The sequence below is a fragment of the Acomys russatus genome, chromosome 4 (assembly GCF_903995435.1).
Source record: "Acomys russatus chromosome 4, mAcoRus1.1, whole genome shotgun sequence".
NCBI classification, from domain to species: Eukaryota; Metazoa; Chordata; class Mammalia; order Rodentia; family Muridae; genus Acomys; species Acomys russatus.
Genome location: NC_067140.1, coordinates 6,065,504 through 6,207,433, shown reverse-complemented (window position 1 = coordinate 6,207,433; position 141,930 = coordinate 6,065,504). Strand labels below are relative to the sequence as shown.

The 141,930-nt window shown below is 51.7% G+C and overlaps 2 protein-coding genes across 5 annotated transcripts; both read right to left on the bottom strand.

Annotated features, from left to right (window-relative positions):
• Positions 1-7,541: 7,541 nt before the first annotated feature.
• On the bottom strand, positions 7,542-13,621 carry Myl9 (myosin light chain 9). Its single transcript, XM_051143653.1, has 4 exons — positions 13,454-13,621; positions 10,980-11,188; positions 8,231-8,392; positions 7,542-7,714 (listed from the first exon to the last, which is right to left on the bottom strand). The coding sequence occupies exons 2-4, from the start codon at positions 11,161-11,163 to the stop codon at positions 7,542-7,544; spliced, it is 519 nt and encodes a 172-aa protein (XP_050999610.1). The 5' UTR covers positions 11,164-11,188; positions 13,454-13,621.
• Positions 13,622-27,077: 13,456 nt separating this feature from the next.
• On the bottom strand, positions 27,078-131,042 carry Dlgap4 (DLG associated protein 4). Of its 4 annotated transcripts, none has more exons than XM_051143649.1 (12): positions 130,861-131,042; positions 89,588-90,658; positions 86,167-86,411; positions 84,697-84,811; positions 83,617-83,667; positions 79,477-79,717; positions 43,923-44,284; positions 41,941-42,020; positions 40,682-41,094; positions 30,520-30,611; positions 29,570-29,725; positions 27,078-28,770 (listed from the first exon to the last, which is right to left on the bottom strand). In XM_051143649.1, the coding sequence occupies exons 2-12, from the start codon at positions 90,581-90,583 to the stop codon at positions 28,552-28,554; spliced, it is 2,970 nt and encodes a 989-aa protein (XP_050999606.1). In that variant the 5' UTR covers positions 90,584-90,658; positions 130,861-131,042; the 3' UTR covers positions 27,078-28,551. The 4 variants fall into 4 exon arrangements, with proteins under 4 accessions (XP_050999606.1, XP_050999605.1, XP_050999608.1 ...); XM_051143648.1 differs by lacking the exon at positions 41,941-42,020 and adding an exon at positions 41,623-41,711; XM_051143650.1 differs by lacking the exon at positions 41,941-42,020 and adding an exon at positions 41,623-41,711 and having other exon boundaries at positions 28,632-28,770; positions 29,499-29,725.
• Positions 131,043-141,930: the final 10,888 nt, after the last annotated feature.

The following is a 141,930-nucleotide window of genomic DNA, read 5'->3' as shown; positions in this document are numbered from 1 at the left end:
CCTCGGGCCATGTTGGTTTCATGTTCTCTTTCTTCTTCAAGTTCTGGTCATTTATTTATTCATGTTAAACTCTTATTTTTGACTGGACTCAGGCAGAGAAGTAGAAACTCTCAGCAAGGACAACCTATATCTCTTGGTAATCTGTGCCTGATATATTTTTCCTTAATTTTATTAAGGCCTGGTATGGTGGAGCACACTTCTTTAATCCTAGCACTTGGGAGGCAGAGGCAGGTGGAACTCTATGAGTTCAAGGCTAGCCTGGTCTACAGAGTGAGCCCAGGACAGCCAGGGCTTGTTACACAGAGAAACCCTGTCTCGAAAAACCAAAACAAACCAAAATTGTTAGATTTATTTACTTTATTTTTATGTGTAAATGTTTTGACTGTACATATGTACGGGTACCAAGTGTGTGCTTGGGGCCTGTGGAGGTCCAAAGAAGGTACCGGGTCCTCCTGAACTAGAATTACAGATGGATGGCCACGAACCACTGTGTAAGTGCTGGGAATCGAACCTGGGTCCTCTGCAAGAGCAGCTGGTGGTCTTCACTGCTGAGCGTGTCTGCAGTGCCCTGGCAGTTTTCTTTGGCTTCATTAATTTTCCTGGCCAAAAGTTTAGCATTTTCAACAGAGCAGTATGTCCACCACATTTGTGTCTCAGGACACATGGAGCGGCAAGATGCTGAGCCTTCTGTGCTTTGGTCCTGGGCTTCTGATTCTTCCTTAAGGCTTTCTGACAGCCTCGGCAGACACATCCCCAGCCTTGGAGGCCCCGCAGTGTCTGACAGTCTAGAAACTTCCCTCTCTCCTTCTTCGCAGCAACCAAGTTGAGAGCGCTCTGATTGGGGTGCACAGTGCATCCGCGAACAGACGCGCTCTTTCTCTCTCCCGTTCCCTTGGTCTATAACAACAACGCCCCTTACCCAAGAGCAGCATGTTCTACCGTGGGCAAAGACACCCTGCTTGGGGCAAAGCCTTGTTTGCTGCTCCCATCACTTTATCACTTTATTTAGTTGAGGCCTGCTCCTTTTGGGTAGCATAATTATAGATATTTTTATTTCGGGCCCACAGCCCCATCATCTCAGCTCATTGCGGATGTAAAAGAATTGCTGGGCTGGAGCGATGGCTCAGAGGTTGAGAGCACTGACTTGCTCTTCCAGAGGTCCTGAGTTCAATTCCCAGCTACCACATGGTGGCTCACAACCATCTATAATGTGGTCTGATGCCCCCTTCTGGACTGCAGTTGTACATGCAGGCAGAGCACTGTATACATAATAATAAATAAACAAATATTTAAAAAAAAAAAGAATTGCTATACAAGGTCAGGCTCGCCATAAACTATGTTTATGATCAACATAGACTATGGCTTCATTTTTTTGTTGTTGTTTATTTTTTCTTTTTTTTTTCTTGGTTTTTCAGATTGGGTTTCTCTGTTACACACAGCCCTGGCTGTCCTGGACTCTCTTTGTAGACCAGGATGGCCTCCGACTCACAGAAATCCGTCTGCTTCTACTTCCCAAGTGCTGGGACTAAAGGCGTGCGAGAACACGCCCAGCTAGGTTCTCTTCTTTTAGAGTATCTCATGTGTTCCAGGCTAGTTTTGTTTTTGGTTTTGTTGAGACAGGGTCTCTCTGTGTAGCCTTGGCTGTCCTAGACGCACTTTGTAGACCAGGCTGGCCTCGAACTCACAGCAATCCACTTGCCTCTGCCTCCCAGGTGCTGGGATTAAAGACGTCCATCTCTTCATCAGTATTGTCAGGAGCAGGAGATTCAGTTGCCTGTTTCAGCCTGAGGAGTCCAGGTAGGTAAGCCCCAGATGATGATGATGATGATGATTTTGGAAAAGGTCTCATGTAGCTCAGGTTGGTCTTAAATTCCTATAAAGCTGAGGAAGAGTTGACCTGTCTCTACCTCCCAAGTGCTGAGGAAGGGGGTGAGAATTAGTCAGAGAGCAAGTGTGTGTGTGTGTGTGTGTGTGTGTGTGTGTGTGTGTGTGTCTCTCAGGAGCAGGACCGCAGCCCAGGTACACGTGGGCTCGTCAGGAGTCATGCTGAAACGTCTCAGCAACAGCACATGCCTTTTCGGTGGCTTCTGAAGTTTAATTCTTGAAAAAGTTCCTAATGACCTTTTTTCTTGTGTTGAGTTATGTTCTAGGGTGGTTCCTGATGTGGTTTAGACAGGCATGTAGGGTGATGGGGTGAAAACCGTGGGTCAGAGAGGTTGAAGGCATCCTTCGACTGCAGACGGCCACGGTATCCCGTGAGAGTCTCAGAAAGTTACAGGGCTACACCTGGGGAAGCTTGGTTCTTCGCTGGTTTTAAGTTTTAACTTAATTTCATTGAGACAGGTGTTACTACGTAGCCAGCCCCTAGCTAGCCCAGAAGGTGTGAGCAATCCTCCTGCCTCTGTCTCTGTAGGCATTCCGTAGGTTCCAGCTCCCTGCTTCTGCTGTGCTTCCTCCTGCATGCGCCGGGATTGTGCTGGCACGCCCTGCATGCGCTGGGATTGTGCTGGCCCGTGCTAACTTGTGCACTCACACGCTTGGCTGCTGTCCAGCCCTTCTTCCTATCGCCCAGCGAGTGATGATTCCTTTCCTGCCCGTCTTTGCCAGAGTTTAGTATTGTCTCTTGCTTTAAGTGTTGGCTTATGTGATGGTATAAAGCAACCTGTTTCTATTTGCTTTTTCTCCCTCTGAATACCAGTCAGGTTGAACATATGTCAGCATACGGAGTTGGGGACCGTGTCACCAAAGATTTAACATAGAACTGGGTCACTTGGCCTTTCCCCCCATTGTTTTCTTCCCAGTTCAAAATGCCTGCCTTCTGCTTTTCCCTGCTTGCTTTTATTTTATTTTTTTTTAATTTATTTATTGTTATGTATACAGTGCATCAGATCACATTATGGATGGTTGTGAACCACCATGTGGTTGCTGGGAATTGAACTCACGACCTCTGGAAGAGCAGTCAGTGCTCTTAACCACTGAGCCATCTCTCCAGCCCCATGCTTGCTTTTAGTTTTGAGGGGTCTCCTGTAGTCCAGACTGGCTTCTGTGGTGTGACAGAACAGTTCCTGGGGACACACACCACACATCTACTCATCCCACATAGGGGTCCACCTTGGTGAACCAGTGAGTTTCACTGGGGCTGCTTACGTGAGGATGGGTGAGGGGTACTTACAGGAGCAGAAGTGACTCAAAGGTGACTGCATCCCCCCAGCATAGGTGACAGCTCACAGGAGCTGGGAGCCTGGAGCACGCTGCACAGCCTGCAGGCAGCTCAGAGTTGGAGAGTGTCCTTCGCAGGGGGCTCAGCTGGGCTAACCCTCTTTCTGCGGCTCAGCTGGTTTCTGTTTGTGGCAGGGAGCTGGTCTCTTTTTGCAGCTTGGTCAGTCTGAGAGCCTTCTCTGTGGCTTAGCTCCCCTTCCAAGGACTCTGAGCTGTTATTGCTGACTCCTGCATAGAGGGGCCTTAGTGAACACAGTCAGTTTCAGGGATTTCCTGAAGCTATTTTGAGTTGTTTTATCTTCCTGCTTAGGGCACTTCCTGCAGGATGTTTTACACAACTTCCAACTCTCTAGGTAGCCAGGAAGTCAATGCAGTGGGTAACTGCTAGTCTAAGGCCAAGTTTGATCCCTGGACCCCATGTTAACCCCACTGAGCAAGGGAAAGACCATTACCCAAATTATTTTTTTTGTTGTTTTTTTGTTTTGTTTTGTTTTTTGAGACAGGGTTTCTCTGTGTAACAGCTCTGGCTGTAGACCAGGCTGGCCTCGAACTCACGGAGATCCGCCTGCCTCTGCCTCTCAACTGCTGGGATTAAAGGCATGAGCCACCACTGCCCAGCTTACCCAAATTCTTTAAGTTGAATTAAGCAAGTTTTATTTTCTGTCAGACAGAAATATCTCCCAAAAGGGGTTTTGAGGAAACAGCATTGAAGATAGGAACAAGTGGGGCTTATATAGCCCAAAAAACTGCAGGCCTCGGGCAGGGGGCGGGGGTTCCAAGGTTTTTTTGGTTATGTAGGAACTTGGCAGAGCATCTCAAAATTATTTGGCAGAACATCTTATTGGGGTGGAGGGTTAGGGTAAAGAGTGTGGAACATGTCAAATTCCAGAAAATGGGTCAAGACCTGGTCAAATCCAACTTTTACGGAAAACAGGAATGAGTTTACTTTGGCCTTGTAACAAGATGGCTTTTAATCTTAAAATAGAGTCAGGCTGGTCCATCACCCATAGTAAAACAACAACAGAAATTGGGAGTGCATCTGTAATCCCTGAATTCCTGTGGCCGTGAAACCCTGGGGCCTGACTACAGAACAGACCCTGCTGCCTCAGCTAGGTGGAAGGTGAGCACCCACTCTGGAAAGTTGTCTTCTGTCTTCCACATGTGTGCCATAGTGTGTGACACATGTGCACATACATACGACGTCTTAAAAGCTGACAGGCTGAGGTTGGGCTGAGTATTGGTAGAGCTCTTGGCTGGCGTGCGTGAAACCCTGCGTTCCATCTCCAGCACTATAAGCCAGACTTTGCACTTGCCTGTTACCCCAGCACTTGGGAGACAAAGGCAGGAGGGTCAAGAGCTGAAGGTTATTCTTTTTTTTTTTTTTTTGGTTTTTCGAGACAGGGTCTCTCTGTGTAGCCTTGGCTGTCCTGGACCCGCTTTGTAGACCAGGCTGGCCTCGAACTCACAGCGATCCACCTGCCTCTGCCTCCCAAGTGCTGGGATTATAGGCATGAGCCACCACGCCCAGCTTCTGAAGGTCATTCTTAACCACACAGTGGGTTTGAGGCTAGCCTGAGCTCCATGAGACCCTATCTACCTACCACCCCCAACACACACAAAAGAAACAAACAACTGCTTGGTATATGCTTTCCTTCCTTCTTTCTTTCACACCCACTCCCCCTTTTTCTTTCTCTTTTCTTTCTTTCTTTCTTCCTTTCTTTCTTCTTTCCTGACACAAGGTTTCTCTGTGTTACCCGGGCTGTCCTAAAACTGGATTTGTAGACCAGGCTGGCCTCAAATTTACCAGAGATCTGCCTGCCTCTACCTCCAGGAGTTCTGGGATTGAAGGGGTGCACCACCATATCTGGCTAAGGTGTATGCTTTTTAATAAGATGGCAATTTGTTCTGAAGTAAGACATGATTATTCCAGATCTTAAAAGCATAGTGAAAGTTGGAAAATGTTTGTAGAAAATAGCACCCCTTCCTCTCTCTCTTTGCCTTGGTTTTAATACCTGCAAAAACTTTTGGGGTGTGGCGGGGGGAGTTAAAAAATGTGTCTAAATTTTGGCCACATTTATTTTGTGTCAGTAACCTTGTTTATTTTATTTTATTTTTTAATTTTTAAAAAAATATTTTATTTAAATTTGTGTGCGTTGGTGTGAGGATGTCAGATCTTGGGGTTACAGACAGTTGTGAGCTGCCATATGGGTGCTGGGAGTTGAACCTGGGTCCTTTGGAAGAACAGTCAGTGTTCTTAACCACCGAGCCATCTCTCTAGCCCAGTAACCTTGTTTATAAATAAGCTTGTGAATACAGCTAGCAGTCACCAGTGCAAAGCTAGACCACACTCCGCAGCCCTGTGAGAGCTGCAAACTCCTCCCCCTGTCACCTGCTTTTAACCAGCCAACTCTGCATTGAAGTCCACCCGGCTTCTCCTCCGTGCCTTCTGGGGTTTGCACAGGCCTTGGAAAGTTCTAGTTCTAAAAGGCTTCACTTCATCCCCAAGTGTTAGCTGAGATGATGAAGGCCACCGATGTGTATTTGTACACAAACAAGGTCTTCCTTTGTCGCTCAGGCTGGCCCTGAGTTTGCGGCAGTCTGCTTGTCTGTGAGCTCTTACTCCTGTCTCTCCTTAGCTGCTTGTGTCAGTTTATGGAAAGAGAGACCGCCTTCCTCCTGCTGCAGCTTGCTGCAGGCCTCGATCCTCGCCTGGGTTTCCCTGTGTTCCTTCCGCTGCGGACCACTGACTCCCCTCCCCCATTTTGGCATCCTCCCGCCCCTGTGACAGCCGGGAAACCATGAGCCTTCCTGCCTAGGGTGGACGTGGGATCCCACAGAAACGTCTTCCTGAGACAACCATGTTTCCCCACCCTCCTCCTTCCTGACAAAGGGCCTTACTTTGTAGCCCGGGCTGACTGGAACTTGTCATTTGTGGTGATCCTCTTGCCTTGGCCTGTGGCATTCAGGGACTATCGGTATGAACCTGCCTTCCTGACACTTGAAGACGCTAAAAGCAGGCCTTTGGTGCCTAGATGGTTTAGCAAGAGGGTGTGGTAGCCAGGAGCCCGGCCAAGGGCCACTCAGCGCTCTGGTTGGGGGCCCGGTTCAGACCTTACCATGCCTGGTCCCATCCAGAGTTGAGACCAAGCACTTGTGGGGTTCACTTTGGAACTAAGAGTGAGTGTATCTGGCTTCCTGCGACAGAGGATGTAGTAAGCCTCTCTGGTTGGCACCCCCTTACTGCCGTATGTACTGTGGGGTGCCGCTCAGGGATCACGCTGGATCCAGCACCTGTCCCTGACCTCTGCCAGGGTCAGGTGGGACACGTGATGCTCCCTCCTCTACCCATAGTCTACAAGGTGAGACCCCCAGTCCCCACCCTTCACACATGTGCTTGTATTGAGGTGCAGGGTGAACCAGGCTGTGGCCTACGGTCCTGTGGTTGCCTGGAACTGGCAGGATGAGGGAGGTCACTGGGCTGGTGACCAGTTACTTCCTGTGACACTGGACCTGTACTTTTTCATTGTTCTTAGAGTACTGCCTTAATTTGAAGCTTCCCCAGAACACTAAAGTGACCTTGAAATCAATTGTGTGTTAGGGCTGTGACCTTGACCTCTGACCCTGCCTAGATCAAAACCCATCTGTTGTATGGGGTTCGGTGAACCCCTGGGTCTCACCATTCTGCTCTCTCTTCCCAGAGGCCTTTTCCCTTTCTGCCCTTCTCTTGGACAGAGTGGGACGGTGCATGAGGGCAGCCACTGAGCCGGGAAGAAAGAAGGACATGATGTGTCGCTGTCGCTGGTCTCCCCCAGTCACAGACACACAGACCAGAGGCAGTGTTCAGCCTTGTATTAGAGACCGTGTCCCCCTTAGGCGGCTTCCCTCTGTGCATTCTGGGTGTGCTCTGAGACAACCAGACAGACATAAGTGTGGGTTGCCATCCACTGAAGGGACATGGTGAGTGTGTGTGTGTGTGTGTGTGTGTGCGCACACTTTTGTGGGGATGCTGGGGGTTAGTGTCCAACACCAGGATGTGGGTGCTTTCCTCCTCAGGGCAGGCAGGGCATGCCTGCGGGTTGCCATCTTCAGGGGCCTCTGCTTGGTGCCTGCTTTGTCCCACTCTCGGCTCACCTCCCCACTGAAGTCTTTCCACACAGGGCCAGAGATTTTTTTTTTAAGTGCCTGGGGCCTCACCCTGTGGGTCCTACGGCTCATGTCCTGCCCTGGGAGCTGCGACCCTGACTCCTCACAGGGAGGACACAGTGTGTGTGCTGGGAAGGTGACTGGGATGGGGTCTGGGCATCAGGACAGCAAAGAATAGCTTAGTCGTCTTTGTCCTTGGCTCCATGTTTGAGGATGCGGGTGAACTCCACATAGTTGAAGTTGCCCTTCTTATCAATGGGCGCCTCGCGGTACATCTCGTCCACCTCCTCATCCGTGAACCTGTCGCCCATGGTGGTGAGCAGCTCCCGCAGGTGGTCCTCATGGATGAACCCTGAGGCACGGCATGACGAGACCTGGTCAGTAAGAGCAGGCTCTGGCCTTGCCCACCCCTCCCTCTCCCCTCCCCTCCCCCTCCCCCTCCCTACCCCCCAGCCCTTGGAAACCTCAGCAAGCGGGAGAGAGGCTAAGACCCTACTCAGGTGTCCAGTCACTTGAGGGAAAAGGACATGGATGAGAGAGTTGCAGAGGAGTCCGGAAGGAAGAGTTTACAGAGGAATTGTCTACGGCGTCTGGGGGTGGGGAGGGGGGACTGTGGCACTGTGCGGGGGTGGGGGTGGGGGTGGGGATTGGCTGTGGCAGAAGCTGGGGGTAAAAATGATGATGCATGGTTTGATTTCTGGAAGCTTTAAAGCCGCGTGTCCTGGGCTGACGGGTGTTAGTCAGAGGTGGGAAGCCTGGGTAAACAGGTGCCACCGGGAACCCGGGGACAGTGGCCTCTAACCCCTTCCCCTGTAGCACTGAGCACCCTTGCGGCCCTGCCCAGCCCAGGCCTCCAGTGTGCACTGACCCGAGGCCTCCTCGTCAAAGCAGGCAAAGGCGTTGCGGATCACATCCTCCGGGTCCGTGCCATTCAACTTCTCCCCGAACATGGTGAGGAACATGGTGAAGTTGATGGGGCCTGGCGCCTCGCTCATCATGCCCTCCAGGTACTCATCCGTAGGGTTTTTCCCTGTGGTGAGTGGACACGTGGCTGCCACCCCCAGCTCTCTGCCCCCAGCCTGGGTGACGCATTCCCAGCAACCTCCCCTCTGTGAGCTCTGTAGACTGGGAAGTAGCAGTTGGGTGGCAGATTTGCTGCCTTCTCCTGGCGTCCACCTCCTGTCCTTTGAGGTCTGAGGGCCATGCCACAAGTCCCTGGCTCCTCCACCACTGCAGCATAAGAGCTGCTGCCCCCGGCGCACTTGCTATTCCCTTATACGCCCTACTTTCACTTCTGTGCCAGAGCATTGTCACTCTTTTTTTTTTTTTTTACAAGCCAGGAACTGAGGCACAGAGAGGTAGGGAAGCCTCTCCAAGGTCACACAGCAGCTGAGGAGCAGGGGTCAGCAACCAAACCTAGCCAGTCTGTCCCCAAATTCCCAGAAACGGTTTGGAAGCGCCCATGTCAGTGAGCTTTGGTGTCACGCAGGCTTGGCTTGAAATCCTGGCTCAGTGCCTCAGCTCCCTGCGTCTTCAGGTCTCCTGGTGGTCGTTGCCACAGTTCTGGGAAGCTGCAGTCTCTGCTGGGCTCAGAATCCAGCTGTGCACAGGGCTGCTGTGCCACTCTGGGCAGATCGCTTGTTCTTTCTGAGTCCTCGCCTGCCACCCCCAGCAGGACTGCATGGGGAATTAGGGCGACATCTGCAGAGCTCACTGTTGTCTTTGTTTGCTTGTCTTATGCCTCTCATACAACGCGTCCTGACCACAGTTACCCCTCCCCCTTCCTCCAGTTCTATCCCTCAACCTCCCCTCTCCCCCAGATTCACCTCTCCTCCATTTTCCCTTCAGGAAAACAAACAAACAAACAAACAAACAAACAGACCTTCCAGGGTAACAACTGAACACAGCTAACAAGATACAATAAGACCAGGGACAACACTCAGGAAGCAGAGGCAGGTGGATCTCTGTGAGTTTGAGGCCAGCCTGGTCTACAAAGTGAGTCCAGGACAGCCAAGACTACACAGAGAGAGCTTGTCTCGGGAAAAAAAAAGAAAGAAAGAAAGAAAGAAAGAAAGAAAGAAAGAAAGAAAGAAAGAAAGACCAGGCACAAAGCCTCACATCAAGGGCTGGAGAGAAGGCTCAGAGGTTAAGAGCACTGTCTGTTCTTTCAGAGGTCCTGAGTTCAATTCCCAACAACCACATGATGGCTCACAACCATCTATAATGTGATATGATGCCCTCCTCTGGTCTGCAGATGTACATGCAGGCAGAGCACTGTATATGTAATAAATAAATAAATCTTAAAAAAAAAAAAAAGCCTCACATCAAGGCTGGACCAGGGAACCCAGTAGGAGGAAGAAGGTCCCAAGAGCAGGCAAAAGAGTCAGAGACACCCCTACTCCCACTGTTAAGAGACCCATAAAAACACCAAGCTAACAGCTGTGACATATTTGCAGAGGACCTGCTGCAGATCCAAGCAGGTGCCAATATTTGCTGTGTCAGTCTCTTTGAGCCCCCATGAGCCTCAGTTAGTTGAGTCTGTGGGCCAGTGTGTTCTCTAACCCGAAGACCATGTCTGATCCATGGACCCACCATACACACACACACACACACACACACACACACACACACACACACACACACACACACACATGTTTTTCTGGGCTAGCTATTTAGGACCATCCAATGTCAGGAATGTGACGCCCTAAGTTCAGGGTGTGGCCTGACCAATGACCCCGTCCCTTCTGAGCCTTACATCCCTTGTCTGGTTTTTATAAGATGCCCAGAGGAGTCCGTAGCCAATATGAGCAACAGCCCTTCCTCCCCTGGATACCCCTTCTAGGATGCTGAGAAGATCCAGATTAGAGTGTGAGGCTTTCTTCCTGGGATGGGGGTGGGGGTGTGTCCCAGAAGGCCTGGCCTGTAGCTGGAAGGATGGGCACCCCTTTCTTATTCTGGACTGCTGTCTCCCACCCGACCTGTGCACTGCACATGAGGACACTATGTCTTTTACACAGGCGAGCCAGTAGGCACAGACAGTGCCAGGGACTGACTGAGAGTGTCAAACCCAATGGCATGGCGGCTGTCGCAGTCTGTCGTCTAGTCCTGACCGTCTCGCCCATTGAAGGCTGTGCCAAGACCTAGAGCAAAGAGGAGCTGGCTGTGGTGAGCACACAGGAAGAGGTACACGCTGGAGGTCTTCCCTCTGGCCCTCAGTTTCCCCATCTGAGCACTGGCAACTGGGACCTGACTCTTGAGCCCTTTTGGCCCTAAGACCCTGATCTTGGAAGCATCATTGTGGGTATAAGAGGGGTGCTCTGGCCTCCCTTCTAAGCCTCAGTTTCCCCATCGGTACAAATTTTCATGTAGCTTCTGGTGCTTTTCTTTAAGTGAGATTTACCACACAGCCCAATGCACAGCTCTGACTTTCCCCAGGGAGTCAGCCTGTCTAGGTTCAAACCCTGTGCGCATGTGTACTCCATGCCTTGGTCTCCCTCTCTGTTAAGTGCGCAGAGTCAGAGCAACGTTACCTGTAGGATAGCACTAAAGCCTCATTTTACAGAAAGTGCCCTGTAAGTGCTGTGCAGCCCCTCTCCTTGTCCACCTGTCCTACTCACCCAGAGAAGCCAACATGTCGTGTAGGTCCTCCTTGTCAATGAAGCCATCACGGTTCTGGTCAATCATGTTGAAGGCCTCCTTAAACTCCTGGATCTGGGACTGGTCAAACATGGCAAAGACATTGGACGTAGCCCTCTGGGGCCGCTTCTTGGTAGTCTTGGCCTTGGCCCGCTTGCTGGACATCTTGGCTTTGGGTGTTGGGGCTTCCCTGCGGGAAGGGGTGTGGGATGATGATGATGGTTATGAAATCTTCCTGCCTCCCCCCTGATGGCTTTTAGATCTAAGCTTGGCATTCAAGGCCTCCCACAGGCTTGGGCCTCCAGCCACCCAGTCCTTTCTGAGAGCAGCCTGTGGGCTATGATCCTGAACGTTCCCACATCTCTTCGCATCTGGGAATGGGGGCAACAGGGCATCCTGCAACAGGAATTAGCGAATCTAGTGTCTAGAGGGGCCTGGAGTGGTATGGGGTACAGAAGGAGCTGGGTAAAACACGATTGGCTTGGGGCCAGCCATTAAGGTGTTTTGTCTACTTTATCTCTTGATAGCATGTGCCCATCTCAGTGACAGGGAGGTAGTGCCCTGTTAGGAGGGGCTGACCAGGGCACCATATCCTTACATTACCATTCCCCAGTCCTCCCCATCCCTCCCCACCAGCCAGCCCTCTCCATCGTCTGTACTGTCTGTCTGTGGGACCAACTCAGCTGTTCTCCTCAGGGACCCTGATTGGTCTCTAGTGGATGGCAGTTTCATCCTGGGGTGGGGGGGCCCTCCATCACTTCCTGTACATTGAAGCTCCCTCAAGCTGAAAGTACAGGTCCGTTTAGACCTGGCCCTTTGCTTGGGCCGGTCTCTCTCATCCCGTTCAAACCCAGACCTTCGCTTGCTTCCTTAAAAACCCTTAAAGGGTCATGCTGCTCCCCTCCACACCCCAAGAGAGTAAATCTCCATCCCCCCAGCCTCTGACTGATCCTGGCCCACAACACTGTTGTTCCCAGAGGTCAGGATGATGACCTCTAGCATTCCACAGGCATTCCCAGGCCTTCTTCCCCTCAGAACCTCCTCCCATAGCCGCCCTCCAGCTGAGCTCGGAGGTCCCTGGGGTGCTGCTCTCAACCCTTATCTTGAGGACAACCAACCCTTGCAGACCCCCTCATCCTTAAGCGCTCGGGCAGCCCACAGCGGCAGGCTAGTAGATAGCTCTTTAGTGAAAGGTTATGTGAGCTCTACTGTACAGATAGGACACTGAGGCCAGGAAATGGACTCAACCTGACCCAGTCATAGCTTTTGGGGAGAATATATCTCAAGACTTAGTGTGTGCTTCCACTCAGCTAGCCAAGGCCCCAGTGTGTCTGCCCCTCTGTCCTGTGCCCAGTACCCCTCTGTCCTGTGCGCTAACTCCTCTGCCCGTACCTGCTGTACCCCCCCTAGTCAGTTCCAGCAGGTCCGATGGCTACATCTGCCTATAGTCTGGAGACCCTCACTTGTGGAAGGCCCAGAGGGCCCCACAGCATACACAAGGCGTCTGTGTTCCTTTGCGTGGTGCTGGTTGGGAGTTGGTAGGAACTGAGGGCAGGAATGTTGTCCCTGGAAGCTGTGCCCCCACCCCACCTCCTGTGGCCCAGGCTGAGATGTCACCAACATCTCAAGTCATGCCGCCTGCCGACAGGCGGGGCTCCAGGGCAGGCCCAGCCAGGCTCCTAGTTTGTGGTCACAGACACCTGAATCCCTGCTCTCTTCATCCTTAACCCTGAAGTTATTGTCCTGGACACCAAGGGTCAGACAGATGGACCTTGGCTCAGTCAAGACTAGATTATTCTTTCCTACCTTTTAACTGCTAATAACAGCTGACACGGAGGCAGAAACCAACTGGAGCCCCTTCCTCATGATTATCACTAGTCCCCCATAGCTTGGCCACGCTAAGCTCTCCCCTCAGTTCATCACTCTGTGTCCCCGGAAGCAACCAGAGCGGCTGGGGGGGGGGGGCGCTGTGATGGAGCAAGGACCATGACCGCCCCATCTCACTGTTCTCTGGTGCACACGGCAGTGGGGGTGCGGGGGGGGGGCGAGAGGGTGCTTATCACCCCTCTCTCCTGCCCAGGGTGTGCCAAATTGGGGTGGAAGGGACAGGAAACCTGTGCTTCCGTAGGGTTCAGTTTCCTCTGACACAACATGGTTTCTTGGGCAGGGACACCCGCAACCCCTTCACTGGTGTTTCTACAGTCAGGTAGCATGGAGCTCTGGCCTTGGTGTGTATGTCTCTTTAGCAAAAGGACACCCTGGACACTCTTTTCCTTGTCCAAAGATGGTTGCAAGACCATCAATTGTCCAGTCCGGGGCCAGAGTCCCCTGTAGGACCCGAGCAAGGCAGCAGCCCCAGCCCACATCACTAAGCATGCCACAGCCTTCCGATGCCCCGGGTTAAGTTTGGCCTGACCACCTACTGTAGCTGCCCAGACGCTGCGCGGGCTCCCACCTGCTGCAGAGAAGAAAAGTCCCTGGTGGTGCTGCGGTGAGGCGCTTCTTCGAGAGCTGGCTGACGGCAGTTCGGGCGGCTGTTTGCTGTTGGGAGCTCTAGGGGCTGGTGGGACTGCCAGCAGCCCGGCCATACAAGGGAGAAGAATGCGCGGGGGGTGGAGTGGGGGCGGGGCCGGGGCCGCGGCAGCCAGGCGGCCTTATTAGGTTTCGGCTTGCAGGCTGAAAGGCTGGGGTGCTCCTGGAATAGCCGCCCTCATCACTGCCTGTCCCTAGGTCGGCCCAGGCCCGACTGAAGTGTCCCGACTGGCAAGAGGGGCGGAGCCTCAGGGTTTCCCAGCTCTCTGATCCCCTCTTGTCTGGGAGGACCCTGCCAAGTATGGTCTGTTTTCAGTGTGAGCCCTCAGCAACATAGTCCTCGCATCAACAGCCTTCACAGGTTCCCTAGGGAGTTTTTCAGCATTTAGTCACTTTGTAAATAGCTGCCTGGCCTCAGCTGATGGATCTGCCCAGGGAGCCCCGGGAGGGTGGCATGAAACTGTCAAAGACCTGGGACAGTTCTGAGCAGGAAGGGTTCAGTGACCTGGGTTGAAGTAAAGTAAGGGCGCTGTCCTCAGCGAGCAACTGTTGAGAGGAGACGGGGCAATCTATAGTGGTTCACACTACTAGTGCTGGCATTTGAGAAACTGAGGCAGCAGATTGCCAACATAGGGTGTAGCAGAGGTTTCAGGTCAGTCTGAGCTATGGAGTAACAGCTTTTATCTTTCCTGGACGACAGTAGAGGTGACAGATGAAACAACCCCCAGAACCAGAAGCCACAAAGGACAGAACTGATGGGTTTCAATGCAGGAGATTTAGAGAGCATCAGCACGGGAGAGGTGACCACAACGGCTGGGCCGTGGGGCAGCAGGAAGTTAGGCGGAGTGCTGGAAACATTTCAAGGCTTCAGCCAGTAGGACTGGAACGAGGGGGGAAAGTTGGCTCCAATAATTAATTTTTTAAAAATTGTATTTATTTGTGGAGGGAGTTGGTGTGGAGGTTAGTGGGCAACTGGCTGGGGTTCTCTCCTCCCTCCATATATGATCAGGCTTGACAGCAAGCGCCTCCTCTCTCAGGGGAGCAGGCTGGAGAGAGCTGTCCTTTGTTAGATGGGCAGGGTGGGTGCAGGTGGGACAAATTAGGGAGAGACCCACTTTGCCTTGGGTGTATTAATTTTGGAAGCCTTTTCAGATCATTTCAATCATACAGTTAGTTGTAAGAGTGGTATAGAGAACGGACTTCATTGGGATTCCCCAGCTGACACCTGGCTCTTCGCTCTTCTCCTGTGGGCCCAGCACCTGACAGTGAGCTGCACATTGTACCGTACCGTGCCTTTTATTGCTACATACAGTGTTTTAGTATGTCCTAAAAGGAAGGCTCTCTCACATATTGATAGCATAATTATCAATATCATAAGATGGAACATGGATTTAGGTGTCTAATTTACAGCCTGTATTCCAGTTATGCCAGGTATCCCAGTAATATCCTGTATGGAAATTTGTTCTGGTCCAGGTGCGTGTGATGGGGTGAGGAGGTGCAGGTGCCGAGGGCATCCTGTGGAGGTTGGAAGAGGGGCATATGGAGCTGGTCCTCTTTCCATCTCTACATGAGCTTTGTCAATAGAACTCCTCACCAGGCCTTTGGTGCTGCTGACTTTCCAAGTTTTTTTAGTGTTAGTTTTATTTAGTTTTGTGTATGTGGGGGATGATGATACATATTATACACACACATATACACACGCATACATATGTTTTTTTGAGATGGTCTCATATAGCACAGGCTCGTCTCAAATTCTGAGCCTGCAAGGGTGCCCTTGAATTCCTGAGCCTCTCATTTTCCAAGTGCTAAGATGGCAGGACTGCTGTGATCTTGGGGAGTCAAACCCAAGGCCTCCTGCATGCCAGGCAATCACTCTTAGCAAGTGAGCTACACCTACCCTTAATTCTACAGACAGAAGCCAGGCGTGGTGGCGCACGCCTTTAATCTCAGCACTCTGGAGGGAGAGGCAGGTGGACCGCTGTGAGTTCAAGGCCAGCCTGGTCTACAAAAGCAAATCCAGGACAGCCAAGGCTACACAGAGAAACCCTGTCTCCAAAAACCAACCAACTAAACAAACAAAAACCAAAAAACTCTACAGACAGGTGGGCACGCACACATGCATGCTTTGAATTGGACCCAGAAACTAACAAAGGTCCATAAAACAAGCATTGAGCTGAGTGTGGTGGTGTATATTTTCTAATCCCAGCACTCAGGAGGCAGAGGGAGGAGGATCTGTGTGATTTCAAGGGCAGCCTAGTCCACAGAGTGAGTTCTAAAGTTAGCAAGGCCTACAGAATAAGATCCTGTCTGACAGAAAAGGCAAGAGCTAGCACCCATTTCCTGACCTTTTCGGGGTGAAATCTGCTCCATTGACTGAATATTGCCATATTTTGCTTGCCTACCTTTGGATTGTCTTCCTGTCTTGATGGCCATGCATCTCGCTCAGGCTAGGGCATAGTTCAGGGATAGAGCACCTGCTTAGCGTGTGTGAGGCCGTGCAAAAGAGAAGAAGGAATTAATGAAAAATGCTGCTTTAAAATGTGTTAAATTTGCCAGGTATGGTGAGACACCCCCTCCCCCCTTTTTTGTTTTTTGTTTTCTTGTTTTTCAAGACAGGGTTTCTCTTTGTATACTTGGCTGTCCTGGACTCGAATTGTTGACCAGGCTGGCCTCTGCCTCCCAAGTGCTGGGATTAAAGGCCGCCACCACCACCCAGCTGAGACACACCTTTAATCCCAGCACTCGGGAGACAGAGGCAGGCAGATTGCTGTGAGTTTGAGGCCAGCCTGGTCTACAAAGTGAGAGTCCAAGACAGCCAAGGCTACACAGAGAAACTCTGTCTCGAAACAGCAACAACAAAACCCCGCAAAAATTTTTGTTTAAATTTATTTTATGCATATGGGTATTTCATCTGCATGTGTGTCTGTGCATCACTGGAGTGCCCAGGCCAGAAGAGGCTTTCGAGTCCCCCGGGGCCGGAGTTACAGAGGACTGTGAGCTGCCATGTAAGGTCCTCTAGAAGAACAGCAAGTGCTCCTCCCTCCACTTTTTTTTGTTTGTTTGTTTTTGTTTTTTGACAAGGTCTCATGCAGGTAAAGGTGTACTTGAATGTGATGTGCAGCTGAGGATAATCTTTAATTTCTAATCGTCCTGCTTGTAGGTTTGAGTGCCATGAGGGCAGGTGTGCGCCACCAATCCTGGCTTTAGGGTGTGCTTGGGACTGAGCCCAGAGCCTCATGCGTGTGAGGCAGGCTCTGTGGCAGCGCTGCGTCTTCTCTAGTCCTGGTGCTGCTGTTTTCTGTTTCTTATTTTATTTATTCATTTGTTATATATATATATATATATATATATATATATATATATATATATATATATATATATTGTTTTTTGTTTTGTTTTGTTTTTGAGACAGGGTTTCTCTGTGTAGCCTTGGTAGACCAGGCTGGCCTTGAACTCACAGAGATCCACCTCCCTCAGCCTCCCAAGCACTGGGATTAAAGGCGTGTGCCACCACCACTGCCCGGCTTTGCTTTTTATTTATTTAATTTAATTTAATTTAGTTAATTTATTTATTTTGTTTTTTTGAGACAGGGTTTCTCTGTGTAGCCTTGGCCATCCTGGACTCACTTTGTAGACCAGGCTGGCTTTGAACTCACAGCGATCCACCTGCCTCTGCCTCCCGAGTGCTGGGATTAAAGGCGGGTGCCACCACGCCCGGCTTGCTTTTTATTTTTGAGACAGTGTTTCACTACGTAGTTCGAGGCTGATCAGGAATTCACTGTGTAGACGAGGCTGGCCCTCAAACTTAAAGAGATTTGCCAGCCTCTTCTCAAGTGCTGAGACTAGAGTTGTGCTTTGCCACTCCCAGCTGGCTGTTTTGTTTTTGAGACAGGGTCTTACTATGCCCCTAGGGCTGGCAGTGAACCCACCAGCCTTCAGAGTGCTGGGATTACAGGCGGTCTGACAACAATGCTATTTAAAATATGCCTGTGGAGACAATCTCAAGTCCTGCTTTCAGGTATTTGGAGTGCATGCCCAGATGTGGGACTGTTGGATCATCTTGTGGTTTTTTTTTTCCTCACACAATATATCCTGAGGATGGTTTCCCCTCCCTCTACCCTTCCCAAGTCCTCCTCCTCTCCTCTCCCCTCCCCTCCCATCTGGACCACTTCCTTTCTGCCTCTCTTTAGCAAACAAATAGAAGTAGTGGATCTAGGGGTGTGGGGGGGTAGGGAGGGGAAACTGTGTAACCTATGAGAGAAAAATAAATGAAACATAATTTAAAAAAAATACCAGCTAGGATTCTGAGGGATAATAATAAGATAACACAAAATAAAATATAATAAAACAAAAACCAACATATCAGAGTAGGACAAGACAAACAGAAGGAAAAGAGGCCCAAGAGGAGGCACAAGAATTAGAGACCCGGGGCTGGAGAGATGGCTCAGAGGTTAAGAGCACCGACTGCTCTTCCAAAGGCCATGAGTTTAATTCCCAGCAACCACATGGTGGCTCACAACCATCTATAATGAAATCTGGTGTACTCTTCTGTCTTGTAGGCAGGATATTGTATACATAATAAATAAAGAAATCTTTAAACAAACAAACAAAAGAATTAGAGACCCCTCATTCACACACTCAGGAATCCCAGAAACACTTCGCACTGGAAGCTACAATAGACGCGGCCCTGTGCTTGCTGTCTCAGTCGCTGTGAGCTCACACGAGCTTTGATTCTGCTGGTTTAGAGGGCTCTGTTTCCTTGGCCTCCCTCATCCCCTCTGGCCTTTGTACCCTTTCAGCCTTCTCTTCCAAGGGGTTTCCTGAGCTCCGAGGGAGGCGTTGGAGGGAGACTTCCTGTGTAGGGCTGAGTGTTGCCAGGTCTCTCGCTCCATGCTCCATACTTAAGGGTCTGCCTGTGTGCGTCTCTGTGCCTGTTCCCACCTGCGGCGGGAGGAAACCTCTCTGATGCTGGCTGAGCAAGAAATCATTCTGTTGCTCCACGCCTTTTTGTTTTTGCTATTGTTTGTTGTTCAGAGAACAATGGAGTTACTCTACTTCCCTGCCTATATCTAGTCTTGGGGTTCCTTCTCCTGGAGTGGAGTCAAATCAGATATTGTTGGTGACTCCCGTAAACTTTGCCCTAGCATATCTTGCAGGCAAGGTACCATTGTAGATCAAAGGGGTTGTGGCCGGCCTGGGGTTTATGTTTCTCGTTTGGTAGTGTGCAGGACCTTCCTGTACCTACCAAAGACTTAGAGTATAGGGCTTGAGGGCTTTATGTAGCCACCAGCTTGGCTTCTTGGTGTTCAGTGAGCTGTGTAGGCGTTGTCTCCAGCAATGGAGTTTTTTGTTGTTGTTGTTTTGCTTTTTTCCTGTCAGTTTGTGGAAAACAACCTATAGTCTTGGCGGCAGCCTGGGTGGTTTGGGGACTCCCGTGAGACTCCCTGTGGCCAACAAATCAATTATATGTACTCAATCCTGGCACTGGAAGCTTCATTTGGTAAAGGGCCAGTTGGGGCTCTGAACCCTGATTATTTGGCAGTTTTTTGTCAGGAAGCATCTACTGTTTGCATACTACCTCTCAGACAGCCCTTAATTTTAGCCGCCTCTCGCTGTATTCATGTCCTCCTCTCCCTCCTCACTTGATCCTCCCATTCCAGCCCTCCCCCTGCCCCCCCAAACCCAACCTATGCAGAACTCACTTTTCCTTTTGTAATGAGATCTCTCTGTACTCTCTAGTGCTCTACCTTATACCTAACCTCTGTGGGTCCATGGCTTGTGGCTTGGGTAGCATTGACTTAGCAGCTAATATCCACATATAAGCGAATGCGAACTTTGTCTTTCTGGGTTTGTAACTCACTCAGAGTGATGTTTTCTTTGCTCTATACATTTACCTGCAAATTTCATTGTGTCATTCTTTTTGACGGTTGACTAATAATCTACTGTATTCTGTCAAGGGACATCTAGATTGTTTCCAATTTCTGGCTGTTATGAATAGAGCAGCAGTGGACATGGTGAAGCAAGTGTCTTTGTGGTAGGATGAAGCATTTTTGGGGATATGCCCAAGAGTGGTACAGATGGATCCTAAAGCATGATTGCCATCTTCCTGAGGGGACTGTCACACTCATTCCCATGGTGGCTGTACAGGCTTGTGCACTCCCACCAGCAATGGAGGAGTGTTCCTCTCACTCCACACCCTTGCTAAGAGCATGAGCTCTCATGTGTTTTGTGGATCTTAGCCATTCCGACAGGTGTAAGATGGAATCTCAAAGTAGTTTTGATTTGCATTTCCTGATGGCTAAGGCTGTTGAATAATACCATCCTGTGCTTATTACTATGGCTTTGTAGTACAACTTGCAATTGGGGGTAGGGATAACTCCCACCGTTCTCTTATTACTCAGTATTGTTTTAGCTATCCTGGGCGTTCTGTGTTTCCATATGAAGCTGAAAGTTGTCCTTTCAAGATCTGTAAAGAATTGCATTGGAATTTTGATGAGGATTGCATTGAATTTGTAGATTGCTTTTGGCAAGATGACCATTTTTACTATGTTAATCCTATCAACCATGGACATGGGAGATCACTCCATCTTCTGATATCTTCTTCAACTTCTTCTTTCAGTGTCTGGAAAGTTTTTATCATATAGATCTTTCTTTCTTTTTTTTTTTTTTTTTTTTTTTTTTTTTTTTTGAGACAGGGTTTCTCTGTGTAGCCTTGGCCATCCTGGACTCACTTTGTAGACCAGGCTGGCCTTGAACTCACAGCGATCCGACTGCCTCTGCCTCCTGAGTGCTGGGATTAAAAGTGTGCGCCACCATGCCCGCCTCATATAGATCTTTCACTTGCTTGGTTAGAGTTACCTCAAGATATTTGATATTATTTGCGGCTGTGGTTTCCCTGATTTCTTTTTCATTCTGTTTGTCGTTTGTATATAGGAGGGCTGCTGGATTTTTGGTTTGTTTTGTTTTGCCCCCCCCCCCCCTTTTTAAAGATTTATTTATTATACATACAATGTCCTGCCTCCATGTATACCTGCATGCCAGAAGAGGGCACCAGATCTCATTATAGATGATTGTGAGCCACCATGTGGTTGCTGGGAATTGGAAGAGCAACCAGTGCTCTTAACCTCTGAGCCATCTCTCCATTCCCTTGTTTTTCTTTTTCTCTTTCTTCCTTCCTTCTTTTTTTTTTTTTTCTGTTTTGGTTTTTTGAGGCAGGGTTTCTTGGCTGTCCTGGCCTCACGTTGTCGGTCAGGCTGTCCTTGAACTCACATTGATCCATTGGCTTCTGCCTCCCAAGTGCTGGGATTAAAGGTGTGTGGTATTGTCACCACCACCTGGTAGGGCTGCTGATTCTTGTGAGTTAATTTTGTATGCAACTATTTTGCTGAATTTCCCAGTGGAATATTTATTTATTTATTTATTTATTTATTTATTTATTTATGTTTTTTGAGATAAGGTTCCTCTGTGTAGCCTTGGCTGTCTTGGACTCACTTTGTAGACCAGGCTGGCCTTGAACTCATGGTGATCCTCCCACCTCTGCCCCGCCCCTACCCCACCCCCCAGTGCTGACATTAAAGGAGTGTGACACTACGCCTAGCTTTCCCAGTGGAATTTTTATTTTTTTTCTCTCTCACATACTTTATTTGTATCATCTACAAATAATGCTACTTTGACTTGGTCTTTTCCAATTTGTATGCCTTTGATCTCCTTCAGCTGTCATATTGCTCTAGCCAAAACTTCAAGTACTATACTGAATGGATTTGGAGACTGTGGACAAACTTGTCCCTGATTTTTGTGGAGTTGCTTTCGGTTTCTCTCAATTTAGGTTGATGTTGGCTGTAGGTTTGCTGTATATTGTCTGCAGATTGCCTTATATCCCTAATCTCTTCAGGACTTTTTATCATAAAAAAGAGTTGGATTTTGTCAAAGCCTTTCCTGCATCTAAGGAGATGATCCTGTGGTTTTTGCCTTTCAGCCTGTTTATATGATGGATTACACTGACTGATTTTCCTGTTACACCATCCCTGCATCTCTGGGATGAAGCCTACTTGATCATGGTGGATGATCTTTTTTGTTGTATTGTTTTTCAAGACAGGGTTTCTCTGTGTTAGACTTGGCTGTCCTAGACTCACTTTGCAGACCCTGGCCTTTTTTTTCCCATTAGGAGGCGGCTTCTATTTCACTAGGGGTTACAGGTCTGTTTAAATTGCCTATCTGAAGTTGATATGTTTCATTTTTCCTATTTGGTGGGTTACGAGTACTTCTTTGTTGTTTTGGGGAGTTTTGTTTGTTTCAAGACAGGGTTTCTCTGTCCTGAAACTTGATCTGTAGACCAGGCTGGCTTCAGTCACAGAGATCCACCTCCCTCTGCCTCTGCATGCTGGGATTAAAGGTGTGCGCCCGCTTTTGGCCTGCAAGTGTACAAGCAGGCAGGTACTGTATACATAATAAACAAATAAACCTTTAAAAAAAAGTAACTTTAAAAAATAAAAGATTTATTTATTTATTTGTGTATATAAGCATTCTATTTGCAGGTATGACCACATGCCAGAAGAGGGCACCACATCTCATTACAGATGGTTGTGAGCCACCATGTGGTTGCTGGGAATTGAACTCAGGACCTCTGGAAGGGCAGTCAGTGCTCTTAACCACTGAGCCATCTCTCCAGACCTGTGTGATACTTCTTATACAGATAACTGGTCTTTTCTTCATGACAGCCAATTCTCTGACTTTCTTGACAGCAGGTGAGATGCCACAGGTTTAGGTCCTTACACCTGCAAGTCTGCCCGAGTGCCAATTTACCAGAAAATTTGCCAGTTGTAAATACTTGGTTCTGGGTTATCCTCACATCTTTCCAACCTAGTTATGAGTCATAGATTCCTAAAATCATTTCTCTAGATTATTAATTTGCTAGAGTGCCTTGCAGAACTCAGGGAAATTACCCATACACTTACGGGCACGTTCTAGAGGCTGTAGCTGGGGCAGCCCAGCAGACACACTGGTGCAAGGTACAGGGGTGAGGGTGTGTGGGGCTGCCCTGCCCTCTCCAGGTACCAGTCCTCTTAGCACTGCTTGTCAGTGTGGAAGCTCGCCAGCCTCTAATGTGGGGTTCCTTATGGGGGCTGTGACCAAACCCTTGGCCACTGGTGCTTCACCTAACCTGCCACCAGTTTCACTCCCAGAGGCTACAGTAGTGGAACTGGAGGCACAAACTCACTAACTTCCTGGTGACTGACTTCCTGTGCTCAGCCTCCAACCATCCCTTGACCAAAAGAGCCACTTTTACCATGCAGCAAAGCCTGGAAGCATTGCAGACTCGGTGCCAGGAAGCAGCGACATGTAGAGACGGTTTGGTGGACCCCCTGTCTGCTTCCTCAGCGCTGGGATCAAAGGCACGTCCGTCCCCACACCCAGCTAAGTAGAGAACTTCTCTATATGGATGTTGTCCTGGTAACGTCATGAAGTCACTTCTTTAATAGTTCTTTTATAGATAAGCTCAGGATTTTTTATGTCAAATCATATTATCTAGAAATGAAGTAGTTTTGATAGTTTTATTTTTTCCAGTCTAGAGGCTGTTCATTTACATTAATAATTAAAACCCATCCCCTGGCCCAGTTGCCCTGCCAGAACCTCCAGATCAGTTTTAAATAGAAGGAAGACACCCTCTCATCTTATTCCTGAGTTTTTGAGGGTCTCATGTAGCCGAGGCTGGCCACCAACTAGCTACGTAGCTGAGGCTGTCCTTGTACTGCTCACCTTTCTGCCTTCAAAGAGCTAGGTTACTGGCATGTGCCACCATGTCCTGCTTTTATGTCAGTCGCTCGCTGGGCAGGCCTCAGTCTCTGTCAGCACATGAGACAGTGTCTCCGGTTTCTTGCGGGGCTCTTTCTAGCTCAGGGGTCTTTTCTGTTTCTAGTTTGCTGAGAGCTTGCGCTTGCACAGGGTGGTGGGTTTTTATCAAATATTTTGTTTCTGTTTGGCTACATTTAACCTCTTGATGCAAAAAAATGCTTTTGTTTTGTTCAGCTGACATTTCTGGAGAGCCCAGACTGGTTACTGTTCTGTCCCCAGTAGCACCTGGTAATATATCATTTATTATTAAAATCACTATGTAGACTAAACTGGCCTGCCTCTGCCAAGTGCTCGGATTCAAGGTGTGTGTCACCATGCCTGGCCCTACTCTATTAGAAAAAAAATTTTAAAAATTCACTATGTGTGTATCGTGTGTGTGTGTGTGTGTGTGTGTGTGTGTGTGTGTGTGTGTGTGTGTATACACACACACATATGTGGAGATCAGAGCACAATTCTCAGAAGCTGTTTCTTTCCATGGATCAAACTCAGCCAGTAAGATTTGTGTCAAATGCTTTCCCCTGCTGACATGTCTTGCTGGCCAGCACTGCCACAGCAGAGTGTTGTACCTCTCAGTGCATCCAGTTGGAAATGCCAAATAGATGTCTCTATGCCTGGCAGTGCACACTGTGCCCACCTAGTTAAGGCGATGCCTGCCCCAAGTGTGGTGTTCAGGGAAAGGCCCGGGCTGTAGATTTAGACGTATAGGCTGCAGAAGGCACATGGGGGTCCAAATTCCCTACTGCGTCTTTAGTCTCTGCTGACACATTTTAGAGACAACTCCAGTGTTGGCTGGAACCAGAGAGGCTAAAGCCAGGGGCCAGGGTTCTGTGTGAGAATGCCTCTGCTCTGTCCAGAGCAGGTCCTGCTGGCAGCCGAGCTCCTTAGCTGGCCCTCAAGGTCTGCCCAGTTCAGCATGTCTGAGCAGCAGCATGGGCCTTTGCCTCTGTTCGCTGAGCCCTTCCCAGCTCTAGAGCCTCCTGCTTGTCTTCCAAAGCTTAGTACCTGCCTCTTCTCCCCCAGGTCTGTCATTTAGGAAGAAGTTCTTTGGGGTAGGGACTTGAACCCAGGACCTTGTGTGTAGGAGGCAAACACTCCACCATTGAACTATATTCTCTGACTTGTTTTCCTTTTTGAGACAGGTCTCACTGCTGCCTGGGCTGCCTTCAAACTCCTGACCTCAGGCAGCCCATCTTTTGTAGCTCGCAAGCCAACGGGAGCTGTAGCAGCCTTCCACTGTGCTTAGCACTCTCCACCCTCGGCCTGCAGCTCTGAAGATGACACTTAGCAACTGAGCCCTTCGGTTCTTGGGGCTCTGCACCATGCTGGCTGGTGAGTGATTGGGAAGAGCCTGACTCGCTCCCTCCGGACCACCCCCCCCATCTCCTGGGGAGAGGCAGGCAGGCAGGCACATCTCATGACATGCAAATCATCACAGCACTGACAGCAGCGGAAAGCAAGCCTCAGTGCACACGCATGGAGCACAGGTTAGCACCAGTGCAACCTGTACTAAGTATAGAGGAAGGCCTCACCATTCAACTTGAGAGCAGGAGGGAGAGAGAGATGCAGGGTACAGTGTGGGAGAGCACCATGCCCTGTGCAAGGGCCGGGGTAGGTGCAGGGCAGGATCCAGGGACTCTCATTGGTGATACAGCTGAAAGGGGACTGTCACCTGTCAGTAAGAAATCATGGAAATCATGATTTCTCCTGTAGGCAGCTGGTTTTGTAGCAGGTTCAGCGGGGCTGGAGACACCCTAGAATCCTACTCCACCACTATAGCAAGAAGCTGTCCTGTTGTTAGTCTGTCTTCTGCTGGACTTTGCCATGTGTTCTCTACATGGCATTCTCCCCTCCTGTCCTGGGGTCCCCTGTGCTGCTCTTGGCAGCCTCTGTCCTTTGCTCTTAAGTCATTCACTGAGGGCACTGCAAGTTCTGAGGATGTAAAGCCCTTGGGAGGCTTGAGGTTCTAGGAGGGGAATGTGGGGGCCCTCCTCTCAGCTCTGCAGCCTTATAGGGGTTCTGAGGACTGGGGTGCTTACTCTGTTCTCCTGGGCAGGTCTTGGCTGTCTGTGAAGCAGAGAAGCCCAGACTCATCCCCAGCTTCTTCAGGAAGCTGCTGTCAGCCTTTCAGAAGTGTCAAATCCCTTCTGACAGAATAGGCTCAAAGGAGGCGGGGCATCAGAGACTGTTGGCTTTGAATCCAGTCAGGAAAGAGGAGTGCGGTGTGAAAGCACATGCTTGCCGGCCCAGCACTCAGGAGGCAGACAACATCACAGGTTCAGGCTTAGCTACATAGGGAGACCTTGTCTCCAAATACAAAGCCACCGAGACATTCTGTAAGCTGCGTGCGCACTTTGACAAAAGATTATGCAGAGGAGGAAGGACAGCAGCTGTAGAGTCTTCAGACTAGAAATTTGGTAACTAAAAGCAACAAGTGTCTGCAATGGACCAGGGGGAAGTCTTGAGGAAAAATGATTGGGCTACCTGCAGGACATTGGGTATTTCAGGCTCCAAATATCTGGGTGAGGGAGTGCCACCTGGAACATTTGTTTATTTGAGGGTGTAGTGGCCAGGCGGTGCAGGTTAGATCTGGGTAGGGTCCCTTTAGCATTGTACTAGGCATTCCACTCAGACACCCACCCTTTTTACTTGTGATTCCAAGAGCCTTCCCCAGGCCAGATCTGTTAAGACTCTCTCAATGTTGTAGTCACACCCAGATGTGCTAAGGCCCTCCACTCCCAGGTCCCTGAGGCCCATGGAGTAGTCACGCTGCCATGGGACTCTCTGTCCCTCAGATCTAGCCTGCCCTCTCCAAGCATTCCCTTACACCTTGGAGTGGCTGGCTAAGTGCTGGATACAGAAACAATCTTAGTCTGACACAGCAGGAGGCCACTTGCCCTTCAAAGTCAGCCTTGGCTACAGCGGGTGAAGTGCTGCTGCTATACAGGCCCAGCATGGCTGCTTTGTTGAGCCACCCTAACAAAGGCATGCTGGGATCCAGGGCGGAGGGCAAGCTGCTTTAGGCATAGGGGGTCTGTTTACAGCTGGGGTCAAACTCCTGGAAAGGTGGGAACGAATCTGTGTCCCTGGCTGGTATTGGGCCAGGGGAGGAGTAAACATGTAATTCTAGTGCCTGGCCCACAATCCTTTTAAATATTATGTTCTGGCTCCCCCGGGGAAGGCATCTCCCTTACCTCCTGTGTGGCCAGTCAGTGCCCAGGCGTCCTTCCACCTGGGTTGGACCATTCCATGCAGCCCCTTTCTTCCACGCGCTTCCTGCCGTGCCTTAGACTGCTCCACGCCACACTGGCTTCCTGGTGAGCTCTGGGGCAGCCTATGCAGCTCTCCTCTGGCATAGCAAAGCACACTCCCTAGTATCCTAGGCTGTTGAGGGGGCAGCCACTGGGGTCACGGGAACCCGTTATAGATGATGTGCAGAGGCCAGGCCTTTGACTTGTCCCTAGGAAGGAAGTGTGTTGCTCTGATGCCTGGTGGGCTAAACGCTGCATAGGTGCTTTCTTGAATTTACTGCCCAGGCTATAGGGCAGCGATGCCTTCCAGACAGCTAGTGTTCTAAGAGCTGCCTTTTGGGAGAGGGGGCCTAGCTGGGTTTCCTGGGATCACTTGCTGCCATCCTCCTTAGCCCAGCCCAAACCAGCCCAGCCCAGCCCAGCGCAATGATACCATGAGCCCTTGGTACACGTTACCTCATTTATTCTCACAACATGCCTGTGAGGTAGGGAGGGGCAGGGACTGTCCCCATTTTACAGAGGAGGAAGTTGAGGCACACAGAGGTCAAGTGACTTGCCCAAGGTCACAGAGGGGGCGGCCAAGCTGGAACAAGCCCCCAGAGCAGGCCTTTGCTTCACCCAAGGGACCCCTGCAGCATGCGCCAGACAAGAGGATGTCCCAATGCCCTTGAGTCATACACTTAGTTAGAGCAGCCCATGGTGTACCAAACTGTCTGCGGGGTCTGGCCCCCTCCAGGCGGCCCGACCCAGCCTTGCCCTCCCTACCCTGCTCTGTGGGCCCAGGCCTTTGCAGCTCAGGGCTCAGAACAACTTGGGAATAGGAGTGGGGACAGGAGAGGAGGATTGGGATGAAAATTACAACAGAATGAAAAACTCAAGAGCCTGGGCTGATGTAAGGTTAGATGGACAACCAAAAAGGGGGGGGCTGCTTACACACAAGGTATATTTTTACACACACTTGTACACACACCTAGATATAGTACATGTAAAAATATATGCTATTCACACACCCGCCTCCTGCAGGTACCCCAAGAGCCGGTGGCGGTGGCGCTGGTGGGCTTGGGTGAGCAGATGGGCGTTTATTAAATATACACTCTAAGGTCTATGTGCATATGTACACATACGTACAGACACCGCCACCTGTCCCTGGGGGCTGGACAAAGGTGCGGCCAAGGACAGACTACCCCCTGGAAGCCACTTGGGAGTCCTAATTTTTCTTTTGCTGAAAAAAAGTGCTGGAGCACGGTAACTGGTTTCCCCACATGCCCCAAGGACCAGTACGTTCCTATCTGCTCAGAGGCCGGTCCAGCCTGACACTGCCTAGGCCGGTGACAGCAGTGGAGGCAGGGCACCTCATCTCTGCGTGGGACAACTGTGTGTGAGCACTTAGCGGGGAGGGTGGGATAGGAAAGAATGCTGCCCATCTCTCTGTCCTCTGGGCCCTTGGCCCCGAAGGGTGTGAACCAGAAAGCCACTGGTCACAATGGTGACCCCTGTGTGAGCTCTGAAGGGAAAAAGAAAAGCCGTGGGATGTTGGGAAGGGAAGGACGTGGCAGGGGCCCAAGGCCACCTTGGACTGTCGTCATCTTGTAAACAAGCTAGTTCTCAGCAGACAGAGCAAGTAAAAAGACCGCAATCTGGAGGCCGGGTGATGGCTGCCCAAGTTGTCATCTGGTCCGCCATGGGGGCCCAAGGGGGAAGGTTCTAGATTGTGGTTCTGATTTTTTTTGAGTCAAGTCTTCATAAACTAAAGCTTGGAGGGACCCAGAAAAGCCACATTGTGAGCCCTTGTGTGTGTCAACTGGAAAGCTGGCTCAGGGTCTCTAGAGACAGCAACCGTACTAAAGGGTGAGAAAACGCTGCTCCATTTGCATTGAGTTTTTTTAATGATTTAAAATTGAGTGCTTTCTCCTTCATGGCCTTAGAGCCTGGTCTGGGCCTCAGGGACATAAATCTCGATGCTGTCCGCACTCTCTGTGGCTGAGTTCTGCCGCACAGACGCTGCTCGTTTGGCGGCCAGGAGTCTCTTTCTGGCCTCCTGACGCTGCTTGTCCCCCACGTCTGAGGCCTTGTCACGGCTCATGGCCGCCTTAGATTTGGCTGGCTTCTTCGGGACTGGAGGGGGTGGTTTCTTCTCTTCCTTTAGTGAGACAGTGAGGAGGGAAGAAAAATAAAATAAAGGCGCCACGTTCTGTGTGCCACGTTCTGTGTGGCACTGCCCCTTATTCTACGCAGGCAGCTGGCACTGCCCTACCCCGCGTTTCCACGGCACACTGGCACAAGCAACACACACTAGAATCTGAAAGCCACAGAAGCAATGATAGTGGGAGTAGCGCAGGACATAGGAGCAAAAAGCAAGCTTAGGCTTAGAGTGTAATAAGAGCAGAAGAGGATGGACGGTCCCCTCTGTCCCCACCCTTGCTTTGAGCCAATAGGACCTGAGATGCAGATAGGAACTTGCCCAGGTCTCACAGCCAGAGCAGTGACGTCCACTGATGGCTTTTACGCCATCGTTGTCACATGCTGTCCTTGCACGAGAGAACTCAGCAGGGCGACAGGCCCCTGGGCTCCACTGCTTTAGAGGAGGCCACCATAGCCTCACACAAGCACAGTCACCACAAGGAGGCGGAACTAGGGCCAGACCCCAGTGCCTCTGACAGCAGGGCCCCAGAAGCTATGGTGCTTCTTCCACTAGTACTTGTGACCCCTTTCACTAGGCATGCAGAGCACAAGGGCATGCTTCACTGACAGCCTCCACTACACAGCGAGCAGCATGCTGGACAGATGCCAGGCATGGACCCCGCAAGGTGATGGACGTGAGCCCCAGCTCAAGACGACACATGGAGAAGGGAGCCAAGCAGCACTGACCGATGTGGGCAGCGTTATTGCCGACCAGGAATTTGTCCCTGGACTTGCCCTCCGCACTGCTCCATGCTCACCTTCCTCTTCTCGGGGGTCTCCACCAGCTGCCAGCCGTTGGCCCTGAGGTGGTAGAGCTCGTCGAACTTCATGCTGATGTCCTCAATGGACAGCTGCAGCAGGTCCCAGAACCCTGCCAGGTCCTGGGCTGTCGGACGGGGGTTGGCATCAGGGTTCTGTGGGGCAGACGGCAGTCAGTGGGACAGCAAGGCCAGAGCCCATCCTATCTCCCCCACCACACACATGGGCCTCTGGCCCAGGCACTCAGTAGGACTCTGGGCAGGGCCTAGCTCCCCTGTTCTGTGGCTAGGCCAGGATCTGTGAGTGAGAAGCCGGCTTTAGTTGTGGTCAGTGCCAGGCATCCCCGGGAGCAGTTCTCATCCTGAGTAGGCCCTGCACACAGGCTGCTGTCACAGGACTGTGGGAAGGAAGGTCTCCCGGGCTAGGCAGGCCCCAGTCCTCACTTTACAGGAAGAGACCCATTCTTGACCAGTGTGTCCCAGTGAGGTAGGAAAAGGCAAATCACAGAATCTCTGCTGTTTTCTTCCCATGAGCCCTGGCGACTCACTTTCCTGTTGGAGAGGGCTCTTCTCCCAGGACATGCTGTCCAAGGACTCTACGTCTGGTCCTGGGGCAGGCAGGCCCCATGGGCAAGGGAGGAGACCCATCTGGCACAGAGGTAGCATTTCCTCAGGTCTCGCCTTCAGCAGCCTCTTGGATATATGTCGGGGCAGCTGACTTAATTCTCACGTGGTTGCTTTACACCAGGTTCAATGCTCTATTTCTGGAGGGCTGCCCTAGCCCTTCCTGTATTGAGCATGGTGTGCAGTCACCATCTCTATAGAGCCATGAGGAGGCAGCACCTTTTTTGTGTGGAGGTCACAGGCAAGGGGCTACAAGGGGGTCCCTGAACTCTGGTGGGCAGCCAAGGGGCTGCTGGGAGCCCTGTGGAGAAGAAAGAGTCACTCACCAAGTTCTGCTCACAGAGGCCCCGGAACTGCTGGAATTTCTGGGACATCAGGAGCTGGGCACTGCCCACAGCACTGAGGACTTTTCCTAAGACTGAGAGAGAGAGAGAGAGAGAGAGAGAGAGAGAGAGAGAGAGAAGCAGCTCAGCACACAGGGCTGGACAGGTGCCAGCAAGGACTTGTGGAGGTTAGGGCTAGGGTCATATGCATACACGTGTATGAATTTACTGTTAATAGAATGTGGGCTATGCTGGGGTGGAGATGGAATTGGGGGCCAGATATACATGTATGTGTGTGTATATAGACATATAAAGCTAATTAACCCATTCTTATTAAGGAGAACGTAAACCTTTGAGGGTAGTGCTGGTCATTCTGGCGCTCAGGAAGTAGAGGCATGGGATCAAGACTTTGAGGCCATCCTGGGCTGTGTGAGACCTTGTCCTCTAAAAAGCCAGAAGAAAGGGGGGCATGGTGGCTTACCCAGTTAATCCCAGCACTTGGGAGGCAGAGCCAGGCAGTCACAATATCAGCTGCAACCTTATCCCGATTTCTAATTATGTTAATGGCAATAAGTCAGAAGCAGCTTAAATGGGTAAGTGTTTTCAAAGAAATGTTAATTATCATGGAACTCTAACGAGAGAGGGGCTGCTGAGACAGAAGAGTGAGTCAACACTGTCCCATACAAGCCTAACGAGGTGCATCTCTGGAGCCTCTGTAAAGGCAGAAGGGAGCAGACTCCACCAAGTGGCCTCCCCATCTCACACACACACTTAAAACTTCTTAGGAAGCAAGAGGTAGAGGGTGCTATCTCAGCTCTTTGGGATGGAGAGGCAAACTCTAGCCCGGGGTGGGGGGTGGGTATACAGCAGCAGTGTTTACAACAAAAGAATGAAGCAAAAAGTCTCCCCAGCCAGAGCCGGGCGTGGTGGAGCACGCCTTTAATCCCAGCACTCGGGAGGCAGAGGCAAGCAGGTTTCTGTGAGTTCGAGGCCAGCCTGGTCTGCAACGCAAGTCCAGGACAGCCAAGGCTGCACAGAGAAACCCAGTCTCAGAAAACAAAACAAAAACCCAAACCAAACCAAAAAACCAAAACCAGTAAGGCTTCCCCCAGCAAAGGAACCTTACTGGTTGTGTGTGGGCAGTCCTTAGAGAAGAGCCTGCCAGCTCACTCAGTGGGGTTCTCACCCTTTAAGGAGCAGACTGAGCTTGTCCTCAATTTTCAGGCTGCTCAGGAGATTAAACAGATACGGTTTATTTCCACAGCCTTTCAGGCAGACTCACATCACTAAACTACAAACAGGAAGCTTTAGTAACATGAATATGAAAATCTTCAATAAAATGTAAACAGAACCAAATAGGAAAGCTTCAAAACAAATCCTTTAACCATGAAGCATCTGGTCCAGGAGTGTGAGAGTAGATAGACTCATTGCGTGTGAAAGTTCACAGCAGAAATCAATGAAAAGCAACAGAAATCAGGAAGTGAAAACTGACGCTAGACAAGGCAAGCTTGAAGCCAGTTGTGTGGTAGCTCACACCTAGAAGGCCAGCCTGGGCTACATATTGAGTTCCAAGGGTAACAGAATACAATGAATCCAGCTGGGGCTACTGTACAAGACAACGAAAAATGGCCAAACACACCACAGAAACCCCATGACTTGATGTAAGAAGGCCACTGGGGGCTGGAGAGATGGCTCAGAGGGTAAGAGCACTGACTGCTCTTCCAAAGGCCCTGAGTTCAATTCCCAGCAACCACATGGTGGCTCACAACCATCTATAATAAGATCTGCTACCCTCTTCTGGAGTGCAGATGTACATGCAGGCAGAGCACTGTATACATAATAAATAAATAAATCTTAAAAAAAAAAAAAAAAGGCTACTGGGCAGTGACAGACGTTATAGACCCCAAATGAAGGTGGCAGGTTTGAGTTTCCCGAAGTAGTGCAATTTGTTGTATGTGCCTTTTATTTCAGATTAGAAAGGCCTGTGGACTGAGCACCAGGTAAAGATGTGGGGATGCTCGACTGTGTTACATGCTGAAATGGCTGCCAGTGCCCTTCTGTTACCAAATACACGCATACTTCTCCCTGGCCTCTCTCCTCTACAGAACGAATAGTGTGTCTTGCTGAGAAGCATGAAGAGGAACCAGTGCAGGAGCTGTAGCCGAGACAACCAGAGTCAAGGGGGTTGGGGGTGTGGCCAGCGGGGCTGGGGGTGTGGCCAATGGTACAGAGCTGGTCCAGCACAGGAGAAAGACAGCTGCTGCATAGTGGCTGGGTATGGTGGTAGCGCTGAGAATCCCAGCATGTGGGAGCCAGAAGGTCAGGAGTTCTGAGACATCTTTGGCTATAAGATCCTATCTCAAAGCAACAATAAAAAGCCACACGGTGAGTACTAGAAATTGATCCCAGGGCCTCTGGTGGGGCAGTCGGTGCTCTTAACCGTCGAGTATCTCTCTAGGATATAGTTGTGATGTTTACTTGGGAGGCTAAGGCAGGATCACAACTTCAAGGCTTGTGTGAACTATTGATGTTTTTTGTTGTTGTTTTTTTGTTTTTTGAAACAGGATTTCTCTGTGTAGCGTTGGCTGTCCTGGACTCGCTTTGTAGAACCAGGCTGGCCTCAAACTCACAGCGATCCGCCTGCCTCTGCCTCCTGAGTGTTGGGATTAAAGGCCTGTGCCACCAAGCCTTTACTAGTTAGTTCACCATGTGAACTATTGAGTAAGAAAGACCTTGTCACAAAAGCAGGCAGAGGTTTCTTTTTGGGGGTGATTGAAATATTGAATATTACATAGTAATGACAGCCTTGTGAATAGCTAAGGCTCCATGAGAGTTCACCATACAGGGGTGAACTCTGTAGTGTGTAAAATATATCTCAGGGTTGCAAATATGGCCCAGTGGTGCTGTGTGCTTAGCCAGCACAAGACCCTGGGCTCAATTATCAGCAACCCCTCCACCCCCACAGCTGTATCTTAATCACGTTGTTATAAACAACACTCAAAGCAGAAATCTAGGAGAAAAACCCCTGCTTACCAGTGGTGCAGAGAAAGAAGGAAGCACACAGTTGCTCATCAGTTCAGATCAATAAAATGAACCAACTACAAGTTCAGGGGTTGACATAGCTGAGTCTCAAGAATGGTTTTTCTTGTTGTGTTTGTTTGTTTGTTTCTGTTTTCTGAGACAAGGTTTTATGTATCCCAGGCTGCTCTTAAGTTCCTCCTACCTCTACCTCCAAAATTTTGGGATCACGGGTATGTATTCCTCCCTCTCTCAGGGCCAGTGAGACACTTGGTGGGTAAAGATACCTGCTCCCCAAACCAGATGGCCCAAGTCCCATCCTTAGCACCAACTCTGACTTACACACTTACCAATGGCACACATGTGCCGACACACACACTTCTTGAAGATATGAAAAACAAATCCATGTTTAAAAAAGAAGTGTAGTGGTACACACCTGTAATCCCAGCACTTGGGAGGCTGTAAAAATCCGGTGTCATAAAACAAGACACAACCCCCACACATTATGCTTCTAATTTTCACAATCAGACCAAATGAAGTGACATGCATATTCCTTAGGGATACGTGTCATGTGTATGTAGCAGGTATACACAAAGGCAATGGTACAAACACAAGTCTAACAGTGCCCGCTGCTGTGGCAGCAAGTGTCCTCAAACATCCTGAAAGGACTACCCTGGTGTAGGTCAATCCAGTCACAGTATGTGTGGACTAAAAAGATGATCGCATCAGCGGTGTAGGATGGTAAGACAGCACGCAGACATGAAGACACTGAAATCAGAGTGCAATACTCCAAATAAACAGCCTGACAAACCAGATCCCATCTTCAAGACAGAGCAAAGCCAGGCCCAAGGCAGACCTGCCACCCAAGCTACAGAAGCTGAGGCAGGGTCACAAGTTCAAGGTCTGCCTGGGGCACTCAGACCGGGTCTCCAGACTTTAAACAAAAGGCCAAGCATCGTGGCACATGCCTTTAATCCTAGCACTTGACACAGAGGCAGGAGGATCTTTGTGAGTTTCTGTCTGAAAAACTAAAAAGGTAGGGTTTGCAGCTCCATGGTAAGTTTTTTGTTTTTTTCTTCAGACATTCACAAGGCCTGATTTAAAGGCCTGAAATGTAAAGTGTCTGAACCTCATGGCAGAGCTGTTCCCACTGAGCTGTTGGCCACCTTACTGTTATTTTTTTTTATCAATATAATATGTATTTCCCCCACCACCACCACAGAGTTTCTCTGTAGCCTGGGCTGTCCTGGACTTGCTTTGTAGACTAGGCTGGCTTTGAACTCACAGAGAGTGCCCTGCCTTTGCTTTCCCAAATGCTGGGATTACAGGAGTGTGCACCATGTCCGGCTATACCCATGATTTTTAAAATGTGGAAGCCCACACAAAATAATATGTAAACTAGGCTTTATCAAAATTAAAATTGCTGCTCATAGAAGAATACAGTAAAGAAAATGATAACCTATGGAAGGGGTGAAAGTAGCTGCAAATCACAAATACGACAAGGTCTAGTATCCAGGACTTAAAACTTCTCTTCCTCTCCTTCTCCCAGCTTGACACAAGTTAAGAGTTACCTGAGAAGAGGGAACCATGATTGAAAAAATATACCCATAAGACTGGCCCTTAGGCAAGCCTGAGGCATTTTCTTGATTTAATTATTGATGTGGGGGGGGGGGTGCAGCCCTTTGTGGGTGGTGCCAGCCATGGGCGAATAGTCCTGGGATATATGAGAAAGCCTGCTGTGGAAGCTAGTAAGCAGTAGTCCTCAGTGGCCTTACCTCCACCTCTGTACCCTGAGGTCCTGCCCTGACCTCCTCAGTGATGGAGTGTGACCTGAGTGCTGTACCCTGAAATAAATCCCTTCCTTCCCAAGTTGCTTTTGGTCATCAAGTTTTATCACAGCAGCAGAAATTTTAAGTAAGACACAACTAAGGGTCGCTGTAAAAATGGGCAAAGGATTCAGGTTTGGGCCTTTAACCACAACACTCAAGATGGGAACACAGCATCAGTCGGGGCTATTATCAGGCCCTGTCTCAAATGGAGTTAGGGGAGATGGTGCAGCTGTGCTTTCCTTCCTAAGGACCTGAGTTCAATCCCCAGGACTGTGAGGTGGGAGGTGAACCCACTCCTTAAACGTGTGTTTTGGCACATTCATTCTCCTCTCCATGCATGAAGTAATGGAGGGGGCCATCCAATATTGACCTCTGACCTCCATGTGTGTGCATCTGCAGCGCACCCCCCCAACACACACACGCGTGCGAGTTTTATATTACACATTTTACCACAATAAGATTATGAGAAAAGGCTAAATAGAGAAAAGAGCCAGAAGTTCTACTCCTAGGGATATGCTAAAAATAAATATTCAAAAAAAATCTTGAATATGACTATTAATGGCAACATTATTCAACACAGGTGTCATTATATTATCCTAGAAGGACCTGGTGCTTGTAATTACTTCTTCATGTTTGATATTACCAACATGTCTGTTACACCAATGTGACCTTTGTTATTTTTGTTGGTCTGTTACTTTCCCTCATGCAATGTGCTTCTACAAACTCTAAAAGGTAGGTTTCCCCCCTTTTTCTTTTCTTTCTGTCTTGTGTGTATGCTGGGGGTTTTGAGGATCAAGGCTTCCTACTACTGAGCTATCATCTCCAGCCCATTTTTCCTTTTCTTTAAATTTCTTGATGGAATTAAACACTGCTACTACTAGGCCAACAATTACAGTATTCTCGTGCTCTCAACATCAAGGAGTCACCCCGCCCTCTCCAGAGACGGGGTTTCTCTGTGTAGCCTTGGCTGTCCTGGACTCACTTTGTAGACCAGGCTGGCCTTGAACTCACAGTGGTCCACCTGCCTCTGCCTCCCGAGTGCTGGGATAACAGGCGTGAGCCACCACCTGGCTCAAGGTGTCACTTATAAGTAGAAATAAGTAACCAGACTAAAGCTCCTGGACACTCCAGGGAAGCCTCCAATCCTAAAGAGAACTAGGCAAAGAAACCGAAGGAAACAAAGGCAACAGGGACAGACTGAAAAGGTTCCTGACACACCAAGATGGCAGTAGCTCTAACAGGTAACCCAGGGATCCTGAAGCAAGTATTTCCAGTCCAAAATGGAGCTGCCTTGTGTTTCCACAATGGCTGCCCATCTTCTCTTCCTATGGGACGTAACTGCAGAGCAGCACTCGCTCTGTAAGATGACAGTACGTCAGCGCCCTGTGGACACAGGAGCACACAAAGCCTATACTTGGTCAGATTCTGTGCATAACCGAGAGAAGCAGATGAGAAGAACAAGACTCCATGACAGAAGAGCAAGGTCCCACTGCACACACAACGCCTCTGTAAACTGTTTCTCACAACCGATGGCCCAGCTGTTCAGAAGCCAGGAAAAATGTTATCTCATGTCTCCTTGCTACTTGAGAAAATACAATGTGGTGTATTCACTAATACATTAATAGTAATAAACAATAAAATTGTCTTTCCATTAAAATAAAAGAAGTGCTCAAGCCAGGTGTGGTGGCACACACCTTTAATGACAGCACTGGGAGGCAAAGACCGGCAGATCTACACACTAAGTTCAAGTATTGGAGAGGCAGAGCAAAGGGGAGGGCCACAAGTTCCAGCCTGAATACAGAGTAAGAATCTATCTAAATAAGTAATTTAGAAAGGAACTGGAAAATGAGAGGGCCCATGTACAGCTGCCTTGGAAAGAGGTTTAGCCAATTCTCAAAAAGTTGAGCAAGTCCACTCCTAGGTACATACACAAAGCATGAGCAGAGACCCACCCGTCACTGTAGATGGACGCTCACTGTAGCACTAGTCATAGCAGCTCTCACACACAAACGGTCTGAGCGCTTGTCAACAGATGAACTGTGTAAGAAGGACGCGGCACACCCAGGAATATGGAACATCATTTAGCCGCACAAAGGAAGGAGTCACGGTATGGAGTGAACCTCAGTGCTGGCCTGAGACTGGACAGACGCTGCTTGCAAGTCTGGATTACTACTTCAAAAGGATTGATTTTATAGCATTTGAGTTACACCTCAGTAAGGCTCAGAGCCTGGGCTGGCTCGGCAGGTTATACTAAGTAACTAACTAAAGCAGCTGAGAAATCAGATGGAGAAAACTGAAAAACATGGAAAAAGAAAAGACAGTGCAGAAGAGAGGAAGATGAAGCGTGACGGTGTCTTCCTGTAGTCCCTACTTAGGCTAAAAGAGGAGGGCTTCAAGCTTAAGGCCAGCCTTGGCTACATAGTAAGTTCAAAGCTAGCTGGGCTACAAAGTAAGACCCTAGGGAGAGGAAGTAAAAATGAGAGGACCAACCCACTATGTCTGACAACAGACAGGAATTTCAAAGAGGAAAAACAGAAGAAATACAAGCGAGGAGTTAGCAGCAGCAGCTTGCTTTTTCCAAGGCACAGTCTCACTCTAACCCAGGCTAGCCTGCACTGTTTGGTGATAACCGGTGACTCTCCTGCCTCTGCCTCAAGTGCTAGAGTTATGGGCATGTGCCGCCACACTGCACATGTCTATTCTGTTGTTTGAGACAGGGTTTCTGTTCCTGATTGTGGGTGTGGAGAGGCCAGCCGCCTCGAGCTCCTGCCACCCTGACTTCCCTATCACCATGGACTGTGCTCTTTAACCGTGAGCCCGAATAAACCCTTCCTCCTTTAAGTTGTTTCTGTCAGGTCTGTTTGTTTGTTAAAATACATTTATTATTTATACAGCATTCTGCCTGCATGCCAGAAGACAGCACCAGATCTCATTATAGATGGTTGTGAGCCACCACCTGGTTGCTGGGATTGAACTCAGGACCTTTGTAAGAACAGCCAGTGTTCTTAACCTCTAAGCCATCTCTCCAGTTCCTGTTGTTTGTTTTGAGACAGTCTTACTATGTAGCTCTGGCTTTAAACACACACTCTCACTCTCTCTATATATATATATTATGTATATATATATATATTTATATTTATATTTATATTCATTTTGGGCCGGCCTCAAACTCAGAAATCCACTTGCCTCTGCTTCCCAAGTGCCGGGGTGTATGCCATCTAGCCAGGTTTAATTTGTTTTGCTTGCTTATTTACTTGTGTGTGAGTATGGCTGTGTACATGTGTGGCAATCAGAGGGCAACTTGTAGGAGTAAGCTCTTTCCTTCTACCAGGGGGCCCTGGTGACTGAACTCAGGTTAAGACTCAGTGGCAGGTGTGCCATCTTGTCAGCTCCTGTTGGAATATTTTATCATAGCCAACAGGAAAAGAAACTAAAACAGCAGCCCAGGCTGGCCTCAGGTGTCTGGTGAGCATTCTGTCCTGCCCATCCTGGGCAGTGCTGGGATTACTGTGTGTCACCATTCCTGGCTACACCTGTTTTTCTTTTAAATCAATATAAGACTAGTGTAACGAAGCTGGAGACCAAGTGTCCAAGTTAGGTATGTCCAATTAACTATTGGCAATAAAGACTCATCTTGCACATACTGCTAAGACATTTCACCAGATCGAGCAAAATCCTAAAAGTTTTCCAGAATAAAGTCCAAGGACAGAGAAACAGAACAGCTTCAAAGTTCATCACAAACAACGGAGACACCATACAACAGAGCCCTCAGGGTTCTGCGAGGAGACGCTCTTAGCCAGCACACCTCACCGCTGCGCTGTTGCTCACCCACACGTGCAGCTGCTTACCTGCATAAACGCTGTATGTGTTAGCTTCAGCTTCACACCTAAACTGTGAGGCCTGAAAGATGTGCCAGGTACCCAGAAAGTTCTCTCAGAATAACGTTCCGTCTACAAAAGTGAGATGAAGACCAAGCAGCCGGCAGGTGACCCGAAGAGCGAAGTGCCCCATGGGGGAAAGGCCAATGGCAGTGCCTGAACAAAGAAGCCCTATAGCTGGAAACAGAACTGGAGGACATGGCCAGGTCCAAGCAAGACAAGGGAACCAGGAAAAATAGGGACCCCCTCCTAAAGTGACTTTTCAGAACAAAGAGAAAGCAACCACACTGCAAAGAAACATGCAGGTGTATAAAGAACAGGCCACTGAGTGCTGGCTGGCTGGCTTCTGTCAGGTCAGACACTCGGCGCTTTCTCATCTCTGTCACTGGTTTGATTAAAAAAAAAAAAATCCTTATTAAATCTATTAGGTACACACCTCAAGAATTCCCTACCCCAAGGTGGGTGTGACATCAAAGCTGGGAAGATGCCCAGAGGGCAGTGAAACTGACTCTACCAGCTCCCTCTGAATCATCAAAGAGTCTTCAGAATGTATCATCAGGGCCACTGGGACAGTCTATCCTATCACACTCCGAGGGCCTGTGTCCCTCCTGAACCCTCAGCGGTAGACGGACCACTGGGAAGCTGAGCTCTGGCAGAACATTTCAGGGTGGTGGCCTGAAGGTTCCCAGAGGCTGCGTCCATCGGCACACTGTCAGTTCTTGGCCCACACTCCTTGTGTTTTGGTGGTGCTAGTGGATGAGCCCGGGCCTCCTGTGTGCCAGGCCAGTACCACCACAAGCAGTCCTTGCCAGAGGCCATTTCTAAGCTTTTTAAAAAAAGTATGCAGAAGCTGGGCGTGGTGGCACACGCCTTTAATCCCAGCACTCGGGAGGCAGAGGCAGGCGGATCGCTGTGAGTTCGAGGCCAGCCTGGTCTACAAAGTGAGTCCAGGATGGCCAAGGCTACACAGAGAAACCCTGTCTCGAAAAACCAAAAATAAAAAAAAAAGTATGCAGAGTACTGAGAGAAACCAGATGGAAAAGCAGAAACTTCTGTCTCGCATTTATAGTTTCCTCCTGCTGAGGCCAGGTCAGACGCCTGCTCACACGAAATAAAGAGCTGGGAAGGTGTGATTAGGGCGGCAGCTGTGTGCCCAGCACTTCATCAGAACCTTCCCACTAATTACACGTCAGTCCTCACAGGCACTTATGCAGCTAGAGGTGAAGGTCAGAAAGAAGTGAGCAAGCCCGCAGCCTGCACAAAGGCAGCTGCTATCATGGCGCTCATCTGGGAAGAGGGCGGGCGAGGCAGGTGGGAAGAATGAACGCCACAGCAAGCTCACAAAAACAGCCCAAGACCAGAGCCTGTGCTCCTCCTCCCTGCCAGGCTCCACGGCTGTTGCGACACCAGACACCCAGGGTATCACCCCATAACACCCACCTTCCTCAGAGAGGTTGTTCTCTTTGGTCTCCTTGTCCATCTGGCAGCACCAGCCTTCCAGCCTCTCCGTTTCTGCCTGAAGGAGCTTCAGGAACCAGTAGCCATCCCTGCGGCAGGCCCCTGGCTGCGCTGGCTCTGCTGGGGAGCTGGAGGAAGTCTCCAGCCAAGGGTCGGGTGGAGGCAATGAAGACGCCTCCAGGGCAGGGTCGCTGTTGTCTCCATAGGAGAGGTTGCGCTTGATCTGGGCAATCTTGGGGGCCTGTCGGGGGCCAGCATCAATGCTGATGGAATTGGGGTGTGGGGTACAGTCTGGGAGACTCCTCTCAGATGACTTACAGCTGGAGTCATTGGCATCCTGGGTATCAGAGTCAGTGTCCCGACGGGAGGACATGCTGTGAGAGGGGGCGCTGCTTCTGTTGGGGAAGGGTGGGGACAGGAAGGAGTGAGTCACCAAGAGGGCCAGAAACCAGCAGCTACCTGACCCGGACACAGGGGGAGACAGAGAAACGGATGCATCATCTGCTCACCATGCGCCTGAAGCGGGTCCCACAGCCTCGCTCATTCTCTGCTCAGCCCTTGCCCACCCTGCCCATGCCCACACGCACGCGCGCGCGCACACGCACACACACACAAGGACAAGGTCATAAGGTTGTCTGTTTACTGCAGTGGGGCCAGGAAGACCACCAACATCAGGGAGCTGGGGGGCTACAGCCCAGCCCAGCCTTGCTCCCCTTGGGGTGAGTGGTCTCAGAGCAAATGCTCATGTGTCCACCCGCCTGCCCTGCCCAGCCCCACACACCTGAGCCACCACCCACACCCACACCCAGCTTGGTTATTAGAAATCCAGCAAGGAGAAGTGGGTTAGGGAGAGCAGGAGAGGTGAGGGCGGAGGGAGGGAGAGGAGAGGGGAATAACAGCCGCCACACCTCTGTCCAACTTACCGCCAGTCGTCCTCTACCTGAACCCCGATGGACTGGAATTTGGTAGCGGGACTGGGCTCCTCTTTTGGCACTGGCTGAATGCAGTCAACCTTATTGAGGGACAACGACAGCAACGGCACGGAGACAAAGACAAGAATAAAAACAAACACCACACTTGCTGCTGAAATTCACATTAGTGGGACGACGCAAACAGACATGTGGACAGACGGACACGAGGCATGCAGACACTGCACGTGGGCCCACGTAGGGCCAGGTTAAGCCGGGCACTGCTCATTCGCGCGGAGGCGGGAGGGGATGGAGATGACTGGCTTTCCCTACTCTGAGGAGGGCGCCATCACATCGATCGCTTTGGGTCCGTTGTCCTCCGAGAGGTGGGAACCGCTCCTTCTAGTCCTCTCCTTTACACGATCAGAGAGAAAAAGGACGACGGGAGAGAACACACACAAAGCCACAGCCGTTATCTGGGGTAGTTGAAGCCGAGGGCTGTCTGGAGGCAAAGGTCATTCCCCTAACCCTGTAGCTGCAGCCCTGAGAGGGGGCCTGGTGGCACCTGCACTCAGTGCCGACCACAGACAGCAGTTCTCAAACCCAGAACCCAGAGCCAGCGATGCTATGGGATCCTGTACCCTGGACTTGTCACACTTGCCTTGTAAAGGGGAGGAGATACGGCAGTAGCCATTCCCTGGGCCCAACCATGGAACAGCCAGCGGCTGATTAACCCACCTGCTGTGGCTCTGATACAGGGGGGAGCTCACACTTGACCCAGGGCTTGAGGTGTCAGGGTGAGATCAAAGTGACCGCCTCAGGAGCAGAGGTCAGAGATGCTTTCTGGTACAGGGATAAAGTCACACTTCCTTTGGCAAGAGCCAGCTTGGGAAGCACAGCTGTCTCCAGAGTGGATGAGAGATGGACCGGGGTGAAGCCGGGTAAAGGGGTGCTCTGAAAGCAGTAAGAGCCAGAGTCCTTTCCCCAGCGTCAGCTCTGCTCTGCATACAGGAATCAAAGCAGGTCCTGACCGATTCTCAGGCCTTCTAGGAAGGGAAGAGAATCTGGTTTGGCCAACAAGGAGGTGGCTTTCCCAAACAAAGACATGGTGGTCAGGACCAAGGATCAAACACTGGGCATCTTTCTATGTAAGAATCCCACTGCGAGAGGCTATAGGGCAAGTGCAGGACAGAGCCAGAGAATCTGTCAACTTCCTTCCTGTACATGGGGAACCAAAGGCCAGAGCTATGTCTTGGGAACCCAGCCAAAGACGAGGAATGTTCTGTTCTGTTTAGCCTCCCCTTTCATCCCTGCCCCTCCTCTACACTCGAGCGTTCCGTCATCATCCTCATCCCATTCACTCTCGTGCTGCCGAGATGAGATGGAGGCTCCTGAACACTCCCACCTTTTTCTCCTCGACCCTCCCACTGGTTTGGAAGTGCTCCACTCCCCGCACCCCTGCCCTCACCTTAACCCACTACAGCTGGCCTTGCCTCACTCACTGCCTTCTACTCTGGAGGTCCAGGTGCCTAGCAGAGGGCTTTCTTGAAAACTACGAGGCGGCTCCCAAGCTTGCCTCACTCAGCTAACAGAAGACAGACTCCTGATGCTGGGAGCTGGGAGGCACTGGAGGGGAAGCTGGGGCCCAGGGCTATAAATCTGCAATAGGTTTGCCTTCTAGATGGGGCTTGGGGCACCGGGTCTGACCTATTTGGACCCTTTTCTATGAAGGGAGGCTTACAGGGTGCCATCACACTCTCAGCCGTGGGTCTGGTGCTTCAAGCGACCTACCTGTCCCCAAGGCCTGAATGGGCTCTGGGTCAAGTTCCCCTTGAACAACCCCCACGGCTGAAGAGCCCTGGTCCCAGGCTTCTAGCCCATCAGCGTCTATGCTCCACGATGCTCCCGCTGCCAAGCGGGGCCATGGCTTCCGTACCGAGCTGACCTTGGATTAGAGAACCGTTAAGCCAGCCCCACCTCCCATGAGTTGTCTGGCAGGGCAAAGGATGGAGTGGACAGACAGACAGTGGACAGCAAACAGTGTACAGGAGCTTGCTGGCTGAGTGTAACTACATTCACTGGGACAACCCACTGGAGGATTAGAAACGCATCCACAGCTATGGACCTACAGCACGGGCAGCTGGACACGTGAGTGTGGCTACTGGCCAATTTGCTTCAGGCACTTGAGGCAGATGCCCCAGAATAGACAGACAAAAGCACCTCTTCCCAGGAGACCTAGTGGGCCTCCGCTAGATGTAATTACACGCAGGCCGGTGCACAGAGTGGACAGAAGACAGTGCAAAAGGGACCCCTACTTGTATTCCTATTGATGACAGTTTCCTTTTGGGGATGGCCTCAGAATGGGACTCAGAGCTCGTCAGTGTCCCTTGTTCACTCTTCAGAGCTGCATGCTTAGGGGGTGGCTCCGGAGCTTCAGGGCCTGGGGTAATCGCACCCCGAGTCACACTGGGTGGCCGGGTACTGCTGTCCAGGCTGTCTGACGAGTTGCTCAAGCCCGACTGGCTCGTCACTTCACTCTTGTGGTCTTGACTGTCCAGGTAGGTGTCCTGAGCGGACTCAGTACTGCTCTGGACGGTGACTGAGATGAACGGCTTTGATGTAGTACGCGGAGGGACCGGTGGTGGGGTCTTCTTATATGCCACTAGGCATGATGAACCTGTAGAGCAGAGAGAGGGCAAAGTGAAGGCGAAGCCTCTGGCCCTGAAAGGTCCTTCCTGGACTGACTAAGGCGCTGCCTGATTTGGCCAAGCTCTGCCCTCAGCCAGAGGACCGTGAAGCAGGAGAGTGAGAGTTACACACAGCAGTGACCAATACAGACACATAGGTCCTGTCTACCCTCCTGCAAGGCCCAGTCTGGTGGGGAATCCAAATTAAAGATGCTCTCCACAAGGCTGTGGCAAAGCCTGACCACCTTCAGGAGGAGGAGGCTGTAGCAGCAGAACTTATCTTGCCTTCTCCAGGGTCAGTTACTCTGTGACCCCTGGGTCCTGCAGTTTCTTAGCCTTTTTTCTATTTTTCCCTCCCCGCTCCCTCTGGGTAGACATTCTGCCCCATCTGGCCAAATCAACACATCCACTTAGGCATTCTCACCCCTGGGGTGGGGTCCTATGAAGACCCCACACACCAGCTGCTGCTCCCAAGGCTCCACCACGCCTGACCCTTCTCTCCGCTCCTGCTAAGATTCGGGGAAACAAGCACTGCCACAGGTCTGCGTCACCTGGGGCTGGCACGCAGCAGGACATATGGCAGCACAGGCTAGTGTTTGCTTCCCGGGTTAGTCCCCAGCAGTGCTGCTTCTCAACAGGGGCCTTTCCCAGACCTGTCCCTAAGTGCCCTCCGTCTCCTACAGGGGCCCAAGAGCAGGAGCTACTTGTCACAGATGGTACCCACTGAACCACAGTCCACAAAACAAGGCCCAGTGCCACAGAGGCTGGTCAAGAGACAGAAAGTTCTCTAGAATGAATGGCTGTGAGAAAATAATGCAATCAAACCCTAAGGCTGTAGCAAAATCGAGTGACCTTGGAAAAGGTATTGGCATCTTCTTATAAAACTAAACATGCACTTATCACACAAATCAGCAAGAGAGATCAGGCAAGTAGCAAACAGAAATAAGCATGCACGTTCAGGCAACTCTATTTGTAAAACCCAGAAACTGAAAACAAGTGGCGAAGTGGTTCAGTGGCAGCACATCTATGCTTTGGAGTGCCAGCAGGGGGTGAGAAGACAAGAAGTGGGCTAGAATGAATCTCAGGTCGCTTGTGCCTAGTGGGTAAAGCAGTTCCCCAAAGTTCCACAGTGAAAAGCCCTATTTTTATAACATTCTTGAAATGACCAGATTTTTCAAAATGAAAACAGATTAGCAACTGCCAGGGCTTAGGATATAATTGGGGAAGACAGAAGGAAGTCAGTACAATGTAAGAGACCTAGTCCTGCAGGGACTGACTGCTCGGTGCCTTTGTGACCATGGCAACATTAGAGGAATTTGCATGTAGGGAAACTCATTCGCCGAACACATACGGACAATCTAAGTAAGACGTGTGTGTGCCTCTGTCTGCATCCTGGTGCGATGCTGTTCGTCAGTTTATAAGACTCCTGGAAGCCGGCTGCAGAGCATACAGATTACCTCCTGTACAATGTGTTGTATATGACCTGCAGCCAAGGAAGTTAAAACTGAAGGTGAGCGGTGCTAAGGTAGGAAAGCCTACAGCAGAACCAGCCAGGAGGCTGGCGGCCAGCCTGCACAGAGGGTGGGTGACGCCGCTGCACCCGGGTGTTTCCAGCCAGGAGTTCTCACGTCCCAGTTCTGCTCAGGCCTGTGGAGGAACTAGGGCTACCTCACATGCACCCCACCTGCAGTCTCTGTCACTAAATTAGGGGAGAGCACTGAGGATGTGGGAGACAGCCACATCTCTGGGCTAGAAGAAAGATTATAGGAGAGGGTGGGAGGAGGGCTCAAGTCATTTAAAACAAAAACAAAAAAACCAGACCATCCAATCACCTCTGCTCTCCCCAGGGCATGAGAACGGGCTGTTCACAGGCTGACAGATTAGAGCGGGGTCATTCATGTAACTGTGCTTAGCAGCTTTGGGGCTAGTGAGGAGGGGGCATCAATTGTGCCCAAACCCAGAAAGGCTAGAGAACGTGCCCAGAGTTACCAGTGCTCAGCGGCAGCCACATCTGCTGGACTGCACAGCACACTTCCCTGCTTCCTGGGCCTTGGGAGCCTCCCAGCTGGGCACAGCTGCAGGTACTTGAGGCCCCACTGCTGGCATCTGAGCCAGAGGCAGGTGTACAGCCAAGTCCACACCCTCCTGCTCAGGTAGGGTGCATCTAGACTGAAGGTGGAGACCAGGTTTCAGGGGCAGGAGTCGGCTTCCCGTGTTTTCCGGTGCCCTCCTCTACTCTGTGCTCCATCTGTCAACAGCACACCACATTCACACAGCCCTCGGCAAACCTAAGCTCCCGCCCACACTCTCACTCCGGGACAGATGGACCACTGTGCCTGCAGCCAAGATCCCTGCTTGTCTGAAGCTATACTTTCCTGGTAAGGGTCCTGAAACCAGGAGGCAGCATGAAGCAGACAATCCCACTCTGTACAGTCACCTCGCAGAGAAGGAGCGATGACATAGGCTACATCACAGAAGCTAGGCTCTGCATGGCCCAAGCATGGGATGGTCCTACTGGCATCTACAAAAGAGGGAAACTACACTAGATCTCCAAGTCCCCAGCTGCTCAGTCTGTGATTCCATAACAAGACAAGCACGCAGGGCAATTACTAAAGCCAGTCCTACCAAAGCCCAGCACATACAGAGCTGACGTCCAGGGCTTCAGGATGGGAATGCTTGGCCTAAAAGTCCCAAGGAAGTAGCTTCAGTGGGGGTAGGGGTGGGGTTTCTGCCCGAGATCAGCACAACGAAGGTAGCTCTAATTTGTGCAAAATGATCAAGAATGCACCTCTTAAGGGATGGGAGCGACTCAGAACTAGACAAAGTACTTGCCCTCATCTGTGTGGCGGGGCAGATACTGGCTGAGTCCGTATAGCAGTTGCAAAGACACGGTTTCTCCCAAGAGACAAGGGGGCTACCATCGCCAGGGGTCTAGAGAGCGGACATTCTACCTCCCTCTCAGGACGGCAAAGGGCCAGGGTTTGGCTGCAAAGGGCCAGGGTTTGGCTGAGGCCCACGGAAGCCTGAACCTTGGATTAGAGGGAAAGCGAATGTGTGAGAGGCCAAAAGCTGGCTGCTGCCAGCACCTTATTCTGGTCACCTCTCCCACCTCATCTTCAAGTGTCATTCCCTCTTCTCTTGTCACCTAGGAACCTGAATCAAAGTACCTTTCCCACTGTTAAGGATTCACTTGCCCGTTGCGACAGGCCAGAGGCAGAAGTGGGGACTCCGTCCTGGCCCAGGCTCAGGATAATGACTCAAGCACTGAAGGGTGTCAACAAACAACTGTTGAATGAGAAAACGAGCCTTGTTATTGTCACCCAAACCCTTGTACTGCTAAACCTCAACACTATTTGTTCAGGTGCAGTGTATGTGTCCGCAATCCCCAGAGCTGTTTGAGTTGAGGGACGCCACACGTTTTATAGCAGCCTGGCCGACACACTGAGTTCCAGGCCAGTTGGACTCAGTAACACCCTCCCTCTGTGGGTAAGAGTACTTGCTGTGTAAGCACGAAGTCCTAAATTCAGATCCACAGCACCCCCACAGAAACTGGGTATGGCTGTATATTCCTGTAACGTCAGTGCTGGGGGGGGGGGGGTGCGGAATATAAAGGGTCTCCCTGGCCTCCACCCTATCCAGATTGGCAGTGTGGCTCAGTGGTTAAGGTGCTAACAGCAAGGCTAACCCCAGAGCTCAATCCCAGGGATCCACATGGTAGTAGAGAGTGAACTCCCACAAGCTACCCTCTGACTTCCACATGCACACTGTAGTAGATGTGCACAGACACTAATAAATACAATAAAAATTAAAAACCAAGGGCACTTAGCCCAGCGAGAAACCCATTTTCATGGACATAAGGAGAAAGATAGAAGATGACACCTGATGTCTTCCTCTGGTCTCTACCCCTGCTTGCACGCGCGCACACACGCACACACACAAACACACGTACCACATCATGCCACCACTGACTTGGTTCAATACATTAGTATCCAAAGTTCTAAGCACTTCCCTGGTCCAGGGCCCTTTCTGGTCCCCACTACCCTTTCCAGCTGGCTTCCACCCCTCCACTCCTCCCACTGTGTCAGCATGCCTCCTCCACACATACCACATGTTCGTGCCTTCACAACTGTCCCTACTCTAGACGGAGCCTTTCCCTGCCCTTGTACTTCCTGTCCTATCAGCTCCTCCTCCCCGTATCCTCCCTCTTCCATCAGCTGGGGCACTCAGGGCTGGCTGAGTTCCTGATTTACCATGGTGCTGTGCGTTGGTGATCCACTGCCTAGCCGAGAGGCCGAAGGCACCATCTGTCAAGTCAACGTCAGAGGGAGGTGAACGGTCTAGAGTCCCAAGGTGCTGGAACTGAGCAGCACAGTTCTGCTTTCTTGGGACTGACTGCTGCCTCCTGCCCTTGGAGATGCTCTAGGTGCCGTGGGTTACATCACAGTTTAAGAGTCTAACAACTGGGCTGGAGAGATGGCTCAGCAGTTAAGGGCTGTTCTTCCAGAGGTCCTGAGTTCAATTCCCAGCAACCACATGGTGGCTCACAACCATCTATAATGTAATCTGCTACCCTCTTCTGACCTGCAGGTGTGCATGCAGGCAGAGCACTGTATACGCAATAATAATACTAAATAACTTAAAAAAGTGTCTAACAATCATCTCAGGGTCCACTTCTGCAGAGTCCTGGCTTTTCTTGAGGAGGCTGGGTGTGAGCACTCTTTCAGTGTAACTGTCTGCTCCATGAATCTTGTACTTAACTTCAAAGACCTTGAGTGAAGAGTCTGCTAAGTTACCACAGAATGATGCGGGTATATCCCAATTACATGCCTGCCACCCACCATAGCCACACAGGCCCCACATGCCAAGGCAGAAGCCAGTTTGCAGCACAGTCTCAATGCAGCCAGCATTGTCGATGCCCAGCACACAAGTCTTCATCTCTTTCAAGTAGGTGACCAGCATACTTCATTTCTGCCTTATGCTTCAAGATTCTGTCCATCAGGCAAAGCTTGGCAGTGCTTGCCCATGATTTACCACATGGGAGGTAGAGCCAAGAGGATCAGGAGTTCAAAGCTAGCCTCCACTACATAGCGAGTTCAAGATCAGCTGAGGTTGCAATGAGACTCTCTCAACAAACAAACAAACAAACAAACCAGAAAAAGACCTTATCCACTATCAGGTCAGACGAATGTTTCTAGGCTCTGCTTTTTAAAGCCAAAGTGTCTGCATTAGCCAGAGACTCAGACACTCAGGGGTGGCTGGGACTCATCTCCTAAGGATCTGAAAGCCACAGTGGCCCCCAAGAAGCTAGCTTCAACAAGTGTTTCTGCTTGGAAGCTGGGCTGGGTGATCCCACTGCTCTCCTCAGGCTGCTGGCTCTTAGGACATGGTGGGGATAAAGGAGAAAGGGCCTAGACACCTCAAAGAATGTAGCCCTGGAGCCACAGACAGGAAGGAAACCTTACAGAGATGTAGGACACCCCCCACTCTCAAGCCCCCCTGCTCCAGGCTCCACGTGAGCTGCAGGGATGGCCTCAGACAGAAGTACCCTGACCCTCCTCAGGTGCTGCCAGGCCTGATGACTCAGTGCAAACCTAAGCTAGGACGGGACAGTCCTTTATGTGCTATGGCAGAGACCACTCAATCCCAGGTTTCTCTCTCCTTCCTGTCTCCACGCCAGCAGTGGGTAAGCTAGGGGAGAAGTCTGTGCAGCAAAGCCAGGATCAGGAGTCTCAGAGGCAGAGCTAGCCTGCGGACAGCTGCTGTGTGACAGCACCATCTCCCTTAAGGTGCCTCGGGTCAACAACACTCTCCCAAGTCCCAAGGTGATACCCACAATGCATTAGGAAGGAGCCAAGGCACTGCATGAGATGCTTTTCAATCCTAGGGTGCCCCAAAGGGCCGCTCCACAGTGCTCCCAACTGCTTTCCCCGCCTTCTCTCCGTCTACAGCTGCCCTCTCCTGCATTGCCCACACCGCTGCTCCTTGGGACTTTTGCCTCCTGTTCTGCATTTCCTGTTCCCCGCCTATCCTGGCCCCTGAAAGAATCCAACTCACAGCACATTATGAGATCTTCCAATCTCAAAGGTCCAACCCACCCAGGGACTCCAGTATCTGCACCTGCTTTGGGCCCCAGTGTCCGCAGAAGCCAATAGGTTTATAAAGGAGTCACACAGGTGAAAGCTAAAGCTCAAGAAGCTGACCCTCCTCGGCCGTGAGGGTCACTGAGTCCATGCCTTAGCATGAGCTGAGGTGGTCAGCTGACCCTCTGGTCTCGGCTTCTCTATCAACTCTTAGTCGGCTGTAGCCACAAGCCTGGGGGCTTTCATGGCCATTCTGAAGCACACGCGCTCAACAGAGAGGTGACCCTGCCTTCCTTCTCACGCTGGTTCTCATCCTGTCACAGCGCCCTTTTCGTGCTGCTCACTGCTATGCTTTCCCAATTTCTTGGGTGTTTCTTGGAGGCATGTTTAATGGCTCCTACGTGTACTGTGAAGGGCTGCCCAACGTCCACGGGAAAACATGTGTTAGATATGCTTCATAGTCATGCTGCTCTTGGCCATGAGTTCAAAATTAATAAACTAATTTTATGTTGAATGATCAGTTTTTGTAGAAACACACATGAAGTAAGATTATGTATTGACTGTCTGAAAGAAATCATGACCAGAGGTTTAGAGGGGCCCTGCATTTTCCACAGTAGTCAGGGTTTGGTATTCAATGATCCTGGAAACACAATTACCACGAGCAATAAGAACTGGCAGAGGCAGGTGGATCGCTGTGAGTTCGAGGCCAACCTGGTCTACAAAGTGAGTCTAAGACAGCCAAGGCTACAGAGAACCCCTGTCTCAAAAAACCAAACCAACCAAAACAGAAAAAAAGAAAAAAACTGGCTTCTGCTATATGGTAGCTGACTGAATACTCAAACTAAGGCACGTGGCCGGTTCTGTTTGCTACTGCCCCATTTCACAGAGGGGCATACACAGGAAGTACAGAACCAGGAGTGCCATTCCTGCTGTTCCGCGCCAGTCGATGAGAGCCATAAAGAGGCAGAGCTCTGACTATACAAAAGGGATATGACACGCAGCGCTCTGGGGAGGAGCCAAGATAATGACACTGGAGCCTTCCACCACTCCCAGGGTAACCACCACTCCTGGGGTAAACCTCCACCACTCCCGGAACCATGCTTTCTGAACAAAGCAGTGTGTCTACCTCCTGGGAGACAGACCAGGTCCCCTCTGAAAGACACCAAGTTTGGATGGATAGCTTGACCCACTGGCAAGGAGCAAAGCAGGACAGGCCAAGGTACAGTGGGACAGATCCTGCACAGGGTGGAGGAGAGGAGCTGGGAGAGAGGCCAAGAGAGAAAAAGAGGGTGTCCTCTTCTCAGCAGGATCCTCAACTTCCTGGGGATACGTGCACAGTTGGAACCTCCTTGCTGTGCACAGTCCCTCATGAAGTCCCTCAGAGCTGCGCCATGACAGAGTGAGCTTTACATCAGACTGTAGCTCCACAGGAAAGCCCAAGGCCATCTCAAGTGCAGCAAGTTCATCAGGAATCCGAACCCTCTCCTCCCTCACATTAGCCTTGCTCTCCCAGAGAAGAGCTCCTACCACCTCCAGACACCTGGGGATTTCCCTTCCCCCACCAGCAAAACCTTGTCCTTCTAGGACAAGCTTACCCATCACCCAAGCCTCCCGTCTCTTGCTCTGTCCTCGGCCTGTTCATCTTCACTCCTAGTCACTGACCAGGGACCCCCACCACACACACAGTGAGTTGTTTTCCTAAATTCATTTCCACCACCACATTCAGTAAGCAGCCTGAAGGGGCAACGTTCACCTGCGTGTGTCCTCTGGCTCCCCTCAGAGACCTCCCACAGAGCACGCTCTACATACCAGAGCCGGTTATCACTACCACCTCCAGCAGTCCTAAAGAGGTCCAGTTTCCAAACTGGGGGATTAACCATAAAATTGCTAGGGGGCACAAAGCTGTAACCATGAGATGCAGATGCCAATGAGAAGACAGTTACAAGATGCCAGCATTTGAGCCCAGTGCCAACCTTGGACATGCCCAGCCTGGCCAGCCTGGTAAATGGGACTTGGGGGGATGCAGAAAACAAGCCCTGGCTTTTCAAATATTGGCTTATAGCACATCAGCCTTGTTGCTAGTTTACCCAGAGCCCTGCCTACAATGTACTATTGAAAAGAGTCTCGAAAAACTACCTCACATGTGGAGTACTGATGTCAAACCTTGGTGACAGGTCACAAAACCCAGGCTTTTCATAAACTGTCATAGTCTCTGAATCCAGTGTGCAAAGGCAGACACTGCCAGGCCCTGCACATCCCGATTGCTGGGCTCTCATCATTCTGAATGACCAAGAGCATCCCAGAATAGAAAGGTGGTGTTAATAGGCTCATTCACTGAGCCTAGAACGACAGGTGGTGTATTGGGTAACAGAAACAGGAGCCAGGAACCCTGGGCAGCTGAGAGAGGAAGAAAGGAATGCAGGGCTGAAGAGGGAACACCACAAGTTCAGGTCAGGTCAGCAGACACAACACAACCCTCAGCCAGAGTTGGAGACGTGGGCACAGGAAGGAGAGGGCCTCCTCAGAGGGTGCACTGTGATCCTGGGTTTGGAATCCCAAGGGACACACAAGAAAAGAGCCTGTGTAAAAAATACTGCTGTGACTCTGCTGACCATACATATGTTTCAGGCTTCACCGCCTAGACCAGGCCGAGCTGCCTCCCTCAACCTGAGGCAACAGATGATTTAGGCATTTCTTGAGCAAGGACATGGTCACAATGGAGCCTAACAAAAGGCAATCCACATAGGAAGAAGTCTGAATTCATCCCATTCCAGGAAGTGCTTGTGAAGGGACCTTGTGGGGCAGCACCAGGGAACAGGAAACAGAGCTCTAGTTCTTAGGAGGTCACAGGTGAGCAGGCAGAGGTGCTTACTTCCACACCTGATAACCTGAGGCCGAACCTCAGATCCAGATTGTAGCTGAGAACTGACCCCTGGAAGTTATTTGCATTAGCATGCATGCGCACACACACACACACACACACACACACACACACACACACACACACGCACACACACACTCACACTCTCTCTCTCTCTCTCTCTCTCTCTCTCTCTCTCATAGTATCTGGGTGCTCACACTTGTAATCTCAACATTAGAGAGCACTGATGACACTTAGAAAGGACTCCATTTCTGATGTGGCCCTGTAGGCCCTGGGACACAGGGAACAAAATCTGAGAGAGGTGCTGTGGAGGACAGGAGACAGGTGAAGCAGCAGGCGCTGCTTACATGTCTGTCTCTGGTGCTCGAAGGTCACAGTGTAAGGTCCTTAAAGCTCCCAGCACAGGAGCCTGTCAGAGATGGCAGGCCCCCAACTCCAGTGAGATATTTATTATTCTACCGTATAGGGTCATAAATTGAAGAAATTACCTGGAGGTCAGGTATCCCTGGAGGATAAATGGCAACTGAGGAACTGTCACTATAATGGCTCCAGGGGGCAACACAGCTGCCTCTCAATCCCAGGCTTTCTAGAAACTCTGCTGGCCAGAGGTCAGAATATTGGGCCTGGGGCAGAGGTGAAGGGTCACATCCTCTGAGGGGCCAGGCTGAGGGTTCAGCCCGTCCATGTGCCCACAGCCACCCGAAGCCCACACACTGCATTACTGGGCCTGCCCTCTGCACCCTTCCACCTTCCTCCAGCATACTCTCTGCCAAGTCACAACAGTCACACATCCAGGCCCTGGGCACTGGCCCTGCCTGCAACACCCTTCTCCAGTGAGGAGTGCTCCTGCAGCAGTTCTCCTGGAGTCTCCCCAGGTCTCACCCAGGCTCCACTCTGGGCCAGCACCCCTGTTCAGGTGAACACAGGCCTTTGCTGCCATTCTGGTTTATTTATTACGTTGCGCCTTCACAATCTGGCCCCTCAAGATATTTCTACCTGCTTCCCTTAAGCTGCTAAAGAAACCAAGGCCCAGAGAGGTTGAGGAATTTGCTCAGCATTACACAGCAAGTCATGTTCTATCAGCTACGTCAAAGACCCAGGGTGTTTGTCCTCCAAGACCCAACTTCACGGCATCCAGTCTCAAAAAATAGTAAACACAGACGTTCCTGTCAGCAAGCCTGACACATCTCAGAGTCTACTGCAAATGAGTTTCTCCTCCCCTCCAATGGTGGGGTGTCCACACAGTGCTTTCGCAACCCAAGCCACACCCCAGGGCACCTTGAAAAGGCAGGTGGTACCTGGACAGCTTCTATTCCTCTGGAGGTGCTCTGCCAACACTGTCCCTGTGATTTTGGCTGTCCTGCTAGACTCTTCTACTCTCACAAAGAGACCTGTGACATCACTTGCCTCTTGAACAGTCCCTTCCCCTCCTAGGACTGCCACCTATGTGGAAAAACAGGAGAATACCCAAGTTGGGGATGGCACAGGTCCCACTGGATATGTACATCTGGGGGCCTGGTGTCTTCACGTGTGGAGAAGGTCCCTAAAGCTGTGTCCCTGCAAAGTGGGAAGAGCATGGCTGATTAATGCTGCCTATCTTGGGTCCAATATGAAGACGACCTGCCAAGCATAAGGCTCTGACATCTCTGGGAAGACGATCACTGTGGAAGTAATTTAGGATACCACTCTATGCCACAGCATTGTTGCAGGACCAACCTGGGAGCTTCCAAGGCAAAGTCTCACAGGCAAGGAGGTGGAAAAAGCAGCCCCTTGCTCCCTAGTCCAGGTTTTCAAAAGACAGGGGAATAAAAAAATACTGGAGAGCTGAGCGCGGTGACGTATACCTGTAATCCCAGCACTCTGGAAAGCAAAGGCAGGTGAATCTCTGTGAGTTCGAGGCCAGCCTGGTCTACAGAGTGAGTACAAGACAGCCAAGGCTACACAGAGAAACTCTGTCTCAAAAAACAAACACAAAAATATTGGAGACAATTCACAGAGCAAGCATAGCCGAGTTTCAGCCACGTTTGGAGTTTACATGGTCTAAGACCTGGGCAAGCCACCACTTCCATGAAGTAGCTCTGATTACTTTGCATGTAACATGTCTGCTAGACACTGAAGAAGGAAAAGGGAAACCTACTATCTTGCCTTCCTAATTCTGGGAAGTACTGTCCCTTCCCGAAGGAAGCCTCGACTGCGACAGAGACAGACATAGCTCAGATCCTACTGCAGGTGACTAAGTAGAAAGTCCCCAACCCATGCTTCTGCTTCTACATGGGGTGGGGTTTGCCAGGCTTCCCGTGGACTTTAGGGAGGGCACACTCCCAGGAGGGCAGCAGTCCTTCACCAGGCCTGCTGGAGCCCAGCCACACACAAACAGCCCTGCAGGGTCACATCGTGGGAGCTAATCATTCACAGGCTCCCCTGAACCCCCACTTTTGAAATATCCTCATCTTAAAATAGGCTCCTGAATGAGGCACCCAGACTGTTCAAATCAGCCACAGATGGCAGTGTGGTGGGCTGGGCCATCAGGGAGTGGTCCATGTGCAATTTCACCTTGAGAGGTGCAGGGAGGAGCAATCACGTGATGCCACTGGGCAGTTAACTGGGGCATGTACTAACGTGCAGCACACTGGGGAGGGGGGGAGTTCTCACTGCGAGCCCCACTCAGCAGTTACCAAATGGCTTTGGTTCTTCTCACCTCACTTCCAAAAGTCACAACAATATATTTACAACTCTAGGCCTGACTCCCTAATTCACCTTGTTTTCCTTTTTCTTCATCTGTCTGTTGACTTATGAGACTGAGGTTTTACTCTGGTACCCAGGCCCAGTGCCACGTGCTAGGCTGATAGGTGAGTGCCCTCACATCCATCTCTGGCCCAAGTGAAGAGTGTTTATGAACAGGGGCTGGTTTGTAATATGCCTTTCTTTCCCAAAATTTAGGAAACAGAAAATGAGTTTATTAGAAGACAAAGCTTGGAGGCGTCTATTAGTCTCATAGGATTCTCGGAAGCAGCTGGACAACAACATGGATGGAGATTAAAAACAACTTCACAAACAACACAATATACTACTGATCTACTTATACATGAAACAGAAGAAAATTATTCTGATCTCATTCCTGTAACATAGTTGCTTTTTAAAAAGCATTTATTCGGGGCAGAGGAGGGGGCAGCTGCAGAGACTGACTGCATTAACCAAGGACCATGCATGGTAGGGACCTAGGCCCTCTGCTCAGATGCAGTAGATAGGCAGCAGAGTCTCCTTGTGGGTCCCACAATATGGGGAGTAGGGGCTACTTCTGACATGGACTCTGGTGCCCACACGTTGATCACTTCCCCCTGGCGGGGCAGCCTTGCCAGGGCACAGAGGAAAAGGACACAGACAGTCCAGGTGAGACTTCATAGGCTGAGGTCAGATGATAGGGGAGGAAGGCTCCCCTTTCTGAAGACTCAGGGAGGAGGGCATGAGAGTTGGAGGGTAGGACTGGGAGGTGATGAGGGAGGTGGCTACAATTGGGATATAAAGTGAACAAATTAAAAATAAAAATAAATAATAAAAACGCACTTATTTGTGTGGGGGAATGGCAGGGGAGGCCAGGAACCAACGCTGTGGAGTTGGCCCTCCCTCCTCTTGTATGTGGGTCCTAAGAATCAAACTTATTTGTCAGGCTTGATAGTACCTTTATCCACTGAGTCCTCTTGCCAGCCCCCATAATTGCACTCTTATCTAAACTTTTAAAATGTTCACTTGGGGATGGCAATTTTGCCAGAAAATAAACAAATAAGCCATTCTGTTTTGGCTTTTCTAAACAAAGGCAGTGTGGACAGAGAGAAAGCATGGTGAACCAGGACTTCAACTTTTGACTGAGCTGTGTGATTTTGGGCAAGTCACTTTACCTCTCTGTTCTCTCAGCAACCGGGCACAATCAAGTGTGAAGTGCAGTAAAGAAAATTAGCAATAATTGGGACTACTGAAGAAATGTTAGTGACTTATGAAAAACTGAAGGTGAAGTTTTTGTTTTTTGTTTTTAAAGGCAGGGTCTCGCCAGGTGTAGTGGTGCACGCCTTTAATCCCAGCCCTCGGGAGGCAGAGGCAGGTGGATCACTGTGAGTCCGAGGCCAGCCTGGTCTACAAAGTAAGTCCAGGATGGCCAAGGCTACACAGAGAAACCCTGTCTCGAAACAAAAAATAAAAGCAGGGTCTCAGTTTATAACTGTGACTCGCCTAGGACTTGCTATGTAAACCAGGTTGGCCTTGAACTTGAAAGCTTCTAGCCCCGACTCCTCTGGAGTGCTGGGATCATAGGCATGTACCTCCATTACTGGTCTGGAAGTTCTGACACTCATCCAAAAATAAGATGATCTGTCCTCTCATTGTCACACCAGTAACACTTTAGAGCCCTTGGCTCTCACAGGGAGCCAAAAAAAAAAAAAAAAAAAAAAGCTGCTCACCTCAGAGTTTTCAGATGGGCCCTTCAGGAAATGAGCAGGCATCCCCCAGGATCTTGATGGGGCTGCTTCCTATCCTCACTGCTCACAATCATGACCTCCAAGCTACCCAAGTAGGTCCTCTGCACCTGCCCGTCTCCCTCAGCCTTTTAAAACAATGACATGGTATCTTGTCTATCTGTTAGCTGCTTGGACAGTCTCCAAGCTGGATGGAAGTCAGTGTTCTCTGTGTTCTCCCTCACTCTTTGCTCAGCCTCTGACACTCAGCACATAACTGTCTGGAAAGCGAAGTGGAGGCAAAGTTAAGGAGTGGGGAGCAGCAGGCTCAGTAGCCAGCCCTAGTCTCCTGGGCTGCTCCCACTCTATCACGAGTGCCGCACCCTCTGAGGCAGCTGTTGGGTAAGTTGCAGTTGAGTCCTGCTTCTACTGGTGCCGTCAGGCAAGCCCCTCCCCTTGTTCCTCCTGCCTTGGCACAGGTAGTAGACACCTCCTGACTGTGACCACACCCCTGTGCAGAGCAACAGCCACGTCATGAAGCGTGGGAAGCTTGGGAAGGCAGAAGGTTCCAGGAGAGTCTGGAATATTCAATCTGCTTCCAATACATGCATAACAGGCTCTCAGCCTCGGCTCACAGAAAACCGCCCAGATGAGCATTCAGCAGAGACTAGGCCCAGCTCTCCGAGCCGGGGCAGATCTCTCCAGCTGAATGCCAATCCTGACCTCTGGAAAGCCTATCCTTGCTTCCCTCAAATTCTGTTTACTTGAGCCTAGCAGTGGGGGAGGATTAAAGTCCTCCTCCCTGAGTCCTTCAGATCCCCAGAGTCCTGTACTACCAAGCAGGCAGCTGATGGCTACTCACCACCTACCCTGCTCCAGGGTGGGCGGAGTCTAGGTATTTTAAGTCTTTCCTCCCAGGTATCTGCACCAAGCCTTCTCCTTATACGCCTCTCGCCTCTCGTCTCTAGCGCAAGACTAACCGGGTGACAGGAGCCACTGTATTTGTAAGTGAAGAGCCTGAGAGCTCTCGGTGACAGGGTCTCAGAAGTTTCATCTCAAGTTATGCTCTCAACTACAGCGCTGCCTGAACCCAGGGGTGGGCTCATCAGTGCACCACCTTTCTGTGCCCACGCCCCCGCAGGGGTGTAGCCCTCAGTAGAGGGCTTCCTGACACCAATGCTCGGCAGGTATCCCGGAATACTGAGGTGGCAGATACTCTTGCCAGCAACCCGGAACCCAAAGCCATGTCACTGAAGAGCAGAGCTAGGAGGACCCACCCCTGCAGAGAAACAAACAGGACCTGGGTGCTTCTGAGCCAGGAAGATCTAGCCTGAAGACACCGATCAACACGAGACTTAAAGAGGTGAGAAGCCATCCGGAGATGACTGAACAGAGCAAAAGGGCTTCCAGGCAAGCTGGACACTCAGAAGAAACTGCTTCAAGGCAGAGGCCGGTGCTTGCTCTTACCTTAAGGGAGGTGAAAAGTTCTGTGAAAGCTGAATTCCAAGGCCCTGGTTTCTTTCCCAGGCCCAGTTCTGGTCAGCCCTGCCCCGGAAGGACGGGGTGTTTAAAAGGCTTTCCACCTGGGGGGCCAGATGCTGGGACCACACCCGGGTGAACTGACTTCACCAGGGAACCCGTCCTACTGGCCCACTCCCAGACTGCCTAGCCAGGGCGCCACCACTGTCTATAGCCTGGCGCCTCACCCCACTGGGCCCCACCCACAAGCTAGACCTCCGGAAAATGTTAGGGAACCATTCTAGTGAGGGCTGCTCTGCACGGGTCCCTCAGATACCCTCCCAGCCAAGGCAGAATTTGAAGCTGCAGCTTCCTGCTTTGATGTTTGGTTTTTAAACCCAAAGCGAAACTAAAAAGAATATGGGAAAGACTAAGGTCTAGGGGAGAGATGAACCCCTCAGCTTCTGTCCCTTAAGGGTGGGAGCTTCTCCAGGTCTGTCTTCCTACCAATCAGATGTGGGGGGAGCTTCTCCTTCCTCCTCCCTGCGGCCACTGGGGGTTGAAAAGGAGCTGCAGGACCTATCCGGGGGCCCACCTCAGAGGTGGCACAAAGACAGCCTTGTGGTCTCCCTGACTACCTCTCCCGCATCTGTCATCTGAGCTCCTTTGTTCCACATGAACTGTGGAGATCCCAGCAACATGGGGCAGGACAAGCTCAGGAAGCTCAGCACAATCTGACCCTGTAGTGTGGAATAAGGCACCACCAAGGGGTGCCCTGAAGCTGCAGGACTGCAGGCTGACCAGCCGCTTGCTGCATCTGACAGTCACCTACCCAGGCCTGGCCCCAACTTCAGACCCTAGGAGGTCTCCAGTGGCAAGGACTGGTTCACTCTCAGCCATTTTACTGTATTCCCGACTGGCTGCTCTCCCAGTAGCCCAGGGAGCTTGAGAAAAGCAACTACAAGCCTCTCCACTATTAAGATGAGGAAAACAGACGCTCAGAGGGGGTCGGGGCAGAGGTACAGTGGCCAAGCCTGTAAGGGAACTATCTGAAAGAGCTTAGCTACCCTGCTGTTGCCAAGCAAGTACAACACACAGAGAGACTCTCAAGATTTTGGAGGGGGGGTGTTCTTCCTGGGGCCCACATGACAATTCCCAAGGTACCCATAACAGAGGTCTCTCACCCCATCTTGGCTCTACTCCTATGTTGCCCCACCCTCTGTATTTCCTTCGTAGTTTACTTCCTTCCACCTGATCTAGTGAAAGGCAGCTTCTTGGCTGAGGACAGCTGAGTGACCCTCTTCCCCTCTGGGCCTTGCTCCACTGTAAACTGTGCAGGACTACAAGAGTGGAGGTTAGGTTTTTGTTTTGTTTTGTGATGGGGTCTCAGTAAGCCCTAGCTGGCTTGGAACTCACTATGTAGACCAGGTTGGCCTCCAGAGACCCACTTGAGTGCTGAGATTAAAGGCGTGTACTACCAGAGCAAGAATGATTTCTTTTCCTTCCTTTCTTTTCTTCGTTTTCTTTTTTTTGGGGGGTGGGGTGGGGGTTGAAACAAGGTTTCTCTGTATAGCCTTGGCTGTCCTGGAACTTGCTCTGTAGACCAAGTGGGCTTCAAACTCACAGAGATCCACCTGCCTCTGCCTCCAGAGTGCTGGGATTAAAGGCATGCGCCACCACTGCCTGGCAAGAATGATTTCTTAACTAAGAAAATGAATGTGAATCTAAGTGGAGTACTTTAAAAGTTTGAGTATTTCTAGCCAGGTGTGGTGGTGCATGCTTGTAATCTGAGTGCTTGAGAGGCTAAAATGGAAGGATTAGGAGTTCAAGGGCTAGCATGAGTTGCAAGTAGCAAGATTTTATCTCCCCCCACCAAAGCAAAAATGTATGTTTATAATCCGCAGACTCAGACACGCTGAACATCCCTGAGCAGATGACCTGAAGAACAAGTGGTGGTCTTCCATAGACCATGAGAAAAAGGCCATGGATCTGTGTGTGCCAGACAGAGCTGGGTGGAAAAGACAGTACAGGGCAACAAGCAGGGATGACGTAATATAAGGGCATGATCGTGCCCCAGCTGGTGGTGTGGTAGTGACTGAGTGTATGCATGTGTGAGGAGGATTTCCGGAGGGAAGCAGCAGGCCAGGCACAGTGACTATGCATCTAGGCTAGAGAGGCACTGCTGTTTTCACTGAGTACACATGCATGGAAAGTTTGAATTTCAAAGCCATGCATATATAAGTGTACATGTGTATGCACACCATATTTACCAAATATGCAGACACATATATGTACAAAATTAAGTCCATAAAGATTTGTAGAGGCACCTCCCAGCAGATCTTCACTGTCACGCTCCCAAACAGCAAGATCAGGCTGGGCGTGGTGGTGCATGTCTGTAATCCCAGCACTCAGGGAGGCAGAGACAGGTGGATCACTGTGAGTTCAAGGTCAGCCTGGTCTACAAAGTGAGTCCAGAACAGCCAAGGCTACACAAAGAAACCTTGTCTCAAAAACAAACAAACAAACAGCAGGATCAGGAACCTCGGGCTTTCCTTGTTTGTAAGATTTTTGCTCTCTGTATGAGAGAGAGAAGAGGAAAGGAGAAGAGAGGAGAGGGAGGAAGGAGGAGGGAGCGAGCGCCTGCAGAAGCCTGGAGAATGTCCAATCCCCTGGAACTGATGTCAGAGGCAGTAATGAGCTGTCTGTGGCTGCTGGGAACCTAACTGGAATCCTCTGGAAGCAGGAAGCACTCTTACCCTTTCTCCAGCCCTTAGGCAGCTAGATCTTAAAGTTATCTCTGAGTATACACTGAGGCAGCCTAGATGTTACAGGGCTCAGCCATGTGGTGGAGTGGTGGTGAGAGTGTGTGGATCAAGGCAGACTTCAAGAACAAACTTGGCCTTGAGGCACAGGAAGGCTCTGAATGCTGAACATGTGGAGCCAGAAGAGGAGGGAGTCAGGCTTGCTGGAGAAGGCATGGGTTGTAAGTAACAAGTCTCTTTCCTCCCAGGTTTGGATTTTACTCATGGGAATTGGGGGGTGGGGTGGACCACAGTGCTTCCTGGACAGGGTACCCTAGGAACCAGCCTTTATCTCATCTCATTTAATATTAAAGGAGGCAGGGAGGGTCCCGAGCTCTGCACATGGCCACAGGGCTCCACACCTGTCCATACTGTAATCAAATATATGGAAGTTGAAGAAAAGTCAGACCAGGAACTTAGGGAGAGCAGGCAGTCCTCGGACACCAGCAGATGGCCTTCTGGGAGACACCCTTCCTCAATGTCCCATTAATAATTTAGAAAACTTTTTATCTTTTTTTTTTTTTTTTTTTAAAGATCAGTTTGCAGAAGCTTGCACCTTGACTAGTTTTACCTTAACTTTCCAAGCTCAGGGGCCCCAGGCTGCAACTCTGGATCCCTGGGTCCAAGTCAGAGGGTCTGCAGTGACAGAGGCTAGGGCAGCAGTTCGACTACGGTCTGATGCTGATGCTGCACTTGAGAATTTAAGCCTCCCAGGGAGCTCTGCCTGCCAGTGTATCCCAGGGGCTGGCTCACGGCCACACACACTAACACTTGATAAACACTTGTTGAATAAATGAGCAGTCCCCACAGTCACTTTGGTCAAGTCACTTTCTATGACCGAGCCTCAGTTTCCTCTTCTGGAATAAAGATACAACTGCAAAGGCTTTGTAGGGTCATATAAGGTGACAATGGATAAAAGTTTTCCATAGACAGAGCGTGGTGGCACACACCTTTAATCCCAGCACTCGGGAGGCTGAGGTAGGCAGATCGCTGTGAGTTCGAGGCCAGCCTGGTCTACAGAGCGAGTCTAGGACAGCTAGGACTACACAGAGAAACCCTGTCTCAAAGGGGGAAAAAAAGTTTTCCAAAGCAAAACAGGCTAGACAAACATTAAAGATCCAGATCCAATGTGCTGCAAAGAACGCAGAATGAATACACAGGGGACTCTGAAAGTTTCTGGGACAGCACCTGACAAATGGCAACCTACTGAACTTATCACAACTCAAAGTGACAACACATGTCACTCTAGCCCACAGCCACAGTGACATTTCCCAGGCTGTCTCTGTTCCAGAGAAGCATGAAAACGTCTTTAAACAATCTCTGTGAAGATTTTAGAATGAGGCAGTTGAGGTGGTGCACGCCTTTGATCCCAGCACCCGGGAGGCAGAGGCAGGAGAATCTCTGTGAATCCGAGGTCAGCCTGGTCTATAGAGTGAGTCCAGGACAGCCAAGGCTGTTAGTTACATAGAGAAACCTCATCTCAAAAAACCAAAAAGATTTTGGTATGAAAAGTGTGGTTGCAGTCATGCCTAGCATACAGTTGGAATATTTGCCTAATGAGAGTGGCATGTAGATGCTGAGGTGTTCACGGGTGACAAAGGAAGGACTGGAAGGGTGGGGTTGCATGGTGGTTCATTCGCCTCATGGCCAGCATCAATGCCGAGAGGTAGGCGGGGTGGGGGGTGATGACAGCAAGAGAGCCGCTAGCCGGGAGAGCCTGGCCAGGTCATCCCTTTCTGGCTGCATACCAGGAATCAGCTGCTTCCTACAGTGGCCATTTGGTAAGTACCAATCTCCCTCCTGCCTCCCTGACCCAAAGGCTAGGAATTTGGACCAGGGTTCTAACATCTTGCTCTTTTGTGTTAAGTGCCTCGTGACAAGTCTCTTCCTAACTTCTGAGTTACTGAGTCTTCTGGCTGGGACTTCCAAAGGGTCTACATGTAGCACAGCTCTGAGGGCTTCTAAAGGATGTAAGGGTCCCCAGTGCCCTTGTTCCTCTTAACCTTAAAGAGTTTCTATGCCAGCACCTAACCTGACATTATGGATCTTCAGACAAAGCAGCTTTGTGAATTTTTGTTAAACACAGGGTTTCATTCTGGCTGGCCTGGATCTTGCTATGTAGAACAAGCTGGTCTCTCACAAAACTGAGCTCTGTGAAATTTAAATCATCTGTCTACAAGCCTCTTGTTCAAGGGGCTAGAGCTCGGGTCCCTCGGCCCCCGACAGCAGAGACTTCCTTTCTAAGCAGCAGGGCTGAACTGTGGGAAGACCAAGGCTTGAAGCCTGCCAGCCTTGAGTTGGAGCTACATTTCCCTTATCTGTAAAACAGGATTTGATAAGTCTACCAGCCTCTGGCTCGCTGTACAGATTTCATGTGGCTGCCTATGGAGGCCCTGGCTCAGAGCCTGCCCCAAGCAGGTGTACAAGGAGTACGGTCAGTGTGCCACTTCCTTCTCCAGGCCTTCCCCAGGAGCTGGAGAACCCCTGCTGGGCTCTCCTCAGGGACCACTGCCTCTGTTATCCTACATGCTCTTCCCGTGGCCCCACCCTAACCTCACCCTCTGGTCTCCTCTGGGTGCTGCAGAGCCTCCTCCCTGACATCATTTTTATTCATTCCTTTATTCACCCAGCCCGAACCAACACCCTGAAAGGGTCCTCCAATTGTGCTACCCCAGGATCCTGCTCTACACCTTCCAGGCCTCCCCAAAGCCTCTGCTACTCTACTGATTGTCAGCGCTGCCTACAACTCCCTGGTCCCTCTAAGACTTTCCAGCCAGAGCCCCGAGGCATCAGCAAAGCCAGCCAGCACACTCAGCTCTCCACGCACACACTTAACTTCCAGCCCCACCCCTCTGCCCTGAGCAAGTCATTCTCTAGGATGCCAGCCCCACCCTCTGCCTCTGCCAATTCAGCCCCCTCAAAGGGCTCTTATTCCTCTGGCTCACACCCGCTTCTTCCTTCTCAGACAATGCCTTTCCTCAGCAGCCACTTAATTACAGACTGTCACACAGTCTCTTGTAATTGTAGGCCTTGTCTCATCAGACCCGCGTTCCCAGGAGCAGAGGACTATTCTGTCTGCGCTCCTCTCACTGAGCAAGCCAGCCTGGGCTGAGAGGACAGGCCCCTGGTAAGGGAGGGTTTCAACACCCAAGTCAGCTCCCAGCTCATCCCAGTCCATTTCCTTGGGAGCATGTCACTCATCTTCAAACTAGCCCAGCCACTGCAGGACTGGGGGAGGGTAAGCCATGGCTCTGACCTTGGTCTCAGTCAGCCTTGTTCTGGGATCCTAGTCCTTATTCCCCAAACTTGCTTCCTTACTATGTAACAAAAAACAACCGTCTTTTAGCTCTAGAATTCAGTTTTATTGCCTTTAAAGCAGCCTTGGCTTCCAGAAATGGACAGGGAGGAAAGCAGGCCAGGCTGAGTGAGGAAAGGCAGCCCCAGCCAGCACTGGGAAACCTTTGCACTGCACACTTCTCATCGACCTCACTAAACGGCTGCTGACTGGATTTCACTGTTGCTCAGGTGCTCCACTCCACAGCCATGAGCCTTGCCTGGCCTGCCCCAACAGTGCCTGCTGCCAAGAGGGCTCAGCTGGGAAGGGTGGCACGCTGCTATAAACAACCAGGCTTGCCCAAAATAAGGCTGATAGTAGTAACTATCCCTTCTCAATGGGTCACCCAACTAGGCGGGCACTTCCACCCTACTCTGGCAGGAAGAAAACCAAGGCACAGAAAATCGATAGGCCCGGGGTCAGACAACAGGAGTAAGCAGCCTATCACTAAGTGAGGGCTACTCCCAGTTCGGCTTTTCCCAGCATGCAGCCAACAGGCTCTCAGCTTCAGACTCCTTCATAGGAGGCACTCCTGCCCCAGACCTGACAAAGAAGTATCTCTGGGGACAGAGCTCAGGAAACTGAAATCCATACAGATGAACAATCAGATTTGTATATATGAGGAGGCTGAAGCACAGAAGATGAAGTGAGCTGCTAAAGTCACACTTTAGGCAAACATATGAACCTAGAACTGAGCTTACTGTTGGGGCTGGGACTTCAGGGATCAGTGGCACTTGACAGTGTAGACAACCTTGGGGAACAGCAGTCTGTACCACAGAGGCCACAGGAAGGCACAGGTAAAGGCTTAGCCAGGCGGGAGCTTCTTGGCCTGGACCCTACATTCAGAGCCGCCACTACAGCCTTCTGCCCAGAGCCAGGAGATACTTTCCCAAGTCCACCCATGCTTCTGGGAGGAAAACCTGCGGGCATCTGGCATCCACATCAGGCAGTGGCCCTCAGGGAGTGTCTGGTTGCTGCTCAGGATGAAAAGCCAGGGAAGGTGATGACTCAAGTCCCTGCCCCACCTCAAGCCTTTAAATATGAGATGAGCTCAGAGGCTGGGGAAATGTCAAACAGATCCAAGCGAACAGGTGGCAGAACAGGCAGTGGAGAGACAGGCTACCAGGCAGAAGCAGCAAAGCCTGAAGTGATGATGCAGGCAAAGGAAGCCAGAAGCTCCGAGACATTGCCATGGTGCAAGATCCAGAGTGGGGGCCACATCCCCCTGTTAGGAAGGAGATAGTGGATAACACAGTGCCCCTCAAGGCCCTGGAGGTATCACTCCTATTACTGCTGCTGACTGATCGAGGCACATTCCGTGTTACCTGAACCCCAACCACAAGGGCAAAGGAAGAGGCTGGGGATGGCTTGTTCCCACAAAGAAAAATCTGACCCAGACATTATAAGGAGGGAAAAGCTCACATTTATTGAGGGCCTACTGTGCACAGGTTTTTATTTTTATACACATATAATCTCATTTAATTGCCATAGCAATCCTACGGTATAAATGATTATTCAGAGCCCAGATGAGGAAACTACAGATCAAAGATAGTAACTTGGCCAGGACAGACAGCACAGGCGTTCACTGATGAGACTGATTAGAACCAGGTGTGAACGGCTTTAAAACCCACATTATTTCCACTCTGTACCACCTGTGTAAGAGGCCGACTGGGTCTGGAATGCTGACTCAGCTCAAATGCTGCCTCTTCCTTTCCATCCCACAGGGCCTCGCCCACCAGAGGCCACAGCTGTCACTAGTGTGCAGCTGGCAGTACAGCTCTCCTTCCTTGCTCTGTGATCCGGCATAAAATGGTAAGGCACAGGGATGCACAGGTGGCCTCAGAGTCTCAAATGTCAGTTACAAAGACCCAGTTACAAAGATCGATACATCCAACTCCCCCATCACTCTTCCTAGGGAAAAGTGGAGATTCACCGGGAGACCAATTGCCTGAAGTCTCATGGCAGTTTAGCACCAGAACTGGTAACAAAACCTTGGCATTCTGCCTTGCAACTTAAAAAAAAAAAATCTATCTATTTATCTATAAACACACACATATATAGAATATATATATATTCTATCATTTTTTAAAGACCATTTTAAAGACCATTCTATCATTTTTAAAGACTTAGGACAAGACTTATTATTCCAATTTTGACTAGGAAGCTGACACTTAGGGGCCAGTCACAGCCTGCGATGTGAGGACTAAAACCCTGACTCTTCCACTTCTGGGCCAGGTATTACTTCACGAATGCAGGCACTGCATAGGCTGTGCCTACTACAAGGGGCACAGACAGAGATCTATGGGTGTCAGCGACTGTCATTTACATCAAGGGCAGGGAATACCACCAGTAAAGGAGCAACTTCAGGGAGGGCCACCAGACAGGACCCAGGAACTCAAGCCTCCATGGGTCCTTCTGGCTCTTCTTGACCTCACCTTATCTGTAAAACAAGGGGACTACAATACTGGGTCTCACTTCCTGTTCCAAAGTTCTAGAACATCCCAGGGCCCTTGACAGCAGTCCCCAGCTCTCACCGGAACCTTCCAAGCAGAACCTTTGTGTTCCACAAAGAGAAAAGCAGCTGTGGCTCACACACACACTGGCTGTCATTATCTAGCAGTGTCTAACCTTAAACAACAGATGGCACCCCGAAAATCCAAGTGTTCCTCAGCACAGGCACCTCTATGGGCACACCCACTTATCTTTACAGACTTCAGAAGGGCAACATGGCACAGGGAAATTCTGGAAAGGTGGCCACACTTCTGTGGGAGTGGATTAAGAGTCCTGGGCCTGGATCACTCTCCCTGCTCTGCAGGCACCAGCTGTGTACCCTCTCAGACAGACAGGGAGGCAAGCAAGCACTCTCTCTTTCTCTCAGGCTGTTTAAAGGCAGGCCGAAAAGTTTATAAATCATGTCTACAGATGCCCCATTTGATCTTCATGACAACCTTTGGTACCCCGCACCCCATTATCCCCTATTAACAGGTGGAACTGAGACTTAAGTTCAAGGGTCTCACCCAAAATCAAACCCTTTGGAGCTGGTGTAACCAAGGTTTCAGAGTCTAGGGCAGCCAAACACAATAATCAAGGGCGGTTGTAGTAAGGTCAATTCCTCTCCAATACATCCTGGTCTCAGCAAGACCAAGTTTCAGACCTCTGTGCACACTCAGGGTAGCCTAGAAAAGTTCTGACCACAACCCTATAAGCCCAGCTGTCTAAGAAGCCACACCCCCCTGCAAAATTTCATTACTCAAGTTGGCAAGAACGCAGCCCCCACCCCCAGCTGGGTCTAAATAAACGCCCATGTGATATCACATCCTGCTCTAGGCTCCAAAATAGCCCAGGCCTGCCCACAAGCAATCACAAAGTGCCAGGCCATGCAGGGCCAAGCCAGCAGGGATACCCAGCCCAGGGCGTCCTCCACACACTCAAGCAACTAAAGCAGAAGCCTCAGAGCAGGAAGGGCCCCCTTTCCTCCCTCGCCAGACAGCCTGGCCCCACCATCCTTGTCCCCCCTGGTCTAGAGGCCCCACAGCCTCATTGCCCCAGCGCCAGCCCCTGCCCCAGCGCCAACCCCAAGGAGCCTCTGCCGCGGCCAGCCTGCGGGAAGACTCCGCCCGGCCCGACCCGGACACCCCACCACTCACATTGCTTCAAGAGCTCCAGACACAAAGCCATGAGGGCCGGATGGGGGTCAGAGACCCAGAGAGCCGGCAGAGACAGAAAAGGGAGCGGGAGAGACAAGGAACAGAGAGAAGGGGCGACAGGGGTCGGGTAGAGAAGCAAGGGAGCAAGATCCCCGGGCAGAGGAGCAGGCTCAAAGGGAGGCCGCCCACGCCAGAGACAGCAGCGAGACCATCGACACAGATGCGTGGAAGAAGCAGGGAGAGCAAGGCGGGGGGGCCGGGTCCAGAGAAGTGGGGCGCTCAGAGAACAAGGAGAGACAGTGACAGCGACAGTGGACAAATCTAGGAAAGGCAGAGGCTCTTAAGTTAGGGAGCTGGGGAGATATCAGGGGGCTCAAAGGGTTCACTAAGGGACGTAAAAGGTTCTGGCAGATATTGGAGGCCCCGGAGAAGAGGGAAAACCCCGGGGAAATACGGACTAGGTCGAGGCAACCCCCAGGAACCAGGGGCACTGGGATCAAGAAGGACCCCCCCCCCCAGAGGATGTGTGGTAAGCTCAAGGGAGCCCTGGGGGAATGGAGTGTGTTCTGAAGGAGAGGCCCCAAAAGATCTAGGGGAGGGGGAGTCCCGAAGAATGGGGGTGCCAGAACCCGTGGCTGTAAGAGAGCAGAGGAGCGCTGAGAGGGGGGACCCGAGATCCCGGAGCGAGGGAGGGGCCGAGAGCGCGAGGGGCAGAGACAAAGAGACAGCGAGCTAGGGAGAGACAAAGCGAGCGCAGCGGGGACACGGGCCGGAGGGCCGGCGGCGCCGACAGAAGGACGGAAGCGCGGGTGGGCGGACGGACGGACAGACGGGAAGACGGGGCAGGGCAGGGCCGGGCGGGGGCGGCGCCCGTCTCCTCGCGGGGCCGCGGCTGCTCCGGGCGGCGCTGGGCGGGCCCCGGGCGTCCGGGCTGAGGAGGTGGCGGCGGCGGCGGCGGCGACGACGTGGGTCGGACAGACGGACGGAGTGACGGACGGACTGGCGGCAGAGGCGGCCAGCGGTGGGCACTCACCCTCCTCCCTCACGCGGCCCGGCCCGAGGCTCCGGTTTTGTACGCCCGAGAGGCGGGGCCTCCGGGTTAAAGCCCCGCGCCGGCCCCGCCCCTCGCGTCAGCCGCGCGCGCGTCGCCCGGGATTCCGGGGCCGCCAGGGGGCGCGCGGAGTCGGGGCCCCTGCGCAAGCGCGCACGCGTACCGGGCGGCGGCCCACGCCCTGGCCGGCCGGTCTTGAAAGGGAGTGCGCGCCCACGCCGGCTCGCGCATGCCCGAGCTGAGGGGCTCCGCCCTCTCGAGCCGCCCGGCCAAAACCGGTTCCAACAGGAACGCAAAGCACGGGCTGTGCGGGAGGCGGAGCGGCGGGGCGTCCGCGTGGGCTCACCCTGGCGGCAGGGCTTCGCTGTAGGGAGGGAAACTGAGGCCGAGGAGGGAGCCCACTGTGGGCTTTTCGCCCTGCACGCATGTCCTAGCCACTAAGCAGCCTAGCAGTTTTTAGTTGCTCCGCTTTCCCTAACGGTCCTAAGAATGGGTTCAGTATCACACCTGTGTGACCTTAGACGAGATGCTCAACCCTGTAAAATGTGACAACAGACACACCGACCCTGCCCCTAGCCCATTCCTGCTTCTTCCCTGAGTGAATCCCTTCCCTCTCGCAGACTGGCACTCTGCTTACAGCGGGTCTGCCAGGCACAGGTCCTTGCTGGGTGGCAGGCTGGTTGCCCGCTTTCAGCTTTTGGATCTGATAGAGGGTTGTGAGGATTGGAGAAGTAACACTGTTTCTAATAGACATCTTTCTCTTGCTTTAAGACCTAAGGACGACGGAGCAGCAAGCTCATTTGATGTCAGCATTGGGCACTTTAAAAGAAGTAACTGGCTACACATTGCTATTCTGTTTCGTTTGCTTTACTTAGGAAAAGGAAATTCTTGCTGCGGTTTGACACCCGAGTCAGCCCACCTCCATCTTCCCAACTCAGCAACGCACTCTATCTAACCTTGGGCAAGTCCCCCTTTCTCTTTAAGGTTCGCCAGTGCGGTGTGCCCCCTGGAGAGAAACTGGGTGGAAACAATTTTCATAACAAAGTCTGAACCCAGCTCACTTTCGAAAAGAAAAACTCATGAGCAGCTTCGATTTGGACTTGACCAAGCATGAGACCTTGGTGCTGGGGGAACGTCAGTCAGCACGCTTAGGGCGGTCATATTTTTTATGGTCCTGTATGGGGTCCCCTATGGGGAAGCTTCTGTGTGCTGACATGTCAGGCCTGAGGTGAGGGGGCTGGTAGACAGACCTCACTTCCTCCGGGATGAGCCTGGGCTTCTCCTGAGGGAGGGGGAAGGCTCCTTCCCAGGTAGTTACTGGCCGGTCCCAGCTGTCCAGAAATGGCAGCTGTGTTGGAGGCCTGTCTAGATCACCATTTCTCCGAATTGCTTAAAAATCTGACCAGTGATAATCTGTGTACTCAGTACATGGTAGGCACTCAGGTATCTAGGGACATCTGGGAACGGAAGGAGGAAGCCCGGCTTCTACCCAGTGCTCTCTCAGGAGAGGTGACTCTTCCACAGAGGGCCTCTTGAATCCTACCACCTCTGACCCTATGGCCCTGACAGGGCCACTGGCCTTGCCTGACCAGTGTGACAGCCTCTAACTGTCTTGCTCATCAAGCCCTTGGGTTGCTTCCTTCCTAACCCCCACAGGACTAGGGAGAACTCAAGGCTTTGAGAAACATCTCCTTGACCTATTTGCTGAGTGACCTTGACTGTGACACTTCCCGTAGGCTGCAGTGGCTTTCTGAACCATTCCACCCCCACTTCAAGTGTGTGTGTGTGTGTGTGTGTGTGTGTGTGTGTGTGTGTGTGTGTGTGTATAACTGGGTTAAGTCAGGACTGGGAGGTATATGTGACTCTGGCCATAGCAGACATCACTAATTGATGGTGGCGCACTTAATCTGCTTAACTCAGATTAAATCTCAGTCCTTAGCCCCAGGGATAAGAAATGGCAAACAAATTACAGGGTGTTTGCCCTGACACTCTGGGGGTTGGAAGGGCTGAGCTGACAGGAATCTGCCAGAGATTAGGGATGGACTAGGCTTGGGAGACAAGACCTCGGGTTTTTTTTCAGCCTCCCTTCCTATGTATGTGTGCAGGGGAAGGAAAAGGGATTGAAGAAACCAGAAAGAGCTCTAAGAGATGGGAGAAGGAACAAAAGGAAAGGGAAAGCAGCCTGTGACTTGGATGGTTACAGATAAGACCAGTCCTCAAAGCCAAGGTCCAGATAACCAGTATGAGGCCCCAGGAGGGACAGATGCCTTTTCAGAGTGACACAGCAGCATTGAAACAAGTACCCTGGGCCTCTGAGCAGGGAGCAGGAATGCTTTCTGAACTGGAACTTACCCAGCCCAGCCAGGAGCTTCCAGTATGGGCAGGGAATGATCCTAAGCCTATGTACCGTGTGTGTGTGTGTGTGTGTGTGTGTGTGTGTGTGTGTGTGTGTGTGTGTGTTTTCATACAAATGGACATATGACCATATTCACATTTAAAGATATAGAGAGTGTAATTGTCAGGATCAGGGTGCCACACAGTAGTCCTCCCACCCCCACGCCACTTGCTGAGGTTCCTGTGTGATATCTCAGCTTCTGAATCTGTGTGATGTGATTCAGAGGGAGTGGGAGAGACACAGAAGGGGGGGTGGGGAGAGCTAAAATTGAGAGGAAGAAAAAGGAGAGAAACAGAGGGCTGAGGGAGAAACAGAAGGCACAGATTGGGATGGGGGAGCTGAGGGAAGAGATGGGAAGGAGGCCTGTCACTGTTCTTGCTTCCTTTCAGAGGCATACTGAGAGGAGAGGCAGAATCAGAGACAGAGCAAAGGGTTAGCTCACGGCCCTCATGGCCCCTCCCAGGTGTCCTCTGGCTAGGGAAGAGGCCTGTACAAGTGGCAGCTGAGCTACCGCTGACCCGCCCGCCAGTCACCTGCCAGAGCTATTTCTGGAATGTGGAAACTGGGTCAGAAAGGGGGAGGGAGGGTGGCAGTGCTAGCAATAGAGCTGGGAAGCTGGCAGCAGGGAGGAGTGGTGGGCAGTCACACAGCCCGCCTAGGCCACTCTGCGAGGGGCCCACTGCCTCAGTATCCACCCTGCACCTGCATCGTCCCACCTGCCTACATCTGGTCTGTGAGCCCATGTGCTCAGAGTGTGGAAACAAAGGGCTACGTGCCTCTCGGCCAATCAGGCTCAGAACAAATGCAGGGCAGGGTAGTAAAGAGGGGCGCCTTCTGAGCAGTGGCTGCGTGTTGGTGTGTCTCTATGCAGAGCGGGGTGAGCACAGGCAGAACTGCCACGTATGGTTGTACAGGTTTTACACTGATTAAGGATGCCCCATATGTGCATGTGGGGTGCTATGCACAATGCAGACATAGTCAGATTATATAATTACTATGACTTTTTTTTTTTTTTCAGATGGAAGTAAAGGACCTTATTCTAATAGAAACAGCATCACGGTGACACATCAGCAGATGGTGGCAAAGTGTCATAAGCGGCAGTGCCCTTTCTTAACTACTGCATGGGCCAACTGCAGCTCTGGCCAGAGACCTGGAGGGCTGGTGGCTTTGGTGAGTTTACCTGCTGAGTATGAGAGGAGCAGAGGGCAAACAAGCAGGTGTGAGGCGGTCACTGTGGGAACTCACAGTGAAGGCGAATGGGGAAGCTTGAAGGGGCAGTCTGCTGAGGCATGCTTTCCTCACAGGTGTGTGGGTGTGGCTTTGATGGAGACACACAGGCGTACACTTTGTGTGCAGGGGTGTGTTGAATTAGGTATGCACATGTATGTATGTATGTCTGGGAGTATCAGTTATGCATGTCTAAACATCTTTCTTTGTGTGGCCGCATGCACATTTATGCATGCATGTTCACATACACACGTGGATGGGCGTGTACATGTTTGGTGTCATTTCCAGTCTTGCTGGAGGTTGGTCTGGTGCTGTGTGCTCTGATGCTAATTACTGGTTCACAAGATCTGGTTGCAGCCCTGAACCTTGCTTCCCTATTCGGCTGAATAAATACACCTGGGCAAGGCAGAGGGCAGGGCGGAGCGAAGTTCCAGGGCTTTGAGCAGAGAGAATCTTGGGAGAGAGAAGGAGACAGGACTGAGGAGGAGGAAGGAGGAGGAGGAGGATCGCCATGGGATAGGAGAGAGCCCTGTGGGCCCAGAGGAGGAACTCTGAAGTCCCACAGGAAGGAAATGGGCCAGATGAACAACCTTAGCAAGTATGTTGGGATTATGGATGGGAGGCAAATCAGATAGACATTATTAGCAGCAGACGGCATGGGGTGGAGGCTGGGATATAAATGAAAATAGTTTAGGAAGTACTATCTGCTTTGCCCCAGGTGAAAATAGGCTATTCTAAAATACATCAGGCGTCTGTGTCTTTATTGATTATAAAAGCGGGCTAGACAATATCACCATAATAACTATAGCCTAATGATAAACACTTAGTAGACCATATCATCCAATTAACAGCAACACAGTCTGTACCTTATTTTTGAGAAACTCACCAATTTGGCTAGACTGGCTGACCAATGCCTGCCTCCTCAGAGCTAGGATTACAGGCTGTGGTGGTTTGGATGAGAATGGTCCCCATAGATTTGCATATTTAGTCCCTAGCCAGTGGGCTGTTTGAGGAGGTTTAGAAGCATTAGGAGGCGTGGCCTTGTTGGAGGAAGTGTGTCACTGGGGGTGGACTTTGAGGTTTCGAAAGTGCATGTCAGGAGAGATGATGGCTCAGTAGTTAAGAGCACCATCTGCTCTTCCAGAGGTACTGAGTTCAATTCCCAGCAACCACATGGTGGCTCACAAACATCTATAATGTGATCTGGTGCCCTTTACTGGCCTGCAGGTATATGTGCAGCCAGAGTACTGTATACATAATAAAAATAAATAAATCTTTAAAACAAAAACAAAAGCGCACGTCAGACCCAGTGTCTGTCTGCCCCACATCCCCACACCTGCTGCCTGAGGATCATGATGTAAACTTCTCAGCTCCTTCTGCAGCACCATGCCTGCCTGCCATGTCATGCTTCCCACCATAACGATAACGGCTCTGAAACTGTAATAAAGCCCCCAACGAAATGCTTTCTCTTCTAACAGTTGCCTTGAGCCAGGCGGTGGTGGTGCACGCCTTGAGTCCCAGCACTTGGGAGGCAGAGGCAGGTGTATCTCTGTGAGTTTGAGGCCAGCCTGATCTACAGAGAGAGTTTCAAGATGGCCAGGGCTACACAGAGAAACCCTGTCTCAATCCCTCTCCACACTGCACCCCCCTTTCCACCCCCACCACAAAAGGAGTCACCTTCATCATGGTGTCTCTTCACAGCAATGGAACACCAAGACAGGTTTATTACCACACCTGGCTTCCCTCCCCCCAACCCCATCCTGCCATGATACTTGGGTCCTGATGCTTGCACAGCTGAGCCATCCTTCCAAACCCATTTCCATACTATATGCAGGTCTTGATGCGCTAGTCTTTCTGTATGTCTGCGCACATGTGACTGAGCAGGTATGAGATGTTGCTGCGCTTGTTCAAAAGCCCCCAAACAGAATAGCTGGAGCCCCACACCCTGACGGTTAATACCAAATGCTGGTTTGTCCAGGATGTGCAGTGTGCATGTTCATGTGAGTGTCTGTTCTGTGACTGGCTGAATTATCACATTAATCAAGTGGTTATTTGCAAATGTGAAACTGAGACACTTGAAATGTGTCACAAATGAGGTCGTCCTCCTATCCTTCAGCCACCTCCGTGGGAAAAGCATGGCCAAACTTTGGGCCCAGGATACAGCCGGTCTCAAACTCATGGTCCCCAGTGTTGGCTCTGTAGCAATATTGAGATGGCACACAGAGCGGTGTGTGGTGGCAACCAGGGTATATCACATTGGCCTCGGGACCAAGTGATGAGGAAACAGTGAGCAAACTCTTAGAGAAGCCTGGAAAAAGATACCTGGGTTCTGTGTGGGTCAGACCCCCTCAGTGAAATTCACCTACAGTGACCTGAGTGAGAAGATACAAGATCTGGCTTCTTCGCATAAGGACTTAGAAGAGAGAAGACCTCGCAAAAGAAAGAGCCAGGTTGTCAGGGATGCTCAGGGGGACAGAGAGAGCCTAGAGATGGCTGAGTTGGAAAACAAATCTGCCAATTTTCAGTCTCCAGCTAGATCATTCTCAAATTAAGACAGAGCCTGGGAGAGAGATCAAAACAAACTCACTGCCTGTTAAAGTCCTATGCAGGCTGGGTGCTGTGCCTTAGGCCTTTAATCTAGGCATTGGGGAGGCAGAGGCAGGCCGATCTCTGTGAGCCAGGGTCACATAGTGAGATTGGAGAGGGAGAGGGAGAGAGAGAGAGAGAGAGAGGGGGGGGGGGGGGGGGGAAAGCACTTGATATTCTTGCAAAGGATGGAGTTTGGCTCACAACTGCCTGAAAGTCCAGTTCCAAAGGATCTGGCACACTCTCTGGCCATTATGGTCACCTGCATTCATGTAGTGCAGACACAGAAAAGCAGGCACACACACATACACATAACTAAAAACTTCTCAGGTGGTCAGAGGAGCTGTCAGAAAGCTCAATGGTTGGTCCCTCAGAAGCCCAGCTTAGGAGTAACTAAGTAAAGGGAGGCCTGACTCAAAGTGGCTGTGGATATGACTGGCACGAAGGGTTACATGAAATTAAACTGAATTAATTAAATTAAATATAGTTGAGCTAGGCTAATCTGCTTCAACTAAAGAAGATGAATCCTTCTCCTGTTCCTATAGAGGAAGCAGGCAGAGGCCCAAAGTGCATTTCTCAGAATAGGAAATCTTCAGGAATATTCGCCTATCTCAAGTACGTGTCAGCAAGTCTACGAGTCTCTCATCTCCTTCCTGAGCAGCGTATGAATGGCAGCTGTCCTGTCCTTATTTTGCTAAGTCGAGTTTTCACTGGGAGAAGAGGGTGTTGGGCTACAGGAAAGGTGACATGGGTTTTTAGATCATAGGATGATGGCTCAAGAGGAACCGCAAACCAGATCTGGCACAAATCATGGATGGCAACGCAGTGGCTCTATGAAACTTTGGGGGATCCTGGGTAGGATAAGTGTTTTCTACATGTGAGAGACACGGCTGCCTGTGCGGGATACAGCAGGCTGAACTACTGCCACCAATTCTTCACCCCCCCGTGGTGTTCACACTCTTGTCATAGGGAGACAGTCTTCTTTACAAAAGTAAGAGGGCCCTCACCCTCCATGGAGCGCTCAGTTATACACCTTGCTTTAGCTGATGGGATGTTCGCTTATGTTGGGCTCCTACGGTTTGTTAGAACTTGCTCTCTCACCTTCTGCCTTCCTCGTAAGAAAAACTCATCCCAGCTAGACTACTGATCTCAGGAGGACCTCTGGTCCCAGGAGAAGAACGAGACTGACGAACTTAGGAATGCCCGCTGTTGTTGTGCAGCGTTACTGAAGCAAGTGCTAAGCCACAGAGGGGCCCACCTGGACCTGGGTTCTGGGGTGTGCAGCTGTCACGCATCTTTGGTCCATTCATTCACGAGTAATAAGGTTGAAGGAAACTTGCCAGTGAGGGTTTATTTGCAGTGAATTTCTGTGGATGCTGCGTGTCCTTCTCAGCCCATCTCATTAGCACTCGGGAGGCAGATCGCTGAGTTTGAGGCCAGCCTGGTCTACAGAGCAAGTTTCAGGACAGCCCAGGCTACACAGAGAAACCCTGTCTCAAAAAAACAAAAACAAGTGGTGGCGCACACCTTTAATCCTAGCACTGGGCTGGCAGAGACAGGTGGATTTCTGTGAGTTCAAGGCCAGCCTGGTCTACGAAGGGAGTCTAGGACAGCCAAGGCTGTTACACAGAGAAACCCTGTCTTGAAAACCCAGGAAAAACAAACAAAAACAAAACCACCCCTGCCCTGCAAAAAGAACATGTGAGGGCATGAGAATGCGGAGAACAGGATGTGTACCTGCAACTCCCATGGGGCTGCAGCGGAGTTCTAGCTCCCTGCATTTGGAAGCCACAGAATGGCGGCCTCCACCTCAGCTTGGCAACTTCTAAAGTGAAGTAGCTGGTCGGCCTACATGACAGCAGGTCTAGAAGCCAGGCACCACTGGAGCAGTCCCTACTCCACGTTCCACGCGCTGCTTTTCAGACACGTAAAATGGTCACGAGGTAGCGCTGCAATTGTCTTTAGAGGGCTCTGTCGTAGGACACACTGCCCAGCCAAAAGGCGGAGTGATGGAGAAGGAAGCAGCATTGCCCACGCCAGGAGCGAAGGACCAGGAAGGCCCTTCCCATCAGGACAGAAATCCAGACTGGCTTTGGCTGTTTCGAGACCCAGAACCAGTTGGACCAGAGACAACAGTGAACCAGACCCAGAGAAAACATCAACCACCGCGAGCTCCCCACTTCAGGGCTTTCCAGCCACGGCAGGCCCCAGGCGCTGCTGCGTGAGATTCGTGGCAGGCTAGTCTGAAGTCCTGAGATTAGACTAGACCAGACTCTTAATATGGAACAAAGCTATTCCTTCAGGTATCAAAGGGGCCAGAGTTTAGCGACTATCCCCACCTCAGGGGTGAGATGGGAGGGCTGCAGAAGGCGTGGGAGGTGCAGTGGGGCTAACGTTTCTGCTTCGTTCCCTGAAGAGACCAGTCCCTTTAGTCAGTGTTGGTTACCTGTGTACACGTGGGACTCAGGGAGACTCAGTGACATCAAATGCTAGCTGAGCACTTAAAGGCGCTGGCCATCTCTTCTAACACAATGCAACACCATTGCCCTTGACTGTCAGAGCTGTGAGAAGCAGTTATGGCGACGCTGGCTGCCTCCCACACCCCAGCAGATGGCGTTTACTTAGGGTCTGTCCGCGGGAAGAGTACTGCAGGGAAGCTTCCTGCACAGTCCAGCACCCTGGGACCCTGTAGGCTTGGAGATGTGGGAGGATGCAAGGCCGCCATCTCAACGAACACAGATTCCGAGCTGTGTTCTGCCTGCTCTGACTTCCCGTTTTTGCCTGGCCTGCACACATAGGATGGCTCCGGCCTCAGCTCACACAGGGGTCATCGTTAGAGACATCAGAACGGATGAAGGAAGTAGGGCCATCCCTGACTGTAAGTGTGAGACAAACCGATCCCACTGAGAAGGCAGGGAGCAGATTTAAGCCCTCATTGTCTTCTTCTCGCCTTCCCTGAAGGTCTATCTACCCAGTGGGTGGGTAAGGCCTGCCTACTAGCAGGAATCTGCTCTGAGCAGGAAGCAGCCAGGGACGTCTGGGCTCCCACCCTCTCCATCATCTGCCCCTGGGACATTTAGGCTTCAGTTTGCCAGTTGGTGGAAAGCCAAGCCTCAAGGCTACCTCTGGTTCTCCACCATCCTTTTTGTGGTAACGTATGGGTCTCTCTCCAGCATCTCTATCTCTCTAGGCTGCCGACCTGGCCACTTCTGGTGTTCTCCTAGTGGGCAGTACAAAATGGAACAGACCGCCAACCCTCCTGCATTACGGTACTCACTTGGAAGCGTGCGACTGTTGCTGAGGCTGCCAGTGCTGGGCGGTGGGGAGAGGGACTGCAGGGAGACACTGTCCTCCTCCTGCGAGCAGCCTGCCTGGATGGCTCTCAGGTAGCTGTGGCTGCGGGAGCGGAAGTAGCTGGGCAGTGGCAAGTCAAGTGCCTCAGCCGCTGTGGACTCAGCCTCACTGCAGGCCGACTCACAGGCTGCCTCATACTGGTCGCTCAGATCGGCCTCTCGGACCTGTCCAGACAGAGGCAGGCATCAGAGGCAGGCTTTGCCAGGCTTTGCTGGTCTACTCAGCCTATCTCTCCTCCTCCCCCCTCACTCAGGGCACAGGTGGGCTCTTAAGAAGTAAGCAGCCCCTTTCACCTCTGTGGGCCTTCAGTTTTTCTACCTACAATGAGAAGAAAGCTGGAATACTACAGGATGTTAACAAGATTAAATCTTGTTGTCTGTACTAATCTACTGAAAGAGTTGAAAATCTGGGCTGGAGAAATGGCTTAGAGGTTAAGAGCATTGGCTGTTCTTCCAAAGGTCCTGAGTTCAATTCCCACCAACCACATGGTGTCCCACAACCATCTGTAATGAGACCTGGTACCCTCTACTGGTTCACATGCAGGCAGAGCACTGTATAAATAAAATAAAATAAAATAAATCTTTAAAAAAAAAAAAAAAGAAAAGAAAAAAGAGAAAGAGTTTAAGGTCACACCTGAATTCATCATGAAAAAAGTCAGTGATCCATTGGTAATGCCTGTCCTGAATGTTGGAACGGGGTTTACCAGGTACAGTGGATGTTTACTACTGTGTGGTCTAATAAGGTCTGTAAGTCAAAACAAAACAAAACAAAACAAAACACCCAAACCAAACAAAAAGCAAACCCACAAGGGCCAATGAGAGGAAGATACTTGTCAAGGGTACCTAGTGAGGATGAACAGAACCAGCACTCCAAATATGTAAGGAAGAACAGCCCTGTGGGTGCCGTGGTACGGGGAGAGGGTCTGGGGGAGGGCAGAGGAAGAGGGGTCCTGTGGGTGCTGTGGTACGGGGAGAGGGTCTGGGGGAGGGCAGAGGAAGAGGGGTCCTGTGGGTGCTGTGGTACGGGGAGAGGGTCTGGGGGAGGGCAGAGGCTAGAGAGAAGCCGATGCATTAGCGTGGTGGGAGAAGGTGGCTTGGAATGAGGGCAGCGGCAGTGAGGACACCTGATGTCCACCAGGGCAATGTGGAGAGTGGTTGTGGGCATATTTGCTATCTCAAATCACATCCCTAAGCATCCCTCCAGAGGTGGCCACTCAGGATCCTGAAAATTAGAAGCTAGAGGGGTGACACAGACGGGCCCCAGCACACCTACACTGTCAGAAGATTCTGGTAGGGCTTACTGACTCCCAGGCTACATTGGTAGCTACAAGCCACGCAGGATAAGCTCGAGTCAGCTGGCCACAGATGGACACTAGGTGGAAGCCCGAGGAACCCACAGCTAGGGGAGAAGGCACAGCAGACTGAGCATCATGTGGAGCAAAGATGGATTGGGGCCAGCTCTAACCCAGCAGCATGTGCTCTCGTAAGTACGCCTTTCCTTGTCTGCGTGAAATGGAACAGCCTGGGCATTCTTTAGGTCACACAACTGGGAGGGTGTTAGGTCTGAACCTGTGCTGTCCAATATGGTAGCTAGGAGCTGTGTGACTATGCTATTTAGGTTTAAATTAATTAGAACTGCATCAACTGCCGGGCGTGGTGGCACACACTTTTAATCCCAGCACTGGGGAGGGAGAGGCAGGCGGATCACGGTGAGTTCGAGGCCATCCTGGTCTACAAAGTGAGTTTAGGTCAGCCAAAGCTACACAGAAAAACCCTGTCTCAAAAAACAAACAAAAAACCAAAACCAACCAAACGAACAAAAACAAAACAAAAACAAACCAACAAACAAAAATACTGCATAAAGTTTGCTCCTCATCCTAGCCACATTTCACTGGGTCAGAAGCAACATGGACAAACATTGTTGTCCGCCACTGTGTAAGTTCTAGTGGACAATCTGCTAAGTTAAAATCAGGCCACATGGCACACCCAAAATACACCTACAGAGGACATTAAAGCATCAGTGTTATCTTTCAAAGCTGCAAACTGAGGTATTTTGAGAGCCTCTGTGACTGCCCAGGGCAGCAAGGTCTTGCTTTGGAACTGCACCATTAACAGAGGAGCTCTGAGAACAGACTGACAAGGTTTCAGTGGCTGGCCCACCATTTTCCTCACAATATGAATGTGTGAGAATCACCTGCCTTGGTTTTCCATCTATAAAAATGGGGCTGAGGTCAGTCTTAATTTCAAAGTGTTGTCAAAACTGAGAGCTGGGTGTAGTGGTTCATGTCATCCTGGGATGTGGAGGCAGGAGGGGCCAGTATGTGAAGGCAAGGTGGGCTGCACAGGAAGATTAAGGCTAGCCTGAGACATGAGAGCCTGCCTCAAAATGACAAAACCAAGATGACACGAGGTAACTAGTCACCTGCTCAGAGTTCAGAGTGACCAGCAAAGAGTCCCTGGTCACATGCACCTGAAAATGCAGGTTGCTGTGTGGAATGAGCAAATGTTTATAAATGTTTGTTCCCAAAATGCAAGCAGGTGTCAAGTAGTTTGTGTGAGCCTCCTTGGGGGCTTCCTGCGTACAGGTACTGCCATGGGGCTGTGTGTGTTAACATCACATGCTCACCATAGGATGGAGAATTGCCTGGCCTACGGGGCACCCCTCACAGAGTAACGAGCTGTCCGTAACATGGGAAGGGGCACAGCACGTGCAGTGGCTGGAATCAGGAGTCTGGCAAGTACTAGCTCTGCCTCTATGTGGTATGTGCCCTGGGAGACATGCCAGCTCCTGATGAAGATGAAGGCTGAACTCTGAGTACATTTCCTGCACTGTTTTCTGGCCTTGAGCTGGGAGGGGAGGAACCACCTGTAGGGACCAGGGTCTATAGGAAGTATAGTTCAAACAGACACAGCCGTGCTGGTATCACATCTGCCAATCTGTATAAAGCTGAAAAGTTTCCACGCTTGTGTCAACACCCCCACGTCCTTAAAGGCTCTGCTGGGGCTCTGGAAAGGGGAAACCCAGGGGATCTGGAACCTGTCAGAGAATGCCTCTTAACCTCCAACCTGTCCAAACAAAAGTCTTCCTGGTCTCACCCAGGATATGGGAGAAAGGGGCAGGGGGAGGTCCTCAAGGAGAAAGTGTATCTCACTACCTACCAAACCAGCCTGGGAGTGTCTGACCAACCACTGTTCTGGAAGTTTTGGTTTCTTTAACAACTCAAGTTATGTTATATAAACATGTTTTTGTTTTAATTCCAGGTGTGGGATATGGGAGGTGCTCCAGTCTGTCCACAGCAGATAACAGCCTTGTGAAAGGATGCGTGATCTTTGACAACAACAAGCTGCCTTGTGCAGAGGTGTGGTCTTTGCCAGCTGGAAAACATCTTGTGTGGACTCTGAGAGGGTATAAATACAAGAGCCCAGAGAGAAAGAGGAAGGAGGGCTTCGAGAAGAACGCATGGAGGAGACAGTTAGAAGAGGAAGAGGAGTCTGTTGCTGCGTTTGCTGTTGCTGGCTAAATATCTTGATGATGGAGATTGGTGTTGCTCCAAAGAACGTGATGACCCTAAACAGCAGGAAGTAGCCAAAGAGAGCTATGTTCCTTCTCCCACTAACTTTCTTTCTCTCCTACCTGGTGTTGGGATGTTGAAAGGGATTGGGGTGGAGAAGGGAGAAAGAGATGTAAGAAACCAAAATAAAAATAGATTTAAAAAGCACGCCTGCAAACCAGTCTCCTTTTGCTGACCCAGGCTCCAGGGGGAGGCAGGAGACATTAGGGGAGATGCTCCATTGCCCGTGGCGACTTCTTGTCCATCCTCGGAACCTAGCTCATGCTTCCCCAGTGTTAAGAACAATCTAAGACAGTGAAGTGATGGCACAGGGTGTGAGTGGCTGGGGACACGGATGATGTACACCTCGACTCCATCCTCACAAGGACTGCCTTTCTAACAGCAGCTCTGCTTGGACCCACCCAGGCTGGTTGCCTTGACCACTCAGCTGAAGGCCTAAGACCCAGCCCTGCACTCTGGTTTGGGGTGCAAAAGAACGGCAAATATACTGACCTGTTGATCGTGGCCAAACAACTGGGGGATCAGGGAAGCCTGTCCAAAAACCTGCAGGAGAGAGAGAGGGTGTGGGTCAGAGGAGGGCCAGGCCTGGGCTGGGCTACTCAGGACTCTCCAATACCCTGCCTGGCTTCCTCGGGCACGGGAGGCTCACTTCCAGGGCTGCCATTACTGAGAATACATTCTCTCTACTCTCCATGGGTGCTTTGCCTACCTCTTTTCACCTGGGCAGGCAGCCCAGCCAGAAGCATAGGTCAGAGATGGTACCCAGGACCGTCTTCTCTTGGGCTGTATGCAACCTGAGGGTCATCTATGCAGCTTAAAACATTCAGCCTCTTAGAGGTAAAGTTTTAGGGAAGGGGACAGTCAGAGGACCCTGGATTAGAAGAGAACTTGGGCTGGACAAGGTTCCTTTTGTGTGGGTGAAGTCTGTGGGGGCTCCCCCATTCCCCCACCCCACCCCCAGCATAGCAGATTCCAGATGCCGGTCTGTATAACTAAGGGCAAAGGTATTCTGGGTACCCGGGGCAGGTAGAGATGGAGAAAGAGTATGTGAGAAGCAGAACTATAGAGGTGGAGACATCCAGAAGACCTAGGGGAAATGTGGTGAATGAGAGGAAAAAAGGGCAGGCAGGGAGGGAGGGAGAGACAGAGACAGAGACAGAAAGAGACAGACAGACAAGAGGAGCAGACACAGGAAGACAGGAGAGAGCAAGTGAGATGGTCAGACAAGGCAATGACACGCCTACCAAAACACCTACTGAGCCTCTGCCTGGCTGGGTACTGGGCTAGGGGACAGGAAGCTACCGGGAACAATACAGTGTGTAAGGAGACCCCTAGTCTCAAGAGGCAGAATGCCATAGAGATCAGTAAACTAATATAACTCCAGGGAGTGACACATTAGGCAGGGTCTGGGAACATTGTGGAGAATTACTGTATGAAGGGTGACAAGGGAAGGCCTCTCTGAGGATGCAACAGTTCGAGCCAGGCCCGAGATACGGAGGCAGCAGCTGAGCGCAGAGCTCTACACGGAGGACACCAATGCATTGAGCCCCTGGACCTCCTAGTCACCCTTACCTGGCTGATACAGCTGGAGTCATTGAGGCTGTCACTGATGGGGTTATAATCCTCCTCCCAGCTGGGGCACTTGGAAGGTAGCAGCATGTCCACTGAGTCCAAGCGGTCTAGACTCCTGGGAGGGAGAGGGGAGACAGGGCTCAGCCCATCCATTGTAGCACGGGGAACTGAGGCCAGGAGGAAGAAGACTGACCAAGATTACTCAGTGGCAGAGGGAAAAAGGAAGCCCTGCCAGCCTGGGTGGTGGCTCCAAACAAAGGGAGAACTCCCACCTTTGGAAGACCCAATAAAATCTGTGGCAGGGGGTAGTGGCACATGTCTTCAATCCCAGCATTTGGGAGGCAGAAAGGCAGAGCCATGTGAATTTGAGGCCAGCCTGGTCTACAAGGTGAGTCTCAAACAGCCAAGGCTACACAGAGAATCCCAGTCAAAAAAAAAAAAAAAAAAAAAAAAAAAATAGTATGGCAAGCAACTCTTACTGGTCATGTCCACTGTGGCCTCAAGGTGGCAGCATGTGCTTGCATTTGCCTGTTTTAAACTGGAGGCCATGCAGCCTAGTCCAAGTCTACAAAATGAAAATCTGAGGCCATTCCAGAGACTAGGCAGACGTGGGTGGAGGCCCAAAGCCTTGGTATTTACCTAAAAATGCCCAAAGGGCCTTGGGGCCACTGTGATGTCCGGATAAGGGCTTGCAGCTTGCCTGGCAGACCCAGTGTGTCAGTCTTTCCCCTGAACGCCTACCCCCAGCGTTACTCTACATAGCACGTTGTGTTGGTCAGTTTAGGCTCCAGACATGGGGCTTGGACCAGCCTCCAGCTTTCTGCAGAGGGTGCCTGGCAAGTCGCCACCTCGTGCTCCCATCTCATGGTCCTCACTTAGGGAATGGGGAGGACACACTACTGGGCTGGGGGAAGGATTTCAGGATGCGGATGTAAGTGTCCCAAGGCAGTCACAGTAGCCAGCAGGGCCAAGGTCAACAGACAGCAACCATCACTGTAGCTGACCCCTCTCACCAAGGCTTGGCTCTAGCCATGAAGGGTAGAGTACCCCTGGGGCAACTTCCCTATGGGAGTGCAAATGGCTCCTATGGCAGAATTTTACCTGAGCCAGTCACCCCAGGACTCGCCATGGGCAGGGCTTAACTGTAGGTGGGTTGTTAGCAGGCAGGGCCAGGCTAAGCGTGAGGAAACCCTTACAAGAAGGTGTTCACCTGGGCCCGGCTGAGAAACAGGATCCATCTGCAGGGCCGGGTTCTCCCTAGGGTGGCCAAAGGGGAAGAAGGCCATGCTCCCAAGAGATCGGCTTCAAGTTCTGAGGCCTTCCTGAGGGAAACAATGCCAGGCTGGGGCTCCCATTATGTTAAGGTGATGGCTCTTGTAGGGTTCGCTTACGGACAATACTCCCAAGGGGCACGGGATGTACAAAGGGGCAGGGCTGGGGTTCTAGACCCCTGGAAGGGCTGCGGCTCACCTGCGGGGGTTGCTCTGCTCTCCTAGGGACTGCTGCGTGGCCCTCAGGTAGCTCTGTCGCCGTGCTGCAGTCTTGGGTGAAGGCTTGGGGCTACCGCCGCCAGACTCATCACTGTCTTCATCGCCCATGGCCTTGATGTAGCTGCCACTGCGCATGCGCCGGCATGGGATGGGCCCCTCCACGGCGCTGTCCACCTCTCGAGGAGACAGCAGCGCAGTGCTCCACTCTCCACCTCCGCCGGGCACCTGGGGTATCCAGAGACGAGCTCAGCTGGGATGTAGCAGTCAGCCTGGCTTCCAGACCATCGCTCAAGAGAAGGAGTTTTCACAGACCCATTTTCACTTTGGCAACCTGGGCCTCTCTGCTGCCTTTCCTGTCCTTGATTACCCAGCATCAGGAAGGCCTGGACCAGGAGGACTATCTGGGTTCTAGATGCTGCCACAGCTTTAGTCTATTTCAGCTCACATTTTGGGGATTTTGGAAATTTTTCTTAATTTACTTTTATGTTTTATGCATTGTTTTATTTATTTATTTGCCTTCATGTATCTGTGTCAGGGTGTCGGATCCCCTGGAACTGGAGTCACAGACAGTTATGAGCTGCCATGTGGGTGCTGGGAATTGAACCTGGGTCCTCTGGAAAAGCAGCCAGTGCTCTTAACTGCTGAGCCATCCCGCCACATTTCAGGACTTCAAGCCAGGTTTCTCCCAGCAAAGCTGCTCCCGCTTCTGTGATCACAACGGCCTCACTACAGCTTACTGGGCACTCCTTGTGTCCCATTTCTTCATCACTTATGACGCTCCAGGGGACGAACTATGAGCCCATGGCAAGAATGCCAGACCCAAAGGAAGTAAGTCACCCCCAGAGAGTGACCCCAAGATCTGAATCAAAAGCCTGGCTCTACAAAGGCCACTGGAGGTCCCTGGATGGGATCAGAGACCCCTACACATCAACATGAGTGTCAAGTCCCAGAGTCAATTAACATTCTTTGTTCTAGATGGGGAAACTGAGGAAGAGAGAACAGGGTGCTCGCCTGCTAGCCATATGCTAAACTGGAAAATGGCTTGGTTTCCGGTGAGCCTCAGACCAGGGCTGTGATAGAGGGAAGTGAGGTTCACAGCTTAGAGGCCATCTCTGGTCACCTTACCCTAAGTGGCTTTCAGGGGACTCCGCTGCCCTCCTGTGGCCGTCACTGTCGGCGGCTCTGGGGTAGGGCGAGCAGGACACACTCCACACTCTCGGATCCCTGGACTCACACTGTGGGGCACATCCTCAGGTCTACACGCTTCAGAAGCTGGAGCCTCGTCCTCTATCCACATCTCAACACACCCCGAACAGGCACCTGCCTGGCCTGGTCGCTTGTGTTCCTCAGCAGACACTCCCGGTATATCTCACACCTTTTCACACACCAGTGACCTCATAATAACCCCCACCCCCAGTGTGCAGACAGAGATGATTCACATCACACACTCAAACCGGCAGCCGCTGCACGTGGACACACACATTATGTCTTTTTTTATATAAGATTTATTTATTTTATTTATTGAATATGAGTGCTTTATCTGCAGAAGAGGGTATCAGATTACATTATAGATGGTTGTGAGCCATCATGTGGTTGCTGAGAATTGAACTCAGGACCTCTGGAAGAGCAGGAGGCGCTCTTAACCACTGAGCCATCTCTCCAGCCTGACACATTATGTCTTAAGACTGCACACACACACACACACACACACACACACACACACACACACACACACACACACACACACACACACCCCACATGGAAGCTGCTCTCCTCCCAGAGAATGCCAGGTCCACAGCTTTCTTCACACAGCAAGCCCTTCATCAAGGATTCAAGTGCACAGTCCCTGCTCTGCAGGACTGGATGGTACCACACCCTTCCTGTACCTTTGATATCAGCGGCTACCTCCTGCCGAGGACCCACTTCCCAAACTCAGCCTTCCTTCAAACCCCTGCCCACCTAGCCAGCTGGACACCTGTGAATTCTCCCTCCCCATCACCAGCTGGTCCATCCCCCATTCACACTATCCCCGGGAGGGGGGGATGGGGCCTTGAGCATTCCTGCTCAGAACTTGTGGCCAACCCACCTGCTCACTCTGTCATCCAGTAGGCAGCACAAGCCCCCAGGAACCGCCCCCCTCCGCAAAGCCCTCTCCTGGTGTCTCGGAAGCATTTCCTACATCAGATCCAAGCACAGCATGTGGAGAGGGTGCAGGTCTAAACTAAGGAAGCAGACTGACAGCCACCAAACCCCTAAATATATTTAAAAGGGTGCCTAGATTTCAATTTCCTGTCACTGCAAAAACACATCCCTCCCCCAGAGTCTCACTGTCTCTGGAGTTTTATATAGAATGACAAGAACTTGGGCCTTGTCACGCCTTGGAGTTCATCTTTTCATAATGCATTTGATGTGACTTCTTCATGCCAGCCAGGTCTGTGCTTGCACACCCTGGGGACAAAGTGCTCAATACTCATAAGAGCAGCCCTTTCCACATGTGAACTGTTGCTGTCGCTTCTGCCACTGGGTTCTGTCTACACTGGGTCGTGCAGAACCCTGCCCCATCTCACTGTGCAACAGCAATGTTGAAGCCAAACCTTCTGTGACTTCCTCAGTGCAAACCTCATGTGAAAAGAGAAAGGCTCCTCCTGGCCCTGCACGCCCCAATGTGTTAGGTCTGTAGGTTGGTGGCCCTAGGCTTCCTCTGCCCTCCCACATTGATGACCCCCCACCCCCATCTGTTCCTGGTCCTCAGGGAGTGTCAAACTTATTTCTAGCTGTGATGACTTCATTACCCATGTGTCCATCTACCCTTCCCGAGCACTTCCTCCCTGCCAGACCCTGTCCTGGGAGGTGGGGGACATATGGCTGCATCAGATGTGGCCTGTGTCCTTGAGAATCCAGTCTCATGGGAGTGGCAGGAAGCTGGCCATTAGAATGCCATGTGTTGATCCTGTGAGGGGGGAGGGATGGCATAGCTTCCAGACCTGTCATCTAAAGGGCAGGGACATATTTCAGTCTCTTTGGGGCTGGGCTCCCGGGGGCCTAATTAATACACCTGCTGAGAACATTGTGTGTACAGGGCTCCTCTCATTAACAGGTCCCCAACCTCCGGTTCCACAGTTGAGCAAAGCAACGCTTAGCATGAAGCAATGTGAACACAGTGAATCTGTGCTCCAACTGGGACTCCAGACCACAGCCACCCTGCCCCACCCTCACCCTACCTGCCCCACCCTCACCCTACCTGCCCCACCCTCACCCTACCTCCCCCACCTCACCCTACCTGCCCCACCTCACACTACCTGCCCCACCCTCACACTGCCTGCCCCACCCTCACACTGCCTGCCCCACCCTCACCCTGCCTGCCCCACCCCTCACCCTACCTGCCCCACCCCTCACACTACCTGCAGGTAATGGTAGGCTAGACCCTGGTGGCAGGATTTGGACTTCAGCAGGCTTTTATCCAGCGTGGCTGAGGTCTTCTGGCAGACCTCATGGGCATGGCTGAGGGTCAACGTGGACCAGGAGCCACGTTTGACATAGTTGGTGTCGGTGCCCACTCCAAGGCTGGGACAGGTGGCAGGGGGAGCAGGCGGGGGTGGCGGGGCAGTCAGCTCGGTGGTAGTGTTCTTGGTGGCTTTGAGCATGTGTCCACTGATGGTATTGTAAGCGTGCATGAAGTAGCGGGGCTGTGTGCGTTCTTGCTGTCGGCCCAGAGTCATGAGCCCCGAGGCAGGGCCACTGCGGAAGGCACCACCCTCACCGTCCAAGTTGTCGTCTGAACTCCACCAGCCTGAGATATTGGAGCGGCTTCGACGTTTGGGCTCCCCAGCCTTAGCCCGATCCTTGCTTTTGGCTCTCCGGCCTTTTCCGTCCTCCAGGCCGCCTTTCTTGCTGCCATTGCCACCCACCTTGCCGGTGGTGCCCTCCATCGAGGGTGCCTTAGTGAAGAAGAGGCGCTGGACAGAGTGGACCAGGTGGCGAATGCGGCCGGGACTCTCACCCCGGGCCTTGGCCTCACCCCGGGGGAACTGGAGGGTGCTGAAGCCATCACGGTGGATGGGCAGCTGTTTCTCAAACTGGTCCAGGAGGTTGGCAGGCAGCCGGTTGATCTTAGTGGCTTGGGCATGGCTAGGGAACGGGCTTTCCTCGGGCACCTCAAAGTGGGAGTTGTAGTGGATTCTGGGAAATGTGCTGCTCGGTGGGGGCAGCTGGTTGTTGAGTGGGAAGAGCCCCTCCCCCGGCAGCGTGTTCTGCCCAGGGAAGCGGGCTTCCCGGGCAAAGGCCTCTGTGGGCGACAGCAGGTAGGGGTTGCGGTCAGGTCCGGCAAAGAGGGGCTCATGAGGTGGGTCCAGGCTGTCGGAGAGGTGGCGGGGGCGGCTGTCGCCGAGGCCTTTCATGATCCCAGCCCGTGTGGGGCAGGGGCCTTTGCCCTAGTGGGGCGCCTGGGTCACCTGTCCCAGGCAGCAGCTGTCCTGGGGAGAAAAGACAAAGAGCGATCAGCTGGTTAACAGGCCTGGACTGGATAGAGCGGGGAGCAGGATGAGGCGGGCGGAGAATGGCTTAAGACAGGGAGTCTGAGATTCCATCTTACACCCATCAGAATGGCTAAAATCAGACATTCAAGCGACACCACATGCTGGCGAGGATGTGGAGAGAGAGGAACACTCCTTCATTGCTGGTGGGAATGCAAACTAGTACAGCCACTTTGGAAATCTATCTGGTGCTATCTCAGAAAAATGGGAATAGGGCTTCCTCAAGACCCAGCTATTCCACTCCTTGGAATATACCCAGAAGATGCTCCAGCACACAACAAGAAAATTTGCTCAACCATGTTCATAGCAGCCTTATTCATAATAGCCAGAACATGGAAACAGCCTAGGTGTCCCTCAGTAGAAGAATGGATAAAGAAACTGTGGTACATTTACACTATGGAATACTACTCAGCTATTAAAAACAAGGAATTCCTGAAATTTGTGGACAAATGGATTGAACTAGAAATGATCATAATGAGTGAGTTAACCCAGAAGCAGAGAGACTCAAATGGTATATATTCACTTATAACTGGACACTAACCCAAGAGGCAGGTCCCATGAAAGTCTTCACCTACCAGGAAAGTGGTATAGAGGTGAGAACATCCTATTGAGACTCTAGGTGAGAAAAATATAGGGGATAGGGAAGTAGGTGGATCCAGAGGGTCCTAGAAACCTACAAGAGGAGCATTATGATGGGTGGATCTGAGCCCAGGGGTTCTGCTTGATCAAAGGCACCAACCAAGGACAAAACGTGCAGTCATCATCAAACCCCTACCTAGATCTAGGCAAGGGACAGAACATTCTCCACAGTTAAGTGGAGACTGGGGACTGACTTTCACAGGATCTCTGGTGCCCCATATTTGGCCATGTCCCTTTGTTAGGGAGGCCCAATGGCACTCAGAGGAAGGATAGTGGACTACCAAGAAGAGACTTGATACCCTAGCACCATATTCAGGGGGAGGAGGTCCCCCTCAGTCACAGTCATAGGGAAGGGGGATTGGGGTGAAAGTGGGAGGGAGGGAGGAATGGGAGGATGCATGGGATGGGATAGAAAATGAGATGTAATATGAATTATTTTATTTTTCAATAAAAATGTGTTAAAAAAAAGAAAAAAAAGGAATTTGATGAATAAGATAAAAAAGTCTTTATTTCATTAATGTTCAGTTAAAGCTCACAAATTTGGAAGACACTCATTAGAATCAGATGTAGAATAAAAAACTAAAAAAAAAAAAAAAAAGACAGGGAGTCTGCCCACGGGGCCAAGGACGACAGCAGAAGTTAAAGTCTGTGCCCTCTGCTCACAGTCCTTTGCATGGCCTCTGGTGCGCATGCGCCAGCCCTGGACAGGGGTTGGACAGCAGGGCTGAGCTTCTCTGAGCACATGGTCAAAACTATGATGGTCCCCAGCCAAGCATTAAACAAAGGACACGCTCCTCTCATGGCTGAACTGACAGGTTCATGGAGACCTGGAAAGCCACATCCTGACCACGAGTTCTTGGGGTCCTCCTCCTTCCACAGTGGAATGCAGGCAGGGAGCCGCTTGCTTCTATGCTCTTCCTGTCCCGACTGTGCCACTGTGAGGTGCCACACATGCACACCCATCCAAAGCTCTGTCCACCCCACCCCCAACAGCCACTCCTCAGGGCCTACCAGTGGTTTCTAGGGAGTACTCCACAAGGCCTTGGAAGCATCTAGGCAGAAATCTCAGAGTCCCTGGTACCCAGGGTCCCGAGTATCCTCAGTGCTCTGGTAGACATGTCCGTCTTAGACCTTTTCCAGGGCCAGAGAGACTTCCAAAGAGCAGGGCTAGTCCGGGCCTACCTTACCTGTGGCCAAAGACAGTGCTGTCCAAATGTACTTTAGCAGAAGGGTCTTCATGCCCCTGTAAGTGACGATGACGTCTGTGCTGGGTGCTGGGGCCACTGACATTAGAGAGGCCAACAAGCCCACAGGCCCATCCTTGCCGTCTGGGATGACACAGTGGTAGCCAGGGGCAGAGTAATCAGGCTCAAGAGAGGCCCAGGCCTAGAATGAGGCGGGCAGGACCAAGCCTCACCAGAGAGTGGCCAATGGATGGAGTCACTATGACTCACTTTGCCCATCTGTAAAATGGGGCAGTTGGACTCGCAGATTCCCAGGACCATCATGAAAACGCCCGTCTGTGACTTAGGCACACCCTGTGCCATTTCTGGGCCTCTTCCTGGTTGTGTCATGGAGGGAGGTCAGGCAGGTTTCTAGGCCCCATGAGTCCTGCTCAGAGAAGCCTCCAGGCTTGATCTGGCCTGTACTTGGCAGTGCCTGAAGCCACGTATGGCAGGGTCCTGAGCACACCTGAGTCCTTTGCTGACACGTGAGGTTAGGGATCTGAGACGAAGAGAGGAACATGGCCCATCTGGGTGGCAGGCCCCGATCCCAAAGTTGTTGTCTGACAGTGACAACAGAGCCATCAGAGTCCGTGGGAACAGAGGTCACTGCGATGTCACGTTTTGAACCAGGGAGGGCAACCTTTAGAGGTCAGAATGCCAGACCGTAGCCCAGGCTGGCCTCAGACTCACTCTCCTCCCATCCCAGGCTCTTCAGGGCTCGGACTACAAGCGCCGCCCACCACCACGCCCGGCTCCTCACTGCGGCTCGGACTTGCATTTCCCTCATATCGAATGATGCTGAGCATCTTGCCATGGTGACTCTAGGCCATTCCTATTTTTTCTTTGGAGAAACGTCTACTGAAATCTTATACCCAGAAGAGGGTATAAGATTCCCTGGAACTGGAGCTACCAATGGTTGTGAGCCACTGGGCAGGTGCTAGGGATTGAACCCAGGTCCTCTTTTAGAGTAGACAGTGTTTTATTGCTGTTTTTGTTGTTATGTAAAACTGAGTTTCTCTGTGTAGCTCTGGCCTCAGACTCACAGAGACCCACCTGCTTCCACCTCCTAAGAGCGGGGATTAAAGGTGTGAGCCATCTGCCAGGCTGTAGCCAGTGCTCTTGACCACTGTGCTATCTCACCAGTTAATTCCCCTCCCCTGGGTTTTGATAGGGTTTCCCCCTTCCCAGTTGGCTATGCCCGGTTAGCACTGGTCTTCACCTATCAGCACTGTGTCTCAGAGGGCAGGCCAGGTTCTCCCCTCCCAAGCAGAGGAAAGAGAAGCCCTCTCATCCTGGGCTCCTGAGTGCTGGGACAACCAGCACACACACCACACCACGCCACACCTGGCTTTTCACTGGCCATGGTGTGTTGTGGTGGCCTCAGATCCTTTCACACTGAAGGCTCTGGCTCTAGCTGCCAAGAACACCAGCTGCTGACAGTTCACAGCCAAGTTCCCGCTACAAACTGCCCTAAGTCAGGCAGAAATCCTTGCAGGGCTCCACTCCGACCCCAAGGGCCGTCTGCATAGGACAACTGCTTGCCACTACCAAGCCCTTGTCCCTGTCTCAGACACCCAGGACCCCTACAGGGTCCTTGCTCACAGCTCCCTGTGGGATCAGCAGAACCACTGCTGACCATCCTACAGACACCCTAGAAAACCTCAGCACGCACACCCACACCACTGGGCCCAAGGCCCTGACATATGCTCAGTGTGTCTCTGAGGAGTGCCACCTCACTATGGGGCTCTGGGTGTGGACTAGATAGGCTCCCTGAGCCTGTTTCCACTTCAGTCATGTCAAAATGAAGCTTCCTTTGTGAGGTTATGACGAGGGCTAGCAGTGTTGTCTTCTCCGCCTCCCTTTACTGTGTTCATGGGGACAGGCCAAGCCCTGTAGGCTAGAATGCTGCCCACTACGGTAGAGTGTTAGTGTACAGCTGGAATTGGAGTCAAATCCTGTGTCTGCTTTCACTTGCCGTGACCTCAAACTAGTTTCCTGTCTAAGATAACAGGGGATTTGAGCAAGTACGGCCTGAGTGTCTGCGCTCAGTGAGCCTCTCAGGGTTCCGGGTTTGCTGTATGCCAGTCCCTCAGCAGCCCAGCACCCAGGGGTGGCCAAGCTTCACTGTACAGAGTTTTAAAATAGGCACTCAAGGCCTTGCAGGGGAGGCGGCGGGCTGCCGTGTATGTACTGCCTTTCTCAATGAGCTATACTTAGGCCCATCCTCTGCTCATAATTGCCTCTCATTAATATAAGCCTCATTGCCTTCACGGAAACTCAGAGGAGGGAGATGCTGGTGCCTTGGGGAGCCCTCTGGGCTCTGTGGTGCGTCTTGGCTTCAGCCACCACCCGCTGCCAGACGGGCCTTCCCTATACTGCCATACCTCACCTTGGAGCCCATGAGGATGGGAGAGCGAAGTAGGGAAGAGGCTGGGGACATAGTCCAGCCTGAGTCCTCAAGAAGAAAAGCTTAGCCGAGTAGATACATCATTGTCCTAGTCCACAGTGTTCTGTAGACCCCATCCTCTCTGCTCAGCCCAGACTTTCTTGTGACAAACCACACCCACACTGGCCTTGAACCTCCAAAACCTCTAAGCATCTTTAGCTATGCCCTACTCTGCCCTCCTGCCTTCTCTTCCCTCACCACTTTTTTGTTGTTGTTGTTGTTGTTTTGTGTTTTTGTTTTTTTGAGACAGGGTTTCTCTGTGTAGCCTTGGCTGTTCTGGATTCCCTTTGTAAACCAGGCTGGCCTGGAACTCAACAGTAATCCACCTGCCTCCGCCTCTCCAGTGCTGGGATTAAAGGGGTGTGCCACCATGCCCAGCTCACTCACCATCTCTTTTATAAAGGATGTATCTGCAATTCTTAGAAGAGCTGCCTCTAAGGTCGCACTAAAACAGAGAGAGGCTTAAGAAGGGGACGGATGATCCTACTCAGTGCCGAGCCCTGACGATAAGGCAGAGACAGAGCCGTCCAAAGGACAGTAGGCTGTGACTTGAGTGATCGAAGGCCAAACAGCCAAACACTGGACACATTCACAGTGGGCCACGGAGCACACAGTCCCTGGCTAGCTCTCCAAAGGGACAATGTGTTGAAGGGAAGATGGGTTCTTTAGGGCCACCAGGGCTTTGACGCTGTCGGAGTGGAGGGATCTCTGGATGCCATTCTTCCTTCTTTTCTGCTGCGTGCCCCGCCCACTCTGAGACCAGGAACTGGATGAATTTCACCTCTCTACACCGCATGCTCCGTCACTGCTGACACCCTAGTGCACACCTATACCTGGCATTTCGACACATCGGTCCTCTACCCAGTGTGCCCCTCAAAGTCCAGACTCACCTGACTGCTTCCTCAGTATCTTGCTCTGCTTGCCTGACAGACCCCCTTCTCCTTCATCTGCTCCTCCCACCAGCTCACGCCCCAAACCAGGATGTGCTGTTCTCCACTTGCTCCAGTGGGCTCAACAGCAAACGTTTCCTGAACAGCTGTGTCTTCACCATGTCCCCAGGTCCCGCCTCTCTACCTCCACAGCCCTGCCTGTGTCAGTTCCCACTGTTTCACACACAAGCAGACCACCACCAACAAAACCCACCACCAACAAAACCCACCACCAACAAAACAGCTAATTTTTATTGGTTATTTATTTTATGTGTCTGGGTGTTTTGCCTCATGTATGTCTGCACATCGTGTGCATGTGTGGTTCCTGTGGAGGCCAGACAAGGGCATAGGATTCCCTGGAACTAGAGTTACAGACACTTGTGAACTTCTATATGGGTGCCGGGAATTGAACCTGGGTCCTCTGGAAGAGCAGCCAGTGCTCTTAATTGCTGAGCCATATCTCCACTTTTTTTTTTTTTTTTTTTTTTAATGTGAATTGCTGTTTTGCCTTCATGTATGTCTCTGAGGGTGTCAGGTCTTGGAGTTACAGACAGTTGTGAGCTGCCATGTGGTTGCTGGGAATTGAACCTGGTTCCTCTGAAAGCGCAGTCAGTGCTCTTAACCGTTGAGCCACCTCTCCAGCCCCTCCACTTTTTTTTTTTTTTTAAAGCCAGGGTTTCCTCTATGCAGTCCAGGCTGACACTGTACTCATAGCCGTCTTATGTCAGCCACTTTAGTGCTGGACTGAGAGGCATGAGCTGCCCAGCCATGCTTCAGATTCCTTCTAAGACTCCCTTGGGACCCGGACAGGATGCCAATCTTTCTCTAACCTTTGGCCTCATTCCTGCCTTCACCAAGGGGTCTTCATTATGGTAATTTGATTTCCTCCCCCTTGCTCTGCCTGGCCCTGTCTGAAATGCTCTATCAGCTACAGAATCTTCTTCTTCTTCTTCTTCTTCTTTTTTTTTTAAGATTTATTTGTTTATTATTATGTATACAATGCTCTGACTGCCTGTACACCTGCAGGCCAGAGGAGGGTATCAGATCACATTATAGATGGTTGTGAGCCACCATGTGGTTGCTGGAAACTGAACTTATGACCTCTGGAAGAGCAGTCAGTGTTTTTAACCGCTGAGCCATCTCTCCAGCCCCCTCTTCTTCTTTTTTTAAAAAAGATTTATTTATTTATTTATTACATATACAGTGCTCTGCCTGCACATACACCCACAGGCCAGAAGAGGGCACCAGATCTCATTATAGATGGCTGTAAGCCACCATGTGGTTGCTGTGAATTGAACTCAGGACCTCTGGAAGAGCAGCCAGTGCTCTTAACCACTGAGCTATCTCTCCAGCCCCCTTTTTTTCTTTTTGGTTTGTTTTTTTGGTTTTTGAGACAGGGTTTCTCTGTGTAGCCTTGGCTGTCCTGGACTCACTTTGTAGACCAGGCTGGCCTCGAACTCACAGAGTTCTGCCTGCCTCTGCCTCCCGAGTGCTGGGATTAAAGGCGTGCGCCACCATGTCCGGCGAGGATCTTCTTGACTTCCTTTAGGCCCAGCTCATCAAGCTACTTCCACATCCACAGGCCACCTCTAGCCACAGCCCTGGAGCTCCTCTCCGCTGTGCTACCAGATACACTGTTCCTATCCTGCAACGCCAAGCATCACTGTCCTGTCTGAGCTACTAGCCCTCTGCCTAGAGCCTGGGGACAGCAGGTAAGAGGGTGTGGGGTGAAGGAGTGGCAGGAAGTCTTGGGAGACCATGAACTAGAACAGGAAGCCAGGCCAGGCCTGGGTGGAGAGCGCCTGCTGTCTACTGAACACTATGCAATGGGTGTTCCTCAGTCGCTGACACACCACTTTTCTGGTCAAACATACTGGTGTGACCCCCATGTCCTAATCACATTCTCCTGGGGGTCATCAGGATATTGTGGCAGTGGCTCCATCTGGCTTCTCAGACCAGAATGGGAAAGGCAGGGTGGCATCTGCTTCACCTTCTCCGGCAAGTCTGGCTAGCCGCTGTGAGCCCCGAGTCACTCAGGGAAGAAGTGAGATCTGCCAAGGTGACACGATGCAGCTCTCTGAGGGACCAAGGCAAGAGCTGGGCTGCAAGGCTGCTCCTGATCCCCAGAATATGGGGGCCAACTCTGAAGTGGCTTGCCACACACAGACACTTACATTTGAGAAAGGAACACAGCTCTAGTGGCTGAAGTCCCAAGCTGGGCGCATGACAGTCAAGTGTGGTTCTGTACCTGGATTTGCTATTGGGGCCCCCAAAAATGGGATTCCCAAGCTCCAACTCCCCTCTGACAGCTACGTGATCCCAACCAGTGCCAGGTCCCACTTGTTTCCTGCCGAGTTTGTGTCCGTAGCAACTGTCTGAAAAGCGTGACATTCAATCGGCCAGTTGTTTGGTGGTCAGGGCTGTGGGCTACTGGGATGTGTGGCTCACACTGTCTCCACACCAGGCCCTGGCCTCTCTGAGGCAGTCAGTCACAGAGGGACTTCCTGAATTTCCTGAATAGTAAGTTCTGAGCAATGGCCCAGGATGTGGATACTGGGTTCCTGGGGCAACAAGCTGGACACCAGCAGGACCCTGGGGGGACTGCATCCTATCCAACTTTGCCTGGCCTCAGGTGAGGTGTGAAAGGTCATGGGGACCCAGGTCCAGTCACCATCTCTTCATTGATGACTAAAAAAACCCCCACAGAAATAGCAGTGAGAATCATAAGGCCCTAAATACACCGAATGCAGGCACAGCAAGGCAAACACATCCTTGGACAACTCAAGATAGTGTTCCTTCCTGCTGTTCCTCTAAATCGGGTTCAGGCCTTTCCTCACTCTCTGAGATTCTTCCGGGTCGCTTTCATTTTTAGTGTCTCTCTCTCTCTCTCTCTCTCTCTCTCTCTCTCTCTCTCTCTCTCACGCTACGAAAGGGAAGGGAAGATGCTTGTGTCACTTTCCATGTTGTCTCTGGCACTGGGCACAAAGCGAGCCCAGGATGGGACAGGATAGAGCAAGAAGCTGCTGAAAGCAAGAGGAAGTGAGATGAGGACAGGCTTTGAGGGAGAGGCCTGGAGACAGCTGGGCGCTCACTGAAACCTGCCCTGGGTGGGTGTTCCCCTCATGCTTTTTGGAAGGGCTGGGGTTGCAGGGCAGCTCAGGGGTCACCATGGAGACTGCTCTTGGGCTGAGCAGGGCCTGTCATCCCCCTTTGCCATTGGGGCCTGGCTGGACCTGTCACCCCTCAGTCACCACAGTGAGGGAGTATCTGTTGAGCTTGTGGAGGCCGTAACACGGAAGATGGCTGACTTGCCAAGTGCTTACTGCAGGTCATATTCCCTATGCCACTTTTCTCAGTTTGACAGTGGAGGCGATGACCTAGCCAGGAGAGGCCTGTGTGGACCAATGGGATACAGCTAAAGCTAAAGGCGGGCAAGGAGAGGTTCAGGCACCGTCCTACTGAGGCATGAGTCTCACTCTGCCCCACCCCCCCAGCCACATACAAGCACCTCTCTGAGCCACAGTCTCCTCATCTATAAGCTATGGACTCTGGCTACATGGTGGAGCATTATTCTGCCATCAGAAGAGACAAAGTCCTGACACTTAGCCACAGTGGGCACAGAGCCTGAGAAAAGTCAGGCATGTGACACATAATTTCCAGAGCAGAGCAAGCTTAGAGAACAAAGGACAGCTTTGTGGTTGCTGGGGGCTGGAAGTGACACCTTAACAATGGGTAGGAGGTTGATGGGGGTTCAGGAGGAACCCTGGAATAGAGGTACTGACAATTGGTCTGCACTGGAAATATGCTCCATGCTTCCCTACTGCAGCTTTAAAATGGCTGGCCCAGCCTGGTGAGCGCGCAAGCTGGGATCGGAAGTCCGGTGTCTGCCTGGGCTGCAGCTAAGTTCAAAGGTAGCCTGAGCAACTTGGTGAGACCCTGTCTCAAAACGGAAAGTAAAAAGAAGATACAGATGGGGCTGGAGAGACAGATGGCTTGGTGGGTACAGGTTACCAGCATGGGCTGCATAGTCACGAGGACCCGAGTTCAGATCCCAGCACCCAAGGAACAAGCTGGGCCTTCTGGAAATGCATAAAGTCCCAACTCCCAAGAATTTAACAACCTCTTCTGGCCTCCTTAGGCACTCAGGAGCATACACACACAAACACAGAGACAGAGACAAACACAGAGACAGAGACGAGACAGCGAGAGAGCGAGGGGAGAGAAAGAGAAGCCGGAGGTGGGGGGGGGGAGCTTTGAGTGGTACAATTTTATGTGTATCCTAGCTCAGCTTAAAATATATCTCTCTGGGGCTGGAGAGATGGCCAGTTAAGAGCACTGGCTGCTCTTCCAGAGGACCTGGGTTCAATTCCCAACACCCATATAGAAGCTCACAAGTGTCTGTAACCCCAGTTCCAGGGGATCTGGCACCCTCACACACATACATGCAGGCAAGCATCAATGCACATAAAAAAAAACAAAACAAAACAAAAAATTTTATTTTAAAAAGTCCCTGGAAGGACATGAAAGCACAGTGCCCCATAAAGTATCTCCAGGTGCCCAGAGAGAGGAGCTGGTCCACACAGGAAGCCCAAAGTCTGGCGGGTCAGCACTTCTGAGGATTTGTCTCCCGCCTCCAGCCTCCAGCCCCCCCCCCCCCCACTTCCTCCATGCCCACAGAAGTTGGCGCACATAGTCGGGTTTTCCCAGCAGTCCTCTGAGTACAGGCCTTTGAGTTCTGTCTCCAGAGAGAGAGAGATGCTACAAGGTAACACAAAGCAGGGCTAAGATTTGAACCCAGGAACTTTGGCGCCATAGCCCATGTTCCTCATGCTGTCCCTCAGCTTTCAGGCAATGACATCAAATTTGCCACCATTTCTCAAAGCCTCTGGTTGGTGTCATGCTCAGGGGACTCTCTCTAACTGCCTGTTCTGCAAGACTTCACCAGGCTGGTCTGAGGGCTTTGGAGAGGAAGGTGGTACAGGGGGCATGCTAACCTAGCCTCTGACTAGGCAGACCCTACAGCCTTGTTTTACTATAGCCCCTGCTGAGGGACCATCCTGGAAGGTCAAGCTGGCAAACAGCGGAAGAAAATGGTCAGAATGCAGCCATTGCTGGCACATTTAATTCAATTCCTCCAGCTTTTATGGGGCCTGCTCTGACTCAACACAGTCCCAGCCCGCAAGCCTGTGGTCAAGTGCAGGAGGCAGAAATACACACAGCAATTAGATAGCGCATAAAAACACATCCCAGGAAGTGTCAAAGCTAGGGGCACAGCCTGGTGTGAGGAGAGGTTGGCACTCACTGGAACAATAGGAGGCTCCCTAGAGGAGGCATGGTGCAGCCAGATCTTTGAGAGTCAGTAAGATCCACCCCCTCAACGGTGTGTGTGTGTGTGTGTGTGTGTGTGTGTTACATATGTATCTTGAGACAGGGCCTCTCACTAACTTGGACCTCACCAAGCACACTAGGCTGGCTCAGCAGCAAGGCTCAGGGGTCTCTTTGCTCTCTGACTCTGTGGGGCTGCCGTTATAGTGGCCTCTGAGGACCAAGCCCAGGCCCTCGCCCTCACATTTACATAGCAAGCGCTTTACTGACAGGGTGATTGTCCCAGACCAACAAGTAAGATTTCCATAGAAACGGGTACATGGAAGATGCTTGCTCTATCTAGTGTTGTTTTGGGGGACAAGGTCTCTCTAGGCAGCCCAGGCTGGTCTGGAACTCATTGTCCCTCTTCTTCAGGGTCCTGAGTGCTGAGATTACAGCTGTGCACCACAAAAAGTGAAACGCACAGACACATTACAGCAAAGGAGCAAGGTGTTGGATATGTTGGGGTTGTCCCTGGGGTCAGATCACAGACGGCCTTGATCTCATCACACCCCGCACCCTCAACACTGCCTTCCAGAAGAACATTTAGACACTGCGAGGTCACTGCTGGTAAAGGGTTTGTCAGATCAAGGACCTGAGTTTGATCTCCAGAACCCACACTTAAAAAAAAAAGCTAGGTGTAGGCTGGATGGTGGTGGCGCACGCCTTTAATCCCAGCACTCGGGAGGCAGGGGCAGGCGGATCTCTGTGAGTTCGAGGCCAGCCTGGTCTACAGAGTGAGTCCAGGACAACCAAGGCTACACAGAGAGACCCTGTCTCGAAAAAACGAAGCGAGAAACAGAAAAACAAAACTTGGGTGTAGCAGCCCCACATCTTCCATCCTGATGCTGGGAAGGCAGACAGGAAAACTCCTGGGCCTCACTACACAACCTGGCCAAAATCAGGAGGCCCATGCCTCCCATCCCCCCAAAACACATTTAGAAAAAAGTGAACAAAGAGGCCTGGCTGCTCTTCCTGAGGACCCTGGTTCAATTCCTAACACCCACATAGCAGCTCACAACTGTTGGTAGGCCCAATTCCAGGGGATCTGGCACCTGCACAGACATGCATGCGGGCAAAACACCAAAGCAAGTAAAATACAAGTTAATAAATTAAAAAAAGAAAAAAGAGGAGCTGGAGACACAGCTCAGAGGCTAAGAGCACTGGTTGCTCTTCCAGAGGTCCTGAGTTCAATTCCCAGAAACCACATGGTGGCTCACAACCATTTATAATGAGATCTGGTGCCCTCTTGTGGCATGCAGGTGTACATGCAGGCAGAACACTGTGTACATGATAGATAAATAAATAAATAAATACACATACAGGTATTCTGGTACCCTGTCTGCCAGGATGCAACACCAAAGATTTCTGGACCTAGGAATGGTATCCCCTGCCCCCACTCAGGGGAATCCACAGCCTACTTCAGTGTTCCAGGGGACCCTGGGTGACCATGGACTTCCCTGCCTCTGCACCATGAAGCCCTGTAGATGACCTGACATGCTGATTCTGACCTCACCATTGACCTGCAGGGACCGAGAAAACACCAAATGCAACCCCTTGTACAGTGGGGAAACTGAGGCTTGGAAGGATTGCCTGGCATGGAGAGGTGCAGTTAAGTAAGGTTTCTCTCTCTTTTTAAAAAAGATTTATTTATTATGTATACAGTGCACAGATCACATTATAAATGGTCATGAGCCACCATGTAGTTGCTGGCAATTGAACTCAGGACCTTTGGAAGAGCAGTCAGTGCTCTTAACCGCTGAGCCATCTCTCCAGCCCTAAGTAAGGTTTCATTGTCCAACCTGTTTCCATGCTTGTCATAAAGACAGCGCAGGTGCCAAACCTTGCTCTGTTGGTCTCTTGCTCTGGGCGGGGGGGGGGGGGGGGGGGGGGGGGGGGGGGGGGGGGGGGGGGGGGGGGGGGGGGGGGGGGGGGGGGGGGGGGGGGGGGGAGAGAAGGCACCCACTCAGGCAGCTCTGTGACACTGCTGTCACCCTCCAAGTGAGCTTGGAAGCAGACCCTCCAGCCCCCACCCCTATCCCCAGTCTCCCCTTCAGGTAACCACAGCCTAACAGGAGGCACTGAGCCAGGACGGTCAGGCCAAACTGCCCTGGAATTCCAGAACCACAGAAGCTATGAGGTAACAAATGTTTACTGGATGGGGGTGGGGTGGGGGGAGGAGATACACAGCAATAGATAACCACCTTCTATTTCTGGAAAATGTTGATTTTTCATTTGCATACTCCAGAGGTGGGTGGCTCAGTACTTTCCAAACAGTTGGCTCCACCCCCAGGCAGCTCAGGCTCTCTGTGTTCTGAGGATCCCTCTGAAGGCCCAGCTTGGCCCTCTGGGGTCATAGAGGACACTGAGTTCCCTCTGTGCTGGGAGGGCCATAGCAGAATTGCATCCTGCTGTAGTTTGAATGTGTGTGCCTGCAGTGGCCGTTGTATTTTAATTTAATGCTATTGAAGTAGGACCTAAGGCTAGACCCCTTTTATGTGCACTCCCTTGCTAGCCCTTGCTCCCTTCCATCCCTTCACTTCAGTCACTCCTTCCACTCTCTTAGGACACACACTAAGCTCTCACCAGAGGTTGTCCCTTGACTCTGAACTTCCTATCTCTCTGCACTGCGAGTGGACACATTTCTACTCATTGGATTTTTGTTTTTGTTTTTGAAGACAGGGTTTTTCTGGGTAGCCTTGACTGTCCTGGACTCTCTTTGTAGACCAGGCTGGCCTTGAACTCACAGTGATCCACCTACCTCTGCCTCCTGAGTGCTGGGATTAAAAGCGTGTGCCACCACTGCCCGGTTACTCATTGGAAATTACCTAGACTGGATCTAGCAAAGTCCTTGCCTAGCACGAACAAAGCCCTGGGTTTGATCCGGGTGTGGTGGCACACACCCTTAATCCCAGCACTCAAGAGGCAGAAGCAGGTGGATCTCTGTGAGTTTAAGGCCGGCCTGTTCTACAAAGCTTACAAAGCAAGTTCAGGCAGTCAGTGCCCTGTTACACAGTGAAACCCTGTCTTGAAAAAAAAAAAAATGGGGTGTGGTTACTCATGCTCTTAAAGCGAAGGCGGGAGGACCTCAAACTCATGGCCAATATGGGCTACAGAGTAAGACCCTGTTTCAAGGGCTGGGATGTATCTCAGTGGTAGAGCACTTGCTAGGCATGTGGAAAAACCTTAGGTTTTATACCCAGCATGGACAAAGAAAACAATTACCCAGGAACACCTCTGGCTCCCTCTTGGAGCTACACAGCCCTGAGCAGAGCCAGATTCCCTGGTTCCTCCCCACCCTGTGCTCCCTCTTCAGGCTACCCCCAAGCCACTGCAGGATGTGACTCTCAGAAAGAGCCATGAGGATAACAGCACCTCCCTCCCTCACTGGTACACAGCCATGAGACGGGTTTTGCACAGGTCGGTCCCATTTTACAGAAGGGGAAACTGAGCCCCCAGAGGTGAAAGGGCTTGCCTTTGTATTCACTTGCAGCTGGGAATGGCTTCTCAGTCTGTGAGACTTTGATGTAGCAGGAACCCTCACCTGGGCCTCGACTCCAGCCATGCTACCTCAGGACATTTGTCCGTGCAGAGCCAACCCTCTTGGGCTACTTTTCCCTGTTTGTGGCTTGGTACAAGCATCACCGCCGGGGGGTGGGGGACACTTTCCTTGACCCTGTATCTGAGTGGGAGTCCCCTTCCCTTCCTCATGTACCTGTGTCCCTGCCTATTTCCACACCTCCTGGGTTATGAGCTCTGAAAGTACCTCTGGATTGTTCTGTTCAAAGCTGCGTCCTCAACACCACCTACCTCACTGACATCTGGGGCGGGGCGGTGACAGACATGAACACAAGCTTACACGCTCCGCCCTGGGTAGTGGGGTGGGGACAGGGGCAGGATGGGAACCGCAACCGCGACATCTGAGAGATTACCTGAGGTCACATTAGTTTAAGCGGCACAGGCCAGCACGCCCCCTCTTCTATGGGGACATGTGGCCCTGCCTGCTAGAAAGATGCTGCCTGCCGCTGCTCTGCTCTGGCTGCTGAGACAGAATGAAATATTCATCTGTGGCCGGAGGTTCGCAGAGCGTGTTTAAGATGGATCGCATTTTCATGTGCCTATGAAATCTAATTGGATTCATTGTAGGGCATTTGGTTTCTCGGAACAGACACCTCATTTTCTCAAGAGCGCCAGCCGCTGCCACCCAGGGCTGAGAGGGAGCTGGCTGTGCCTTGTGTGCATCACCTATCTGCCAGACCCTGTCACTTGTCTGCCAGACCAGGTGGGGCTGGTTCTCTGGCTGTTGATGGGGGCCAGTGAGAAGAGTCTGTCCTGCCTCTGTCTGTCCGGATGGTCTGATTTCCTGAGGGCTCCAGTTAAGGTAGCTGACTCGGATTCCCCAGGAAAGCCGCTCCCTTCTGTCCTACCCCCTATAGTCAGGCCCTTTTCATTCCCTCCCCACAGGTGCTACCCTCCCCTGCTCCCCCCCCTCCATAGCAAGACAGAGTAGTAGGTCACTGCAGTTATCAGTCCCCCCACCCCCCCCCCGCCAATGGTCTTTGTAGGAGACCCTCCACAATGTCCCCTTTACACTCCTGACACAAGCCTCACAGCATCACCTGTGCCATCAGAATGACAATGCCTGGTGGCAGCAGCTGTCACCTTCTTCTGGTGTTCAAGGCCAGCCCTGGCTACATATGGAGTTTTTTAGCTTGAGGCCAGCCTGATCTACATAGCAAACTCCAGGCCAGCCAAAGCCACACAGAGAGACCATAAATAAATAAAAAACAAAACCAATGAGGGGCTGGTAATATGACCCAGAAGTTAAGAGATCTTGCCAAGCCAAGTTGATGACCTGAGTTCAATCCCCAGAACCCACTGGGGGAGGAGAAAACTGACTCCCTAAAGTTGTCTTCTGACCTCAACATATGTGCTGTGGGTGCCTGCACTTACACACACACACACACACACACACACACACACACACACACACACATAAAAAAAAAAAAATAAAAAAAAAAAAAAAAAAAGGAAAACCAAAAGTAACTCACGGGTCAAGGAATAAGCCAAACAGGAAATGAAAAAAGCATTTAAGAATGAATGGGTAATAAAGGCATCAACATCTGCGGGATGCAGCTGAAGGCAAACCTGGAGACTCGGGAAGGAAGGCTAATACAAACGCCTAAGTGGTGAGGTAGGAGGTCCTGACCAACAGCCACACATCCCCTCAGTGTACTGGGGACACCACGACCCTATGGCTGGGCAGCCCAGGACCTGCTGGCGGGAATGCTGATGACAAGTTGCTGAAGGAAACTGCGCTTTCTTCCTAGTCTGCTTTCTCTGTCAATTTCTTGGTGGGGGGTGAGCAGTGGCTCAGACCACCCACATCAAGTCAACCGGACCACACATCTAAGCTGGGTGGAACCTTGGGCTACATTTTCTAACAAGCTCTTGAGTGGGTGGCTTCATGTGTGTGGACCGTGGAGACAGAGGCTGCCACAGGGCAAGGGACCCACCATCCTAGGACCTTCCTCTCCATTTCTGTTTTCGGAGCCTGTCCAAACTCTCTCAAGTCATGACCTAATCCAGGCCTCAGTTTACTTCCCTGTGGTGTGAGATGAAAGACGTCTATTCCTCTGTCGTCCCCCGCCCCCCACCCGCTCAGGTGTGATTTCTTGTCCCAACACTGGTCCCTGGAGCACAGGAGGCCAGCTTCCTGGCATAGGGTGGTAGTGCCCTCTTAGAAGTCACTGCTCACAGAAGCTCATTCTCTTTGGAGCCACCTGAGTGCACAGACCCAGGAGGGCAGGGCTGGCCAGGCTCCTGTTTGTCAGAGGAAAAGACCGAGGCTAGGGGAGATTGCTTTGGGGCAAGAGTTACTGGAAAAGAGCCTTACGCCTCCTCCCCTCCTTTGTGGGGTGTGGTGCACGGGGAGCTGGTGGCCTTGGGTGCACACTTCCTGGGAGTCTTGTAGTGCGCTGGTGTCACACCTGGAGGAGGTCTGGAGCTCGCTGAACATGTGCTGCCATTCCAGATGTTACTAGCTTAGCTAGTAAGCGGGTGACCTTGAAAGGGCCTTGGAGATCCTCCCCGCATACTCTACCCTGAGCCCCTTCCTTCTTTGGTGGGCAGCTGTCCCCAGGACAGCTTGGAAGATCACTATAAACACAGTTTGTAGGTGATGTCCCTGAGGTGGCAGTGGGGGCTGGGCCTGGAGGCTGACTTGCTCAGCTATAGAGACCCTGTGCCTCTGGAAGCTTTTGGTCCCCACTGCACCCATCTCACAGTGCAGACAGACTGACAGACCACAAGGGTCCACTCATGCTGTGCTTGTGAGGGAGAGTGGCTGTGACAAGCAAGAAGGCTGGTTAGTGCCCTCTGGGGCCAGCATCAGCTGGAGCTCTCCCCTCACTCAGCAGTTTATCTTCTAGGAAGTCACGGAGTAAGGACATCCTCTGGGCATGGAGCAGGTAAAAGGGAAGTGAGGAAAGGCTTTCTAGAAGTGTCTCTGGATAGGAGTGAGAGCACTCTCTCTCTCTCTCTCTCTGTGTGTGTGTGTGTGTGTGTGTGTGTATGTGTGTGTGTGTGTGAGAGACAGAGACAGAGACAGAGACAGCGGCGGACAGACACAGAGACAGAGACAGAGCAGGACAGCTGAGCAATGGAAGAGAGGGGACGACATAAGAGGATAGCCATCTCCTAAATGCTCTGAGGGCCACAATGGAGCTGCTGCTGCCCCAGGCGAGCCGTCATCACTGTCAGGATGAAGGAACCCTAATGATCCAGCCCCAGGAGCCGCCCACCAGCACCCTCTCTCTTTCTACATGGCCGCAGTAAGCATTTCTGGAACCTGGAACCAATTCTGAATGAGAGAGTGTGTCTGGGGAGAGGCCCCCCAACCCTGAGCTTGTAGAAGCCTGAGGCCTTGGGAATGTGGGAGTCAAGGCAGGTCGAATCTGGGTCATGGAGGAGCGGGTGGGGGAGCCTGAAGGGTGGCAGAGGCAGCCACCTGGGGCTGGGTGGGTGGGGGCGGCCTCTCCATGGAGACAGCGTTTGGAAGTACCACTGGAATTACTCACAGAGGCCCGTGCGCACACGTGCGTGTGCCCAGGGCCATGTGCACACACACACACAGAGCCCACGCAAGCCTGGAGCAACTCAGAAGCCACTTAAGGATTGACGTCATCTCTCGGCAGGGCTGAGGACAGGAAGTCCATCTCAGGAAGTAGGGGGCATGCGTCAGGAGCCCTGGCAGGCTACAACCTCAGAGCCTCACAGCCCACAAGGCAGAGGTCCATGATCTCAGGGGTACCCAGCTAGTTTCTTAAGGAAAAGATCATAAACATAGCCACACAGATGGATGAGAGTGGTGACAGGAGCCACAGCCCTGGAAAATGGTGGAGATTGGGAAGGCTGGAAGGTCACACAAAGTCAGCTGTAGAAACTTATATTTGAACTGCTGTCTGAGGGTGAGGGGGAATTGTCAGGACAGGATACGTGTGAAGGGGGAGTTCCAGGCAGACAGCACAGTACACGCAAAGGCCCTGAGGCTGGAAAAGGACTCATAGGTTCAGAGAATGAAAAAGAAATCAAGTGTGGCTCAGGGTTTTCTGAGATAGGGCTGGAACGTGGTCTCATTGTGTGACACTGGCTCTGTCACATTTCTCTGAACTTCTGTCCTCTATTGGACAACAGATAGCCCAATTCATTTAATGCCAGGACACTGTATATGAAATGCACATATGGTAACCACAAGACACACGGAGCCTCCTGCCTCGGTTTCTCACACTGACTATTTGCTGTTTGGAGGGGTTGTGATGCTGTCCTCAGGTCAGTCTTTGCAGCAACACGGTTACCCACTGTGGTTGTGTCCCAGTTGGCTCCCTGCCCTGTGGTCCCGAGGAGGGTCCGGCTCCCACTAAACAGAGCATCTCCTTTATTCTGTCCCCAACGAAAATATCCATTCCCTGACTTAACAGGCCATGAGGGGGACCAGCTCCAGACCACACAGAAAAGGAATGGAGTCAGGGTCTTCCGGCCTTCTCCGACTCTTGGTCAGATATCCACTCAGTCCTGACACACCTCATCTGCTCTAATTTAATCATTCATTCATTCATTCCCAATACCGCTCGTTTCTGCGGCCCCACTCCATCCTTACTTCTAAGTTCTAAACCAGAATTCACCGCCCCCGCCCCGCACAGCCCAGGCAGAGGCCACTGAGCCCTGGTCGCCCTCAATACCCTTGAGGGTTTTTTGCCCCTGGAGCCTTTGCACTGGCCGTTCCCCTACCAGGCATGCTGTGCCAGGGACCCTCACATGGCCTGCTTCATTCAGGGCTTATCCCAAATGCTGGCCTCTTCACAAAAGTCTCCCTGGTACCTTCCAGGTCCAGGCAGGTGCCCTCCTCCTAGTCAACCCTGCATCATTTTCTTTAGAGCGGTTGTTCATTTGTCTGACTTTATCTTCCACTAGACTGAGTCTTGTGATAGAAAGAATCCTGACAAAAAGAGACCGGATGACTGTTCCTCCCAGGGCGGACTTGCCCTGATGGCACGGCCACCCTGGTGGCTGCTAGGCTCCCAGGTTCCCTGTCAATACCATTGTTACAGTGGCTCTTTCTCTGGTCCATCAGCCCGGCTGGCCATTCCCAGTGTGACTCGCGGAATCTGGTCTGCTCCTTTGTTCCCACCCTTGCTGCCTCAGGGCCTCCACCTAGTGCTGTCATCCAGAGGCTGCCACCAGGTCTCCCATCCATCTCACCTAGCCCCACCTCCAAGCCCAGCCCTCCCAGTTGACCACAGGCTGTGATGCAGGAGTGAGGTGCCTAGCGACAAGACTCAGATTCCACAGAAGTCCCCAGTGCACAAGGGCACAGATTTCTGTCACTGTCACAGCCTGTGCGTCTTCGGCTTCAGGACCGACAGCGGTCCCTGCTGTGTGAGTGTCTACTTGGTGTCCGCCTGCCTGATCACCTGTTGGTGTAATATCCTTCCTCAAAGTATAACCGCCTGAGGCTAAGCTGTCCCCGTTCCCCAGGCAGGTGTCTCTTCCAGTCCTTGCCAACCTCAAACAGCACCCACGAACCAAAACACGGACATGGTTGTGATTTTGTGTCAGACTCATTCCTGACCCACACATGACCTCAGAGGCTCTGCATAGTGAGTGACCCATAGGACAGACAAGGATGAAGGATTGTCCAACTTGTCCCAGGTCACAGTCAATATGGCCTAGGGGAGCTCAGCAGGCATGGTGGTAACAGCCTTTAATCTCAGTGCTTGGGAGGCAGAGCAAGAGGCTGGTGGATCTCCGAGTTGGAAGCCAGCCTGGTGTACAACAGTTCCAGGAAAGCCAGAGCTACGTAGTGGGATCCTGGGGGGTAGGAGAGGGCGGGGCGGGGGTGGGGGGGGGAGAAAGAAAAGAAAAAGAAGGGATGAAAAATGGAAACTCAAGCCTTACTCCAAAGCCTAGGACCAATGTTCTGTGCTAGCAGGGCCTTAGGGGCTGTCCCTCCTCATCAGCAGAGCCTGGTACACAGAGCTCAGCAGCAAATGCTCCAAAGGGAAGCATTTGGTGTCAGGCAGAAAATACAGGGAGAGAGATGTTGGCATGATCAAAGAAAACCCCCAAAGACAAAGAGCTGCCATGACAGGGGGAACACGACCGTAATTAGAGACAGAGGAGGGTGCCTGCCGAACATGGGGCAAGCTCTGCCCTCCCTGTAGGATCGTTTTAATTCACAAGTCTTGATCACTCAAACACTGGAACCAGCAGTCCAGGGCTCTTCCTCAGATGACACTGGCTGTGCTGGGTCCATGAGCCACCAGAGCAGCCCTCCATCCCGCCCACTGCTTCCCACCCTGGTGCTGCAGATTGCGGGGGAGGGTTCTGCTCCACATGCAGGACGAGCAGCCAGCGCTCAGAGCCCACGGTGAGTCACCCTCGAGCTCCCAGGCTGCCCCTGCCACTTAGCCGGGGGGTGGGGGGTGGCGAGGGGGGGGAACTGGCTGCCTGAAACAGCTTTGTGAGTCTGAGAAGGCATCAGAGAGGGGGCGATGCCCATGTGCAGGAGCTGTGACTTCAATGGGTGACAGGTGTGCTGTGATCAGGGCCCTCGGTGGCAGACGTGGTTTGAAGTTCTTTGGGTTCAGAGGATGAAAACAGTGGCTCTGAACCTGGTCCCCATGGCTGGCTTTATCAAGAAAGACACAGATTTTATAAATATCACAGCCCTTGCTTCGATCACATGGCTCGGGGAATTAGACAGGAGGCCAATTAAGAGAAGTAGGGTTGGCCATGCTAGCAGCCAGTGGGGGATGGAGAGGAGTTCACGGTCAGGGCAGGTGGGCCAATGGCTGTCATCCATGGCCACTACTGATCCCAGGCCACTAAGGCCAAAGCTAGGACATGGGGTAGGTCTTTTATATAAAGACCCTAAGGCCCAACTGAAGGCAGGGACCAGTGGTTAGGAGTCAACCTAGAAAAAAAAAAAATCAGGGTAGACTAGGGACGATGACGAGATGGCTCAGTGGTTAAGAGCACTTGCTCTGGCAGAGGAGTCAGGTCCCAGGGCCCCCATGGTGGCTCACAACCATCTGCAACTCCAGTTCCAAAGGATCTGACACCTACTTCTGAGCTCAGTGGATGCCAGGCATGGAAGCAGCGCATATGCATACACACAGGCAAAATACACCCATACAAACCATACACATGAAATAAATAAGTAAACTAAAGGAATTAAAAAGAAGAAGAAGAAGGAGGAGGAGGAAGAAGAGGAGGAGGAGGAGGAGGAGGAGGAGGAGGAGAAGAAGAAGAAGAAGAAGAAGAAGAAGAAGAAGAAGAAGAAGAAGAAGAAGAAGAAGAAGGAAGAGAGAAAGAAAGACAAAGGGTCAGGGCTCAGGCTAGAGATAAGGTCAAGGTTCAATCTAGAGAAGGGACCAAGGTTCAGTCTGAAACCAAAGTCAGGGCTCAACTAAAAAAGGGAGTGGGTCTCAGTCTGGGCCATTGTTCAGGTCAGCCAAGGCGTGGCACATGGAGGCCGCTCTCGCTCCACACTGGTCTTCCTTAGGGATCGGCCAGGACTCCCTGTGATCCTGGCCTGTCCTCCTGGGGTGGGAGTTGGGAGCATGACTTTAGGGAGACTGGAGGGGAGAACAGAGAGAAAGGCTGCTATTCTGGGCCTCTGTAAATCACAGTGTGGGAGTTAAATATAGGGGGACACCACGTGGCAGGCCGTAGGTGGTTAATGACCCTGCGGGAAGCGAGTCAGAGCCCAGAGCAAGAGTGTGGCGGGGGGTGGGGGGCAGGAGGACGAGAGAGAGAAAGAGAAACAGAGAGAGAGAGAGAGAGAGAGAGAGAGAGAGAGAGAGAGAGAGAGAGAGAGAGACACAAGGAGACAGGAGGCTTGGCCTTGATCGTGAAGGCTTCTGCCTCTCTGTGGCTTCCGGTCGCTCTCTGTCTTCACTAAACCTCAATTGTCCCATCTCAGGATGCACGGCTGAGCGAGGCTCCCTAAGCTCCCTTCACGGGTGTGGACTGGCAGATGTACCTTCCCTAGGCTGGGCCCGATGGAGACCTCATGACCTGGCCTACCATCTTCAGGGCTCCAGAGTCACAGCTTCTCTAAGAGTCAGACTTTTGAGGACCGTGCTTGTGGCAGCCACACTGGAAGTGCAGTCACTATACAACGTCTTGGAGGACTCAGCCTAAATAACTAGCTGCCTGGTTTTCCTGTCAAGGGCACTGAGTGTCATGCCACATCTGCGTTTCCCCTTTCCTTGTGTAGGAACTAGGAAATTCAGAGCCATATTCACAGTTTACCTTTACAAAGTATAACCTTGGGTTATCACATTCCTATTATTATTTACTTTTCCCAATCTCTTGTTTATTTCTCTCTCTCTCTCTCTCTCTCTCTCTCTCTCTCTCTCTCTCTCTCTCTCATTTTTGTTTTTTCTGTGACAGGATTTCTCTGTGTAGCCCTGGCTGTCCTGGACTCTCTTTGTAGACCAGGCTGGCCTCGAACTCACAGAGATTCGCTTGCCTCTGCCTCCCAAGTGCTGGGATTAAAGGCGTGCGCCACCACCATCCGGCTTATTCTTCTGATTTAATAAGGGAGCTTTTTAGGAGAAAAGGAAGAAAAGGAACAACAGCAAAACAAACCCAAATCACTCATAGCCAAAATGATAACTGCTAGTTATGTGAATGCTTAATATGCAATAGGCCTTAGTTCATGCCTGGCGCCACTGTTTCCTATTTTTTTCTAGGTCTATGCACACCCAGGACCAACAGGCACAGAGAGGTTAACTGGCTTTTCCAGAGTCACACAGCTAATACGTAGGAACAAGAATTTGAAGCCAGTGTGTCCAACTCCAGCTCAGACATGCCATGTTGCCTGCCACTGCAGCCAAGCTTTGATGGACAACAGAGGAAGTTGGGGATACTGAGTTTGACGAGCAAAGACATGAGGAAACAGCAATGAGTGGCAGGTCAAGTATTCTGCGGGCTTCCGGATTCAGGAGGGAGTGGGTCACAAGAAGGCTGACCTCCATGTAGTGTAAGCCCACATTTCCTCCCACTGGAGTAGGCTGCCTGCATCAGAGGTGCTTGCCGGTACCATGCTGAGGACTCTAACTCTGCTGAGGGCAAACAGACAGAACATGGGGTGGGAGGACCAGGCAGGAAGGGGGGCTCAGCCTGGAGGACACTGGACTACAATGGTCCTCACTCAAGGTGGGCTATCCCCTTGGCATTCCTGGAATTGCTTGGGAGCGGTGCTATTAACAGTGCGGACAGGTTCAGGGAGGGTCAGGGACCCGAAATGAACCGGCAGAATGACTCTGCCCCAAATGCCAGCGTGTCCCTGTTGAAGAAGCAGTGAGATTTAGTGATTACACATCGGACTGGACCAGGTAACAAGCTGGTCATTAGAGACAGCAGCACTCCCACCAATCCATCCGTACATACGCCACACTGGAGTGTACAGCAGAGTTAATACTCCGCGTGAGCACAGGGGACCCAGTAGTCAATAAACACTGCCAGGACCACAGGCCAGCCTAAGGGACAGATGACAGAAGCTGGACGCAGGCCTAGAGATGCACCTCAGGCAGCACGGCCCCTGCCTAGCATGCGGGAGGCCCTGCGCTCAGTCTCCAGCACAGACTTGACCCGGTGTGCTGGTGCATGCCTGTGATCCTGGCCCTGGGAGGTGGAAGCAGGGGGTGAGGAAGTCCAAGGTCATTCTCCGCTACACAGACAATTGAGAAAAGCCCAAGTTGCGTGACACTCTCTTGCACAATACCACGATAAAACAAGACAAACCCCAAGCCATCGACGTGAAACACAAAAGGGAAACAGAAGCTCCATGTTATTAGAAAGAGACACAGAGTGACCTGGGGCGGGAAAGCCCTCTTAAACAAGGTGCAGAGAGGAAAAATCAGCCAAAGGGAGGGGCTCCATGTCACCACACCAGCACATCTCACTTCGGAATGAGGACAGCACCAAGTTCGATGACAAGTGACACTCAGTGTCTGGGGGGCTTGTGACAAATACCAAGACACCCATTTATCCAAATCGCTTTCCCAAATTAACTGGGGAAAGAGAAGTGACCCACTAAGAAACAACAACAACAAAATCACAAAACAACAAACCACACACACACACACACAAAACCAAAACAAAATAAAACACCGGAAACAACAACAAAAACAAACAGGCAAAGTGTATGAGCAGGCATTTTGCGGAAGTCGCCTGATGACCACTCAACACCTAATGAGGTGTTCAGCTTCTCTAATAGTTAGTGATGCTAATGAAAAGGAGATATTTTTTTTCTCCCAACAGATTGGCAAAATTAAGGAGTGTTAAATCAACTGCTGGCGAGGAGCTGAAGATGTGGGAACTCGGATATATCACTCACAGGAGTGCAAAGTGGTGTAATTACCTTGTGAGGCAACTTGGCAGTGTTTATGAACACAGAATTTCCTACACCCAAGGCACAGTGCTCACCCCAAGGATCATGGTGGAGTCAGACTGCCAACCAGAAAGGCGAGTGAGCGAGGAGTGTGACAGCCCAGGAATGCAACTCAGTGGGAAGAGGCATGACTTGAGCTGCCCCTCCCCTTGGGTAGACTGGAACAGCGTGAGTAACACTGAAGTGCAAAGATAACACACTGATTATGATCGATGCATCTAAGAGCTAGCCAGGCTTGGGCTCGGGAGAGCACCACACAGAATACCTGTGCGTCACACCTTCTCCCTCTCCTCTTCCTTTCCTTCTGCTGTCTATGCTGACGAGTCCTGGGAATGTACGTGAGGCCCCAGGCTCTATCCTCAACTTGGACAGCACTCCACCATGACCCTAGCCCCAAACTGAACTCCCCACGAGACCACAAGCCATGTACTCTGCCTGGCTGTCCTGCTGACCACACAGCACTGAATGCTCTCACAGGAGTATTGGATGAAGCAGTTTGGTCCCATAAGTGACCTCAGTCTCAGTGGGTGAGGCTGCCTGGTGTGCTAAGTCCCTGACACCCTTCTCTACCCCTCACCCATCCTCCCTGCTATTCCACCATCCTCTCCCCGCTTCCTCCCGTTGGTATAGTGCTAGGCCTTGGGGTGTTGGAGGAGGCGACAGCCATACCTTGGGGGTCCAGAAGCTAAGCCAGAGAGTCAGACCTTCTAAGCCATGGGTAAGAGCAGGCAGCTACTTCCATTCAAGACAACCAATGGCTGTCAAGGGCACCAGCCACGGTCATGTCCAGAGCCTCAGATGGCCACCACAGGCCCCTGGAGACAGGATAGCCAAGGACAGCCTAATTAGGTTTGACAGCAGCCCACAAGGCTTATTAAGCTTGGAGCCATTGGGGGAACTGAGGAGGCAGGGCAGCCAAAGCTGGCTCGGCCACTGGTCCCCACAGGGACACTTGGCTCCGATGCTCAGGTCAGCCTGCTCAAAGCAATGCCTGTTAGCGAAGGATGCCAAGTGCCTCCCAGGCCACAGCTACTAAACTGTCTGGGAAGAAGAAGTGGTGACTTGGGGCAGCTGTTTTGGGCCTCTATCTGCTTCTAAGTCTGACTAGGCCACCTTAGGAGGTGGTTCCTTCCTGCTAGCTCTTCCCCATCTACTGTCTCTTCAGCTCCTTAAACCATCCTGGAGGCCAGAGACAGCTAGGTTTCTGCTCTGCTGGAAATAAGGAAACAGGCCTAGAGAGGGCAAGTGGCTTGTCTGAGGTCACACAGTTGAAGTAGATCCAGGATTTGAACCATAGGCTCTTTGACACCTAGTTTGTGACAATACTAATTTCTTATCTCCCTAGAGCTTAGGCACTGTGAGGAGAGAGTGGCTGCCAAGGGAGAAAGGCTCCAGGAGGCTGAGATCAGCCAAGCCTGGCAGGTCACACCCTCCTTTGAACTGGACTCAGGGCCTTTTCTGGCCTTGATATTTAAGTTTGTGGCTTTCTGTCTTGAGGATGTCCTAACAGTTTCTAGCTAAGTAACGCGAGGAAGCCCTTCATCTCCGCTTCTACATCTGTGAAAGGGAGCCAGGCACTCTGCCTTAGGATGGATGTAAGGAAGAAGGTCCTGGGTGGCCAAATACCTGGCACAGGGCCCGGCACACAGAAGGTGACCCAACCCTTGCTCCTTCAGATTCTACCAACAATATCCCTAGTACACTCAGGGGAACCGTGACTAGAGACATGGTCCATGGGCTCCTTTGGTCTTGTAGACTTAGACCTCCCCTGCACGCTGATGTTTAGAATGAATAGCATATTATATAACGTACTCCTGCAGGGCTCATAAAGATGGAGACAAGAAATCATCCAATGTCAGGCGAGTGTCTCAAGTTTGTTCAGTGTCAGGGTCAAAAAGCTGACCTCACATCTGGGTCCTCAGAAAAGCCATATTCTGAAAGGGCCCTTTAAAAATTCCTGAAGACAGAACCACGGACAGCACCCCGACTCCAGGACAGGCGCAGTCCTCTCTTCAGGACCACGGACAACGCCTCATGCCGTCAGCACCAAGGACAAGGCAGCAGGCAGGAAACATGCCACAGAGCCCAGGGCGGAGGTCAAAATGTCAAAATCTAGTCACCCAAAGCTGCCTTACAATTCCACCCAGCTGGTTACGCACCCCACAGTTTGGGAGGATTTTCCAGATTCTTTTTCCAAATGCCTGTTTCCCAGTCTGTTTTTTGTTTGTTTGTTTTTGTTGTGCATTTTGTAGCCTAAAACTTGCTATATATCTGAGGCTGACATTGAACTCCATCCAATCCAGGGAGTTGGGATTGCAGGCATGTGCTAACATGCCCGGCTTCCAGATTGCCATCCTTTGAGTTTCCTGCCCTCTGAGGTAGCTCAGAAAGGCCTATGGGGTTGCTCGACTGGAGACCCCACATCCTTAGGCCAATGAGAGGTCCCTGGCATGCCCTCTTTTTACGTATCTGGCTTCACTGGGAATTTTGCTCTATTCCTTAAGGCACAAAGAAACTCACTCGCCTCCAGCCTCCCAGTCAGCACACCACTGAGGCCATCTTTAACTGGCTCCTCAACCCTTCTATCTTCAAACTTGCTACTGTCCTCCAATGGACACCCCAACCTTTGTATGACATGGTGGATGCGATGCTTACCTATGATTTCCTTACCTGTCTCACACAGACACACACACACACACACACACACACACACACACACACACACACACACACATTGTGAGCACCGTCCTGTCCATGAAAATGAAAGACAGAGCCCAAGCATGGCAGAGGCGTGGATCTTTGCTCACTTTAATTGCTGCCCTGGCCCTGGTCGGCCTGTCTAGATAATTCCTTTCACCCATCTCCTTCCCTCCCTTCTTCCTTCCATTCTTCTCTTGATTTCTGTAGATTTGGGGATCAAACCCAGGGCCTTAGCAAGACCAGGCAAGTGTTCTATTGCTGAGCCTTTGAGTTTGTTATCGCCGTTGTTTGGACCCAGCGTCTCCCTCTGTTAAGTGGCCTTGAACTTCCTACATACCCCAGGCTGGCCTCAAATTCACAACTGTTCAGCCTTCACCTCCAAAGTGCTGCTATTATGGTGTGTGCCACCACACCTAGCTCCACCTGGATTCTTGTTACAACCTCCTGGGTGTTTATACACATCCTGCTTGCTTTATTTTGTTACATGTAACCAGATACAATTTCCAAGGGGCTCAGTATTATTAGAACAGGCGACGCTCAGAGGTACACGATCTGTCCCAAAGTGACAAAGTAAGTGAAAAGATCCGTCACTACCCACTCAGCCTGTGACATCCGTGCTCAGGAGCTAGCTGCCTGCTGCTGCTACTGCCTGTGGTCCGAGCAGTGAAGACACTCCTCCTCACCACAGCCTCTCCTCTAACCCGTCCTGACCCTGCTTGAGTGCTGGCTGTAAGCTCCTCTGCTATCTCCTCTGCCTGCCTCACCCCTCCCTAACTACGTGCAGGGGGCAGCTCCTCGTTCCAAAGCTTCACTGCCCAGGTGCCAGGGCTCTGCCCCGACCCTGACCCTGACCAATGCATTGGCCGGCTCCCTCCTCTCTCTGGCCCACACAGTCCACTGCTGGCCACTGCAACAGTAAGCCAGCAGCTTCTCACCTCTCGCTGCAGACAACATCTTGGCTGACCATCAACTGCTACTGGAGTGACTTTCTGGCAGGCCTAGTACCCAAGGCCACCAGGGTCAGGCTCCTGTCCCTCTGTTATCTTTTACTCTTGAGACAACTCCTCTGTTTCGGCCTTTGGCCCCAACCCACTCTCCAGGCTACAGAGAGGCCCCTTGACAGCTTGCTTCAGATGGATGCGCACCACCAGGAGACCGTCCTTCATACCAAACCCTGGTTCCAGCCAGGCAGCTTAGAATAGCTTTATTTACTGAGGGATTACATGTGGAGCTTCTGTGGAGCTTCCTGAGGGCAGGAGGCCTGCCTATCCTCCCAGCAGTGTCTGGCATGAGGCCCAGCATGGAGCTCCACTGGGAGAGGCACTGAATGAAGCTCAGTAGTTCTGCCTACACCTTCCCACCACCCACTTTCTACTCCAGCCAGCCAAAACTCCTCACACTTCCTCAGAGCTTCCTCCTGTGGCTGCTACTTGGTCCTCCCCAGACTAGGCCTCCAGGTAAGGCCTGCCCTTCCTCCCGTTCCATTCCACCTGGCAGAACCAAGTGATAAGTGTCCCAGACTCCTCAACAGGGTGAAATAAGATGCTAGGCTGGGGAGGCGGTGCCTCTGCACGCATGCGTGGTGTGGGCACGTGGCACCTCCATCTGTTCCTATATGCCTGCATAGCTGCGGCTGGGTCCCCTATCTCAGTGTGAATCCCCTAGGCCTGCCCACGCAGCCACAGCTGTGGAGAGGAAGGGAAGTCAGTGGTCTCTCCTGAGTCACTGTCTGAAATGACGGTGACAACGAAGAGCCATATTTGTGGAGCACTCTGTGTGCGGCATGTGCCAAGCACCCCGCCTCCCCATGGCTTTTTCACCAGACAGACCTACCATTGCCCCACTTTACAGATGAATTGCAAGAGACGCAGAGAAGCGGTGCCACCTCTGGCAGATGACACAGATAGGAAGTGTCTAGAGCTCTGGTCTCTCTAATCCTGACTGCCATCTGCACAGGTGCGCTAAGCCACACCCAGGTAGCCTATGGTGTGTGAAAAAGGAGCCGCCTATTGCCTTCCTGCTGCCTCTGAGGAAAAGCTGGAAGCCAGCACACCTCCTGGCCCTCTAGGAGCTCTCCTGGGAGAAGGTTGGGCTGGGTGGACTTACCCTAATTTGAAGCCCCACAGAGGACGCGAGGCCCAAGAGGCTCAGAGTGAACAGAAGTCGGCAAGCCTGGCCTCCAGTTCCCCAGCAATGCTGAAGATCTTCCCAACAGCCTGGGCCAAATTTATCTGCCAATCCCCCAAAGAGCTGGTTCCAGCGTCTGTCTGGAAATGTCAGCCCGTGTGGTTGGAGGAATGTGAGGAGAGTTTCCCCCTAAATAGCAGGAAGCATATGGGAGGCGGATGGCGCCCGACGCCCCAACCTGCCAACTCTTGCTCAAGTAGAGCTAAAAGGGGCCCAGAAGGGTCTGGAATTCCTACCACCTCCCAGGGAGGGAGAGCTGGAGCTGGAGACAGCAGCACCACCCAGGGCAGAAAGTGGGTCCTGAGCAGCAGTGCCTGACAGTGACCCTAAGGCTCCTTCTATCAGCCACAACAAGAAGTCACTGTTGATGGAGGACTGGCCACATGCGTAGGACTGACGCCAGTCTCATATCAACTTTGCAAACAACTCTGAGATGGGATCCTGTTATGCTCATTTCACAGGTAAGGAAACTGAGGTGCAGGCAAGCTGAGAAGGACCTCCCACATCCTTAGCAGAGTCACAATGCTCTACAAACTCTCTTTCAGGTTGATGGTCAGCTGCTTCTGGAATGTTCCCAGAGACAGGAAGCTTACTATCACCCTACTTACTCCATCTGTGGAGAGCTCTTTATGTCCATAAGGTTTCCCTGGATGAAGTTAGGGGTCTCCTCCCCTGGGGCTCGTCCAGTCAGTCAACAGAGACAGGCAGCCAGGCCCTGGAGGCCTCTGATTTTCCCTCCCTGCCTCCTGCCATGTCCTCATCTACTTGCTCACAGAGAGCTGGGCTTCTGAGGTCTCGTCAGCTCTCTCAGCTCCTTCTGCTTTGACCATGGTAAGTAAGAGTGAAGCCCCAGCCCCGGGGACTTGCTGAGGGTCAGATCTTCACTCTCAGCCAACTGCTCTGATTCCTGCTTTCCTCCTTCTCTCCAGCCAGCCTGTCAGCAGGAGGTCGGTGAACTCTTTGCAGAGCTGGGCTCTGCCAGGCTCTGGCCTATGACATTTCTCTTCCTAGAGAGCCATATTCAGCCTCAGGACGTTGCTTAAAGGAACCAGATCAATTGCTCTGGCTCTGGAGATTCCCAGGCAGTCAGCCCCTCCCTCTCATGTTCCTGCATCATTGCTGGTGGAAGGAGACACTGCTCTCCTCAGCTGAGGTGGACCTTGCCTGGGTGACATGTGACATGGCTGGTCCCACTCATCTTTGTACCTGGAGTCTGATACATGGCAGGAGATAATCCATGTGGAGTGTGAGAGTGAGTGAGTGAACAGAGGCTTCGGAGCACAATGAGGATTACAGAGGATTTGATCAGAAACAAAGCAGTCATGAAATGTTTGATTAATGAGGATTCAGAAGGGTCTTCGAGGTGCTCTGGGGTTGTTGGAGTTTGCAGAACAAAATTATAAAGGTTGAGTAGAAAAAGCGGCCAGACTCTACCTAAGGGGATGGGGTGGGTGGAAAGGCGGGCATGGAAGGTTGTCGGGGTGGGAGAGGCAGGATCATGTCCCACCCCATTCGAACTTGCGCTGTGCTGTTGTATAGATGCGTTAGCCTCTCTGGACCTGCACACCCTTGGGTGTGAAGTGCAAAAAGAAGCAGGGGGAACTGGCAGTCAGAAGATGTGTATCTCCACACCCAGATCATGTGACGTGGTTGAAGCCAGTTTCTCTTTCTGCCCTTCGTTCAGACTACACCAGGGTCTGCGCACACCCGGATTCCATCTACTTAAAACCCTGACCTGGAAGTGCAGGCCTCTACCTCCCCCTCTTGGCCAGCTATTCAGGGGCCAGCCCTCAGCCTTCCAAATCTCAGCAAGATTGTGGACTTGGCCCTGTGATATCATCTTCTAGCCCACCGAGGAGGGACAAGGAGTGAGCTCCCCATCTCTGGAGGTATGCAAACAGTGGCCAGGCATCTTGGGACATGGGTTTCTTTTTTTTTAAAGATTTATTCATTTATTTATTTATTACGTATATATTGCTCTGCCTGAGGCCAGAAGAGGGCATCAGATCACATTATAGATGGCTGTGAGCCACCATGTGGTTGCTGGGAATTGAACTCAGGACCTCTGGAAGAGCAGTCAGTGCCCTTAACCACTGAGCCATCTCTCCAGCCCCTGGGACATGGGTTTCTTATAGTGATAAATACAGAATTCCTGGACAGGCCTTGGAGTCCCTTTTCTCCTTTCCTTGACCTAATTCCTGAACAGAGTTCCCAGCTTAGGCCAGAAAGCCCACTGACACGCCCTTCTCCCACAGCGTCCTTCCGAGGATCACCACTGCCTCTCCAGCATGAGACACAAACTCCTGCTCCGGCATTCAAGGCCCTGTGATCTGGGCCTGAAACCTCTTATTTGACCGCTGTGCATCCATCACTCGGAGGCCGCTTCTCCCGCCGCCATGTTCTTCCAGTGCTTTGCCTGGTGCCTTGACCATCACCTCCTCTAGGAAGCCCTCCTTGCGTGCAGGCTCGCTTTGTGCTCCTCTGCCTTCTGTGCGCATCCTCCTGATTCTTCCCAGTCCCAGATAAGTCTTCCGTGAGCTCCCTTGTGCCCCCCCACCTGCCAAACCTGCAGACCCCAGAGGCCAGGACTGCTCTTTTTTGAGGGAGGGGGTCTCCTGAATGACACTGGAGTCCCAAAGCCCCACATTCGAACTCACAGTGCAAGGGTGCCTTGATGGGCTCTGACACTGAGGCTGGGCTCAGGACTCTATGGGCAGCTGCCTTGTTTCTTCTGGCTACTACAGAACTCGCCCATCAGGCTAGGAGCAGTGCTGCATACCTGCAGTCCTAGCACATAAGAAGCTGAGACAAGCCGGACGCGGTGGCGCACGCCTTTGATCCCAGCACTCGGGAGGCAGAGGCAGGAGCATCTCTGAGTCTGAGGCCAGCCTGGTCTACAAAGCAAGTCCAGGAAAGCCAAGGCTACACAGAGTAACCCTGTCTTGAAAAACAAAAACAAAAAACCAAAAAAAGAAGCTGAGGCAGTTGCCAGGCATGATAGTAGACTTTTATCCCAGCACTAGAGAGGCAGAGGCAGGAGGATCTCTGTGAGTTTAAGGCCAGCCTGGTCTATGTAGAGAGTTCCAGGACAGCCTGGGCTACATAGTAAGTCCCTGTCTCAAAAGAACACAAAACAAATAAATAAGATAAACAAAAAAGAAGCTGAAACAGAAGAATTTGAAACCAGTCTGATCTACACAGTGAGACAGTATCTCCAAAAAAACAAAACAAAACAAACAAACAAACAACAACAAAAAACAAAACCAACAAAGTCACACATCTTGGGGGCAGGGGGATAGAGTCAGATATTACAAATAAAAGAATGTGCTGGGTCTGACCACGTTGTCCGCCCCAGGTCACAGCATACCATCGGCTTGGAGGCATCAGCCCCATTTCATTCCTAGGGGGCAATGCATTGGTCTGGGCTGCCAATCAGAGCAGGGAGCCACTCCTTTGCTGCAGCAGCTGACTGAGGGGTGGGCACATCCCAGAAGCTGACCAACCCATGCCAAAACTCAGTGCTGGGAACTGGGTTGAGATTCCTGGGAAGAAATCACACTAACTCTTCTGCGTAGACAACTCATCACTCACACAGGACATCTCTCTGTGAGAGCTGGAGCCACACAGAGGCTCCACCGTGGAGCAGTCAGGTCCTGGTGACTGAGGTCCTGGATCCAGGAGAGCCTGAATTTCACAGTTACAAGTCACCCCCTTCCCTAACAAGCTAGGTACGGGTTTTCTGTCACTTGTACAGAAACGATCCTGAAAGGAATGAGTAAAAGTTAAACTGTAGTCCACTGCTGTCTCCACATCAGAGGGCATCATTACGGGTGGCTTAATAATGACTGTCCCCTCCAGGCGCAGGCAAGTCTCTGACAGAGGAATGAATATATACATTTCCCCATAAAAATGGTAAAAAAAAAACCCTTGCATATATAAGTAAGTACCCTGTTCCTCCCTTGGTCCTAAGATCCAGATAAGACTCTAAATCCAGGCATCCTGCCACAATGCACCATTTTTATTTGTCTCTTTTCAGGACAGGGTCTCACTATGTAGCTCTTGCTGTCCTGGAACGCACTATGTAGAGCAGGCTGGCCTTGAACTCACAGACATCAACGCACCATTTTTACAAGCTACACTTATTTATGTATGTGTGCGCATACTGTGTGTGTGTGTGTGTGTGTGTGTGTGTGTGTGTGTGTGTGTGTTAGTGTAGAGATCAAAGGACGATTTGTCTCTGTGTACCATGTGTGTCCTGAGGATTGAATTCAGGTGGTCAGTCTCGGTGGAAAGCGCCTTTACCCACTTAGCCATTTTGACATGCTTAACTTATTTTTTTTTTCCTACTCTCCTGTTATTCCCTCAACAACGAGCCACGGACATGTTTCCATGTCAACAAGGACAGATCTACAATGCTGTTTCCACGGTACAGAGGGTGCTGTCGGCTGCTGGACGGGATTTATTTAACCATCTCTCAGAGACAGATAATTGGGTAGTTTCTAATTTATCACCATCATCAAGGGAGGCTGCAGGAGAAATAAGTGCCTATGCTTGCATGTGTCGGATTCCTCACGACAGAGAGCCCGCGGTGCTCAAACTTTGGCTTCGTGAGCTGAAATTTCTCAGCTTGAGATCTAAGATTCTGTGTAGCCAGAAGGCACTGCCTGTCTTCCCAAGTAGGTTTAGTGGCATCTCCAGGGCCAACATGTCCCCAATGGCAGTCTCTTTGGGAACAGCGTTCACTGGGTGGGTGGGTGGGGGGCAAGTCAGTAGGTCAAGGGGAGTGGCCAAGGCTTAGGGTAGGTGGGGATGCTGCTGATCTGGGGTTTTGCTGGTCCTGTCCATGGCGATAGCTGTCCTCCCTGGACCTCATCTCTGTGACCAAGGGAAGAGGCAACTTGACACTGGCAGGATGTGACAAGTACATAGTGGCTATGGCTCTGAACCCCTGCAACACCACCCTGGTATTATTCTAACCCAGTCCAGGTCTCAACATTCTCTGATGCTATTTATTTCTTTATTGTGCAAAAACAAAACAAAACAAAAACAAACAAACAAACAAAACCAGTCCCAGAGAAGGTGAGTGACTTGCCCAAGGTCACACAGCCAAGAAGGAATAGAGATGAGGCGCAGTCAGATCTGATTTCCCAATCCCTCAGGTCCACATGGACCAGGGGACGCGCTGCAAACAGCTTCTAGAAACTCACAGGTCTGATGAAAATGGCCCCATGTTACCCATGCTGCCTTATAACCTATTTTTAAAAAACGACAACCTCAGAGTCCTACAGAATATGGCATTTAAAGATGTTTATATTGTTTTAATGACTCTTTGACAATAAGACAGTCTGACTCCTGGCAGCACCCAGCCTACCTCAGGGATGACGATGAGCATCAGTGAACCTCCTTATAGAGTTGGATTCAAATGCGGCAAACCAGCCACTGGGCAAAACGTCCTCATTTCGACCACTGACAGAACTCTGCCTAAAACTTGGCAAGCTTGGATGCAGGCAGAGTTGGATGACAGCCAGACTCTGCCAAGACAGAGTAAGCAAGTCCTCAATAGTTCCTGCCTCACAAATATGTCTGTCAGATATACTGGGCCAGAAGGCTGAAGATGATGCTCCAACGTTTTAGAGAGCTATGGGTGACTCTCCAGGCAGCAAACTGCCTCTGTCATTTTTATTTTTAATATGGAAGCTGCTAACCTGCACTTCATGTTTACTCAGGTGATTGATTTTGCTTCTTCTCAAGTCTCTGATGGGGTTGAAGACCAAATAGTTTAGTTTCACAATTAAACTTGGTTGTGGGGGGGGAGGGTTAGGATGTTTTGGGGTCTAGATAGATGTTTTAGGTTGATAGACATGAGATATGGTAGATACTGAGTTACATTCAGAATTTTAGACTCACGGAGATAAGGAAACGTTTTCTTCAAGGCTGCCAAATACCAACATCCAAAACACTTTGAACGTAGCATGAATGTAATTCCTGATTGTTCTGTGGCTCTTCTTGCTGTATGTAGTTTATTTTATATATGTGTAGTAATATAAATTTATATGTAAAAATAAACAATTAATTAAAACAACAACCAAAAAAAAAAAAAAAAACAACTCAATTCCACACTATGAAGTTCTTTCTGCAACAGTATATTTAGATCCTGGCCCCGTTTTTAACAGCCACAGCAGGCGCCACTGTACAGCTGCAGCAAGAACATTTAACTTGTCCCCTGGTGATGGACAAGGAAGGGGCTTGTTCCCAAATGCCCTGCTACTACCAACAACAGTTCCAGGTGCCCCCCAGCAGGGCTGACCTGTGCCCTGTCACGCAGTCCTGTGTCACAGTGTAGCCCTGAGCTGTTCTCTCCTTTACTGTAGTGATCCAGGCTCCCCGCCCTCTATTTATGTGGGTGGTTGTGTAACGGGAGGCCTTCCCCAAGCCTGGGCACTGTGGGAAGGGTATGGACGTGTGTGACTGTTCTCAATAAACCTCCTCGGAACGTATGGATGCCTCTGGGGCTGGTGCCCAGGGAGAACAGGCTGCCAGCCTCAGGCCTTGCAGAGCCTCCTGCATGCCATGTCCTAGAGCTGTCCCCAGCACCAGCTGGACCTGCTGCTCTGCCTGAGTGTGAGTCCGGACACGCGCAGTTCAAGCTCTGCCAGGGTCTTCGGCACGAGGCCCAGCTTGTTTATACACAGGAGGGGAGTGTCACTGTCACCCCACCATCAAAGCCCAGGCAGCCCCAAACTAGCCGCTTCTCCTCTCCAGACTTCGGCAACAGTGATGAGTCCATAGGGTTGTTCTGCGCGTGCAGTACAGGGTAATAGGTTCAGTACACAGTACCCCTCTTGAAGGTTGAATATCAGATAGCCTTCCTGCATCTCAGATATTTACAATTTGTAACTGTAGCAAAATTACAGTTATGAAGTAGCAACAAGAGTAATTTTATGGTTGGGGTGGTGGCCACCATAGCATGAGGAACTGTATTAAGGGGTCCCAGCATTAGGAAGGCTGAGGACCACTGGGTCAGATGACGGGTCTGAGCTTGCCTCCTCTGGATGACCTCTTTGTACCTTGGATGAGCTAAGTCCTCCTCAGCCCTTCCCCAGCTGCCTCTTACAATGTCTTCCTCCTAATCTGGAGTTTTTGTTAAATGACCAAATGCTCCGCTCCGGGCCTTACCAGGGTCCTAGCGCTCCCCACTGCCCGTGACCACACACACGTGCCCTAGTTCCCACACCTCAATCATGCAAGAGGCACAGACACGGTGGAGACAGACAGCCTCTGAGCCCTCACTGCACTGCAGGCTTGACTGACCCGTCTGAGCCCTCACTGCACTGCAGGCTTGACTGACTCGTCTGAGCCCTCACTGCACTGCAGGCTTAACTGGCTCATCTGAGCCCTCACTGCACTGCAGGTTTGATTGACTCGTCTGAGCCCTCACTGCACTGCAGGTTTGATTGACTCGTCTGAGCCCTCACTGCACTGCAGGCTTGACTGGCTCATCTGAGCCCTCACTGCACTGCAGGCTTGACTGACCCGTCTGAGCCCTCACTGCACTGCAAGCTTGACTGACTCGTCTGAGCCCTCACTGCACTGCAGGCTTAACTGGCTCATCTGAGCCCTCACTGCACTGCAGGTTTGATTGACTCGTCTGAGCCCTCACTGCACTGCAGGCTTGACTGACCCGTCTGAGCCCTCACTGCACTGCAGGCTTGACTGGCCCGTCTGAGCCCTCACTGCACTGCAGGCTTGACTGGCCCGTCTGAGCCCTCACTGCACTGCAGGCTTGACTGGCCCGTCTGAGCCCTCACTGCACTGCAGGCTTGACTGGCCCGTCTGAGCCCTCACTGCACTGCAGGCTTGACTGGCCCGTCTGAGCCCTCACTGCACTGCAGGCTTGACTGGCCCGTCTGAGCCCTCACTGCACTGCAGGCTTGACTGGCCCGTCTGGTTTCTCGCCCTACCTCTAAGTGTATGCCAAGCAGCTTTACCTTTAAGCCTCGCTTGCCCCTTCTGTACAATGAGTAAAATAAGAAAACCTGTAAAGATTATATGTGATAAAAAAGGCTAAATGCTAGGCTGGAGTGTAGCTTGGTGGTAGAGTGCCTGCCTAGCATGTACACGCTCCCAGATCCCATCCCAGCAAAATTAAATAAATAAGACAGGTGGGAAGGCATGTAATTGTAATCCCAGATCCTAGGAGGCAGAGGCAGGCGGATCTCTGAGTTTGAGGCTGGTCTGGTCTACACAGTGAGTTCCAGGTCAGCCAGGACTACATAGAGAGGCCCTGTCTCAAAATAAGTAAATAAATTACACACACACACACACACACACACACACACACACACACACACACAAACACACACACACACACCTATTAAAAAACAGAGAGGAAACTCAGTCATAAAGAGCTTGATACTAGGTGCCACTAAATGGTAGCTGTTATTTTCTTTCTTTCTTTTCCCGAGACAGAGTCTCCCTGTGTTAGTGTTGGCTGTCCTGGACTTGCTTTGTAGACCAGGTTGGCCTCAAACTCTCAGCAATCCGCCTGCCTCTGCCTCCTCAGTGCTGGGATTAAAGGCATGTACCACCACTGCCCGGCTTGGTAGCTGTTATTGTTAGAGCTACATTTTTTTTTTTTTTTTTTTGTCACTTTACTGCAACATATACTACCACAAGGAACAAAAGACAAAAAGCTGCATGTGCTAAGTGACCAGAGGCCGAGCCTGTGCCCCCTACCCCCAGGTTGGCCAACAGGGCTCTGCTGCCCTACAAGCCCCTTGTGTCCTCCAGCCCCCAAATCCTCTTTGACACAGACAGGCGATCTTTCCCCAGACTTTTCTAGTGCTGCTACTATTGTCAGTAAATGGGCGAGACTCAACCAATCCATCGATCAGCTCCTGGCTGGCTCCCTGACCCCGATTCCCTGGGGACCCTGTCCTCCCAGCGGCCTCTGCCCAGGCACAGAGGCTCCCTCATGGTTTCCCGGTTCCTTAAATAACCAGCTTGTTAGCGAAGTCACAGCAGTAACACCTCCCTCGCGCCACCCCGGCCTCCATCTCTCCACCACGTGATCCTGACGGCTGCTTTCTGTGAGTGCCAAGGAATCCCTTTGCCGTCGTCATCACTGGGCCACACACAAGGGGGCTGTGAGCAGTGGCAGCTGTGTGTGCCTCCAGAATCTGCCCCAGGGCAGAGGAGGCCTCAGAGCGGTGCTCCTCAGCAGGAGGGGCTGAGCCCTCTGCGAGCCAAAGGACAGGGAGATGAGCTGAGATGCTGAAGAGTACCAAGCAGTCACTGCAAATGCCAGGCATGAAGTAACTCCTCAAGAAATACCCACTGTCACAGGCTGGCTCCAAGATACACACTGTCCTCGGGGAGACCTGGGGTTGCCTTGGGTAAACCCAGCATGTTTGCTATAGGCTGATCCCACAGGCAGGCACTTCTTGCTCTCACACCACTGTGTCCTTATCACTTCAGTGGCGACAATTCAGCCAAATGCAACAGCCATCTCTGGTTGCTAGAGCAGACCAGGGCCAAGCAGGGAAAACACAGCTGGGCGGGGGGCGGGAGGGGGGTAAGGGGGGCTAATTAATGGGGTCCTTTTCTTTTCACAGTTATTAACAATAAGGCTGGCACCGCACAAATGTGCAGCGTCTGGTTCTCAAAGACACGCTTCCACGTCTATTATTGACAGCGAACTTCACGGGTTTTTACGTTATCCTCCGCATTTGCATATTAATTATGCATATTTACCAGTCTTTCCCCTTCTTAGAACCATCTCATCGAGGAGGCCCGCAGCTGTTGGCAGGTGGGAGAGTTGGAAGCAAGGGGGCTGGCACCATGCTGAGGGCCACTGTAGCAGCTCTCCAGGACCCAAAAGGCTGATAGATAGGTTCCCGGGTCCTGCTAGAAGCTGGTGAAAGGTCACGAGGGATTCCCACTCCCTACTCCTCTCCCGCCCCTGACCCCCCCCCCCCCCCCCCACCCCTCCCTTCCTTGACGCTAGCCCCTGGTAAGCAGAGACCACTCACTCAATAAGGCAGCTCTTCAACCCAGCGTCCCATACTGTAGGCTAAATGGTGGCTGGGCCACCGGGTTTCCTCGCTTGTGAAAACAGACATGTAGTACCAACAGAACCTGGGGTGGGTCAGGGGAGACCATGTGAGAACACGGACATGACCGAGCTAGGTGCTGTGCTTGGCACCGTGTGGTCCTGAGGTGGCTGTCCCTGCTCTGTGGGGAAGGATGACACAGTGAGTGTGGAGGGACAGTCCCAAGGACCTCATTGTGTGAGCTTAGGCAGGTGGAACATCATGAGGAAGAATGCCTTCTCGAGGGCCCTGTCCTGCCACACCAGCAGCAAGACCCCCTGGTCCCCCTCCTCCTCCAGGGTCTGTGCTCAAAGGCCCACCCCAGCCCTGGGTGCGGCATCTGAAATGTGTAGAGCTGGGTTTGCTGTCCGTCCCCAGCAAGGGCTTTCCCTCACGGACGCACGTGCCCACCTCCAGAGTTGTCAGGAGGATGGGGTACACCCAGCTGGTTAAACTGTAATTGTGCCCAGACAGGAACACTCTTGTGGAGGTCCCTCTGGCAGCTTGTGAGTGCTGGCACAGTGGGAGGGCTGGGCATTTCCCAGCGGTGGCAAGCACCATGGTGAGTGAGATGCCCAGGCCTGTGGCTGTACTTACCAACCAGGGAGCTACGTGCACAGGAAAAATGGTAGCCGGCAAGTATGCTGCAGATGACACCTCAGAAGTGGGGGTGGGGCCGAGGACTGCCACACACATCCCTCCAGCACTCCATCAGAGGCATGAGCTGGGCCCTGGTCACACAGGGGGGCCTCTAGGCTCCAGGCAGAGGGCTGCAGGGTGCCTGCAGGACACAGGAGGGACACTGATTAGCCAGAAACGAGCACCTTGAGACCTTCAGACCAGCCCTAGGGAGGGGGCAAGTCGCACAGTTGTCATAGAAACCCAAGTGTTTGTGTAACACTGTATTTTCCAGAGAACCCTGGCACCCCAGCTCATGGGAGGCCCACGTTGTTTTTAGAGGTAGATTTGCATGTCATGCATATTTACAATGCCTTTCCCACCACCCACAGAATCCCCACAGCAGCCAGCAGTGGGGACACTGCTGCCTCTGCCCTGCCGCTCTGGAGTCCTTCCTCAGCTTGCTCCTCCCTCTTGCTCCTGCCCCCTTTCCCACATCATCAGGGAGGTTAGGAAAGGGGTCAAAGTCACCTCACTGTGAGTTCAAATCTCAGCTTGGCCCCTTGCTCATTGAGGGGACAATGGACAGGTTGTTCCCTCTTTCTGGCCTCATTTTTCTTCTTCTTAAGAGTACTCTCCTGAGAGCTGCTGGGAGGTCTCGGAAGACAATGGAGGTACAAGGTACTGCTTTGGGAAAAACCCTCTCCTGTCCCAGCAGCCTGAATTCCTCTGTAGGAGAGTAGAGCGATGCCAGGCATCTCCAACCGGCTTGCCTGAGCAGTGTTTGTCCCCCTGAGCACCCTCTGGCTGGATGTCGGTCAATAGGAAGCAGGCCCTCCACTGCACACCTACCCAGGAGGCAGCTAGCTGACCCGGAAACCTCGGAGGACGTGCCTTTGCCCTCCCATTCTATAGGTCACAGAACTGAGACCGAGAGACCAAGGTAACATTGGCATGAGGGCCAGAATCTGAGCAGCTACACTGGGCTTTGAATTTTTATTTCTAGTTTTGCCTTTTGTATATTTTCTTTTTTATATCTATAGTTTATTAATTTATTCTGGGCTTTGAATTTTAGTCCCTCCACCGAGTCCTGGGAGGAGACACAGGGACCAACCAGCTCATCACAAGAAGAAGCAGGAAGGGCAAGCTGAGCCCAAGGATGCCCTCCCAAACTCCCCCACAGTCTGCCCAGAAACAGCACCTTCCACGTATCGGCCCCCACAGTGCCACATGTGTCACAGACTTTATTCCCTCCTTTTCAAAGTAAGAAACTGAGGCACACGGCACAGCAGGGCAGGAGCAAGAGTCCTAATGTGGGTGTCTACAAACCTCCTTAGAACCCTGACACTCCTTAGATGTGGAGCACACACTGATCACCAATGAGGCCCGGGCAATATCTCTAGTCCGGACCTCTGGACTACGCAGCCCACCTCCCTCCCCGAAGAAGAGCATCCGCAGCCAAGAAACACGAGCAGGACCAGCAAGGGTTTGGATAGCCAGAAAGGAGACACGAGAACTTTCTCAATGAAAGGACACATACTCAGAAGTGTGCATGGAAGACCTCAGGTGCATCGCGGGATGTGAAAACTCACAGCACACTCAATGCTCCCGCTGGGGAAGGTGCCATTCCCACCCGGTTATCACTGGGAGCCAGATTCCCCCAGCCTTATGGCTGATGGAAGAGGTGGCAGCAGAGGGAGGCATCCTGACCTGGAAGGCTCTGTGCCCCCAAGCTTGCCTACTGAGGGAGGGCTGAAAGGTCCCGCATTTCCTCTTCTCTATGATAGGTAACAGGCCCTAGGCCCCTGCTGGCTGTGACACTGTTTCGTCTTGGACTCCAACACAGATGATGGACACACAACGCAAAGACAAAGAAGTCCCACACAAAAGGCCTCACGTTGCCCAGCGCCAGGGACATAGACTGTTCGTCAGAGGAAGCTTGGTATAGATGGGAGGCAGAGTCCAGGCTGCCAAGGGCTCTGGCAGGAACAAGAGGGGCTGGAGGTGGCAGAAGCACTTTCTGGGGCAATGGAGAGGTTCTAAGATGGACTGTGGTGACCGGCAGACACGCAGTTCTGTGTGTGAGCTAAAAGGACTGAATGGGACACTTGCTAACACTCAATCGTGTGGCACATGAGTGATGGCTCAGTAACTCTATTAAAACCATCCTGATCCTTTGAAAATAAGACAACAGAACTTGCTGGAGGCCATCCAGAATCTAGGAGCCCGTGACCTCCTTGGGGAAAACCCACAAGGTACCCCCAAGAAGCCTCTATCCCAGAGATCTGTGTGTTGCCGGGAAGCCACCAGACCCCTAGCTGGTTGGGTTCTCACTGGCCCCAGGACTTCTTGGATGCCAACAGAGTAAAGCGTGCTCATCTCATCCACTGGTGCCAGCACTCAGCATGGCACTTGGCACCTAGTAGGCCCTTAATAATTGAATGTTGAACCAGAATTAAAAACCCTAGTGTACACTCCCTGGGGCTCCACTCCCTTCTAATCCTGAGATGGCCATGTACCTGCAGTGAGTCTCAATTACTACACCCCCACCCCACCCCCAAGGAGCCAGGGATTAGCAGGAATACTGGCTCCTCCCACAGCTGTCTGTCTCCACAGAACCCAGTCTTTCCAGCCACTGATGGCCAGATTCCCGTGTCATTCTTTTTTTTTTAAATATTTATTTATTTATTATGTATGCAGCGCTCTGCCTGCATGTACACCTGCAGGCCAGAAGAGGGCGCTAGATCTCGTTATAGATTGGTTGTGAGCCACCATGTGGTTGCTGGGAATTGAACACAGGTCCTCTGGATGAACAGTCAGTGCTCTTAACCACTGAGCCATCTCTCCAGCCCCTCTGATGTTCATTCTTGATACCTTTCCCTTCCCACATCCAGGCTGAGCTATGCACTGGACCCACAGCCATGCGTCAGGAAGCCGCAATGCCACACCTGCCCTTCATCCACTGCTGCGTGTGTGCTCAGTAACCTCCAGCTCTTGCCTGGACTGTCCATGCTGGCTCTGGTCTTTTCTCTTCTTTTTATACTCTTCCTCCCAGCACAGAAGCCAGAGCTGTCAGGTTAGAACTGAAGTCGGATCTTAACCCGACTCGGCTCTAAGACCTCCAGTACTTCACCTCAAGTACCAGCAGACAACCCTTCAGCCACCACAGGCAGCCAACTGCATCACCTCAGTCCAAGCCTCCATTCGCCACTTGCTCCCTCTGCTCCAGGCCCACTGGCCTTCACGCTCTTGTCAGACACGCCAGGCGTGTGCTTGCCTCAGGGCCTTCACCTGTGCTCTTCCTCTGCCTGGCTCATCGGTGGCCCAGATGTTCTCAAGCCTTATTCTCTCACTTTCTTCACAACCTTTCTTTTCTTTCTTTTCTTTTTTCTTTTTTGGTTTCTCGAGACAGGGCTTCTCTGTGTATCCTTGGCTGTTCTGGACTCGCTTTGTAAATCAGGCTGGCCTCGAACTCATAGTGATCCACCTGCCTCTGCTGGGACTAAAGGCGTGCACCCCACGCCCGCTTTTCACAACCTTTCTAGCACTGACTGCTTGAATCGATGAGTGGTCCAGCCAGGCCTCCGTACACACTGGCCAACAGCAGGCGCTAAAGCCCCACGGTGAGAGTTTGTAACTAAAGGGCAGAGGCCTCAACGTAAAACTCTGCACTCAGTTATGAAGTGGAGCGAGCAGCCCTGAGCAAGGGTCTTCATCTTTTTTTTTTTTGCTTTGACAAAGGGTCTCACTGTGTGACTGAGTGGCCTGGAACTTGCCATGTAGACCAGGCTGGCCTTGGAACTCCAAAATATTGGCTTATGTCTGGCTCCCTAGTGTGGGCTTAAAGGTGTGGCTTGCCCAGTCTTCTGGGCCAATTTCTTAACCTCTCTGGCCCAGTTACTGATATCTAAGATGAGGGTGGCTCAAAGTCCCCACACAGGCTCAGGAAAATGCAGGATGCTGTTAGTCCCTGGCCATTCCCTTGGATGTCCCTAGCATCCAAGCTTTAGTGTCCAAGCTTGGGCCTTGCCATTCTCTGCAGTGTCATTACCAGATAGGACGCTGGCCCCTCCCACAAGGTGCCCCACCCCCGCCCCAAGTCAGAGCTGTGAGAGTTCCCTGGGCCAGACACACAGCGCAGCATTTAGCAAAGATTTCCAATGGTGAGTGGATTTTTACTGACCTGTTGACAAGTTTCTTCTGCTTCCCCCTCACAGGCCCGACATTTCTCTCCGGCCCACCTTGCCCCTCACAGGTCCTGTGGCAATGGTGGGCTGTCCTGTGCCCATCTCACACGCTTTGTGAATAACGTCCTGAGCCGATAATTCGCAGACTCTAACATCTCCTGTCATCCTCTAACCTGGTCACCTTCCTGGGATGCCACCATGCGACCAGGGGCTCTTCTGTCCCTTCTTCTTCTTGAAGACTCTTGAACACCTCTCACGTGACCCTGATCCCTAGAGCAATCTCGCAGGTCCACCACCTCTGCACCAAGCGCTGTGACCTCCATGGCTCCACTGCCTCCCTGCACCCACTTCTGTACAAGGATCCTTTCAAGACTTGAGTGGCATTGAGGCTGGTACCACAGCTGGGTGGTCAACTCCGCAGCAGTTCTAGGTCACAGGGTATAGGGCCTTCTGACAGGACTTGGCCAGGACGCCTCCAAAGCTGTTGGCTATGCCATCCCGTTCATTAAAGTAGTGTTTGTTGTCCAAAAATTCAATTTGCAAAACAGATTTACACAGGAGCTTTTAGCTCAATAAACTTGAAACAGGAAAGTGGTTTCTAAAAGCAGTACAGACAGGCGGGCCCTCCTGCCCCAGGCTCTCCTCTGCTGGCCTGGCCTGCCTCTCCACAAGAGGCTTCCTCAGTCCCCAGGCCCTCTCACTCAATGCCAAGGCAGTGAGTGACCTGCTGGCCTGCACGACACAGGGACATGCACACTGACCTCCCAAGTCTCCTCCTCAACCCAAACGCTAAGCTCTTTGGCCTGTTGCACAAAGCCACTCTCCTGGCTGCCTTCCTAGCCTTGCCTCAGGCTCCTAGGTCATATCCGAATACCCAAATGGGCCCCACCCCCTACCTGCAGTCCACTCTTCCCATGATGCCGCCAATCAATGGAGTCCCTGTAGCAGAAATATGGGTGCCACCCCAACTTCCTTCCTGCGCATTCCTGCCTCTGCCCCCAAGCCTCCCACTATCCCTCTCCCACTGTCATCTCCCTCAGAGCTCTGGAACACGCCACCTGGCCACCATTCACCACCAAACTACCTGCCCCTAGTCTACCAGCCCATACCAGCTTCCTCTAGCTACTCACAGACAACCCTCAAGGCCACCACTAATAACTAAAACCTCAGCCGGGCGTGGTGGCGCTAGCCTTTAATCCCAGCACTCGAGAGGCAGAGGCCAGCCTGGTCTACAAAGCAAATCCAGGACAGCCAGGGATACAGAGAGAAACCCTGTCTCAAAACAAAAACAACAACAACAACAACAACAAAAACCCAACCAACCAACCAAATAATAATTAAAACCTCTTGCACTGGACGTAACAGTATGAAAACTGACATGGAGCCCACACCTGGTCTCATGATTCTCACTCAAGAACTGAGCTGGGATGAAGGGAACCCGTGAGGCCACAGACCAGACGAGGCGCAGACATAAGGAGACCTGTGTATGGTGCAGGGTGGAGGTGGAACTTGACCACGCAGAGGTCAGGATGGAAAGGTCCACTGTGGCTGACTCCAAAGCTACTGGGAGGATCGAGTGAGTCTTGGGACCTTCTGGAGCCACACACCCTGTGGTCAGATTCCAGCCCCACCTGGTAGCCACTGACCTTGGAGGGCTGACCTTACGTGAGGTCTGGTGTGAGAGCCACGGGAGTCACGCACACCCAGTCACTCAGCACAGTGGCTGCTCTGTCCTCTTCTTCCAGGGGAGACATCCCAAGGCCCCCAGTGTACTCCCGAGTCTCAGAGAGTCCTGAGCTCTGGGCACACCACGCTTCGTCCTGCTCACACATCTGAGATAGAGCTCCGCTCAGGAGTAGGCAGAGTAGGAATTAATAACAATAACTACTAATAAAGTAGAGTTATAACAATATGCCATAATAAAAGGTATATGCAAATGTACTCTCTCCCGCTCTCAAACTATCTTATTGTACTGAAGGTCTTGACAGCCTCAGCACACAATTGGCGTGGCCAGTATGGCTATGAAGAACTGTGGACACCCACCAGTCAGCTGGCAGGCAGTGGAAGGCTTTGCCCAGAGGAGGTGCCACTGAGCCGCTGCTGCTAACCCCAAGCTCAGTGGCTGGTGGTGCAGGATTCAGTGGGCTGGCCCGAGCCCAGACTGGGCAGAGAGGCCAGCTCCAACTCTAAACTGTCCTTACTCTTCCTTGCCTCCTGCTCTGAGCCAGTCTTACCCCCTGGCCATGGCCTCAGACCTAACTCCCTCACCCCTACCTACCACCACTCCTGATCTGGAGAAGCAGAGGCAGTTTCTGCAAGCTGAATCTGGGAGTTGGAGCCAGGCAGGGAGGTTCCCCTCTGAGCGCCTGATGTAGACACTTGTCATCTCTCACAGCTGCAGAGCAAGGCCTGTCGGGCAGTCACAGCAGATCCTGACACATGTCACCGTTCCTGAGGCCCCTGTTTCCTCCGTTACCCTCACAGCTCTGCAGGCTGCTGGTCACCCATTTTGCAGTGGAGGGCACTGCATGGCCTCAGGTTGCATGGTAAGTGACTGCCTCAGCAGGAGCAAACTCTGGTGAGTCACACTTGGGCCCCAGGCCTCTCCCCAGAATTAGAAATGGCCCCCATGATTAAATTCCCACATCCCATCGATACACATTTTCCAAGTGTAGAGGACATTGTGTGTGACATAGATGCACTAGGGCTTGAAGAACTGAACCTATCAAGTCTGATAGCTGCACATGGCTTATGCCGCTCTCCTGCTGGCTAGGGACCAGGTGGCCTTTGGCATCACAGCCTCGGACCCCATTTCCAGGGTAAGCACACTGTCACTTTGCTAGAAAGCCAAGCCCTGAACCACTGGCTGGCTTTCAAACTCAAGGCTATGCCACGCCCTCCACTTAGCTGCTTGTCTACAGCTCAAGGTCACTCAAGAAACAGCTGGCAGCCTCCTGCTTTGGGCCAGATGTGGACAAGAGCCAGGCATGCTTGTCTTTGTTCTCACAGAGCGGTGGGGGTGCGCCTTCCACTTACGTTCAAGACCAGTGCACGGTCTGAAGGATGCAGGGGAGGCTGCGGAGAGCAGGGTGACTGCTCGGGTGTCATGGCCCCTTCACACTTAGCACTTTTACCCATTCTTGTCCATGGCCGTCTCACAGCCACCCCACCCCACCCCCCTTTGAAGCCTCATCCAATTCCTCAGGGCTCTGGCGCAAATACAGAGAACACGGTGCCCTGCACACAAACATTTGGGCTCCTACTCTGTACGTGGCCCCAAACTGGGCCACAATGAGGACAAGATGAGTCAGGCAATGTCCCTGGAACACCCAATCCCATGGGGGTGGCAGATACATAAACAGACATCGCAGTCCACAGTACTGGGTAGAAGCCCAGGGCTGTGGGGGCCAGCAGCCAGCCTTGGGGGGAGTGTTTTGGACATATGGGAAAAGAGGGCTCTTGGCTGGGCCCAGGGGCAGCCACAGGAAGCCACCAGGTAGGCAGGTGGGAAACAAATAGGGCCAATGTTTGCCATGTTTGGGAAACTTCTGCAAAGTGGGGAACCAGCCTGTAGACTCCACAGAAGGAGGGGGACATGGAGAGGGGACAGGCCTGGAAAGACAGGCAGGAACTCAGTCATCTGGACGGTCCCATCCTTGCCAGTTCAGAGACTGGCCTTTTCCCTGGGAGCAGCAAGCACTTTGTCAGTTTCTTGTGGAAAATAAGCACCCCACGGCTCAGTGGGGGGGGGGAGGCCTGGGGTGGTGATGAGCCGGGATGAGTGAAGGTTCTCTATCTGGGGTCTGAGTCAGGAGACACTGGGCTCTAGAAGCCAGTCAAGGGGCTGCGTGGAATGTTCGCCTAGAACGCAGCGTTCTGGGTCCCTTGGATCCACAGCTCTACGGAAGTCAAGCATGGTGGTCTGTGCTCTGACTGTGCTGGCAGCAGGAGGATCACCACTTCAGGGTGACTCTCAACTTCATGCCCAATTCTAGGCAGCCTGAGATACACGAGCTTCAAAAACAAAACGAAAACCAGCTGGGAGGTACAGCTCATGGTCCAGTCAGCGAAGTACCCGCCAAGCAAAGATGAGGCTTGAACCCCTGTGTACAGGCTGGACACAGCAGTGTGTTTCTGTAACCTCTGGGGAGCTTGGGGTGGGGGCGGGAGGGGGGTGGACAGGTGTAAGGTGGATCCCTGGAGCTCACTGGGCAGCTAGCTAGTCTATCCAGTCAGGGAGCAACAGTTCAGTGAGAGACCCCGAGAGTGACTAAGGAAGACACTTTGCATCAACCTCTGGCCCTCTCACACACCTGTGCGCACACAGACACACACTCTTCAAAAAGGGCCACAGGAACCACTCAGACTCAGGCTGTAGTGGGCTACAGGACAAGGATGTGCTTAGGAGCAGCTTCCGGCCCTCGGTTCCAATGAGAAGGGGAGACGGGCCATGGAACCCTGACTTTGAGCTATAACAGGGTCAAGCAAACCTTTCTTTAAGGGCCAATGGCAAATATTTCAGGCCTGTAGGACAAGCAGCCCTCCACCCAAGGCAGACACAGATATCCTCCTCCATGTCTCAGTAATACCATGGTTAGCTTCCCCTGGGATGCCAGAAGCACAGGTCAACAGCATTGTTCATCGCAGCCTCAAGCCCAAAACATCCAACTGCTCCATCCAGGCAGCAGATTAACAAAGCATGGTATATTTACAAAATGGAATAGTACTGAGCACTGAAAAGGGATAAGATCCAATACATGCAAAAGAAAATATAGATGAATGCCAAAACTGTAAGCTGAGTGCAAGAAGCTAGACACATGTCACGACATGTTTCTATTTATATGACCTTTCTAGAAAAGGCAAAATTATAGAGGCAAAGAAACCAGTGGCCTAGAGTGGGAATGGAGACTGGCCGCCAAGAGGCAACTGTGGTGCTGGTTGAATACTGTAAATTTGTGGCATCTTGGGATGAGTTCTTAAGACGTAAGCTGCACTTTTAGGAAGTCCCCGGCAGGGGGTGCCTCCTGGGCACCCTCCAGAGGGTGACGCCATCATGCTCAGGCCAGGAAGAGTAGCAGGCAGGCCTGTGGGCCAACACAGACTCCACTCTGGACATGCTCAGCAGGTAGGATCCTGAATGGAGCTCTCCAGGGAAGGGCCAGGCCAGGACTCAGGGATGCAGAGGACTGGTGTGTCCCCTGGGAAATGCTGGCTTCAGATGCTGGCCAGCCCAGAACTCTGCCCTCCCTACCCTGCTGCTGGCTTCACACGCTGCTCCCCACAGTTGGCAAGGGTCAGTGGGGGGAAGCAGGCTCCTGAGGCAGCCCTTCTAGATGCCACTATATTGCTGGGTGGCCTCATGGTCACAGGGTAAGGGGTCAGCCAGCACAGGACATCCCGCTCTCTACATCTGGTGAGGAATAGACTCCTACGTGGGACGGGAGCACATCTCCATCTTGCTTACGCTATTATTTGGGGGGCCTTTCACTCGGAGGCAGAGACTCACAGCTTTCCCACGAAAACGGCAACTTCAAACTCTGACCATGAAGCCTTTGCAAGAGAAGAGTGCATCTGACTTGTTCTCCACAGCTCACGGTAAGTACGCAGTACACACCCACTGAACAAATGGCAGGTGATCCTACTGGCCACGCTCAGTACCCCTTCCCTGTCTGGCCCATCTGCCCAACTTCTCTCACAGCCAGTCTGCAGACCGTTGGTTTATCCTCTTTCCTACAGCAGCCACCCTCCTCACCCAGCACCACCGCCGAGCTTCATGCAGGCAGCAAGCCAGGGCCCTGCCTCTCCCGACGGCCTTGGCCCGGACCGGGAGCAGGCAGTGTTGCCTACAAGCCGCTCAGTCCTCCCAAGCGCCTGTCCCGGTATCCATGAGCGCTGCCCACACATCCGGCTGCCACACAGAGCCCAGTGAGAGCAAGACAGGGTGGCCCAGGCACCCGCTCAGGCAGGACTTGAGAAAAGAAGGACTGGGTTCAGAGGTCACCACACATTATGATCTGAGAGCTGGGATGTCCTCTCAGGCATCCCCAGTGACTGCCTGTTTCTCCCCCAGAGTCTCCCGCAGCAGTACCGAAGTTCCCGTTAGACGGAGCCGCATTCCTACAACCAGCACCTCCCAGAGTCAAGCTGCCTTTGCCCACTGCAGGATTCATTTCACTGGCTTCAAGGTCAGAATATGACTCAGTTTCTAGAGCAGAGAGGTGGGTGGGTGGGTGGGGACCGGGGCTGGCAGGCATGAGCTGGGGTCAGGGTGGGGGTGTAGAGGTCTGAAACTCCTTGAGCTATGCCAGGGAAGCAAGCAAGAAAACCAAAGGGCTTGTGTAAGGCGCGGTGCCACAGATGAGGCACCTCCTCTGCGTAGGTCTGCAGCTCCTCAGCCCACTCCACACTCCAGGCACAACCTGTTTCTCCTGCCTGCACCACGTCGTGGGCTCTGCTCCCTCCATCCGCAGCACCATCTGCCAATCTCAGCTGTGAACATCCTCCTCACTCTGCATGCCCTCCGTGGGATCCCACGGACTGCCTCTTCCCCTGTGGCCCGGCTTGGGCCAGGGCGCTGGTGCCAAGCTACTGGCATCTGCCCACCGAGGCTTTGGCAGAGCTCCCGCATCAGCCCACCTGCCCTGTGGATGCAAACAGCTTTCCTTGAGCCTCCCAGGAAGATGTCCTAATCTCCCCAACTATCCAGTGTGGGGTCACAGCCCTGCACGCACCTTGAGCTCTGCCCAGAGGATTCCCATGCAGAATAAACTCCAAGGCGGGGCTTCTGGCCATGCGGGTGGGGAGCAAACATCTGCAGAGTGAAGAATGGGACGGATTGAGAAGCTGCCCATGGGCCTGGAGA

Excerpts from the sequence above, each read along its gene's own strand:
- Dlgap4 (XM_051143648.1), bottom strand. The coding sequence starts at position 90,583 with ATGAAAGGCCTCGGCGACAGCCGCCCCCGCCACCTCTCCGACAGCCTG. Across the intron at positions 86,412-89,587 it reads TAGCCTACCATTACCTGCAG|GTGCCCGGCGGAGGTGGAGA; the intron begins GTAGTGTGAGGG and ends TGGATACCCCAG. Across the intron at positions 79,718-83,616 it reads TGTTTGGCCACGATCAACAG|GTCCGAGAGGCCGATCTGAG; the intron begins GTCAGTATATTT and ends CTGTCTGGACAG.
- Myl9 (XM_051143653.1), bottom strand. The coding sequence starts at position 11,163 with ATGTCCAGCAAGCGGGCCAAGGCCAAGACTACCAAGAAGCGGCCCCAG. Across the intron at positions 8,393-10,979 it reads CGACATGTTGGCTTCTCTGG|GGAAAAACCCTACGGATGAG; the intron begins GTGAGTAGGACA and ends CACTCACCACAG. Across the intron at positions 7,715-8,230 it reads CTTTGACGAGGAGGCCTCGG|GGTTCATCCATGAGGACCAC; the intron begins GTCAGTGCACAC and ends GCCGTGCCTCAG.